General features: G+C 44.7%; 1 pseudogene; it reads left to right on the top strand.

Annotated features, from left to right (window-relative positions):
- The first annotated feature begins 62,020 nt into the window (after positions 1 to 62,020).
- LOC141110159 (indolethylamine N-methyltransferase-like) lies at positions 62,021 to 124,144 on the top strand (annotated as a pseudogene).
- Positions 124,145 to 140,429: the final 16,285 nt, after the last annotated feature.

Raw genomic sequence — 140,429 nt, 5'->3', positions numbered from 1 at the left:
AGCACTGGTGGGCACTAATGAGGCTGTCCTGATAGGTGGCACTGATGGCCACTAGATAGGTGGCACTGATAGATGGCACTGATAGGCAGCACTGATAGGTGGCACTGATGGGCACTGGTAAGCAAACACTGATAGGTGGGCACTGATGATGAGGCACTGATGGTCACTGATTGGCAGCACTGGTGGGAACTGTTGGGGACTGCATTGATGAGATCAGTACACTGATAATCAGTGCCCTTATTAACAGTGTTGATGCCCCTTTAACACAAGCCGGTTTTTTGGCTTCCTTCTTCTCTCCTAGCACTGTCAGTGTGAGATAAGAAACGCAGATAACCGGCTTGTGGCTACATCCGTGATCAGCTGTCATTGGACACAGCTGATCACGTGGTAAAGGACTGCTGTGATTGGCCCTTTACCCCAAACTGTGATCAGTGAGTCTGAACCCAGGGGAGAGCAGAGGACTGACTTATGGTCCCCTCTGGATCGATAAGTCCTCATTTGGGGACCCAAAATTTGGAGTTTCAGAGAGATACTTGGGTGAGAAAGAACTTCTATCCCTCATTACAGGGGACTTTTACCCTGAAAGGGTTCACCAGTTTGCATCAGAGTCCAGAAAAGGAGGAGGAAACACTCAGTGCCAGTCTGTGTGGTGAAGTAGAGAAGAAACACAACATAATGAGCAATGTGGGCTAGTGCGTGGCTGAGACAAGGTTGCTGAACTCTGATGACCTTCTCTTTGGGACCTCTTAGGCATCCAGGTGATTTCAAACACCTTGTTAAAGTAGAAGTGTGACTGGCAGTGAGCCGAGCGTTTATGTTTTGTACCAACAATTGAGCGACATTTTTTGTTTCCAGAGGACCAGCTGTTTTTTCTGTTGGCCTGGTTTTTGACCGTAAAAGGGGACTGTTTGCTTTCTTTAAGGTGCTTGGCTGATGATCTCCGGCTCCAATATCACAGTGTATATATAATAAATTTTAATAAACATTTTGTAAATAGCATGCCAAATAAATTACTTTAAATATTAATTAGATATACACATCATAGAAACTAAAAAGTAAATGTTTAGATTATCACAAAAGGTGACTTTCTTTAGTTATACTTTTTCGATGCTATAATGTGTTTTATATATGTAGCAATAACTAATGATTTGTTATTACTATAGTTAGAAAGCTTTAGGTTAGTGTTTTTTTGTAAACCAGCACCAGGGACGGTACTAACATTAATTACTTTTGCAAAGTACCTACAAAAGGGCATCTGCAGGTCTTCAGGCAGAAGCTGCATAGTAGCCAATTACAAGATGTGCTGACCAGGATATTTGAGGCCACATAAATGGAGCCATGTAAGTAAAGAACTATACTTCAAAAAAGATGTCTTTTTCACAAGATAGAATATACAAGGCTACCGGGATTGTTTAGAGAATAAAAGTCACACTACATAGGTTTAACTGGATGTATTTTTTTCAACATTATAAACTGCATAACTATGTAAATGGAACAGAAATGAGGATGAATACAAGACGCAATAGGCCAGGCCTAGTCTTATCTATACCTGTTTGCCAATGCTGTGTCTTAGACCAATAGAATTGGAAAAACAAATCAAACAGCAAAAAGCACTCACATGAGTGTAGGACGGGTAGGCCGCACACCCCCATACAGTGCATCAAAAAGACAAGAAAGAACCCCCTATCGGGGCTTTTAAGCAGCCAATAAAATGCAGTATAGATGGTTGGATGGTTGAAAAAATTGGATTTTATTAGTACAAAAAATATAATAACGTTTAAAAGAGAAAATTCATTGAAATAAATACTGACTGTTGGAGTCAGGACACGAACTGAGTGTGGCGTACATATGCAACAGACAACAGCCTATAGTGAAAACCAATGCAAGACACAATGTATACGGTGGCAGCCTAGATTTCCCCAATTGTAAGTCCTTGGGGTTAGATAACAATGAATGCCTCTAAATAAAAACAGTAAGCCATACAGTATATGTGGGACAATGATAATTGTATGTAATAATCCTGACGCATTTCGACCCTTCCCGGGTCTTCTTCAGAGGATGGCTGTCCACACTAAAAGAAAGGGGGGGTAACATTTATCAAACATAACATCGAATTTCCACGGTGCCGAAACCCATACATGCATACCCTGTAATGTAACTGAATAAATTGTATAGTTACCTATCGCAAGAATTGTGACACTACAATGTCATTTTTGACATTGCAAAATGTTTGAGATGATACAATTACTCCTTCGCTCCCCTGTCTCCCCCGTGTCAGACCAACTCCCCCGGGGGACGGGTGATGGACCAGATGAATCTTACGAGAGATCACGCTTACCAGCCCCCCATGTGGGAGAGGGAGGGAAGGGAAGGGGCGAGACGGGCAATCCAAAACCGCACCCAGATGGAATTCACGTTAGTGCTAGAAATCAAAAATGAAAAATAACGAAGGGTCAGTTGGTCCATACCCTATAGTTGGGAAGTTTACCAACCATGAGGTTCTGTATGCTTGCTAAATTATAAGTCCATGGATGTACAGGAGGGCATTGCTAAAGAATGAAAAACGGGAAGGGAAAAAAGGGGGGAAAAGGAGGGGAGGGGGAAGGGGAGGGGAGGGAAAGAGGAGGGGAGAAGGAAGAGGGGGGAGGGAAAAGCGTGTGAGGAAAGAGTGAAAAGAAAAGGAAAGAAAAAGGTGACTAAAGAAAGAGTGAGTGAAATACAATTGAACTAGAAAATAGCAAATGCCCTGCTGACAGTTGTTCACCATGCGACTTCAAAATATATAAGGGAATTGATAGGGTAAAAGTGCCAACAGACCACAAAAGAATAGCCCAGTGAGCAGAGGGAGGGAAGAGGGGGAAGGACAGGGCCAGCGGACGCTGGATGGGACAAAGGAAAGAATAGAAAACAGGGGAGGGGGGGGGAGTGGGGGGAGGGGGGGCAGGGAGGGGGGAAAAAAAGGGGGAGGGAGGAGGGGGGGGGGAGGAAGGGGAGGGGGGGAGGTGGAAAAAGGGGGGGGGAAAGGGAAGAAGGGGAGGAAGGGGGGGGAGGGAGGGGGAAGGGGGGGAGGGGGAAGGGGGAAAAAGAGGGAGAAGAAAAGGGAAGGGGGGGAAAGAAAGCTGGGGACGGGCAAGAAAGTAAAGGAAGAGAAGGAAAAAAAAAAAAAAAAAAACCAGGGAAAAAGGGGGGGGGGGGGGGGAAAAGAGGGGAAGGGGGGGAGGGAAAGGGAGGAGGAAAGAAAAATAAATAAAAATAAAAGAGACAGGGGGGGGAGGGGAAAAAGGGGGTGTGCAGGAGGAGTGTGGTGGTAAATGAATAGAAGTGAGTGAGGGCTGATGGGGATGAGAGATGGGGGTGTGGGGAGAGGGATGTGGGGGAATGGGAAGAAATGAATATGTGTGTGAGATGCCACAGTGACTATGAGTGGAGAGAGGAAAAAGAAATTGAAACAGTGAGTGGAAAAGAAATACCCCTAGATGCACAACACAAACATGTAAACGTGAACAAACCAACAAGCAACAACATTGTGACAAAGTGCAAGGGTGGTGGTAGGACTAATTACCCAGTCAAGCTGAGCTGAATAACAGAGTTGGTACATTCGTTATTCTGAAGAATTGGATTATAAATGAAAAAATGAAAAATCATGGCAAAATCAGGAATAGTTTTAAAAAAGAAAACAAATTGCTAAAAAACTTGTATAGACATGTTACCATCATTTCGGGTACACTTACCACTTTAATGGATTGGTCAGCACCTGCCTGGCGTCTCTGTATCAGAGAGGATCCAATAAAAGTGCCTCTGAAATTTCCTGTGTTTATAAGGAGTGTCAAATGACTAACTCCCACCAGGTGCAGGTAAGACGAGCAACACAGCTGTGCGCTCAGCGTGACCCCCCCGGCGTTCCGGAGAGGATGACTCCTCCGGGCGTCCCCGTAGCTTCCGCCGCAACTGCGCAGGTGCGGCTACGTCACGTGCACGCGCACTAAGGCGCGCGCGCGTGAACACGGCGTCCGGAAGGGATCCGGGACGCCGCTGGCAGGCGAGAAGTGACCAGTGAAGGTGCAGCCACCTAGTGGCCACATTTAGGAGACGCGGGGCCCCAGCATCTCCTCTCTCACCCTGCCAGGAAGACACATAGGTGCACCCCCGCCCCCAAGGGGGAGGGACAGGCACTGAAGGAGAGGTGGAAGTAAACACAGCACCATACAATCATACATATGATGCTGTGCAGAAGATTTCTAATAGAGAAATATTATTAACAATCCTCATCACTTGTTCACAGGGTACTGCATGCATGATCCATGCAGGGCGGGTTGACTACATGCTGAACCATACCATATACATTGTTCATTACATATCATTGTTTGTTTGAACAGGGTTATACACTTATAATGGCATCGTCCTCTTGCAAATACATAATTACATAACGTGTATACCAAAAGGATAGAAATTACATAATATTACATGTTGTTACGTATAAAGAACTCAGAACAGTATTTTAGGCTAGATTTTCCTCAGAGAAAGAGCGTTTTAAAGTGTGTGGTCCATTATCGTTAAATTCCATAACCTACGCAGCAATATGCACATCATGCATTTAAGAATAATGGAGAGAACAAAGGTGACATAAAAGATTATACATGGGGAAAACCAGGCAGTGTACATAAGACTGGGAACACTAGATGGATGAAGTAATAGTGGACAACTCCACTTGGATCAGCATGGAAGGGAACAGGGGAACACAGAAAGGGAGAGAAATAGGGGAAGAGAGATAGGGGAAGAAAAAGGGGAGAGGAACCACTGGGAAAGGGAAAAAGAGGAGGAAAGGGGGGGAAAAAGGGAAAAAAAAAAAAAGGGGGGGGGGGGAAGGGGGGGGGAAAGGAGGGGAAAAGGGGGGAAAAAGGAAGGGGGAGGGGGGGAGGGTAGGGGAAAAGGAAAGAAAGAAGAGAAGGGGAGGGAGGGGAAAGGGAAGAAAATAGGAAGGAACAAGAAGGAAGGAAAGGAGGAAGGGAAGGGGAATGGTAAAATTGATGAATCTAAGCTTATTTGCACAGATTGTTTCGGCAATATGTAATAAGGGTATATTTTTCGGTGCGTTATTGTGTCTTCCCAGATGAAAACCCCTGCAAGAAAGGGGCATATGAAATTGATTCATTTAAACTGGTGGAGAGGTGGCCTGCAACTGGAATATCCATCTCTGCTCTTTCTGCAGCAGAGACTTATTCCAGTCGCCGCCTCTGATGGGAACCTTTATTTTGTAAAGAGCCACAAAGGTAACTCTGGGGACATTGTAGTTGTGTGTACTAATTATATGCCTCCCAATAGGGAGGTATGGGTTCCCCACCTCCATGCTATAAATATGTTGGGAGATGCGTTTCCAGAATTCCTGCCTGGTTTTCCCCACGTAGTATGCACCACATTCACATTCCATCAAATATACTATTCCGCGAGTGCGGCAATTCACAAACTGTGTGGGTGTAAAGATGTCGCCATTAGGCAGCATAAAGATTTTGTCTTGTTTGATGAGTGAACAATATGAGCAATGTCCGCAGGGGAAAGAACCCACTGCAGGACAGTGCTTCAATCTCATATTTGCGTTGGTATATTCACTCCGAACAAGCTTGTCACGTAGTGACATAGCTCTTTTGTACGTTATGGAGGGTTTTTCATGAACGAATCCACGCAGTTTCGGGTCATCCGTAAGGATGTTCCAATGACGCTCTATAATCTTTTTAATGACCTGGTATTGTCGAGAATAACGCATAATGATTCGGATAGGTCTACATTCAGAGCCTTGGGAGGGTTTAGATTTAAAAAGTAGCTGAGATCTAGAGTGTCCTAAGGCTTGATTGTAAGCTTTTTTAAGGCAAGATCTACTATAACCCCTTGCTAGGAGTCGATTTTGGAGCCCCTCTGCTTCTTTTTTGAACAAAGCGTCATTTGAACAGTTTCGTCGAAGGCGCAAATACTGTCCATAGGGGATCGAGTTCTTCAGTGGGATCGGGTGAAAACTCTCAGAATGAAGAACCGTATTCCCAGCGGTCGTTTTTCGAAACAGGGTGCTAGAAAGGTGTCCATCCCCGGTGACTGAAATGGAGACATCCAGGAAGGTGACGCTGTGGGAATTATGGGTCATTGTAAACCTCAGGTTACGATCGTTTACATTAATTTTATGAAAAAATTCAAGTAGCTTGGTCTCAGGTCCCTCCCAGACGACGAAGACGTCATCGATATACCTCAGCCATTTAGTTATATGGCTGGTGTACTCGACAAGGTCCTCGTCGTCCAGGAGGGACTTCTCCCACTCCCCCAGGTACAGGTTGGCGTAAGAGGGGGCACAACAGGTCCCCATAGCCACACGCTGTACCTGGAGGTAGTGGGAGTTGTCGAAACAAAAATGGTTATAGTGCAATATGTAATGTAGCCCATTCAAGATGAATCTAGCTAATGCTGGATCGTATTGGGAATGCTGTTGCAGGGCCCTTTGTACAGCATCCAAACCCTTGGAGTGGGGAATGCTGCTGTACAGCGCCTCAACATCGATGGTTGCCAAAATCGTATTTTTGGGTATCTTCAGATCATGAATGAGTTGTAGAAATTGTATTGTGTCCTTGACAAACGAGGGCAGGGACAGAACAAGAGGTTGCAAGTGTGCATCTATAACCCGGCTTAGATTTTCCGAGATGGCTCCATTGCCTGAGGCAATGGGGCGACCTGTGGGTTTGGTTGGATTTTTATGTATCTTGGGTAGACTGTAAAATGTGGCTACCCTGGGGTGTGAAGTTCTGACAAATTCATAGATGTCTTTGGTAATTTCCCCTCTATAGAATGCACGGTCGATCATATTATAAAAAGTGATATTGTATTGATTGATGTTAAGGACTGAGATTACTTTATACCATTCTTTGTTCTTTAATATGTCAAGACACATTGAAACGTAGTCGTCATTATTCATGACGACTACGTTGCCCCCTTTGTCCGAGGGTTTTATCACAATATCAGGGTTTTTTATGAGAAGTTGGAGGGCCAAATTTTATTCATTAGAAAGGTTGGCCGGTTTGGATTGAGTTTGCGATAATTTACATATATCGCGAATTGTTTGCCTTAAAAATATTGCTACATTGGGGTTAATACTGGATGAAGGAAATGTAGTAGAAGCCTTTTTGAACATCGTTAGGGGATTTGGGGTCGATTTGTCAGCCTCCTGCAGTAAGGCGTCCAAATCGATTTGATCTATTAAATCCACTGTATTGTTTTCTTGATAAAGAAGAGTTAGGTCACGTAAGGCCCTACATTCCTTCATACTAAGGGGAGACCCATCCACAGCGTCACCTTCCGAGTCATCCTTTGCATGCAGGTATTTGAGTAATAACCTGCGTGCAAAGAGTTGTAAATAAGTAACTGTTTCGAAAACGTCAAATTGTTGTTCAGGACAAAAAGTTAGTCCACGAGATAAAAGTTGCACTTCGCTGGGTGAGAGATTAGTGGAAGATAGATTAACCACACTTAGGTGGCTTGTTGTATTCGCACCACAAAGGGGTCCAAACCTTTGCTTGTTTTGTTGATTTGTGGGGACGCAGGTCCCCGAGATGGGTTTAAAGCTTTTTTGTGAAGCTACTTTGTTAGAACCAACGGAGGGGGTGGAATGTCTTGAAGATTCCTGTGTGGATAGAATATTACTATTTGATTCCAGAGAAGTTGCCCTGCCCGCTTCTGCAGCACAGTCTGCAGTCTGGTCGGGTTGGGTGACTTGGGAATCTGCTTGTATAGAAGCGATATCCATCGCACGTTTTTTTGAGTCGTGTTCAGGAGAATTTCTGAAACTACGATCTCTTTTCTGCTGGGCTTTGTTACGCATTTGATTGCGTTGAGAAGAATTCTTGCGTTCAGATTCGGGATCCAAGGATCTCCGAACTTTGGAAGTTTGAGTATTCGTTTTGTGCTTCAGTTCCCGACGTGGTTGGTTATTGGATAAACCCCCTTGGTTCTTCCATCTATAAGCATACCCCTCGGAAAAGGCATGTTTGTCCCTCCAAAATTGCGTTTCCTTGTTATGTAAAATATTTTTGTTAAAGGTTGAAAGATTTTCTTCCAAGCAAATTTGAGATTCAGCGAATAGGGGATGCTGGGCATATTGGCTCAATGTTTGTTCCAATTTGCCGATAACGCAATCTAAGAGGGCAATTTGTTTGTTGTACTCCCTGGACAGGATTAACATCATCTCCCTGGAGCACGACTTGAGATTGGCCTCCCATTCGGCCCTACACTCATCACTTATTAGATCAACATTTGGAAAAATTTGGACACGTAGTCCATAGGGATTAATTTGTTCCTCGAGGTATCTGCCGAAGCTCTTGACATGCCAAAAGAGGGCAGATTTTCTCTCGAGTACCCTAGTCAATTTTTGAAATAGCGATGTGATGGACAGGGTTTTTTGATAGCCCTGTTCAAAGGAGTTTTCGTACTGAGTCATTAGATTAGCCCAATCAGCCCCCGTGAATTTACTCATCCTGAATCAAAAATTGCAAATAATTAAAACAAATATTCAAATGGCATAAGAAAGAGAAAAAACCATATACCAGGATTATATATAACGCCTAAAAAAGCCAGTTCACAGTTCGTGTCTAAACTCGAGTGCCAGAAAAACGGGGGAGGGTGTTTAACCACCCAAAAATCAAATCAAACAGCAAAAAGCACTCACATGAGTGTAGACGGGTAGGCCGCACACCCCATACAGTGCATCAAAAAGACAAGAAAGAACCCCCTATCAGGGCTTTTAAGCAGCCAATAAAATGCAGTATAGATGGTTGAAAAAATTGGATTTTATTAGTACAAAAAATATAAATAACGTTAAAAGAGAAAATTCATTGAAATAAATACTGACTGTTGGAGTCAGGACACGAACTGAGTGTGGCGTACATATGCAACAGACAACAGCCTATAGTGAAAACCAATGCAAGACACAATGTATACGGTGGCAGCCTAGATTTCCCCAATTGTAAGTCCTTGGGGTTAGATAACAATGAATGCCTCTAAATAAAAACAGTAAGCCATACAGTATATGTGGGACAATGATAATTGTATGTAATAATCCTGACGCATTTCGACCCTTCCCGGGTCTTCTTCAGAGGATGGCTGTCCACACTAAAAGAAAGGGGGTAACATTTATCAAACATAACATTGAATTTCCACGGTGCCGAAACCATACATGCATACCCTGTAATGTAACTGAATAAATTGTATAGTTACCTATCGCAAGAATTGTGACACTACAATGTCATTTTTGACATTGCAAAATGTTTGAGATGATACAATTACTCCTTCGCTCCCCTGTCTCCCCCGTGTCAGACCAACTCCCCCGGGGACGGGTGATGGACCAGATGAATCTTACGAGAGATCACGCTTACCAGCCCCCCATGTGGGAGAGGGAGGGAAGGGAAGGGGCGAGACGGGCAATCCAAAACCGCACCCAGATGGAATTCACGTTAGTGCTAGAAATCTTCCCCCCCCTTCCCTTTTCTTCTCCCTCTTTTCCCCTTCCCCCTCCCTCCCCCCCCTTCCTCCCCTTCCTTTTTCACCCCCTTTTTCCACCTCCCACCTCCCCTTCCTTTCCCCCCCCCCCCTCCTCCCTCCCCTTTTTTCCCCCCCTCCCTGCCCCCCTCCCTTTTTCCCCCACTCCCCCCCACCCCCCCCCCCTGTTTTCTATTCTTTCCTTTGTCCCATCCAGCGTCGCTGGCCTGTCCTTCCCCCTCTTCCCTCCCTCTGCTCACTGGGCTATTCTTTTGTGGTCTGTTGGCACTTTTACCCCATCAATTCCCTTATATATTTTGAAGTCGCATGGTGAACAACTGTCAGCAGGGCATTTGCTATTTTCTAGTTCAATTGTATTTCACTCACTCTTTCTTTAGTCACCTTTTTCTTTCCTTTTCTTTTCACTCTTTCCTCACACGCTTTTCCCTTCCCCCTCTTCCTTCTCCCCTCCTCTTTCCCCTCCCTCCCCTTCCCCTCCCCTCCTTTTCCCCCCTTTTTTCCCTTCCCGTTTTTCATTCTTTAGCAATGCCCTCCTGTACATCCATGGACTTATAATTTAGCAAGCATACAGAACCTCATGGTTGGTAAACTTCCCAACTATAGGGTATGGACCAACTGACCCTTCGTTATTTTTCATTTTTGATTTCTAGCACTAACGTGAATTCCATCTGGGTGCGGTTTTGGATTGCCCGTCTCGCCCCTTCCCTTCCCTCCCTCTCCCACATGGGGGGCTGGTAAGCGTGATCTCTCGTAAGATTCATCTGGTCCATCACCCGTCCCCGGGGGAGTTGGTCCAACACGGGGGAGACAGGGGAGCGAAGGAGTAATTGTATCATCTCAAACATTTTGCAATGTCAAAAATGACATTGTAGTGTCACAATTCTTGCGATAGGTAACTATACAATTTATTCAGTTACATTACAGGGTATGCATGTATGGTTTCGGCACCGTGGAAATTCGATGTTATGTTTGATAAATGTTACCCCCTTTCTTTTAGTGTGGACAGCCATCCTCTGAAGAAGACCCGGGAAGGGTCGAAACGCGTCAGAATTATTACATATAATTATCATTGTCCCACATATACTGTATGGCTTACTGTTTTTATTTAGAGGCATTCATTGTTATCTAACCCCAAGGACTTACAATTGGGGAAATCTAGGCTGCCCCCGTATACATTGTGTCTTGCATTGGTTTTCACTATAGGCTGTTGTCTGTTGCATATGTACGCCACACTCAGTTCGTGTCCTGACTCCAACAGTCAGTATTTATTTCAATGAATTTTCTCTTTTAACGTTATTTATATTTTTTGTACTAATAAAATCCAATTTTTTCAACCATCTATACTGCATTTTATTGGCTGCTTAAAAGCCCCGATAGGGGGTTCTTTCTTGTCTTTTTGAATTGGAAAAACAAATTGTCAAAGTATTCTCTACCTCATGGAGTTGGTGATGTATGAGGTCCTGCATTCAGCACCTTCTAAAAGATAGCACTGAAATTGACAGCTACAGTCTTCATTTTCTATGACCTATGGTGATGAGGAAAACCCCTTGGCGCCAGTGTCTCCTGGCCATTTAAGGGGTTTCAGATACTGGAAGGCAGGGTGGGGTTTATGATCATGTGATCGCCATGATTGTCTGTCACAGCAGTCACATTATTGGAAAGCTTTCTGTTAGTCGCTGGTAACTGTGCTGGGAGCACACAGGGCGCGCGCTCTCGGTGCTGTGTTTACAAAATGATATGAAAATCTGCAGCCAAGAGCTGTGCAATGAATACTCCAAGTGTGAGGTCTGTTACACAGGCTGGTGTGGGTGGACATAATATACTGTATAAGTGCAGCAGAGATTGGGGGAAGGGTGTTAGGGTGATGTGAGCTAGTCCATCTTTTCATAAAAATTCAAAAATTCTTTGGTTTTCACTTGTTAGTAGACATGTGCACACTGAAATATTTTGTTTCGGAATTTCTTTTTCATCCAAAAAAAAGGAAAATTTATTATCAAATACTTACCGTAATTTTCCTTTCCTGATGGACTCCATGGCAGCCTACGTGTGGGTTAACCCCGCCTCCTCTCCAATGCTATAGGACCCCATTCCCATAAATGAGTACTCACCACTAGCTACTGCGTTCCGTAACTAGCCTACTCTATGACCAATGGGTGGGAACTCCGTCTGCCATGGAGTCCATCAGGAAAGGAAAATTACGGTAAGTATTTGATAATAAATTTTCCTTTTTCCTGACAGACTCCATGGCAGCCTACGTGTGGGAAATTACTAGCCGACCACACGGGTGGGTATGTTGAATCAAACTAAATTTTAATTTGTCCTATCAACCAATAGGATTCTCAAAGCAAAGTTTACAGAGGACAATGAAGCAGGCTCAATACAGTAGTGAGACATGAAAGTATTGATAGAGGCCCATGAGGCCGCTTTGCATATGGTGTCTGGGGCCACGTGTCGAGCTGCCGCCCATGAAGCCGCCATTCCCCTGGTGGAGTGAGCTTTCACCGCCTGTGGAGGAGCCAAGCCCTTCGCCATGTACGCTTGTTGAATAGTCTGTACAATCCAAGTAGCGAGTGTCCTAATCAAAGCTTTCTTCCCTTTATTGCTTCCTGAGTGTAAAATAAATAAATGGTCAGAACGTCTGAAGGGAGAAGTTACTCTCAGGTATTCTTTGATTGCTTCCCCTACATCCAGAGGATGAATTTCAGAGGACCCTGGAGACCTAAACGTGGGAAGGACTATCTCCTGATTATCATGAAACACCGAGGACACTTTTGGGTTCGAACCCAGCATAGGGATGAAGACTACCCGATCCGGGAAGAACGTCAGGAAGGGTTCTTCACAACCCAGAGAGCCAATCTCAGAGACTCTTTTCGCCGATGTAACGGCTACTAAAAAGACCACTTTTGCTGAAAAGTCCTTAATAGAGAGCGGGGAAGGCCCGGTAGTACTGAGTCCCGAGATTGAATCTAGAACAAGTGGCAGGTCCCATTTGGGGAACCTGGATTTCCTTTGGGGCTTGAGTCTTGAAGCACCACGAAAGAATTGCCGGATTAACGGATTAGTTGCCCAAGATGACCCAGAGAAGGCAGACAGTGCAGATACCTGAACTCTAAGCGAGCTGATGGATAATGGTAGATCTAAACCTGTTTGAAGGAAGCTGAGAACGTCTTGCACCTCCGGGTGTCTAAAAGACCTGCCGTTAGAAGAGCAAAAATCCACAAACTTGGACCAGATCCTACTGTAGACTCTATTTGTGCTAGGTCTTCTTGAGCTCATGAGAGTTGAGATCACTGTGGGAGCGCAACCAAGGGAGATTAGCCTCTCCCTCTCAAGAACCAGACCATCAATCTCAGTACTGCCGGACATGGGTGCAGAACTGACCCCTGAGAAAGAAGGTCCGGCCTGAGAGGGAGAGGCACCAGGTCCCTGAAGCTGAGTTGGACAAGGAGAGGGAACCACGGCCTTTTCGGCCAGTATGGAGCTATCGTCAACACTTCGGCTGTTTCCGAACGGAGCCTCTGCAGGAATCTCAGGATGACTGCAAGCGGCGGAAAGGCATAAGCCCTGTTGAATCTCCAAAGATCCGTCAGTGCGTCCGACCCGAGAGCCTGGCTGCAATGACCTCTGGCATAGTATTTCTCCAACTTGTAGTTGTGGTGGGAGGCGAATAGATCCACCTCGGGATTGATCCCTAGTGATGAAACCCATCTGAATGTCTCCATATGCAGAGACCACTCGTTGTTGTCCAGCTCTGTGCGTGAAAGGAAGTCTGCTTGGGTATTCTGGACTCCTGGGACAAACACGCTGAGATATTGCACAGGTTCTTCTGTGCCCAAGAAAGGATGGGCTCGACTTCCCGAAGGAGATTGGGACTCTAGGTACCCCCTTGCCTCTTCACATAGGCGACTGCCGTTGTGTTGTCCATTCTTAACAGTACTGAGTTCCCCTTCAATAGGTGAGAGAAGGACTGCAGTGCACACCAGGCCGCTCTGAGTTCCAGGACGTTTGAACCCGGGACTGGGAGGCATGGATCCCATTTGCCCTGGGCAAGGTTCGAACCGCAGAGGGCTCCCCAACCCGTCCCGCTGGCATTGGTCGTGACCATGATCCAGGAGATGGGGGCAATGGAGTGACATGTCAGGAGGTTCTTGCGTTGAAGCCACCAGAAGAGGCTGTTCCTCATTGATGATGTCACCTGGATGAATTGATTCTTGTCCCCTGTTCTCCACTGCTGCAGGAACCCTGACTGGAAGGTACGTAATCTCCACAAGGCCCACTTGACCATGGGAGTCGTAGAGACCATCGTACCAATGATTTCTAGACACTGAGAGGCTTTCAGGTGTGTGGTATGTAGAGCCCGAGAAATTCTGTCCCGGACCACCGGAATTTTCTGTAGTGGAAGGGAAATAGTGCTTCTTACGGTGTGGAACTGTGCTCCCAGATATATTAGGCGTTGAGCCGGAATTAGGTGGCTTTTTGTTAGATTCAGGAGCCACCCAAAGCTGGATAGGGCGGAGATCACCTGCTCCCGGTGGACCAGCAGCTGGCCCCTGCTTTGAGACAGAACCAGGAGGTCGTCGAGGTAGTGGTAGAGCCGCACCCCCTTTAACCTTATGAGAGCTACCGTGGCTAAAAGGATTTTTGAAAAGACCCAGGGGGAAGTTGTCAACCCGAAGGGGAGGCAAATAAACTGCAGATGATCCTGCCCTACTTGGAAACGTAGGTACTTGTGAAGCCCCTCTTCTACTGGGACGTGGAAGTAAGCATCCTTCAAATCGATGGAAATCATCCAATCGCCTGGCTGAATAGCTTGTTGAATGGTCGACAGAGTTTCCATCTTGAACTTTCCTTGCTCTATAAACTTGTTCAGGTAGGTCAGGTCTATGACCAGGCGCCAAGAGCCACTCTTTTTTGAACTAAGAAAAGAGGGGAGTATACCCCCTGAAACCATTCGTCCCTGGGGACGTGTACAACTGCTCCTTGAGACTTCAGAAGGTCCACATAGGACAGTAGAGCTTGTCTTTGTTCTTCCGACCGGGGTAGAAGAGTGGAGACAAATCTGGGAGGAGGAATATTGGAGAAGGTCCATCTGTGACCTGTCGAGACTGTTCTTATTACCAAAAAATCCGAGATCTAGGCCACCTAGACGTGCCGGAAGAGGCTCAGCCGTGCCCCTACCCGACCCGCCTGGGCGGGCGCAATCTCAAAAGGACTTTGCCTGCTCACGACCACTGGATGTTTGGCCTTTAGCGGACTTGCGAAAGGAAGCTTGACCTCTGTTCCAGTTCTTCCTAAAGTCCCTGCCGGGCTTGTAAGAGCGAGCTTCCCTGGAGCGCTCTGGAGAACGTTTTCTAAACTGAGGTTTTTTCCACCAAGAAGGCGTCTACCCTGGGGAAGGAAGCCCGACTTGCCACCCGTGGCACGCGATATGGCATCGTCGAGTTTGTTGCCAAACAGTAAGGACCCCTCGAAGGGAATCTTACACCAGGCCTGTTTGGAAATAGGGTCAGCAAGCCAAGGACGTAACCATAAGGCCCGCTTGGCCGTGACTGATGACAGCATAATTCGCGCCAAAAGGCGTATCAAATCACTGGATGCCTCCCCCAAGAAGACTGCCGCTAGCTTTAATTCTGCAGCTGCTGAACTTCCTGCTAGCTCCTCCGAAATTCCCTTAAGGAAGGAATCCACATTCTCCGTCCAAGCCTCCATGGCTTTTGACTAGCTGCCAGGACCAAAGCCGGTTTACAGGCCGTGCCTGCCAACCCATAGATCCTCTTCAGATCCTGGTCAATCCTTCTCTTGAGACCATCTTTGAAGGATACCGTATCCTCTAGGGGAAGAGTGACATGTTTAGCCAGCTGCATTAGGGCAGCGTCTACAAGGGGAGCATTCTCTAGGTACTTCACCTCTTCCGACTTGAAGGGGTACAATCTGAAGGCCTTATTAACCATAGAGGACTTCCTGTCTGTCTTACTCCATTCCTCATCTATAATATCTTTCAGCTCTGAAAGGAGCGGAAAACTTGAACGTTCTTTTCCAAGGTGTTTGAAGAATTTCTTCTGTTTAGCTGGAGGAGTAGCGGGATCCTCCCATTTAAGGGCCTCCTTGACTGCTTTAATTAAAGGTGACACCATGTCGAAGTCAAAGCATCCGATTTCCTCTTCTTCCTGAGGATCGTCATCTGAGGAATCAAGAGAGGCCGCATAAGGCTGGGAAGTGCCCGGGTCTTCACGGGCCTCATCAGCCGGAGGGCCAGACAGTGAAGTAGACTGGCTCAGCGTGTGGGGTGAATCCAGCTCTTTCAGGGATTGCTGTACCACACGTTTAACTAGAGATTCCAAGTGTTGGTTCTCTGTTTCCTTTTCCCTGACCGCATAGCACCGATCACATAGTGATTTGCCCTCCGGAACTCTTGTTCCACATCCCCAGCAGGCTCTTCGATCAGAGCGGCTGTCATGGCGGTGGGAGCGGTGTCTGGAGGAGGAATGAGATCGTCTCCCCTGGTGGTGGTCTCCAGTTGCAGAGTCTCATCTGGATCTTGAAGGAGACTGGCGTTGTGGCCTGGCAAGGTCTTTATCATTCTGGACCGAAATCTGAGGGTCCGATCTAGAAGGGCTGGAAGAAAAAACACAGTAGGGAAGGAGAAATGATGGGACCAACATCAGATAACGCATATACCATGCGACTGACTTTCCACCCCTCCCCTCTTAAGCACATACCTTGTGCGAGAGGGCTGGCCACTTAAAGGCGGTGAATTATCCATGATTTGCAGAAGAAGTGCGACACAATGCAGCTGGTCTGCAAAAAGAAAAAATGGCCTGAATGGGCCAACAAACCAGTAAGGAGGAGTCCTTCGCCCCAAAGCAATTACAACATATCAACATAAATCAAAGGAGAAAAAAATTTTCCTCCGCCCTTCTCTTTCTTTTTAATTTTTTTTTTTTTTTTTGAACACGAATTGCACTTAGTAAAATATATATATTCTCTTTTTTTTTTTTTTTTTTAACATGAATTGAATTTAATAATTTATTATATTATTCTTCTCTCTTTTTTTCTTTTTTTTCTTCAATATACACAGAGTATACCTATGTACTGCAAACACTCACCTAGTGTTGACCAGAGCTGGGCATGGGGAAGACCGCTCCACTCTCGATCACTGTGAGGGAAATCCCACTGTGAGGGAGTCTCAGAGCGGTATTTGAAGCTCCCCGCCCATGACGTCACCGCCCATGACGCGCCTGCGCCGTAGGTCGGCGATCGTACCGTGCATGCGCGGTTCCAAAGCATTACGCCGTACTACGCATGCGCGAGCCAAGCCTCGGTCTCGAGGAGGCTACTGCGCATGCGCGAGCGGTGCGGACGCCGTACCCGGAAGTGCTGAGGCGAGCTGGAACGCACCAGCACTCCAGCCGCCATGAGGGGCGGAAAAGGACCCAAAAAGCGACCGGTCTCATAGTAACAGAGGCCGGAGATACCTGGGGAAAGACAGGATACACAGATAAACACTGCCATGGAGACACAAACAATGCTTCCGACCTTGCCAGCCGTTGATGCGTCCAGAAGTTTTCGGCATACAGAGGCAACCATCCCTCCACCACAAGGGGAAAACTTTCAGCCTCAGACGCTACTCGCCCACCCACGGCTGGGCCCTGAGCTGCACCGCAAGAGGTATGCCATAATCCTGGATCCGTCCGACCGGAACATCTTGAGTAGGTCCATTGGAGGAGGACAAAAAAGGAACGCAGTAGCTAGTGGTGAGTACTCATTTATGGGAATGGGGTCCTATAGCATTGGAGAGGAGGCGGGGTTAACCCACACGTAGGCTGCCATGGAGTCTGTCAGGAAATACATTTATTTAGTTACTCTCGAAATTTGTTTTTATTTATTTTGTTTTGTTAAAAAATGCATTCGTCTGAAAAGCCGAAATAATTAAGGTCGAATCTGTCATTGAAGGCTTATGGTGTCTGTCGAATGTTCTAAGAAGATTCAATGGAGCAGCTAAACTGTACAACGCCGCAATCGTACATTTCCGGTCGAATGTTCCACCTACAAGCTATAGTAGAATTCTAATGTTGTATGACTAGTAATAATTATATTTATTAATTATTATTACTAGTCAACCAACATTAGAATTCTTCTATAGCCTATGGGCGGAGCATTTGACCATAAATGTCCTCTCGCGTGAACTGCTTTGTTGAATCTTCATGTCAAATCTTTTCTCTCTATGTCGAATAATCTTGGACTAATAGTGTTAGGCTAGGCAGATTTGACCTTTTTTGCTATTGTCTCTATAATGTTGAATCTTTTCTCTCTATGTCGAATCTTTTCTCTCTATGTTGAATCTTTTCTCTCTATGTAGAATAATCTTGGACTAATAGAGTTACGTTAGGCACATTCAACCTTTTTTGCTATTGTCTCTATAATGTCGAATCGTTTCTCTCTATGTCGAATCTTTTTTCTCTATGTAGAATAATCTTGGACTAATAGAGCTAAGGTTAGGCACATTCAACCACAGGTTCGATGGACACAGATCGCTATCGTCAGCGTCATGTCGAATCTCCTATCTATATCGAACTGTTGTCACAACAAAAACAAACATAAAGCATTTGTTTATGTCGGATCTTTTGGTTTTCGGATTCTGCACGATCATTATCGTTTATTAAAACGATAACGAAAATACCCGAAATTCGGACGAAAATGCATTTGGATGAAAACGAATGCACATGTCTACTTGTTAGAGCCTCAAAATTATTACATATAACTTCTCAATTAATTATACTAATCAACCTTTGGATAAACCTTTTAATACAGAAAACTAAAAGACTCTGAGAATTTGCCCAGAATCTAAAAGGTTGTTTGAACTTAAGACCTTGACCCAGAAAGAAGTAAACTTTTTTTAAACTGAAACTGTTCCATGTTTACAAGGCTTTCAGAACTTACAAGTGTTACTGCTGCCAACCTTTCTATTCAGCTGACCAATAGTCAACACTCTTAAATTCGATGACGGTGTCCTCTATTGTTCAACTTAAAGTGAAAGTAAACCCAACTATCATTTTCAGCTGCACATGTGATCAGTTGATTGGATGGTTTATCGGGTTCTATCAGGTTGAGGTCAGAACTCTGTGCAGGCCAGTCAAGTTCCTCCACACCAAACTCACTCATCCAAGTCTTTATGGACCTTGCTTTGTGCACTGGTCCAAATCCTTGGGTGGAGTGGGGATTATGGTGTCGCAGTGGTGGCCCATCCATAGGGGGCGCCCGGGCGCCACCCCCCTCCTGTCTAGTCAAAAAAAAAATCTTTTTTTTAAACTGCCCCTTTAAGAAAAAAAAAAAGTCCTTTAACTAAGTGCACTGTGTTTGAGCGCCAGACACATTGCACTATGGGAAGCGCCACATCAGTGCAATGACAAGATTGCAGACGTGGCGCTTCATTTGCGGGCCTTTAACCTGCCTTGTGGTGCCTTGTGGCACAATACAAAGCGCCGAGTAGCTTCCGCTCGTATAATCACTACAGGCGGGAGCATTGTTGTTTAAATCTTGAAGTTACTTCCAGGTTTCGAGAAATAGAAGAAAACCGGAAGTTATGTCGGCAGATCCTTTCTTTGGCCCGAGAGGAGCTGCTGGAAGCCAGGTAAGGTAATGAGATCTTGTGCGCCATGCAGCATGAGGGTCGGTTCAGTTCTTAAGTTATTTAGGGGCTTAAGTTTTTTTTTATCCCCTCCCCACGTATCTACAACAGTCTCCACTTATCCGGGAAGGCTTCCAGCATGGTTTTGGATTTTATCTGTGGGCATTGCATTTTTAACGTTAAGCACTGATGTTAGATATAAGGACTTGGTTCACAATTGGTGTTTTATTCCACCCAAAGGTGTTCAGTAAGGTTGAAGTTATGGATCTGGGCAGACCACTTGAATTTTTCTGTGTCAAATTCTTCAGATCATGGAGCTGGCCTTGTGGGTAGTAATGCTGGAACTTAAATTAGCTTTCACCAAACTTTTGCACAAAGTTAGAAGTGTACTATCCAGAGGGAGCCTGTGTCGAGCTGCCCTGATAGCCTGGATGGTTCGTCCGGTGTTCGGATATCTGTCCAAAGTATGTATCTCCAACGGGACTGTAGAGAGGAGCTGCCAGTCCGTCTGCCATGAGAACCAATGGGAACGCGTTTTGGAAGCAAGCCATGCTTCCTTCAACAGCCTCTTTTTTTATTATTGACATTTATTCCTATACCTCCGGGAATAAGACTTTTTTTGGCTGTTTATTTTAATCAGTTGCTTAATTATATCCTATGACCATGGGATTGGTCTCGCTGTAGTGTATTGTGTTTTGTGGTTTTATCTTTATACTTATGGTTAATAGTATATACTGATAAATTTAACACAACGCTGTCACTTTAAAAGCATGAATATTTGCCTTGGACTGCTTGCTGTTTATCAAGTACCAGAATTTTAGGCAGTTGTTTGTGTAGTGATGTAGTCTATTAATGTATATTGGGTGTATAGATAATTAATAAGTACTCTTCCGCAGCAACCCAATTCTTCCAGAGAGATGCACTTTATTGACTTCCAACACAGAACAAAGTCCAAAGTCCACAGATGACAAAGAAATCCGACGGAGGAAATATAATTCAGAGACCCATATTATTCAGTCTTCCCAGCCATGCACAGACAAGCCTCCCCTACACACAGACAAGCCTAACTCACCCATACACAGATGAGCCTTACTCCCACACTAAATGCCAGCTTGAATGTCCTCTATGAAATACTAGTCCACTAGGAGGGAGTTTCTGCTAGGTCAACCCAAAATACTCTTTGATCTTATTGTTACCCCGTCAAGTCTAATTACCATCAATAAATACTTCTACTATGGTCCTTTAAACAATGTACCCTTTGAAATGTTCAATTAGGTTTCCAGACCATACCTCACCTCACACACCTAGGTAGACTTGCATATGATTAACACATCAAAGAGTCTTCAGCTGTTCCCTTGCTATGTTAAAATTCAGTTGGACAATGCAACTGAATTTCTGGTCAGCATGGTACTCCAATACAATATTATACATAAATTGGCCAACATATTACAACAGTTTGTACTATTAATCTTTATCCACAGCGCTGTCCGTCTCATGCTAATATTATCACATCAATATTACCATACATTATCTCATCATATATGCATTTGTGCATTAATTACAAAATTAATGAAATGGGTATTGTAACGAGCCCCTGCTCGCTCGGTTCCACTCTCCCGACACTCCTCTGCTGCTATAGAATCAGATTGCAGATCGCAACATCTGATGGTTTGGTCATCCGATGCTCCGGGACTAGAATTACAGCTATTTGCCGTTCTAATCCAGTTGTGTAGCTCAGAACAAACACCAGGCAGGCTGTATGTAAGTTCAACCAGGAATCTCTTTATTGACAAGAATACAGTCTCTTTTATACAGTAAAAGAGGAGGTGCAGACTCATATTATGCTCATATTACTCTTACAATACACCTGTAACCTAATTAACCTAATTAACATGAGTTAGTTTACTAACATGACCTTTTGCCCAGACTTGTGGTCACCGAGCTTCACACAGTACATTATACATTATCATAAGTTCAACCACAGGACATTTTCACAATAGCAGGAGCTAATTACAATTAACAATACAAACAGTGTTCTCCCCCCTCCTCTGCCTAGTCATCAACACTTATAGTAGGAGTAGACTGTTCGTCACCTAGCCAGTCCTGGAGGCTAATGTGATCAGCTCACTCAATTAACATGGGCTAATTAACTAATCCCTTTAGACAGCCTAGATGACTCAGACATGACCTTTAGGCCAGACTGGCCGTCTTGTAGCTAAGAAAACCCAATCAACATTATCACAATAGCAGAGTTAATTAACACAAACAACAATGGGGATCTAATGACTCTTAGATCCCATACTAGAGACTTATTTACAATACACATTCTAGCAGGCAACAGACAGACAGGTGGCTGGAATTGACATCAGCATCTCCTAACAGTATTTGTTCAAGCATTATGAATCAGCCACTATTTCTAATTTGGCAAATCCAGGGTCCCCAGAGTCTGTGTGTCCTGGGGGACCAGGACCCGAATCCACAGTAATACCACCTCAAGGGTCCCCAGGCATACAGCTCACAAAGAGCACCATTCCCCCAAATGCCAGGGCCCACGATCGATCGGCAAGAGACTAGCATTCAGTCCCCTCCAAAAGTCTCTCTCCCGGCTAGGTCTGTCACAGGTATAATAATTTCTTATTTCTTGTTATATCAGTTTCATTAGTTTTGTATTTAATGCACAAATGCATACAGTATATAATGAGATCATGTACGGTACTATTGCTGTGATAATATTAGCATGACAAGGGAAGCGCTGTGGATCGAGATTAATAATGGTATATGCTGGTTGCAGTAGTTCCTCTGCTCCCAATTACTTTGTTTAGATTTCTGTTTAATTTCTGAGGAAGGGAGTCCCCACTGTTCGCAGAGGCCCTGCCCTGGGTGGAGGCACTGCCAACTTCATTATCAAACTCACACATCCACTTACCGATGGTTCTGGTTCTCTTATTTTCCTAGGGGTTTAGTGCAATATCCTGTTTGGGATTGCTATTTCCCATACCCCCCCCCAAAAAAAAAGAAAGGGAACTACACTCTTTAAACTTTTAGTCAGGAAAATATGAAATATTGCATATACTTCCTTAATATTTACTAATAATATTTCTAGCCACATATAAAGCTCTCAGCTTCTTTTATACAGCTCAGTAGCTCAAGCAGAAATTTACTTCAGAACTGAATGAGTCAGGAGACAAGCATTTCCAATTCTCTATTTTTTCTGTCTATAAAGCCTGGTACACACTAATGCCCCGTACACACGGTCGGATTTTCCGAAGGAACGTGGGCTTCCCCCTAAATTCCATACCAGACCCTTCAGGTCTGGTATGGATTTTAAGGGGAACTCCGTGCCAAAAAAAAAAAAAACGGCGTGGGGTCCCCCCAAAAATCCATACCAGACCCTTATCTGAGCACGCAACCTGGCAGGCCGCAGGAAAAGAGGGGGGGACGAGAGTGCGCCCCCCCTCCTGAACCGTACCAGGCCACATGGCCTCAACATTGGGAGGGTGCTTTGGGGTAGCCCCCCAAAACACCTTGTCCCCATGTTGATGAGGACAAGGGCCTCATCCCCACAACCCTGGCCGGTGGTTGTGGGGGTCTGCGGGCAGAAGAAGAAGATGAAGGGAGATAGAAGAAAGAAGAAGCATTTAAATAAAGGAATTGTCAAAAACTGTCTCTTGTCATTTTTAACATTTTTGACAGTTTTTTAGTGAAATGGTAGGGGTAAGTACCCCCTTACCATTTTACACAGGGGGGGCCGGGATCTGGGGGTCCCCTTGTTAAAAGGGACTTCCAGATTCCAATAAGCCCCCCGCCTGCAGACCCCCACAACCACCGGCCAGGGTTGTGGGGATGAGGCCCTTGTCCTCATCAACATGGGGACAAGGTGTTTTGGGGGGCTACCCCAAAGCACCCTCCCAATATTGAGGGCATGTGGCATGGTACGGTTCAGGAGGGGGGCCGCACTCTCATCCCCCCTCTTTTCCTGTGGCCTGCCAGGTTGCGTGCTCAGATAAGGGTCTGGTATGGATTTTGGGGGGACCCCACGCCGTTTTTTTTTTTTTTGGCACGGGGTTCCCCTTAAAATCCATACCAGACCTGAAGGGTCTGGTATGGAATTTAGGGGGAACCCCACGTCATTTTTTAAAAAAATTTTGGCCGGGGTTCCCCTTAATATCCATGCCAGACCTGAAGGGCCTGGTATGGAATTTAGGGGGACTCCCACGTCATTTTTTTTTTTTAATTTCATTTCGGGGTTCCCCTGTGGTGAATTCCCATGCCGTTTTTATCAATGAACTTCTATGTGTATTGTCGGCAATGCAATAGCCGCGAGTAGTTTTAAATGGGTTTTTTCCTTCAAATGTCATTTTGCTGTCAGACTGTTCTAAACACGGGAAACATGCGCCCCTTTACAGGCATACTATAGACACCCCCCAGCTACGAAATTTAACCACTTAAGGACCGCCTAACGCCGATTTACGTCGGCAAAGCGGCACGGGCAGGCAAAATCACGTACATGTACGTGATTTGCCTTCCGCGGGTGGGGGGTCCGATCGGACCCCCCCCGCCGCCCGAGGCGGTCCCGTTCTGTTCCCCGGCGATCCGAGATGAGGGGGAGGCCATCCGTTCGTGGCCCCCCCCTCGCGATCGCCGCCGGCCAATGGGAACATTCCTTTGCTGCTGTATGCTAAACAGCAGCAAAGGAAATGATGTCATCTCCCCTCAGCTCGGTATTCCGTTCCAGCGCCGAGGGGAGAAGGCATCAATGTAAGTGCACAACACACTACACACACAGTAGAACATGCCAGGCATACAAAACACCCCGATCCCCCCCCCGATCGCCCCCCGATCCCCCCCCAATCACCCCCCCCTGTCACAAACTGACACCAGCAGGTTTTTTTTTTTTTTTTTTTTCTGATTACTGCATAGTGTCAGTTTGTGACAGTTACAGTGTTGGGACAGTTAGTATTACCCCCCTTTAGGTCTAGGGTACCCCCCTAACCCCCCCTAATAAAGTTTTAACCCCTTGATCACCCCCTGTCACCAGTGTTGCTAAGCGATCATTTTTCTGATCGCTGTATTAGTGTCACTGGTGACGCTAGTTAGGGACGTAAATATTTAGGTTCGCCGTCAGTGTTTTATAGTGTCAGGGACCCCCATATACTATCTAATAAATGTTTTAACCCCTTGATTGCCCCCTAGTTAACCCTTTCACCACTGATCACCGTATAAACGTTACGGTTGATGCTGGTTAGTTCGTTTATTTTTTATAGTGTCAGGGCACCCGCCGTTTATTACCGAATAAAGGTTTAGCCCCCTGATCGCCCGGCGGTGATATGCGTCGCCCCAGGCAGCGTCAGATTAGCGCCAGTACCGCTAACACCCACGCACGCAGCATACGCCTCCCTTAGTGGTATAGTATCTGATCGGATCAATATCTGATCCGATCAGATCTATACTAGCGTCCCCAGCAGTTTAGGGTTCCCAAAAACGCAGTGTTAGCGGGATCAGCCCAGATACCCGCTAGCACCTGCGTTTTGCCCCTCCGCCCGGCCCACCCAAGTGCAGTATCGATCGATCGCTGTCACTTACAAAACACTAAACGCATAACTGCAGCGTTCGCAGAGTCAGGCCTGATCCCTGCGATCGCTAACAGTTTTTTTGGTAGCATTTTGGTGAACTGGCAAGCAAGCACCAGGCAGCGTCAGGTTAGCGCCAGTACCGCTAACACCCACGCACGCAGCATACACCTCCCTTAGTGGTATAGTATCTGAACGGATCAATATCTGATCCGATCAGATCTATACTAGCGTCCCCAGCAGTTTAGGGTTCCCAAAAACGCAGTGTTAGCGGGATCAGCCCAGATACCTGCTAGCACCTGTGTTTTGCCCCTCCGCCCGGCCCAGCCCAGCCCACCCAAGTGCAGTATCGATCGATCACTGACACTTACAAAACACTAAACACATAACTGCAGCGTTCGCAGAGTCAGGCCTTGATCCCTGCGATCGCTAACAGTTTTTTTGGTAGCGTTTTGGTGAACTGGCAAGCACCAGCGGCCTAGTACACCCCGGTCGTAGTCAAACCAGCACTGCAGTAACACTTGGTGACGTGGCGAGTCCCATAAGTGCAGTTCAAGCTGGTGAGGTGGCAAGCACAAGTAGTGTCCCGCTGCCACCAAGAAGACAAACACAGGCCCGTCGTGCCCATAGTGCCCTTCCTGCTGCATTCGCCAATCCTAATTGGGAACCCACCACTTCTGCAGCGCCCGTACTTCCCCCATTCACATCCCCAATCAAATGCAGTTGGCTGCATGAGAGGCATTTTCTTTATGTCCTCCCGAGTACCCCTACCCAGCGAACCCCCCCAAAAAAGATGTTGTGTCTGCAGGAAGCGCGGATATAGGCATGACACCCGCTATTATTGTCCCTCCTGTCCTGACAATCCTGGTCTTTGCATTGGTGAATGTTTTGAACGCTACCATTCACTAGTTGAGTATTAGCGTAGGGTACAGCATTGCACAGACTAGGCACACTTTCACAGGGTCTCCCAAGATGCCATCGCATTTTGAGAGACCCGAACCTGGAACCGGTTACCGTTATAAAAGTTAGTTACAAAAAAAGTGTCAAAAAAAATAATATATATATAAAATAAAAAAAAATAGTTGTCGTTTTATTGTTCTCTCTCTCTCTATTCTCTCTCTATTGTTCTGCTCTTTTTTACTGTATTCTATTCTGCAATGTTTTATTGTTATTATGTTTTATCATGTTTGCTTTTTCAGGTATGCAATTTTTTATACTTTACCGTTTACTGTGCTTTATTGTTAACCATTTTTTTGTCTTCAGGTACGCCATTCACGACTTTGAGTGGTTATACCAGAATGATGCCTGCAGGTTTAGGTATCATCTTGGTATCATTCTTTTCAGCCAGCGGTCGGCTTTCATGTAAAAGCAATCCTAGCGGCTAATTAGCCTCTAGACTGCTTTTACAAGCCGTGGGAGGGAATGCCCCCCCCCCCCACCGTCTTCCGTGTTTTTCTCTGGCTCTCCTGTCTCAACAGGGAACCTGAGAATGCAGCCGGTGATTCAGCCAGCTGACCATAGAGCTGATCAGAGACCAGAGTGGCTCCAAACATCTCTATGGCCTAAGAAACCGGAAGCTACGAGCATTTTATGACTTAGATTTCGCCGGATGTAAATAGCGCCATTGGGAAATTGGGGAAGCATTTTATCACACCGATCTTGGTGTGGTCAGATGCTTTGAGGGCAGAGGAGGGCAGAGGAGAGATCTAGGGTCTAATAGACCCCAATTTTTTCGTCACTTTTTTGTCACTTTCCCACAACTTGTGTCAAAATATAAAATATTCCATGGACTCAATATGCCTCTCAGCAAATAGCTTGGGGTGTCTACTTTCCAAAATGGGGTCATTTTGGGGGGTTTTGTGCCACCTGGGCATTCCATGGCCTCCGAAACTGCGATAGGTAGTGAGGAGTAAAATCAAAAATTTACACCCTTAGAAATCCTGAAGGTGGTGATTGGTTTTCGGGGCCCCGTACGCGGCTAGGCTCCCAAAAAGTCCCACACATGTGGTATCCCCATACTCAGGAGAAGCAGCTGAATGTATTTTGGGGTGCAATTCCACATAGGCCCATGGCCTGTGTGAGCAATATATCATTTAGTGACAACTTTTTGTAAATATTTTTTTTTTTTTTTTTTTTGTCATTATTCAATCACTTGGGACAAAAAAAATAAATATTCAATGGGTTCAACATGCCTCTCAGCAATTTCCTTGGGGTGTCTACTTTCCAAAATGGGGTCACTTGGGGGGGTTTTGTACTGCCCTGCCATTTTAGCACCTCAAGAAATGACATAGGCAGTCATAAACTAAAAGCTGTGTAAATTACAGAAAATGTACCCTAGTTTGTAGACGCTATAACTTTTGCGTAAACCAATAAATATACGCTTATTGACATTTTTTTTACCAAAGACATGTGGCCGAATACATTTTGGCCTAAATGTATGACTAAAATTTAGTTTATTGGATTTTTTTTATAACAAAAAGTAGAAAATATCATTTTTTTTCAAAATTTTCGGTCTTTTTCCGTTTATAGCGCAAAAAATAAAAACCGCAGAGGTGATCAAATACCATCAAAAGAAAGCTCTATTTGTGGGAAGAAAAGGACGCAAATTTCGTTTGGGTACAGCATTGCATGACCGCGCAATTAGCAGTTAAAGCGACGCAGTGCCAAATTGGAAAAAGACCTCTGGTCCTTAGGCAGCATAATGGTCCGGGGCTCAAGTGGTTAAAGGGATATTACACTTTTATTGTTTGACTTTAAGCATTATTAAAATCACTGCTCCTGAAAAAAACGGCCGTTTTTAAAACTTTTTTTTGCATTGATCCATGTCCCCTGGGGCAGGACCCAGGTCCCCAAACACTTTTTATGACAATAACTTGCCTATAAGCCTTTAAAATTAGCACTTTTGATTATTCATGTTTGTGTCCGATAGACTTTAATGGTGTTCGAACAAACTTTTTTCCTGTTCGCATGTTCTGGTGCGAACCGAACAGGGGGGTGTTCGGCTCATCCCTACTCCTGATATTCACACAGAGTTCTCACCAACTTCTTTCTTTATTATTTATCATGATTCCCTCAATATATTATGATTTGTCACATCTGACCAAAAAGATATATCATTTTTGTTTGAGGTTTTTTTTTTTTTTCCAAGCCTGATGTGTTTTTGTTTTTTTTTTTTGGTTTGTATTTTTTTCTAGGCTGATCTTGTTTTTTTTTGTTTTTAGTTATTTAACATCCTGAATATTTTTGGGTGTGTTTTGTGTGTCAAGTTACCACAACACCATTATTATCTTGTATTATTTAATCTCAAGGAGATTGCTTGGTGTTGGTGTCTCTTGTTAATTTCACATTGTATTTTTGAAATGTACCTGCCTCCTCACAAACAAAGTGTCCTTTTTGAAGGAAAACACACATAGGAGAGTATAACTGAAACCAAAAAACCTTTATTAAGGGCTCACAAACAAACAAAGAAGGAGGCAACGCTGGAGAAACAGCAGAATTTGGTGAACCCTTTGGCCCCCAGTTCACACATCTAACAACTCCAGCAGTTTCTCCAGCGCTGTCTGCCTCTTTTGTTTATGATTATAATGTGGATGTTTCACCTGCCACAGACAGGGCAGCTCCCTGTATTTGTCTATGAACAGGGAGAGGAAGTTGTGGTCATTGAAGCCATCCATTTTATCGGCAAGACACAACACGAGACAAACCCTAATGTCAGGCAAAACTCTCCTAATCTTGTTACAATATAGACCTCAATCTAGAAGCAGTATAAGCCCAAGTTTAGATCTTACCTTCGTTATCACGATCGGCACCTCCGATACTCCTTCCTCTGCTCACAGATCGTACGTACTATGCACGCGTGTTAAGCTTTATAGACACTGCGCATGCGTGTAACTCCACCTGCCCCTGATGTTCCTTCTATTCTATTCCCTGCCCCTTCTCGTTCGGCGCAGTGGGGAAGAGCACGTGGCGGAGACACAGCAGTTGCATGCTAATTACAGCAACAAGGAGGAGGAGGAAAGCCCGGAGCCTGAAACATCACGATCCAGAAGGAGACGATTTAAGGCCTCAAATATGTCCTTTGGGGAGATGTTGGAGATGGTGGAAATCCTGAAGAAGGCCGACTATGACAGGAAGTATGGACCTTACCCCAACCCCAATGTCAGAAAGGCCAAGATCATGGCGAAAGTGGTCAAGAGTCTGCACCGGAATTTCGGGGTACGACGTTCGAAAGATCAGCTCAGGAAACGGTGGTCGGATCTCAAATTAAGAGAGCACGAGCAGTACAGAAAGATCTGGAGAGTGCTGCAAAAAAGTAAGTAGTTGTCCTGTGTACCTATTCTTTTTATGTTTATTACGTTCGTACTGCTCCATGTGCTTTTCTTAACTGTTATCCAGTTTCAAAAGGCAACTTTCATGTTCATGGGCACATTATTTGTTCATATAAAACATTGTTCGTTCGGCCTAGAAAACACCATTGTTTTGGCCATATGCATTTGCCCACATTTTTTATGGCCTGGTTGTCTAGATGGGTTTGTAACTAGAATGAAATGCAAACTAGATTCTGTATAAGGAGAGGACACTCAGTAGCTGTTTACACATCTGGACGCTGGAGCACTAGTGTGGGACACAAGAACACCCTTTTTATTGGGGATCCCACACATGTACTCCAGTGGATACTATAGGGGTGTCTCCATCTGTGAAGCTTGTACAAAACAGGTAAAGTATTGAAGCTTGACAAAGGACAATAAAAATGCAACATCTTGGAACTCTGCCAAAACAGACAATTGTATCCCACTTCCAAGCAATGTTTCATATTTATAGTTCCGCCATCAAATATCTGTGTGCAAAGTATACCTATTTTTTTTTTTACATAGGGGATAAAAGATTCGGAGGACACCCCTCATCCGAGGAGACCACAGACCCCCCCCACCTCTGGAAGAAGGGGAAATCCACCCAAGCCAAGTAGAGTAGGAGGAGGAAGACGTGGTGGAAATTGTCACCACAACAGGTGAGTGTCTGCAACCACAGGCTCAGGTAAGAGATGGATGCCGGCAGATTTATAATACATGGTGTTTTTTTGTTTCTATCTTTTTAGGTGATCGTAATGTTGTGGATCCAGGGCATTTCACTTCGGAAAGTGCACAGATCCTGATCGGGGGGATCATGAGGTGTAATAGGGACTTGGAAAACATCCTGAAAAACATCAATGATGTTCAACAAAAAATGGAGAACAACACTGATGTTTTAGGGAGAGTTTAAAACCACTCCAAATCCTTTTGGTTTTTTGTGTGCTAAAAATTTAACATTTTTAGACAAATTTGCGAAAAGCCAAATTTTGAAGATGCACACAGTATGTCAACATGTACTATCTGCCATCACGGGAGATCAATGGACGCATTTTGGGGGTGCAACCCCTTCCTCAGTAATAATAATGTAGCTGTGAGGAAGGGGTTGCATCCACAAATCACGTCCCTTGATCCCCCGTGATGGCAGCTAGCACATGTTGACATTCGACAATTTGTGTGCATCTTCAAAATTTGGCTTTTCCTGGGGTGACTTCACCCCATCTGAACGCAATATCAAACACAGTTTCTAAATACTCATGTCTGATATTGCCTTCAATATACCAAATGTGAACTTTGTAAGTTCAAGATTTGTGTCTTTCTTGTTGGTTTTAAACATGCCTGTTTTATCTTAAATAGACATTTCTACTTTTTCTAATGTGACCCCAAAAATTGCTATACAACAAACATGTTGGTTTGTTTTAAAAACCTTTTCTTTTTTTTCCATAAAGTTTTTATTAGAAATAGTAGAGAACACACATATGTAGAGTTTCACAGAAATACATAAAATAAGTCAAGTGACAATGGTCAAAGTATGTAAATAAAGTAACTTAAATAACATTAGACTGAAGAGGAAGAACCCTGTTTATGTTGGGTTAGAAGCTTGTTGGGTTCATAATTTTGGCTGAGCTTGTGAGTTTTATGACCTTATGGGCAGGATAGGGGTTATGAAGGAGGTGGAAATGTTTTGGTCGTGTCGGGGGGTGTATCGAGAGGGGTTCTGGTAAAGTGTGGTAGGTCGGGTTTTGCGCAAGGCTTTCTGTTTATCTAGGAGGATATTTAGGTATCTGGGGAGAGGTGTGGGTCGGTGATAATAAGAAGGGGGTGGAGATTGGTGTGGTCAGGGGACGTGGGATAGGAGAGAGTGGGGGGGGGCAATGTTGTATAATTTTGTAGATAGTGATTGGGTACTGGGGGGATGTTTGTTATCCATTTCTCCTTCCCCCGGTGGGGGAAGGTAGGGGGAGCAGCAGGTTTTGTGGAGGCGTGTCCGATAAAGATAAGTCATTGTTCTCAGTCTAAGTGAATATAAGAGTGTGTTTGAGTTGATTTTGGATTTATGCGGTTGTCGTAGGAGGATGTCCAGTGGGAGGTGTATTGGCAGAGGTGAGGTCTTTGTAGTCTGTTGTTGCCTGGAAGTGGATCCAGCAGGCCCATTTTGTAGAGAATTTACCGGGTGTATCGTGGGCGATACTGATGAGGCGTTCCATTTCAGCTATTTTGGAGATTCTATTTAGCCATTCTTTTACCGACGGGGTGTGTGAAGTGCCCCAGTGTATTGGAATACATTGTTCTGCCGCATTTACCATGTGCATGGCTAAAGATAAAAACCTTTTCTAAATGCACTTGTGATTGTGCTGGTATTAAAAAATATTGTTAATCAAGAGTGTGTGGATTATTGTCTCAACGCTCCAACACTTTTATGGTGCTCTAATTGGTGTTTTCTGTGACAATGGGGGTAATTTCCTAAGGGCAAATCCATTTTGCACTACAAGTGCAGTTTCAAGTGCACTTGTAGTGCAAAGTGTCTTTGCCTTTAGTAAATAACACCCAACAATGCTTTGTAAGGTTACACAATCACGCCATTTTCAGGACTCACCACATTTCTGTTAGGGTCAGCTAAAAGAAAGACAAGCAGTAAATGTCACCAAAGATTTGAGTAGTTATTTTTGTATTATTTGAAAAAGGTTTCAGACATTGTCTGGCATATTGATAGCCCCCATACCTGCAAAGTATTCAAGGTATCTTAGCCGGACATCACGGGCACTCAGGGGGGGCAAGCCAGGACAGCCACTTTCAAGCGCCGTCAGGGTTGTTTCATTTAGAATTCTGGCCTCAAGCCCAACTGAGCAAGCATAGTTGGCAGAATGTTGCCGTAAAAAGTTGTGTAGAACACAGCACGCCAGGATAATATGATTCAGTTTATACTCCGCCATATGTATGGGTGTAAGAAATAGGCAAAACCGCCTGGCCATGATTCCAAACGTGTTCTCCACCACTCTTCTGGCTCTGGCCAGCCGGTAATTAAAAACCCTCTGGTCCGGGGTGAGGGTCCAATGAAGACGAATGGGAGTCCTTCCACATTGTCTTCTGGAGGTGGCAAGTCCAAGCTGCCATTCTGGAGACACCTGTAGAACTCCGTCTGGGCGATGACTCCACCATAGGACATCCAGCCATTCTTCCCCACGTCCACATACAAGAACTCGTAAGTAGCCGACACCACCGCCAACATCACAATACTATTGAACACCTTGTAATTATAATAGTATGACCCCGAGTTGGGTGGTGGGACGATGTGGACGTGTTTCCCATCAATTGCCCCTCCGCAGTTAGGAAAGTCCCACCGCTGGGCAAAGTGGGATGCCACAGTCTGCCATTCCTGTGGCATGGAAGGAAACTGTGGAGTCAAACAAAAAAAATTAGTCATTTTGCACATAAACAGGGAAAGCAGATTAGACACAAACATTCTTGGCCAACATCAAGATAACATTTATTTGAGGGAGTTTTTAAAGACCAAAGTATAAAGTACACCTATCAGATTTCCCCTCCCCCACCCCCTCTCATGGGCCATTTCTAACATTATAGGGGGGGACTCTTGGACAGGTAACCCTCTCCACTTCATTGAGAGATGAATGCCCAAATAATGGGTATTACTTTGACCAGCCCCTCCTTAGTTACACTATTGGCAGCCCACTGGACAGGTAAGAAGTGTACAAAACAACAAGGAAAAAGAGATTCCCTCAAAGGAGGCAATAACCCAAACACGATCTGCCAAAAAACGATATATTTATTGGACTACAAAACACCACACAAAAATACAAAATATAGGCAAAATATAGGCAAAAATAGGGAAGATATCAAATGACCATATTAAAATTGATAACGTTATCATTAAAAACAACGGAGCCGCGGCCAAACATACCCCATACACACACCAATCACAGCAGCAGATTCCTACTACATTGGCCAATATTAAATGATGTGGGTCTTCAGACCAATCCAAGTATAGATGGTATGGCGGTGTGGGGGTAGGGTGAATGGATGTATGTTTGATTTTGATTATTGCAAAAAGGTTCAGTACAGCTTGAACACAGCTAAGAAATTTATAACAGTCCTGGAGCTGAACACATAACGTTTGTAGGATGACCGCAATGACCGGCAAAACCTACTGAGGGTGGTTGTAACCCAGGACATACAAGCAAGGCAGTTTGTATAGATAGCAAGCGATAGGGGGAGCAAATACGACTAGGCTGTATTGAAATTATAAATTGGAGTGATACTTCTCTCACCATATGGATCAGCAGCTCATAGAGTCGTAGGCTCTACCCCAGATGATTACTTGTAGATGAGAGTCAAACTTGCATTTGCATATGCCATCAGATGGAAAAAGTCCCGCTGTGTCAGCGCCTTCTATCAGGTGATGCAAGCAGGCCGTCAGCTGTTCGTTCCCGGTAAAACATTCAAACACCCTAAGTTCGCGGCTCCGAGATGACGTGCTGACGTCACGTGCTGACGCGTTTCACCAGCCAATCACCGCTGGTTTCCTCAGAGCAAAGGAGGGGTCCGTGAGCGAAGGTTAAATAGACTGAATAATAAGAGGTGTAGTTACATCTAATGACCACCAGATGTCGCACACAGTTACCACTCATCACAGACATTTCAGCAAAGGCAAGATCTCGCAAATGGCTTAACAGAGGTAGCTGCAATCCATTGTACAGAGACATACACCTCAAATGTGCTACATTGTAGTTTAAGAAACATTTGATGAGGGTGGGAATGTACAAATACATAGAGACCACACGAAAAACAAAACATAACGATTTAAAGCACCAGCATTAGAACTAAAAAACTCCAAAGACATAAGGCAGGAAAAATTATTATTATGAATAAATAAAGGCAGTAGGGAAGGTAATTGACTTATTTCTCCAAAAAGGACTGGAGGCTACATTCGATATTTAACCCATTGGGGGCCATCGCCTCCAGATAGTAGGTCCACATCTTTTCCTTCTGGAGGAGGATGGTATCGAAATCGCCACGTCTTGTCGGTAAATTCAACCTATAGATCCCTTTTACCATTAGGCCCCTTGGGTCACGGTTATGGAATTTGGCAAAATGTAGTGAAATGGGGCGTTCATCATTCAGTTTTTTGATACCAGCAATATGTTCACGAATCCTTACCCTTAGGGCTCTTTTTGTTTTGCCCACATATATTTTATTACACGGGCAAGTAAGTGTATAGACTACTCGGGTAGTAGAGCAGTTTATGAACTGTTTGATTTTAAAATCAGCACCTCCACGGGGGTTCGGGAACATACTTGTCTGGTGGACATACTTGCAAACATTGCAGTGTCCGCATCTATACATGCCCCCTTTCCTAGTCTTTGAAGATCCCCCCACCACACACCACTAATCAACTGTGTGATTGCACACAACTGGTTTGATTAAGCCATACTGGGCTTTTTTTAGGGTATATCTCATTTGACCTGTATCTCGCATTTATGGCTTACATGATTAACTATGACCTTGATTTAGAGATTAATACTGCCTTTGATGTTGGTGTGGAAAATTGTGATACAGAGAGAGAACCAATTAGAAAACTTTTCAAACACCATAAAAAACTTGTAATTAAATTCCTTAATCGTAAATGGGATATTTCCTCATTGAAATCCCATATTTCTAAGCGGATCATCCCCAGGGGTTTACGTGAGAGGGTTATACCTGCGGAACATTTACATACCCCGCGATTTTTATCTGCTTGGAAAACTGAGTGTTTGAATAGAGGTTTATCTTTGTTAAAGCTCATTGTCGATGAGGAGGAAGCCCAATTGGAGGAGATACGTGTGGAACTTGACGCAAGTGCCAAAGCACTAGAACCCTTTAAACAAGACCCTGAATTCGATAAAAACAATGAATATATAAAAAAGGAGATAGAAAGGATCCAAAAAAGTTTAAAATACAGCAAACAAGAAAAGTTCAGACAGAACCTAGCTGACTGGGAAAGTGGTGATATGTTTGACCCTACAACCCAGAAAAGAAGTAGATCACTTTCTAGAAATACTAGACAGCGACAACGTCAGTCCAAAACTAGGAATAGCTCCTCATCTGACAGTGAGTTTGATAAGGATACCTCTCAAAAAACTGTCTCTTTTTTAGAACATCTAGAGGGGAAGGTGCCCCCAGAGATCCCGAAGCGAAAAACAGACAAAAAACAAGAAAACGAAGGAGACAAAGGAAAAACAGAAGGAAAAGGAAAGGAGAGGGACAGTGCACAGAGTCGGACGAGTGGGAGACTGAGAAACCAGAGGAGACGTTGAATGTCTCTGACGGTGCCCCAATGGACCTTAATGTTGTAAACCTTTCTGAGTTTCATCTCACTGAAGTCCATACAAATTTACTTAAAAAGGGTCTCTCGTTCTCCCCTACGTCATCCATGAATGAGTTTGAGGTTTTTAAGGATGTTAGTTTATTCTTAAGGAAGGTCCTTTTTAAATTATGGCATACAAAACGACATAATGATCCCCTCACCTCAGAGCCCTCTCTTGATAGGGATGAAAAGGAGGCCATTGAATGCTTAATTTCCTTATTGGATGAGAACTGTGACAGTGACTCAGATGAAAACCTACGCCATACATTGAGAAGACCCTCTGATCTAAGAATTAGATCCACCAAGATGCCCCCACTATCTAAGCATAAGTGGTTGCAGCTCTTCTTGGATCAAGTCAAATCTGATCTCATGAAGATCAATTGGAAATGGGTCGGCCCTAACATACTTACAAATAGTGAAAGAAAAGCCTTGTTTGATTTGCAAAATGCACCAAACCTAGTGATTAAGAAAAGTGACAAAGGGGGAAATGTGGTACTTCTAAGTGAGAAAATGTATGAGGATGAGTCTCTAAGACTTCTTGGTGACGTCTCTACCTACAAAAAACTCACCAGTTCCCCCTTTCCCACTCTTGTCGAGGCACTGAATGGAAAACTCAAATTGGGAATGGAGGCGGGCCTTTTAACGAAAAGGGAATTCTTTTTCCTCAGGGTAGATGAAATCATCATTCCTACCTTCTATATAATTCCCAAACTCCATAAATCCCTTACCCGTCCCCCTGGCAGGCCAATTGTTTCAGCTATAAAGGGCCCCCTAGAAAAAACAGGCAAATACATAGATTCCCTGATTAAACATATGGTTAACCTACTCCCTTCCTTTGTTCGTGACAGCAGAGATGTTCTTGTTAGATTACAACATTTTGTTATGCCTACAGAAGCCCTCTTGGTGGGTATCGACGTGGAGAGCTTGTATACGTCAATACCACATCACTGTGGTATTGAGGCTACAATGTGCTTCTTGGATCTTCATCATCCCCAACAGGGTGCTCAAAATGAATTCATTGGGGAACTTCTTGAATTCATGCTTAATAACAATTTCTTCCAATTCCTTGGTCATTACTACCAGCAGATTAGAGGCACCGGCATGGGGGCACCATGGGCTCCCTCATACGCATGCCTCCATCTGGGACTCTGGGAGGAGACGATGGTCTATCAGTCCTCTCTGTACCTCAGCCACTCCCTCCTGTGGCTGAGGTACATTGATGACGTCCTGATGGTGTGGACTGGTTCAGTTAAACAACTTGAGGACTTTATGTCTGAACTTAACAGTAATAATCAAAATATACATCTGACCTATTCATACCACCCTGACACACTCCCCTTCCTGGATATATCCATACGGAGATCTGGAAATGAAATTGTTACTAGCACCTACAGAAAGAAAACAGCAGCTAACACCTTGTTGTCCGCCCAGAGTCACCACCCTAAATCATTAATTAATGGGATACCCACAGGACAATTCCTAAGAATCAGACGGAATTGTTCTGTGGAGGAGGAATTCCACGAAGAGGCATATGAGATGTATCAAAGATTCAGACAGAGAGGCTACTCACATAGGTCCCTCAAAAAAGCCAAGAGAAAAGCTACCCTCAAAAATCGGGATGAACTTCTGGCAACCTCTGTTAATTCTTTGAACACTAAAAATAAAGAGCAAAAAGGAAATACTGAAAAGAATTTCCCGAGGATCATTACTAAATATGGGTCCCAATGGAAAATGGTTCAAGGAGTTCTGCAAAAACATTGGCATATTTTAAAATCAGCCCCTCTGATTTCTGAACTTGTGAGCCCAAAACCTCTCCTGACAGCCAAAAGATCTAATAACCTTGGTGACTTGTTGGTTCACTCTGAATACACTCGGACCACTCAGAAGAACTGGTTAAGTGACTCTAGAATTTCCCCAGGCATGTATAGATGCGGACACTGCAATGTTTGCAAGTATGTCCACCAGACAAGTATGTTCCCGAACCCCCGTGGAGGTGCTGATTTTAAAATCAAACAGTTCATAAACTGCTCTACTACCCGAGTAGTCTATACACTTACTTGCCCGTGTAATAAAATATATGTGGGCAAAACAAAAAGAGCCCTAAGGGTAAGGATTCGTGAACATATTGCTGGTATCAAAAAACTGAATGATGAACGCCCCATTTCACTACATTTTGCCAAATTCCATAACCGTGACCCAAGGGGCCTAATGGTAAAAGGGATCTATAGGTTGAATTTACCGACAAGACGTGGCGATTTCGATACCATCCTCCTCCAGAAGGAAAAGATGTGGACCTACTATCTGGAGGCGATGGCCCCCAATGGGTTAAATATCGAATGTAGCCTCCAGTCCTTTTTGGAGAAATAAGTCAATTACTTTCCCTACTGCCTTTATTTATTCATAATAATAATTTTTCCTGCCTTATGTCTTTGGGGTTTTTTAGTTCTAATGCTGGTGCTTTAAATCGTTATGTTTTGTTTTTCGTGTGGTCTCTATGTATTTGTACATTCCCACCCTCATCAAATGTTTCTTAAACTACAATGTAGCACATTTGAGGTGTATGTCTCTGTACAATGGATTGCAGCTACCTCTGTTAAGCCATTTGCGAGATCTTGCCTTTGCTGAAATGTCTGTGATGAGTGGTAACTGTGTGCGACATCTGGTGGTCATTAGATGTAACTACACCTCTTATTATTAAGTCTATTTAACCTTCGCTCACGGACCCCTCCTTTGCTCTGAGGAAACCAGCGGTGATTGGCTGGTGAAACGCGTCAGCACGTGACGTCAGCACGTCATCTCGGAGCCGCGAACTTAGGGTGTTTGAATGTTTTACCGGGAACAAACAGCTGACGGCCTGCTTGCATCACCTGATAGAAGGCGCTGACACAGCGGGACTTTTTCCATCTGACGGCATATGCAAATGCAAGTTTGACTCTCATCTACAAGTAATCATCTGGGGTAGAGCCTACGACTCTATGAGCTGCTGATCCATATGGTGAGAGAAGTATCACTCCAATTTATAATTTCAATACAGCCTAGTCGTATTTGCTCCCCCTATTGCTTGCTATCTATACAAACTGCCTTGCTTGCATGTCCTGGGTTACAACCACCCTCAGTAGGTTTTGCCGGTCATTGCGGTCATCCTACAAACGTTATGTGTTCAGCTCCCGTCATCCGGAGAAAGTTCCTAAAATCATCAGGATTATTCTCACGGATCAAAGGCATATATCAGAACTGGTCACGCTGGAGCAACCAATTCTTGGTCCATTAACTCCTCCCCACCCTGTTCATGGACTGGACTTGTGTCAAGGTCAGGACCCCAACACCAAGCCCCCGCACAGCATGAACTCTACAAGGAGTACGTATATGCAACATGGCTAGAAAACGGTCGGCTGCTCAGAACGAAGTGACAGAACGCACTGAAGAACAGCAAGGCCTGTGAAGAGTGACCTGAAAAACAGTAACGAACGAACAAGAACACAATGATAAATCAATGGTACTCGCTGCACGGACTGAAGAGCAGATACAAACCCACAAGCACAAACTGAACAGCAGAAAACGATCTGAAAACCACAAGTCTGAAAAAGCGCGAATCATCTCTCACCAAATTTTTACTAACACGAGATTAGCAAAAGAAGCCCAAAAGGTGCCGCACTTGGTTCTGAACTGGCCTTTTCTAGTTTCGTCGTACGTGGTGTACGTCACCGCGTTCTTGGCGAGCGGAAATTCCGACAACTTTTTGCGATCGTGTGTATGCCAACATCCGTCGGAAAAAATCCATGGATTTTGTTGTCGGAATGTCCGATCAATGTCCGATCGTGTGTACGGGGCATAACAGTTTTTTTTTCAGGCTGAACAAAAAAATGAAGAGCTCGGGAGGAGCAGCTTTCCTAACTATCTGATGTTAGCGATCTCCCTGGCTGAGCTATTGTGTTCTGACAGGGGCCCCTGCCAGAACACACTGGTCAGCACTCTAAGCCATTGGGGTGGTGATCAGCAGACCTTTTTCAGTCATGCCCCTTCAACAGAAAGGCCGAATGTCAGCCAATTTCTATTGAATTGGTCTATGCCACCTGACATGTGGCCCGTGTGCGGCCCTTAAAGGAGTTGTAAAGTCAGAAGGTTTTTTTTATCTTAATGCATTCTATGCATTAAGATAAAAGCCTTCTGTGTGCAGCAGCCCCCCCAGCACCCCTAATACCTACCTGAGCCCCATCTCTGACCATCAATGTCCATGAGTGTCTCGACCGGCTGAGACTTTCCCTCCTGATTGACTGAGACTCAGCAGCAGTACCCAATGCTGTCAATCAAAATTAGTCAGCCAATAAGGAGAGAGAGGGGGTGGGGCCAGCTCGCAGTTCCATGTCTGAATGGACACAGGGAGCTGTGACTTGGCTTCCGTGCTGTCAAGGAATTAGTAAACCAGACTGTGTGGAGTGCACAGAAGAAACCAGAAACGTATAAGTGAATAAAAATGGTGTTTATTTACATAAGTGACATAAGTTTATATAACAGTGCACAACCAACCACAAGACCCACAAATAAACAGTATATACAATAAAATGGGAGATACCGGAACTGTAAACAGAAGCCAGGGCAAGGTCATACACCGGGAGATCAGCAGATGGTAAGGATGGGAAACCAACAGGACAGGGAGAGGATGGATGGATGTGATACAGGGTAGGGATCCAAGGTAACCAGGAACAGAAGGGACAGGACCAGGAAGGGCTCAGGATAGGGATTGGATCAGATCAGGTCAGGACAGGGCAGATGCAGGCTCAAGGTCAAAATAACAGGCAGCAAGGTCAGAATGCAGGGAGAGAGACACCAAGGCAAGCATGTGAGGGCTTGCCTGGTATTTATCAGCCTGCAGTAATTGCCCTCACGCTACACCTGAGTGCAGAAGGTGCTGTCTGCTCCATACTGCCGGAATACACCTGTTGGTGGACACTGGTACTACAGCCCAAGGATGCAACAGTGCCACCAGCAGGTGAATCCTCTTATTACAGGTCCTGGGTTAATGAAGACACCCGCTGGTGGACACTGGTACTGCGATCCAAGAGACCGACAGCGCCATCAACGGGTGAACCTTTTCATGACAGGTACCCCCCCATCAAAGGAGTGGCCGCCGGAGGCTCCAACTAAACAAAATTGTCCAAAGTTAATGGCCTCACACCAAACAATGGATGAGGGCACATCCGGCTGGGCATCGGGTACTTTAGACTAGGTAGCGGATACGTCAAACAGACGTATAGCACAGTGGGCACATCAGAGCAGGCAGCAGGCACATCAGAGCAGGCAGCGGGCACATTAGAGCAGGCAGCGTGCACATCAGAGCTGGGCAGCAGGCTCTGGGTCGTGGAGCTGGGCAGCAGGCTCCAGGTCGTGGAGCTGGGCAGCAGGCTCTGGGTTGTCGAGCTGGGCAGCAGGCTCCGGGTCGTCGAGCTGGGCAGCAGGCTCCGGGTCACCAAGCTGGGCAGCAGGCTCTGGAACATTAGGCCGAACAGCGAGCACCGTAAGGGCAGGCTGGATCACAGGCACCGGCTCAGCAAGCTGGGTAACGGGCCCCAGCCCAGTGGGCTGGGTAACGGGCCCCGGCTCAGTGAGCTGGACACCGGGCACTGGTCCAGCAAGCCGAATAATGGGTACTGACTTAACAGGCCGAGTGGCGGACTCCGGTTTAGCAGACTGGGTAACGGGCACCGGTTCAGCAGACTGGGTAACGGGCACCGGTTCAACAGACTGGGTAACGGGCACCGGTTCAGCAGGCTGAGACACGGCACCGAAACTTCAGGCTGAGACACGAGCATGAAACTTCAGGCTGAGATACAGGCACTGAAACTTCAGGCTGAGACACGGGCACCGAAACTTCAGGCTGAGACACAGGCACCGAAACTTCAGGCTGAGATTCCATATTCAAGACATCAGGCTGGAAGGCAGGCAACGAGACATCAGGCTGGAAGGCAGGTAGCAGGATATCAGACTGGAAAGCGGGCACAGCAGGCTGGAAATAAAAAGAAAAGAAAACCTGCGCTACAGAGCAAAAAAATTCAAGACCGCAGCTGCATCAAAAAACACCAATATCTTTGTAATAAAACTGTAATAAATAAATAAATTAAGTGCGCTTGCAATCAGAAATTCATGTGTTACTTATAAGTGAATATAAATAATAAATAATTAATGAATCAAATCAAATCTCTTAAAAATAAAATAAATAAATAAAATAGAAAACTGAGTAGATCAACAGTGAATGAATAAAGTGCTCAATATATAATAGAACATGTGAATAAAAAAATGATCAGGAATCAAAACATATTATAATGATGAGTGAAGTCCATTCAAAGAAGAAAATTTCAGTAGAAGTGCATCAGTCCCATGAAGGCAGGGTTACAAATCCACAATTCCCCAAAGACAGCCAATATAGGTGGAAGAAGGAGGAGAAGGTGTAAAGATGTATCCCATGGAAACAGCGAATCCGGAGGACACTAAGGATGGACCCTTACCAGGAGTGGTGGACCTCCCTGTTAGCGAGGTCTTGTGCGCATGCAGATACAGCCCTCTGCAGGGACAGCTGAATGGTGGTGTCCAACTCGGCTGATGAATGGAACATTCCCAAATGAGACTAGTCCAACCTGTCTGCCTGGAGGGGGACACCCACTTGACCCGAAGGTGGTAGGTGGAAAAAAACAGAAGAGGGCTGTGTGTCCAGGTGAGTCTACATAGCCAGCAAGGGAGAGGTGCAGCAACCAGAGTGGGTCAGCAGAGTAGAGCACCTTATCCACAGGAGGTTTAAAATCTTGTCAGTTTATTTGCATTTTTAAAACAATTTCCAGATTCCATCACTTCCTCAGCTTTCACTTCCTGTTAGGTCATCTCCCTGCTGGCTATGTAGACTCACCTGGATACACAGCCCTCTTCTGTTTTTTTCCACCTACCACCTTTGGGTCGAGTGGGTGTCCCCCTCCAGGCAGACAGGTTGGACTAGTCTCGTTTGGGAACGTTCCATTCATCAGCCAAGTTGGACGCCACAATTCAGCTGTCCATGCAGAGGGCTGTATCTGCACACGCACAAGACCTCGCTAACAGGGAGGTCCACCACTCCTGGTAAGGGTCCATCCTTAGTGTCCTCCGGATTCGCTGTTTCCATGGGATACATCTTTACATCTTCTCCTCCTTCTTCCACCTATATTGGCTGTCTTTGGTGAATTGTGGATTTGTAACCCTGCCTTCATGGGACTGATGCACTTCTACTGAAATTTCTTCTTTGAATGGACTTCACTCATCATTAAAATATGTTTTGATTCCTGATCATTTTTTTATTCACATGTTCTATTATATATTGAGCACTTTATTCATTCACTATTGATCTACTCAGTTTTCTATTTTATGTATTTATTTTATTTTTAAGATATTTGATTTGATTAATTAATTATTTATTATTTATATTCACTTATAAGTAACACATGAATTTCTAATTGCAAGTGCACTTAATTTATTTATTTACATCAGGCTGGAAGGCAGGCACATCAGGCTGGAAGGCAGGCACATCAGGCTGGAAGGCAGGCACCGAGACATCAGGCTGGAAGGCGGGCACATCAGACTGGAAAGCGGGCACATCAGGCTGGAAGGCAGGCACATCAGTCTGGAAAGCGAGCATTGAGACATCAGGCTGGAAGGCGGGCACATTAGACCGGGAAGCGGGCACATCAGGCTGGGAAGCGGGCACATCAGACTGGGAAGCGGGCACATCAGGCTGGGAAGAGGGCACCGAGACATCAGACCAGGCAGCAGGTACTGAAACTTCAGACTGGACAGCAGACACAGGCGCTGGCACATCAGGCAGAACAGCAGGTGCTGGCACAACAGGCAAAACAGCAGGTACTGGCACAACAACCTGAACAACAGGTACATCGGACTGGACAGTAGTCACTGGAGCGTCAGACTGGAACATGGATGCTGGGATGTCAGGCTGAGCAGCAGGTACTGGGACCTCAAACTGGACAGCGGGCACAGGCATTGGCACAACAGACTGAGTAGCAGACACTGGCACATCAGGCTGGGCAGCAAACAGGAACACATCAGGCTGGGCAGCGGAAAGGAACACATCAGGCTGGGTAGCGGACAGGAACACATCAGGCTTGGCAGCAGACAGAGGCTCATCAGACTGGGAAGCGGGCACATTGGACTGGAGGGCAGACTCATCAGACTGGATGGCGGGCACCGAGACATCAGACCGGGCAGCAGATACTGGAACATCAGACTGGGCAGCAGACACAAGCGCTGGCACATCAGGCAGAACAGCAGGTGCTGGCACAACAGGCAAAACAGCAGATACTGGCACAACAGGCTGAACAACAGGTACATCGTACTGGATAGTGGTCACTGGAGCGTCAGACTGGAACATGGACACTGGGACGTCAGACTGGGTAGCAGGCACTGGGACGTCAGACTGGGTAGCAGACACTGGGACGTCAGACTGGGTAGCAGGCACTGGGACGTCAGACTGGGCAGCAGGCACTGGGACGTCAGACTGGGCAGCAGGCACTGGGACGTCAGACTGGGCAGCAGGCACTGGGACGTCAGACTGGGTAGCAGGTACTAGACATGTGCACACTGAAATATTTTGTTTTGGAATTTCGTTTTCGTCCGAAAAATAAATTTATTTAGTTACTCCTGAAATTTGTTTTTAGTTATTTTGTTTTTCGTTAAAAATTGCATTCGTCCGAAAATCCAAATTAAGGTCAAATCTGTAATTGAAGGCTTATGGTGTCTGTCGAATGTTCAAAGAAGATTCGACGGAGCAGCTAAACTGTATGATGCCGTATAGTTTACCTGCTCCGTCAAATCATCTTAGAACTTTCAACAGACACCATAAGCCAAAGTACGCGTGTACTTAGTTCTAGCTATTTTACTGCTCCTCCTCTTTGGTTACAATCAGCCAATAACATTCATCATCATCATGACCAGTGTAGGAACTAATGTCCCCAACTTCCACTACCCACTCTTTATTTACTACTCCCCTTTCCCTTTCTTATCTATAATGATTAGATAACGCACACAGGAGTTGTTTTGGAGTAAAACCGGCCATAGCAGCCTCCTTTATTATAAAATATAAAACCAACTTTTAAATAACTTTAAATAACTCTTTTAATGAACATTTTGTACAACTATGTATAACTTTTAACTGACAGTTCTTACACCTCCCAATCTTTGGTCTTCTGATGGCACTCTTAACTTCATCTCCTCCATTTTAACAACTTCACCAAACACCATACACTGCGGTACATAATTTTTACCATACCAGGCCACCAGCCGTATTTAAAAACAGCTCGGTGACAACACCCTTCCCGCAGTGTAACATCTGTCTTCCAGCCTCGCCTTCCGCTGTAAGAACAGAACACACCAGAGGGGCCCAGAATACTGAAAGCCCCCCACCATTTACCATCACCTCTTTGCATTTTACCACCATCAGAGACCAAAGATGCCCCGATAAATTGCTGCTATGACGACCATGATCCATTCACCTGTAATAAAGAAAAAACAGAAACAGCAAACCAGAAAATACCCACAACAAACCAAAAAAGGGAGGGTGGGTGGGCAACTTCCCCTTTGTCTGTCTCCTCACACTGCTCCTGCTTAAACCCCGCCTATTCCTTTTATATCTCCCCACCCCTAAAGTTAACTTCAATCCCCTCCCTCTTACTTCCTTTCCATTTTTAACCCTCCGTTGTCTCCTGTTCCACCTTGTCATGCCCAGCCCTTCATTACCATTCCATATTTCCATTACCATTCCGGGCTTCCCTTTATTTTTATTTATCTTTTCTCCCCTACATCAAATCTTTTCTCCCCTAGGTCGAATCTTTTCTCCCTACGTCGAATCTTTTCTCCCTACGTCGAATCTTTTCTCCCCTACGTCGAATCTTTTCTCTCTATGTCGAATCTTTTCTCTCTATGTAGACTAATCTTGGAGTTAAGGTTAGGCACATTCGACCACAGGTTTGATGGACACAGATTGTCATCATCATGTCAAATCGCCTACCTATATCGTACTGTTGTAGCAACGAAAACGAAAATAAAGCATTTGTTTATGTCGGATCTTTCGTTTTTCGGATTCTGCACTTTCGTTATCATTTGTTAAAACAATAACGAAAATACCTGAAATTCTGATGAAAATGCATTCGGACGAAAACGAATGCACATGTCTAGCAGGTACTTGGTTGGCAGACTTCAGTGGGTCATCAGGTTCAACTGGTGTGAACGCAGGCTGGAAAAGGTTGGTTGGTGTGGAGGCAGGTTGGTTTACTGGCTGGATTGTGTGGGTCAGAAAGAACTTTTGTTTCTTTTTTGTTTTAGCCACTGCAGCTTTGTACGTAGGTGCAGGGCTGTAAGAAAAGAAAGTAGTTGGGCAAAAAGAAGACCAAGGAACAGTGGCTGGAGGAGGGTTTTGTGGAATTGTTACAAGTGGAGGAGAAGGGGCAGTTGGATTGAAAGCAGGATAGGTGCAGTGAGTAGAGACTGGGTAATAATACTTGGTGGAAAGCTGTGTATACTGGGCTGTAGCTGAGGTTGCCATGAGCGACGGGGGAATAGATTCTTGGGAAGGCAGGTCAATAATGGCAGGGCTGGTTGTTGTGGCTTGGCTAAATAAAGGAGGAGATCTGACCATGCCTGTAGCACAGGTTGAACAAACATTGATTCACACACAGCCTGACTAACCAGCGATTGCACTGAACGGATGCAATCAGACAATACCTGCTGTGAACAAGAGGCATAACGTTCCATGAAAAAGGCTGGATCATCCTCTAATAACCATACCAGGGATTCAACTTGGCCATAACCGTATCAGGGGCTGAACATCTTCAAAAGACATGTAACCCTGATCCACTAGGGAATGAGCTGATCAGATCATTTCCATCAGCTGGTCACTGGTCCAATCTTTTAAAATCTGGCGGCAATATTCGCCATTCTCTTCTGCTAGCAGAGAATAATAGGTAATTTCATTTAAATCCATCTTAATACGTCCAACAAAACAAGGTGATTCCTCAGTGCAGCCACGTCTGGTAGGGATGGCCTTGGTGTACTGTCAAGGAGTTAGTAAACCAGACTGTGTGGACTGCACAGAAGAAACCAGAATCGTATATAAGTGAATAAAAATGGTGTTTATTTACATAAGTGACATAAGTGAATATAACAGTGCACAACCAACCACAAGACCCACAAACAACAAAACAGTATATACAATAACATGGGAGATACCGGAACCATAAACAGAAGCCAGGCCAAGGTCATACACCGGGAGATTAGCAGATGGTAAGGATGGGAAACCAACAGGACAGGGAGAGGATGGATGGATGGGATACAGGCAGGGATCCAAAGTAACCAGGAACAGAAGGGACAGGACCAGGAAGGGCTCGGGATAGGGATTGGATCAGATCAGGTCAGGACAGGGCAAATGCAGGCTCAAGGTCAAATTAACAGGCAGCAAGGTCAGAATGCAGGGGGAGAGAGACACCAAGGCAAGCATGTGAGGGCTTGCTGGGTATTTATCAGCCTGCAGTAATTGCCCTCACGTTACACCTGAGCGCAGAAGATGCTGTCTGCTCCATACTGCCGGAATACACCCGTTGGTGGACACTGGTACTACAGCCCAAGAATGCAACAGTGCCACCAGCAGGTGAATCCTCTTTTTACAGGTCCTGGGTGATGGAAGACACCCGCTGGTGGACACTGGTACTGCGATCCAAGAGACCGACAGCGCCATCAATGGGTGAACCTTTTCATGACAGGTGCCCCCATAGCATGCTGCTTGCTGTGGGGGCACTCAACAGGAGAGAGGGGCCAGTAGAGCCTAATGCCGCGCACACACAAGTGGACTTTTCGGCAACAAAAGTCCGACGGCCATTCCAGCAGACTTTCGTCGGACTTTTGACGGACTTTAGAATGAACGGACTTGCACACACATGGACACACAAAAGTCCGACCGTCTAGTACGTGGTGACGTACACCAGGCCCGATGAGACTATAAAACGGAAGTTCAATAGCTTGTGCGCCACCCGTTGGGCCCCTTCTGCTAATCTCGTATTTATCTCGTGTTAGTAGAAGTTTGGTGAGAGACGATTCGCGCTTGTGAGACTCATATTTTTCAGATCGTTTAACTGTTGTTCAGTTTGTGCTTGTGAGGTTTGTATCTGCTTTTCAGTGTGTGTAGTCAGTTCGCATTGATTTATTCAGTGTGTTATTGTCTGCTCGTTGCTGATTTTCAGCTCGCTCTTCACAGGCCTTGCTGTTCTTTAGTGCGTTCTGTTAAGTTCGTTCTGACCAGCCGACCGTTTTGAAGCCATGTTGCGTGTACGTACTCGTCATAGAGCTCATGCATTTATGTGCCTGGTGCTGTAGTTCATTCTTCAGCCCAAGCCCAGTCCATGAACAGGGCGAGGAGGAGTTCATGGATGAAGAATTGATTGCTCCAGCGTGACCAATTCTCTCACATGCCTTTGCTCCGTGAGATCCGTGAGAATATCCCTGAGGATTTCAGGAGTTTTCTCCGGATGATGGACCACGTTTTTGACCGTTTGTTGGCTTTGCTGACCCCTTATATCAGCAGGCAGGATACCTGCATGAGGCAAGCCATCACTGCGGTGCAGAGGCTAGTCACCATGTTGCAGTACTTGGCGATGGGGAGAAGCCTGCAGGACCTTAAGTTCTCAACAGGCATCTCCCCAGGCTCTGGGGATCATTATCCCAGAGACCTGTTCTGCCATCATCCAGCTCCTGCAGAAGGACTATATTAAAGGTAAGAATTTTATCCTTTAACATCACATTTTATTGTATTTAATGTTTGCTAATGTAATGTATTTCTGTACTCAAAGACTAATTACCATGATTGCAATATAGTGTGAATGTCCCCTTTGTCCTCATGCATGCTGTAATTTTTTAATGCTCTTTTTTGTACTGCATGCATATTAGCATTCACTAACCTCCCCAGCATGCTATGCTGGGCCCATATCCACCTAGTCTAGTCACTTAACATTTTAGGGTATTGTTTTTACCCTAAAATGTCTCCAAATGGTCTGTGTGTCCTTAAATTGATTTAGAATCTCCTCCCCCCTAAAATGTCTCCAAATGGTCTGTATGTCCTTAAACGGATTTAGAATCCCCCTCCCCCCCTAAAATGTCTCCAAATGGTCTGTGTGTCATTAAATTGCTTTAGAATCCCCTCCCCCCATAAAGTTTATCAATGGGCCATCAGAGGGGGTGATGAATCTGATAAGTGGGCCTTATATTTTAGTCTTTAAAAAATAGTTATTACAATTAATGTTATACTGATGCTGGGCACTAATGTTTTTGTGTAATGTGCTTGCAATGTTATGTGCAAAAGTACCTATATTTTTTTTTTCTTGTTTGACTCCCCAGTTACCTTCAACGCCACAGGAATGGTAGACTGTGGCATCCCATTTTGCCACCCGTTGGGACTTTCCCAACTGTGGAGGGGCTATAGATGGGAAACACGTCCACATTGTGCTACCACCCCATTCGGGGTCATACTATTTTAATTATAAGGGGTTTCATAGTATTGTCTTAATGGTGGTGGTGTTGGCAAAATATGAATTTATGTATGTGGACGTGGGGAAGAATGGCTGGATGTCAGATGGAGGAGTCTTCACCCAGACAGAGTTCTACCAGCGTCTCCAGAGTGGTGGCCTGGGATTGCCACCTGATGCGTGTAGTGATATGAGATCCGGGTCACGGCACCAATGTAGTGATATGAGATATATAGTGGGTAATTATTTATTAGTTATTGTAATGATGATGAAGTAAGTACTCTTCCGCAGCAACCCAATTCTTCCAGAGAGATGCACTTTATTTACTTCCAACACAGAACAAGGTCCAAAGTCCACAGATGACAAAAATATCCAGCAGAGTATATCATTCAGAGTCCCATGTTCCTAGATTTGCGCCTTCATAGTCATACACAGACAAGACTATACTGACTATAGACTGAACACCATGTTATATTCACTAGACATTGAATGGCTGAGCAATTTGATTGGATGTCTCCATTCAGGCCTTTGATATACTTTAGTCTTTCAGACAGACAACAACTCCCAGCCGTGAACAGCTGCAGTCATAAACCGCCCCAATTTGCACTCCCGTATATCAACATCAACAAGTCCCCTTAGATATGTGTAATTAGATTAGATTAACATATACCACCTGAACACCCTTTGAAATGTTCAATTAGGTTAACAGGCAATACCTCACACCTAGGTAGACTTGCATAAGATAAACATATCAAAGGGACATCAGCTGTTATATTAAAATTGAGTTGGCTTGGACAAATCGACCATTGTCAACTGAATTCTAGGCCTGGTTAATATTGTGCTGTATGTGTACATACATATAATAATATAATGTCCCACATAAATCGGTGAACATATTACAACAATGCGGATAAAGTGGAAGGACTCCCCTTTGTCTTCATTGCAGATGAAGCCTTCGGTCTGGGCGTGCACATGATGAGGCCATTCCCCCAAAGGACCCTCACCCCGGAGAGGAGGGTTTTTATTTACCGGCTGGCCAGAGTGAGAAGAGTTGTGGAGAATGCCTTTGGGATCATGGCCAGCCGGTTCCGCCTGTTTCAGACAGCTATCCACATGGTGGAATACAAACAAAATCACCCTATCCTAGCGTGCTGCATTCTGCACATTTATTTAAACAAACATTTGAGCAATTATATTGCATCACTTGGGACTTATAGAGAATCCTCTGACGGGCCTGGATACTGGCCGTACTGGCTTGGCCCCTCAAAGCGCCCGCCAAGTTCGGGATCAATATGTTAATTTTTTTACGGGTAGGGGGGCCATTGCAATACCAGAAAATCTATAATTTTTTTTAATAAAAAATAATGATCAGATAAAATCTTGAATTGTATTTATTGCTTGCCTTTCTTTTTGGCTGTCTCCTAGGTTATCCTAGTGCACGTCTAGTGCCAAGTATATTTTCCTTTAGTAAATAAGCCCCATTGTCACTGTAAACACCAAATAACTTCCAAAACTGGTATTGAGCATTGAAAGAAGAAGCCACACATCTTGTTGTTTAATAACAGATTTTTTAATCTGTGTACATTCACATGTGCATTTGTTAACATTTTATGGTTTAAAATATATATAATTTTTTGTTCAATAGAATTTTTTTTATTTAAATTTTTTTTTATTTTTTATTTTTTTTTTTACAAACAGGCCTCTATTTTTTTGAAACAAACAGGCCTCTATATTTTTTTTTTGGTTTTTTATAATTTTTTTTTACAAACAGGCATAAAATGTTTAAAAGTCAAAGCCAAGAATGGGGTCAGCAAAAAAGGAAATGAAGAACATGATCAATGCTTTTTTTGGGAAAAAGTGATTTAGATTCTCCCCAAAACATTGATCATGTTCTTCATTTCCTGCTGCATATTATCCAGCCAATTACGCATTAGGTCAAGGCTAGTGCGCATGGCATCAATATCCCCATTCCAGGCCATGATCTGCCCAATTAATCGTTGTGCACTGTCGGTGGTAAATGGTTCCCCTTCCACATCACCTAAAATTAATGAAAAAAAGATGTATTTAGAAATATGCAGGCATACATAGATTACCATAAGCTGGGGTGTCAGACACTCACCTGGTGGGGTGCACATGTCGCCCACCTCTCCTTCCTCCACATCCTCCGTGGGGCTTGGGTTGATTTGCCAAACAGGCTGGTGAGGTCGGGGGTCCCTGGGTTCAGGTTGTCTGAGTCTTTTCTCCCCTATGAGAATGAAACAAAAGGTATACTTAGCACACAGATATTTGAGTCCAGGAAAAGGAATATGAAACATTGCATTGAAGTGGTGTACAATTGTCTGTTTGGGCAGAGATCCAAGTTGAAGACATAATTAAAATTCCCTAGGAAACAAGCTGGATTACTTACCTTTTTTGGCCACGTTTCACAGATAGAGACACCCCAACAAGTATCCACTGGAGCACCTGTGTGGATTAACCAAAAAAATGTATTCTGGTGTCCCACACTAGTGCTCCTGAGTCCAGATGTGTAAACAGCTGCTGAGTGTCCTCTCCTTACATTCCGCTGAATGAAGTTTGCTATTCATTCTAGTTTCAAAAGACATCTAGACAACAATGTCCTAAACTTCTTTTAATAAGACAAACTACCAAGACCAAAATTAAACCCTGTATCAACTAAATACATTGTATATTTTCTTTAAATGATGTTTACTACGAACAATTTTTCCTATGAACGTTTAACGAGTTAAACTTGTACAGTAAAGAAAACCACATGGAGCAGCATGCAAGGTAATAATCAGAATATGAACACACGACAAGTACTTACTTTTTTTCAGCACTTTCTGGATTAGTCTGTACTAATCCGGCTCCCTGAGTTTGAGGTTGGATTATCATTTCCTCAGCTGATCTTTAGAGTGCCGTACCCCAAAATGATGATGCAGTGTCTTCACCACTTTCGCCATTATTTTTGCCTTTCTTAAAATAGGCTGTGCGTACGGTCCATGTTTCCCATTGTAATCTTTTTTTTCAAAATTACTACCATCTCCACCATCTCTTCAAAGGCCATATTGGAGGCCGTAAATCTCCTCTTCCCGGATCGGAACATTTCGGGCTCTGGGCTTTCCTCGTTACTTGAGGAATTCGTACACACCTGCTGTGTCTCCGCCATTGTTGCTCCTACTGTGCACCGTAGAAAGAAGGAGCGGAGAATATTCATTGAAAAAGAACGTCAGGGGCGGGCGACGCAGGTGGAGTTTCACGCATGCGCAGTGTGTATACAAAGCTATCACGTATGTGTCGTACGTATGTTCTGTGCGCGGAGGATAGATGAACTGAAGTTGTGAGTGTCCGAAACGAAGGTAAATTTTATTAACTTTGTAGCAGCCTATACTGCTTAAAGATTGAGTCCTATGTTGGGATAATTAAGATTATGAGAGTTTAGCCTAACATTAGTGTTTTTGTCTTGTGTATTATCTTTGACAGAAAACATGAATGCTAAGTTTAAGGACCCTGATTTTCTGACTCAATTTATTGAGAAGTACAGGGAGGAATCTATGGGAGGTCAAACACCCTGCATATTATATTAAAACAATACGGAAGTCAATGCTGGAGAAACTTGTTGCATTTGTGCAGACTTTCATCCCAGAAGCAACCTTTAAGTTTGTGGAGAATAAAATTGGGATCTTGCAAAATATGTATAGGATGGAGCATAACAAGATCCAGATTTCCCTGAGATCAGGAGCATCAGCAGATGATGTATATGTACCCAGGCTGTGGTACTACAATAAACTATGTTTTCTTGATGACCAGACTGAAGCCAAGGCATCACTTTCAACCCTTCCCTACACCCTTCCTTGCACCCTTCCCTGCACCCTTCCCTCCACCCTTTCCTCCACCCTTCCCTCCACCCCAGCAGAGGCTGATGAGGACCAAGCTGGGCCCTCCATCCTGGAAGAACTGGATGTGACCATCTGGAGCCAGGTATATTATTTTTAGACATTTTTAGTGTCCTAATATTAATGATGTTAACTAGATGTTATAATTGATTACCTATTAAAGGATTTTTTCCAAAAAATGATGTATACATATCAATTGACAGTAGTGGCCAAAAATGCTTGTCACCAGCTTTTAAAAATGCTGGTGTCAGATTTATACTCTTTTATATGTATTAACATTGAATTTGCAAGTCATGAGCTGAAAATTGTGTGTCATTGATGAACCAAAAACTAAAACTATGTCCATTTTTTATACACAGGATGAGGTCAGCCAGGAGGAAGGTGTGGAAGTGGCAGGCAGGAGGAGGCCGGGCCCAGTGTCATCCAAGAGGAGGCCGGCCCAGTATCATCCAGGAGGAGGCCAGGTCCAGTGTCATCCAGGAGGAGGCCGGGCCCAGTGTCATCCAGGAGGAGGCCGGGCCCAGTGTCATCCAGGAGGAGGCAGGGGTTGGTGTCAGCCAGGAGGTGGCCGGGCCCAGTAGGAGCCTCACACAATCGCAGGTTCGTCCTCTCCGCCTTCATACGAAAAAGCCCAGAAAGGGGACGGTGACAAAGGAGGCATCACTGCACCTCATGAGAGAAGCTACAAATTTCCTCAAGAGCCCCCCCCAAAACTGAAGAGGCCTATGGCTCCTATATAGCCAGCAGGTTGCTCGAAATGGAGAAGGGCCAACTCCTCCTGTGTGAAAAACTTTTTTCTGATGTCCTTCACAAGGGGCTGAAGGGCGAGTTAACTGCCAACACCCAAATAAATGAGCAAGCCCCTCCTCCTCCTGCCACAAGTCAACCACCAGAGCCACAGCCTACAAGGAAGGCTGCAGGGAAGGGTGCAGGGCAGTGTGGAGGGAAGGCTGGATGGTGACAAAGGAGGCATCACTGCATCCTCTGACCACCTCTGTACCACGTCTGCATCCTCTGACCACCTCTGTACCATGTCTGCATCCTCTGACCACCTCTGTATCATGTCTGCAGCCGCTAACCATCTCCTGTATCATGTCTCCAATCTCTGACCATCTCTTGTCTTGTATCATATCTGCAGTCTCTGAGGGAAAGCCTGGAGAGGCATTGAAAGTTAGAACACCGCCGGGATGGGGATAACGGGAGGAGTCACTGTGGACTGTGGAGAAGAGACTATAGGATAAAACCAGAGCCACCAAGCTGGAGCCAACTGACTGAGCCCTGCACGGTGCACCTGAGAGGAGGTCAGTGACAGCGCCATCAGGCCAGTCTGAGGGGGGGTCACTGGTGTAAGGGGGGAGTGAATACAATAATGTAAGGGGGCACTGAGATAAATGTTCCCCCTTATATCAGTAACCCCCTTACGTTAGTGTATTCACTCTGCAGAAGGTGGACTCTGGTCACCAGTGTGTCCCCCACATCAGAGTTCCAGGTGTTCCCCTTTCCATTAGTCTGCAGGGGGAATTCTGGAAAACCTGATGTAAAAGGGAACTCTGATGTAAAAGGTAATGCTGCAGACCCTAATGTAAGTGGGAAATCTCATATAAAGGGGAATGGAGTGGACTCTGATAAAGGGTGGTCTCTGGTAACCAGAGCCCCCCCTTTACATCAGAGTTCCCCTTTAGATCATGATCTGCAGAATTCCCCTTTATGTCAGAATTCCCTTGCACTGTAAGGGGGAATCCTGCAAACTCTGATGTAAGGAGGAACTCTGTGTTTTTTACATTTGTTTAACTTAAACACATTACTAATAGCACTAGCTACATGTTTATTTGGCATCCTGCCAGTAAATTGTACTTCACGGGGGGTTGGCAACACTGAATCCTGGTAACCAACTACAAGAAACGTCTTACCTCTGTGCTTGCCAACAAGGTTTTCTCCACCAAGTACTAAGTCGTATTTTACATGGGGATCAAATACTTATTTTACTCACTGAACTGCAACTCAATTTATAGCATTTGTTTTATGTTTTTTCTGGATTTCTGGTTGATATTCTGTCTCTATCATTTAACCGCTTCAGCCCCAGAAGATTTTACCCCCTTCCTGACCAGAGCGTTTTTTGCGATTCAGCACTGCATCGCTTTAACTGACAATTGCACGGTCGTGCGACATGGCTCCCAAACAAAATTGATGTCCTTTTTTTCCCACAAATAGAGCTTTCTTTTAGTGGTATTTGATCGCCTCTGCGATTTTTATTTTTTGCGCTATAAATAAAATAAGAGCGACAATTTAAAAAAAACGCATTATTTTTTACATTTTGCTATAATAAATATCCCCCAAAAATATATAAAAAAACATTTTTTTTTCTCAATTTAGGCCGATCATATTCTTCTACATATTTTTGGTAAAAAAAAAAATCGCAATAAGCGTTTATTGATTGGTTTGCACAAAAGTTATAGCGTTTACTAAATAGGGGATAGTTTTATGGCATTTTCATTAATATTTTTTTTTTTTACTAGTAATGGCAGTGATTAGCAATTTTTATTGTGACTGCGACATTATGTCGGACATTTTTGAGACATTTTTGGGACCACTGTCATTTATACAGCTACCAGTGCGATTAAAAATGCACTGATTACTGTGTAAATGACACTGGCAGTGAAGGGGTTAACCACTAGAGGGCAGGGAGGGGTTAAGTATGTCCTAGGGGAGTGATTACTAACTGTAGGGGGATGGGCTAGCAGTGTCATTACTCTGATCACAGCTCCCATTGACAGGGAGCTGTGATCAGTGACACTTGTCACTAGGCAGAACGGGGAGATGCTGTTTACATCAGCATCTCCCCGTTCGTCCTCTCCGTGAGGTGATCGCGGGTATCCCCAAGGCAGGACCCGCGACCCGACTCACGGAGCTCCCGGCTGGCGCGCGCGCGTGCCACCGGAGGCGCGCACGCAATGGCACGGCGGGGAATTCCAATGGACATACCTGTACGTCCATTTGCCCAGCCGTGCCATTCTGCCGACGTACATCAGCGTGCGCCGGTCGGGAATCGGTTAAAATATACCTATGATAAAAATTATAGACCCTTCCTTGACTACGGGATTTGCCATATCGTGAGGCTCCCCTAAATAGCCCAACCTCACTTACCACCTTTCCTTACCAAATGACCAGACGACACAACACCATTTTTGGAGTCGAATGGCCATAGCAGCCTTTTATTACAACAAAATAACAAATTATCAACATTCTAGGCCCCACGCCGTGTATTACGCGAGCTTAGGGACAACCAATTATTTCCTTCCAGATACAACCTATTACAACCAATGTTACCATTTTGAGGGAAAGGTCGCCCATACCTCCGTATGAGCCCAACCCCCTTCCAAACCTCCATTATTTTCAACACCGCCTTCAAAGACCCCATAGACCTTCCACCACAGCACACACACGTGATAACCTTACGTGTGTGTCGCCCTTCAAACCCTAAATGCCCGCTGAACACCATCCTGTAAACCCAGCTGCCACAGGTCAATTCCAATAGCATTCAGTTGCACACTGTCAGAGCGCAAAAAAAGGCACGTTTCATCCTCCAATTCCCTGTGCCGAACCGCCAAATCTCCGTTCCATGCAAAAAACTTGGCCACCGCTTTGTTGACTTTAATCCGGGCTCTGTTCAGACCTGCCACAGAGCGAGCCAAAAGCCACGCTGTTCTGGCCACAATATCCGTCAATATAAAAATAGTGTCAGTGAAAAATGATTGCAGCCGCAGCAAATCAAATTTAATGTCTCTGATCAACTCCCGGGTGCACCACAAACCCAGGTCATTGCCCCCCACATGTAAGAAAACCACATCCGGAGGGCGGTCCAGTCTAGCAAACCTTTGCATTTCCGGAACCACCCTAGACCACAGCATACCCGGGAATCCAATCCAGCGCACTATCCCTTCCTCCCATGACAAACCCAACAACCTGCCATCCTTTCTGACATCCACCCTCCTGGCACCCCAATATACATATGATTGTCCAAGTATCCACACCAAGCAGGTTGCTGACTCTGAAAGAAAAGAAACAGAGAAAGGGATAGAGCAAATAAAGCATATCACCCCGGTGCATAACAAATCATCCACATTAACGCCCAACTTAAACTCAAAGAAGTATAAAGAGAGAGAATGACTTTAATCCCCTTCTTTTTTTTTTTAATTTTAGGTATGCTTACAACAAATTTGGGCGAACATATAATTTAAACCTTGCCGATTCCCAATGCCCAATACGCTGCACCATTGGGCTTTCATCCAAACTCCACCGAACCGCTTCGGTGGCCGAACCGATGCGAAACGAATGAGAAGAATAATCTTCCGCCTTCCGACCTGCCACCCGCAAACATTTCCTAAACACAGCTTGAAATTGAAAATGGGACATAGCTGTACCGTCCTCCTGACGAAAGAAAACCCCCCCGCCGGCAGGCCTGAGTCTACAAAAGTCCCCCACAACCGCCACTGGACACACAGGGGAACCTGGAACCGACCGTGACTCCACCCATGCCCCCTTTCCCAATTGATCAGTCTTAGACTTCCTGAGGAACACCCCCATAGCGTCCCCATGCACCCACACATCTTGAACATCTAAACCACCGTCCCCTCTTTTATTCCTACTCACCATCTCGCCAACCCTAAAAGCCCCGAAAAAAGCTAATACAAACACAGCCCGAAACAAAACCCACTCAAACCGAGACACACAAACATTTTCTAACTGTTCAACCACTTCCCCCAAAACCATAAAGGAAACTGGGCGTCTTGTGTCAGCAGCCGATGGACCAGCGCGGTATCCACGCATAGCACGCTAAACCATAAAAGCCTTAGTAGCGTCCTGCTGGCCCGCCAACTGGAACATAAAGGCCAAACCAGCCAACTTACGTGCCATATATGAAGCTGATACCCCCTGTTCAAAATTCCGTCCTATAAAGTAAAGAAGCAAATGCACCCTACTTGCATCACAAACACCGTCACCCACTTCCCGCACCAAAGCATCCCATTCCAGCCAAACTTTACTGTACGCTTGCCAAGTAGCTGCAGAAACCGATCTATGTATCAACATTTGTGCCGTGGCAACACAATGCTCCATAACCTTTTGGGGCAAGGACTCCCATGCACATCTGCTTCCGGCGCCAATTGACTAAATCTGTCCCACTGGAAACAAGACAATGCATCAGCCACAGAATTATTAATTCCCGGAACATGAACAGCAGTCACAAAACAGTTAATACTTAAACAAAGCAAAACCAAATGTCGCAGTAAACGCACAACCGGTGGCGAAGACGCAGTATTGTTATTAATAGCCTGGACCACCCCATATTATCGCAATGAAAACGCACCCGGCGATTCCAAAAATCTTCCCCCCATAGCTCCAGTGCAAGCACTATGGGGAATAGCTCCAAAGCCGCTAAATTGCATACTAAGCCCTCCTCCTTCCAAGATTCCGGCCATTCCCTGGCACTCCACCTACCTTGAAAAAAGGCCCCAAAACCGCCGGAACCAGCCGCGTCTGTGAACAACTCCATATCATAGTTGGAAACGACCCTTTGCAACCACAGTGATCGGCCATTATAGGTTGCCAAGAAAGAATCCCACACCCTCAAATCCTCCTTGAGCTTGAGCCCTAGTCTGATAAAGTGATGCGGAGCCCGGACACTGGCCGTGGCCAGTGCCAAACGCCTGCAAAAAACACGCTCCATAGGCATGATGCGGCAGGCAAAATTCAGCTTGCCCAGCAGCGATTGCAACACGCGAAGCTGAATCTTCCTTACCCGTAAAGCCTCAGCCACCTCCTGCCTTAACCCCTCCAATTTGTCCAAGGGCAAACGGCACTCCATACCCACTGTATCAATAACAATCCCCAAAAAACACAACTCATTAGCCGGACCCTCCGTCTTATCCGCGCCCAGGGGCACTCCGAAATTAGCAAACAAGTGCTGAATCGTAGCCAACAGAGATGCACAAACCTTGCTCTCTGCAGGCCCTATACACAAAAAATCATCCAAATAATGGATGACAGATGACAGGCCTGACACGTCCTCCACTGCCCATTCTAAAAACGAACTAAACTGTTCAAACAAGGAACAGGAGATAGCACACCCTATGGGTAAACATCTATCCACAAAATATTCTCCCCGCCACCGACATCCCAACAAAAGGCAGCACGTAGGATGAACTGGCAAGAGGCGAAAAGCAGCCTCTATATCCATTTTTGCCAACAAGGCCCCTTGCCCCAAATGCTGCACCCATGCGACCGCCGTATCAAAGGATGTATACGACACAGTGCAGAGACCCGGGTCAATGGAATCATTAACCAAACCCCCCCGCGGGTGGGACAAATGGTAAATGAGCCGAAACTTGTTAGGCTCCTTCTTAGGAACCACACCCAGAGGGGATATTACCAAATCAGGTACCGGCGGCACCTCGAACGGGCCAGCCATATGACCCAATGCAACTTCTTTTAACAATTTCTCCGTAACAACGTCGGCGTGCTCTATCGCCGACTTTAAATTATCCGCTGCAGGCGGAACCACCCGGAGTTGACTATTCAATTTAAATCCCTCCCTAAACCCCAATTCCAAAAGCTGAGCCGCATTCCGATCAGGATATCATCTTAGAAAGGGGACCATCTTTTTTACCATCACTGGCGTCATCCCTTTTTCCAACCTTCCCACCTTTTCCCCGTCCCTGTTTAAAGCACCGGGACTGCGAATGCGAACCTCCACATGTGGAACACTCATGCCTGAATCGACACTTGGCTCCGAATTTACATGTCCCTGCGTTAAATTGCCAGCAGAAACCCATGCGACCACCGGCCGGTTGTCCGGCCAAACCCGAACCCCCCCAAAAGGGAGGCAACAATCCTCTCAGAGAAGACATTAGCTTCATCCAAAGACTAATGTCTTTATGATCCCACCGCAAGGAAGGACGGACTGCCTTTCTCTGCCGGAACTGCTCATCAAAGCGCAGCCAAGCAGTCCCACCGTACACTCTTTGTGCTCCCCCAATAGAATCAAGGTAACAAAAGAGTGGTGAGCAATTTTCCGGTGCCTTTTCCCCAATCACGCTTGCCAAAATCGCAAACGCCTGCAACCAATTTGCAAACCTGTGCGGAATCAATCGATAGCGCCGCTTTTCCTCTTCTTCTTTCTTGCTCTCGTCAGATTTAACTTTGTCCAAGTTAAACTTCTCCAAGGGCAACGAAGAGAAAATTTCAACATACTCACCTTTCCAAATGCGCTCTTTCACCTCTGTCTTCAAATGGGCGCCCAAAGGTCCCTCGAAACAAACGTAAACTTCACATTTGGCAGCATCCGCCAAACGCACCCCATCCACACCAACTGTCCCTTTTACAACCGACACCGCATCACCGGCCACCGCAGTTGCACCCGCCACCACCACCGGCGACACCAGCGGGGCACCCGTTTTGTCCACTCCTAACCCACCAGTACTCGGGCCCCCCATTAGCCCTGTACCTCCAGCCGCTACTACCGTGCCCGACACCGCCAGTGCAGCTCCCTGAGCAGTAGAAGTGCTGGGCACTGCCCACGCAGCCACCGGAGAGTTGTCAACTACAGGCCGTGTACCAGCCTCACAGCATGCTAGCACCACCCGGAGACCCGCCAACAACGTCTGCACCCAATGACTGGGAACCAGTATTGGGACCTCCCCCAAATGAGCTACCCCTCAGCCCCAATGGTACCCCTGTACCCACAAACCCACTCCCTGAAACCCTATTGTTACCTACAGAAGAGGAAACAGGTATAGTAAGGTTCTCACCTGGCTGCAGCCGCCGCACCAGACATCCAGCCATACTTCCCACTCCGCACGCTGCCTCTTGGGTCATGTCTGTGTCCCTCTCGTCCAATTCTCCCTCAGACAGGCTGTCCTGGGAACTCCCGGCCACTTTTTGAGCAACGTCAGCAGGCCGCTGGGCTGGATTATTCGTCGCCGCCGAGCGCCCAGCAGTGACGTTATCACCATGCACCGTTCCATGCAGTACCTCCCGCTCTCTGTGTCTGCCCTGCCGAGCCGCTGGCCGGGCTGGAAAAGCCCGCCTGGCTGCAGATCTGGACCGCGCAGTGACATGGTCCTCCCGATATACTGTAGTACCGGCCACCGTCCTCCTTCTTCCTCTCCCCTCCGGATTACAGGCCCCAGCCACCCTCTGTAACAAGCCGTCACCCGCCGTGGCCTCTCTCCCACGCCGAGCTACCCTCCGGCCAGGCGGAGAGCCCGTAGAGGCACTCGCCATGCTTCTGTCATCCACCGCAGGGGGGGTGGTAGCAGGTCCCGCCAATGAACTCCCCCTGTGATCGCCGTGACCGGGGACTCACCGCAAGCTTCCTCTTAGCAGGCGGCGCCGAATCTTGTGCAGGGCCCCCAGTCCGCTCCCTGACCCCATCGGTCGTCGGACTGAAACACTCAGGAGGCCTCGACCTCCTAGCATGTGGCCGCTCCGAAGGAGGGGGGCTGGCGGCGTGCTAGAAGATGCCTGGCTGGGGCCCTGAAGCAAGCTAGATACAGTGGCCTGCAGCCAGTCAGTCCCGCTCACCGCCGCCTCCTCCCGCAGCTGCTTGAACAAGCGCTCTATATCTCCCATGACCCTAAACTTCCTACCACGGACCGCTGCATAAATCACCTTTCCTGTCCGATTTCCTCTTCCCCACTGACCACTGCTCCTAAGCTCCACCCCCAAAAATAACCTAAACTCCCCCCACTGGCCTACTGCTTAACCCTTACCTCCGCCTCACTGCCCCACCCCAGTCATGCTATCCCTCCACTTAGTTTCACTTAGTTATGGGCTATTACTTTCTTTGTAAGTGGGCAAACTTCCAAAATCTGCAGGGGATCAAAAAATTATTTTCCCCACTGTATAATATTTGGGTATTCTAAGTAATTTTCTAGCAAAAAATACAGATTTTTACTTCAAAACAACACATGTAAAAAAAAAGCCTGGTCTTAAAGTGGTTAAACCTTTGCAAACTCAGATGGCAATCATACCTCAGTCAGCACTATTCCCATGACTGCTTTATAAATATATTTATGATTATATTACAATAAAATATAACCACCTTATTTCAAAAGAATATAAATAGAACTCAAATATTAAAGCTTAGTTGAAAGCAGAAATCAAAGAGGTGAATTTCAGCATTGCAGGACGATGGATTCCACAACACATAAATTCTATCATGTACATGGAATGGATTCCAGAAGTTATCTGGATTTATATTTCTCTAATAAGGAGGACATGGTCTTTGCAGAGGATACTTTAAAATTTCCAATGGCGATGATTCACTATCAGTTCAGCACCGGTACGTACAGCATAGATTGATATTTTCAACAAAAAAGACTAATGCTGGTAATAAATCTAAGAGTATCACTCACATAAGCAGCAGTCCCCATAGCTCTGACCTTACAGCTTCCTATTGCTGGTAGAGGGGGAATGCTTTATTTCTTACTCAAAAATCAAGCTGTTGCTATAGAAAAATGTATATACTGTACCTCACTATGGGCTCTTCCACATTTTGTTGTGTTACAACCTGCAATTGAAATTGATTTGATTGATATTTTATAACACTGAAGTACATAAAATTAAATTGAATTTGTAAATAAATAACAACGATCAACACAAAAAAAATGGGTTTCCTCTGGAGCAATCAATCACCCTCTGATTTAGTATAATTAGTTGAATGAAGTCTACTTTTGGGTAAATGTTCCTGGAGTAAGCAAGTGCAGGATATTGCCTCGTACACACGATAGGATTTTCCGATGGAAAATGTGTGATAGGACCTTGTTGTCGGAAATTCCGACCGTGTGTAGGCTGCATCACACATTTTCCATAGGAATTTCCGACACACAAAGTTTAAGAGCTTGCTATAAAATTTTCCGACACACAAAGTTTGAGAGCTTGCTATAAAATTTTCCAACAACAAATCCGTTGTCGGAAATTCCGATCATGTGTACACAAATCCGACGCACAAAGTGCCACGCACAAACTGCCCCGTTTATAGTCCTGACGGACGTGTTTTACGAAACCGCGCTCAGAACGATCAGATTTTCCGACAACTTTGTGTGACCATGTGTATGCAAGACAAGTTTGAGCCAACATCCGTCGGAAAAAATCCATGGATTTTGTTGTTGGAATGTCTGATCAATGTCCAATCGTGTGTACGGGGCATAAGAGTTTAGACCAGAACCAAGTTTGGGTTCTAGAAATAATTTTTGGAAACTTCTCCAGGTGGTTTTAAAAAACATTTTATTGTGAAAAGCTGTCTTGGGTGCCACTTCCATGGGAGGCAAACAACAACTTCCAGATTAAGCCTCTGTCCATTTACTCCATCCAATGGCACAATGAAGGGATGGAGAACTCCAACTTGAGGTGGAGAGGTCAACAGTGGCAGCCTGATCCAAAGAAGATTATTGTAAAACAGAATCATAAACTGGTACCACATTATGATGAGACAATAACAAATGATATTGATAATGAATTAACAAATGATAATTTATTTCTTATGACTTTTTCTTGGTGAATCACTCTTGTCATTATATTATCACTTTTTATGTATTTGCTTGCAAAAGGTCAATTCACAAACATTATCATACTTGTTTTCTATCTTTAAGGCCCAGTTTACACTTCTACGACTTGTCATGCAACTTTGGACCCCAAAGTCACATGACAAGTTGCACCCCATGTTTTCCAATGAGTACTGTTCATATTTGTGCAACTTAAGACCCAGGACTCTTTTCCTTCCACTTTTAGGAGCATCAGGCGTTTTTTTTTTTTTTTACAGATTAAAAACATCTCTCCATGTTATTCTATGTGTCCACATAGGCTTTTAGGAGCTTTTAGTGGCATAGGAGTTTTCAAGCTGCAAAATAACCCCAGGGCCAGCGTGTTCTTGAGCAGCAGCGTTACAGCTGTAAAAAATGCCTGATGCGGCTCAAAGCATGTTAATGCTGTATACAGCGTTAGGCCGCGCCAAGCATTTTTAAGCTGTAGTAATTGGAATTGGGAGTGGAAAATAGAAGAGGGCAGAGAAACGCTGCTAAATGCTAAAGCAACTAAACGCAGCTAAACACAGCTAAATGGGCATTAACGCCAATGCGAAACGCTTCTAAAGGTGCGCTTTTCCTGGTGTCGGTACTGGCTGTGCAGCTCGTTTTTTTCACGCACTGTGTGCATGAGGCCTTGAAGTCACAGTGACTTTAAAGTAGTTCCTGTACTACTTTGGTCATACTTTTATGCAACATGAGGGCCATAGACTTCAATGTAAACCCTCAAAAGTTGCATGAAAGTCACACCTGAATCATATACATGTGTGTGCGACTTTGTAGAGCTCACGCAGTCACATGGTCAAAGCCAAAGTTGCAGCAAAGTTGCACTTGCCCAAAGTGGCATCAAAGTCGCATAAAGTCACACTGTAAAGTCACAGTGGAAATCACACAATTTTGAAGACGAACAAGTGTGAATGGAGCCTAAATTATCAGAACAAATGTAGAGCAAAGTTTCTCTGCAAATGGCCCTCTGACCCCTTTATACTCTCCTTACAATCCCTCTCTCTCTCTCTTTCTCAGCTCGTTGCTCATCTGGTGCTTTCATATATGGAGGATAATGTGACATATAATGGTGGCTGTGCAAACAGAAGTGTAGCGCTATAGAAAGGTAGGCTATAAGTCCAATTACATGAAAAAAACGGTGAATAATAATGTAAAATGTCCATACAAAGTATCAAGGTGAATAGATACAAAAAATAATGTCAATCTATACGTGATACATATAGGAAGTATTAGTAATGATGTCAACACCGGAAATGCTGCACCAAAACTTCAATATGTATATAATCCAAGTCTATAGATTTAAAATTATGGCGTTCAACAGCAAAAAGTTCCACTCAGTGAAAACGTGTACATCCGTAAAAACAAATAAGTGACTGTGATCAAACCACCACCATGAGTAGAGGAGGCTTACCGGAATGTTTGAACACGCCAGGGCATATGCTCTGCGTGTCAATCATGCTTGTGTTGCGGTGGGTGGATTCTGGTGATATTGATTTCTGTAGATCGGTGATAACCTGCTCACAATCCAATGAGGACGCGTGGGAAATAACCTCTCAGAAATCCATAGATGTAAAAGTTCACCCACCGCAACACAAGCTTGTTTGACACGCAGAGCATATGCCCTGGCATACTTTGTATGGAAATTTTACATTATTATTCACCGTTTTTTTTTCATGTAATTGGACTTATAGCCTACCTTTCTATAGCTGCACTTCTGTTTGCATGTTTTTTTTGCCATTTATCTAATTTGGTGTTAGCTGCTTGTTATTTTGAGTAGCGCAAAATTATTTGCTATATTTTCATATAATGATGGCTGGCCTAGCAGGAAATCCCAGAGCCATATTATATGTTGGTTGGGAACAATTTTTTAAAGCTATTTTCACCTAGCAGTGTCATTAAATGCCAAATGTTATGAAAATTTGAAATCTCTTTTTTGGCAGTGAAATTAGTTTCGGGTAAGATAACATCTGAATCTTTAATATTCCTCCAGGTCGAGCTGAGGGTACATTTTTGATTGACATCAGCACTGGTTCCTTCATTCACCATCTTTATTCCGCCTCCAATTCTTTAAAAAAGTCCTAATAAAATTCAAAGAGAAATGTATTATGGAACTGAACAGATGGCTACATGACCGTACCGGAGCATATGATTGGTCGCATACATCATCAGCTGCAGCTGAGTTAGAAGGAACGAGGTGATTTGTCCCCTTTCTGATTTTTGCATTTTAGGTTGCAGAAGATTGTTTCTTTAAAGGAAACTGCTATTGTTTTTGAGTATATTTCATTTATTAAGTTGCTTAAAATACAAACTTTTTTTCATGTTTTAGTCAGGTAATTTTGAAATATTGTATATCAAAAGTTCACATATATGCTTTCATCCAGCAGATGGAGCTCTCAGCTCTTTATAATGTTTTTATTCCAGCTCTCCTTATCTGTGCTGAAAAAGCCTATTCACTTTGTTTAAAGTAGAAGTTCAGTCAAATCTAAACTTAACCCTGCTCTCACCCCCATTCTAAGCCCTATACTAACTACCCTGTAAAGGAAGGATGTCTATGCTTACCTATTCCGAGGGCCCTCCGGTCGGAACTGACTACGCATGCCCCATAGTAAGCCTATGGGTGAAGAGTAATCACTGCTCAAGGTCGGTCTCCACCTGTAGCACCTCCACTGCACACTACCAGGTGCTGGCCCTGTCCATTACAGGCTTCACAGTAGAGGATAAGGGTCTGGTCGGCCGCACATTTGATAAAATCACTTTTATTAAGAAGACATATTCCAAATAGACACTCCACAATGTACAATTGAGGGAAAATAGCACTAGCTGTTGTGCCATTTTCCCTCGATTGTACATTGTGGAGTGTCTATTCGGAATATGTCTGAATTAAAGTGATTTTATCAAATGTGTGATCGACCAGACCCTTTTCCTCTACTGTGAAGCCCATAACGAACAGGGCCAGCACCTGGTAGTATGCAGTGGAGGTGGTACAGGTGGAGACCAACCTTAAGTGGTGATTACGCACAGGCCCGGACTGGCCATAGGGCAGACCGGGCATTTGCTCGTTGGGCCAGGGGCCGGCCGCTCCGTGGCCTGTTGATGATCAGGCCGCACAGTGAGAGGTAAGCGGTGCGCGTGGCCGGGAGAGGGTTAACACAGGCCATGGCTGCTGCTCACCTACCACTATGCGGTCAAGCCTGTGTCATCTCCAGGCTCCGGCGCAACTACAAATGACGTTAGTGGCTGATTGGCTGAGCTGTGTGTGAGAGAGACACACAGCTCAGCCAATCAGCCGCTAACGTCAACTGCTCGGACACTGCTCCTCCTCCTCTAGCCTCTCTACTCCTGTCTGCCGTGCCCACACTCCCTGTGAATGCCCCATCCATACCCCTGTGTCTGCCCTGCCCACACCCCCTGTGTCTGCCCCGCCCACGCCCCTGTGTCTGCCCCACCCACACATCCCTGGGGAGATGTGAAGGAAGATTTAATACAAAATTAAAAGATGCAGGCAGCCTGCGCCTGAGCCTCCATCTTGGGGTGAGTAAGGTCACCCTCTTTCCTGCCTCCCAGTGTATACATAAAACAAATTTAAGGGGTGCTCTGTGGAATTTGATGCAAGAGGGGGGCTTTGGTGAGCAGAGACCCCCTTACATCAGAGTTCCCCTTTACACCAGAGTCCTCAGCATTCCCCTCTAAATCAGGGTTCTCAGAACACCACTGTGTGGACTCTGCTGTAAAAAAGCAGAGTAAAATGGGGGGGGCATGTTTGCAGGGACACTGTAATATAAAGGGGACTGCACTGTAAAGGAGCACTATAATCATTACAGTGCAGTCCCCTTTATATTTATATCACAGTGTCCCCTGCGCATTACAGCGTGGAGGACCGACACCCCCCCTCGGGTCCCGGGGCTGCTCAGTCTAAAATGCCTGGGGCGTATTTTTTGTCCCAGTCTGGGCCTGATTACGCGTAACCTATAGGCTTACTATGGGGCATCCTTAGTTAGTTGTCCCTCCAATACACTGAAGCCGGCTCTGGGAGCCGATCATGTGACCAACCAGACCGTTTTCCTCTACTGTGAAGCCTATGGGTGATGTCACCACCCAGGCACTGCAGCCATTGTCGGCGATCTCTCCTCTCCAAGGAAGCCGGCTGCTGAGAAGATCATGTGACCGGACCAGAGCACCTTCAGAATAGGTACTCTGGTACCTATTTCCTTTCCAGGGTAGTTAATATAGGATTTAGAATAAAGGTGGGAGCAGGTTAAAATTTAGAGTATTTGATTGGACTTCTACTTCAATAGCTCAATCTGTAACTTATATATAGAACTTAGATCAGCCATGCCCTGGATTTGAGCAGTTCCAGCTCTCTCTAGTTTTTCTGATAGACATCAGTTTGGGTGTTCCCAATGCAGACAATAATTTCAACTGTGTTGAAGTCTATAGGGGTAAATTTTTTGATGGTCACTTTTGGCCCTTTGATAAGGGAGGTGTATTAAAAAATCCCAGCAGGCTTGTGTTTCATAAGCAGCTGGTTTTGGCCCATTAACATGTAGAAGAGAAAAGTACAGAGATCTTGTACTTACTGTAATTGCTTGTTAACCACTTGCTTACTGGGCACTTAAACCCCCTTCTTGCCCAGGCCAGTTTTCAGCTTTCAGCGCTGTTGCACTTTGAATGACAATTGCGTGGTCATGCAACACTGTACCCATATGACATTTTTGACATTTTTTTACACAGCTTTCTTTTGGTGGTATTTAATCACTACTAGGGTTTTATTTTTTGCTAAACACATAAAAAAGGACAGAAAAAAAAAAAAAAAACTGTTTCATAGTTATAAAATTTTGCAAACAGGTAATTTTTCTCCTTTATTGATGTGTGCTGATGAGGCTGCACTGATAGGCATTGATAGGCTGCACTGATGGGAACTGATAGGCTGCACTGATGGGCACTGATAGGTGGCACTGATGAGGCTGCACTGGTGGGCACTGATAGGTGGCACTGAGGGGCACTGATAGGCGGCACTAATAAGTTGCACTAATAGGTGGTACTGATAGGCACTGGTAGATGACACTGATAGGCAGGACTGATAGGTGGCACTGATGATGTGAAACCAGTGGGCACTGATTGGCAGCACTGGTGGGCACTGATGAGGCGGCAGTGCCTCTCTGTGTGAATGACCGATGTCCCGTTTACAGAAGCCAGTGATCTGCTTTTTCTTTTCTCCTCATACTGTCAGCACAAGGAAAAAAAAGCTTATTACTTGCATCTGTTTACATCACGTGATCAGCTGTCATTGGCTGACAGCTGATCACGTGGTAAGGGATCTGTGATCAGCCGAGTCTCATTGACTGGATGAATAAGGTGAATATTTATGCATATAAAAAGAGAAAGGTAATAATAATTTTCTATAACGAGATGTATTTTATATATATATTAAAACTGAATTCTAGGCAGATATAAAAGACTCAGATTAACGGAGCTCTGTAATCATTTTGAATGCAAACAGTGTACCTGAATCCAACCTGTTATCCGCCTCTTGCAGTCTCTGTATTACAGGACTGGAGTGTGAGAGGAAAAAGCAGCACATGTTCATGTGGTGATAGAAGGAAGGAGCAGAGTGACAGAGAGACAAGACCATCACTGTGCTGCTTCTCATATCACTATCCAGTCACAGAGTGGGGAGGGTCCAGAACAACCTGGGCTAAGAAGAAGTGGGTTCAATGATCCTGGCCATCAGATCGAGGACATCAAGTGGCAGAAAAATGGTACTATGGGGGATATCTCTGGACTGAAGATGGATATTGCAGAAAAATCTGGTTGTATTATTTTATTATTTTATCTTTTAACATGCTATTCATCTTTTTATTTGTATCTTAAGTTCTGTTTTTTTTTTTTTTAATCCTAAAATTGATAGATATAGTATAGAGTAGATATAAAATAAAATCATGTTTATTTATATTTGATCAGAAATGAGTGGATGTGTTTTCCAGTGTAGCACCCTGATGTCTAGACAGGGTTGCTCCTAAATTTACCTGTCAGGTGTATTGGCCTTGGCCAATTGTTAGGAATCAATTGAGTTCACCCTAAGTCTGGAATTGCTGTACTTCTATCTTCTGTCACTAGATGGCCGGATATCTCATGACATTAGATAAGACAAGGGCATTGCAAGGACGGATTGGGAATGGATGAGGTGTCTCAGCCAATGGGCAGGGATCTTCTTGGGTCCCTCGGCCTGCTGGGAGAGCCTATTTGTTTGGGTGGGGGTCAGGTGATCGGGGTTTCGGTGCCACCTGGACGACTTTCTGGGTGAACGTGTGTTGTGCTGTCTGGGCTGCTAGGCCAGAGTTTGGGCCTATCCCCGGCACATCTGGCTGCTAGGCTGTCTGAGGGCCTATCCAGAAGCAAGAGAGCAGCGTAGGGTTGGGATTGCGGCTTGCAGTCCAACCAGAAGTGACGGTTCTGCCGGCCGGAGAACCTGTCATGGTCGGAGGTAGAGGGGAAGCTGTCGCCACTAAAGGACAGACCACCTTGTTACCAGGGACTACAGTGAGTAGCTGAAGCAAGTGCCGGAGCAGTATTCTCACCAACCGGGGACGGTGAAGAATCTGGAAACTTCAGCAGGCACCAAGCTAGGGACCCAGCCAGTGGGGTGACGCTTGAGGAGTATCTAGAGTGCCAAGCCAGGGACCCAGCAGGCAAGCTGCGGTGACGCTTGAGGAAGTTCCTAAAGTAAGAGAATTAGAAGAGCTCATGGGATTTATTGGCAGTGAATCAGCAAGTCTAGTGAGAGAGTCTGGGAGCTCAGTGGGCTGAGAATCTACAAGAAGTGATTGTATAAAAGTAAAGGAGTTTGTTACAATTTGTGTTAGGAACTGTTCTAAGACTGTTGCCAAAGGAGACAGTGCTCCTACACATGCAGATGTGGTGTCTTGCTGGATGCCTTTCCCTGCATGGCTGACTACCTGTAGAAGTCTGGGAGTCTGCCAATTGACATTGCAACTACCTAATGGTGTCCTTGCTCTAAACTCTCTCTCGCACCATTCTGTTCAAGAGAAAATAAATCTCTTTGCATTCAAGAAGTGTCTGGCACCCATAACTCTACCTTACATTACACTTTATACAGATGGATGTCAGCTGTCCCTGTCTCTGGAGGTTCTCATTAGACTAAAGGAGGCCTGGGACCTTGCTACACCAGATATGTTGGAGCAGTTAGTGGGTATTAGAGTGGTGTATTAGGCTGCCCATAGATGAGCGAGCTGAATGAAATAAAATGATCAGATCCCCCTATCCATACATTCAAGGTGGATAAATGAATGAATCCTCCCTGCTGTGTCATTGTCTTCCTGCAGCACTGATCGAGCGTGGAGAATTCAACAGGGTGGTTGTAAAGAAGTCAATCAGTAGATTGACTTCTGTACAACTACAGTGCCCATACAATGTCCCTGCTGAATCGGTCTAATTTCGATCCATGTATGGCCAGCTTTAGATAGTAGCTACTGAAATATAAAATATTGAAAGACACACACAAATCAGAATACTGTATACTTACCTGTGGTCATTTTCCTTTATTGACACGTACAATATGTAAGGCATCATAGCGATGTTTAAAGGAGAAGTCCAGCCAAAGCTTGTTTGGCTGAGCTTCTCCTATGGATCACAGGAGTGCAATTTGTTTTGCACTCCTGTGACCCGTTTTCAGCAGAGAGGGGACTGAAGTCCCCTCTCTGCTGATGTCATGAATATCAGTCCAGGCACTGCGTCATACCGACAATGGGATTTGGAATCCGCCAGGTGCCTGGATTGACACCCGTCTCAGCCTCTCAGCGAGCCGCCCCTCCACAGCTCAGTGCTCCAATGAGCGCGGAGGGAGATGAGCAGAGAGCTGTGACTGACAGTCTACAGCTCTCTGCTCACAGAGCTGTGAAAACTAAGCGATCGGCGGTGTTCAATCGCTCTGTTTTCAGTGCAGAGGCGCTGGGGGGCAGATACAGCATCAGACTAATGCTGCATCCACCAAGGTAAGTATAAATCTAAAAAAAAAAACCCTTACTTCTCTTTTAATTATTAATGTTGGAAGTAGAAGAGCAAACTACAGATCTTCCAAAGTCCACCATGGTAAGGGCAATAGGATGGACCCTGTCATGTGTTAAGGAGGTAGCATAAGACGACCATATTGCTGCCTTTAAAATCTCCAATGGAGTGAAATCTTCTGCATGTTGCTGTAGACAAGGAATCTCCAAACTACGTCCCTCCAGCTTTTGCGGAACTACACATCCCATAAGGCATTGAAAAACTCTGACATTTACAGACATGACTAGGCATGATGGGAATTGTAGTTATTGAACAACTGAAGGTTCATAGCTGTGAAAGTAAATGAATTTACTTGCACACAAACACAATATAATACCCAACTTTTGGTAAAATATAAGATGATGTTACGCCGAGTAAATAGTAAATAAACACTTTTACAGGTTACCCATTTAGAGTTACACAGAGTTACCTTTTACCTGCTAACCACTTGGGCCAGGTGAGGTGTGCAGCGGCTGGACTATATCTTCCTATTTCTACAGTATGCTTTGGGTCTGGGCGGACCTCTCCTCAGCCTGCACCCTCACTAGTCAGCAGCATCCAACTCATGGGACCTTGACAACATAAGCGGGTACCCTAAAGCATTTATCATGGGTCACAGTGAGTACGTCCGGGTTCCCTGGTCTCTGCTTTGTTCCATTGTGTACTTATTGAAGCTATGCACTTTAGAGCCTGATTTCTATACAGGATCTTGCTGCTTGGTCTGTTTATATTTATTAAGTGTTCTTGCATAGCAAGACCACTTACTGTTATCTCACATATATATTATTCTTATTATTATAGCCAAATTTACCACCCTAACTCCTCCCACAGTTTTTACACTACATAGACAAGTAATATACCGAAACGTGCGGATTGTTCCCGAATGGTGTGCTATTACTTTGTGGAACGTTTCGCCGAATGGTTCACGAAATATCGTCGTTTTTGCGGCGAAATTGGTCCCATAGGAATGAATGGGGAAACTAGAGTGGGAGGTGACAAAAGCTGAAAAATCAGAACATGATTTCTAAACTGCCGCCACTCCCTCATTTTCAAGCCCACCTACACAAATCTTATATCAAAACGTTCAGCTATCCCTGCTGCCACTAAACATGTCCACGGCTAAGCCATAGTCCTGATAGTTTTCACAATATGACCATTTGTTTGTAACTCACACCGTCCATTGACATTCATTGAAACTACACTCTAGTCCCCTCCAAATTTGAAGGGCAATTTCTAAACTGCGACCGTGCCTTCATTTTTAATATTTCACAGACATACTATACATCAAAATCTAGGTCTGGGTCTTGTGATTCTCACAATATAAAGATCTTCACTGTAGGATGTATAGTTTTTAAAATACGGCCATTTGTTTAGAGGTCATTTCAGGAAATTTTAGCCATTAATCAGAGTGTACTGTTAGTGTTTGTTTTGTTGCCATGGTTACCAAAGCTTCTGTTATACACAGGGGGGAAGGTGGCTGGAGCATCTCAGCTCTGATTACAGAGCCCGGGGGAGGGGACAGACACACCATGTACTGATTTATAATAGAGGAATATGATGGGGCAGTTTTGATGGGGTAATTCTGATGGGGCAGTTTTGATGAAGTAGTATTTGGGAAGCATAAACAGGGCATGAGCGTTGCTAGGAAACAGTGGTTGTAAACACAAGATGCTGAGACACCCCAAATGCATGTGACTTCATCTGCTAGACTTGATAATGCTTGTAGACTCCTCCCACAGTTTTTACACTACAGAGACAAGTAATATACCGAAACGAGCGGATTGTTCCCGATTGGTGTGCTATCACTTTGTGGAACGTTTCACCGAATGGTCCACGAAATATCGTCGTTTTTGCGGCGAAATTGGTCCCATAGGAATGAATGGCAAAATGTTCAAAAGGAAATGTTGCTAGGAAACAGTGGTTGTAAACACAAGATGCTGAGACACCCCAAATGCATGTGACTTCATCTGCTAGACTTGATAATGCTTGTAGACTCCTCCCACATTTTCCACACTACAGAGACAAGTAATATACCGAAACGTGCGGATTTTTCCCGATTGGTGTGCTATTACTTTGTGGAACGTTTCGCCGAATGGTCCACGAAATATCGTCGTTTTTGCGGCAAAATTGGTCCCATAGGAATGAATGGCGAAATGTTCAAAACTAGAGTGGGAGGTGACAAAAGCTGACAACCCCATGATCAGCCAAAACATTATGACCACCCCATGATCAGCCAAAACATTATGACCGCCCCATGTAAAAAAAAAAATATTTTTGAAAAAAATAAAAATTAATTTTTGAAAAAAAAAATATTTTTGAAAAAAAAAAATATTTTTGAAAAAAATATATATTTTTGAAAAAAACAAAATTCATTTTTGAAAAAAAAAATCATTTAAAAAAATCATTTTTGAAAAAACAAAAAAACAAAATCATTTTTGAAAAAACAAAAAAACAAAATCATTTTTGAAAAAAAAAAATCACAAAGCTCTGAGGGGAATTATAGCTCCTCTCACACAGCTCTAAGGACAATTATAGCTTTATAGCTCCTCCCACACAGCTTGGAGGGAAGTTATAGCTCCTCCAATACAGCTTTGAGGGGAATTATAGCTCCTCCCACACAGCTCAAAGGGGAATTATAGCATTATAGCTTAGCATTATAGCTCCTCCCACACAACTCTGAGGGGAATTATAGTTTCTCCCACACCGCTGTGAGGGGAATTATAGCTCCTCCTACACAGCTCTGAGGGGAATTACAGCTTAGCATTATAGCTCCTCCCACACAGCTGAGGAGAATTAGAGCTCCTCCCACACAACTCTGAGAGGAATTATAGTTTCTTCCACACCGCTGTGAGGGGAATTATAGCTCCTTTTAAACAGCTCTGAGGGGAATTATAGCTTCTCCCACACAACTCTGATGGGAAATGTAGCTTCTCCCACACAGCTCTGAGGGGAAATATAGCTTCTCCCACACAGCTCTAAGGGGAATTATAGCTCCTCCCACACAACACTAAGGGGAATTGTATCTCCTCCCACACAGCTCTGAGGGGAATTATAGCATTATTGCTCCTCCCACATAGCTCAGAGGGGAGTTATAGCTCCTCCCACACAGCTCTGAGGCGAATTATAGCTCCTCCTCCAACACAACTCTGAGGGGAATTATAGCTCTTCGAACAAAGCTCTGAGGAGAATTATAGCTCCTTCCACAAATATCATCATGCCATCTAAAGGAAAGAGATCTAAAGCTGCAAAGATACGCTGGACTAAACTGGATCCGGAGCCCCACAGCAGCATAGTGGATATGGAGGTTTGTGACAGTGAATGTGCCCAGGAGGTACATAGTGAACCTGTGGTGTCATTTTCATGTTCAACTCAGTGTCAAGTTCAAGAGCACAGTGACAGTGTGATGGGCACTTCTGAAAACCATGGCATGCAAGAACCATGTGTACCAAGTGAGATTTCTGTGCAGGCATCATTTCATCAGGGTCATCATGGCTATGGAAGGTTAAGGAACAAACAGTGTACATGCATGGCTCTGACATTTTTGGCATACCACCGTGAGCTTGATGATGTGAGAAAGGGTGATCTTGATCAAATACTGAAGAAGGGCAACAGCTTGTATGGCTCAACAATAAAACAGCTAAAACAAAGAAATGTCTATCAGCATCAGCACTTGACAATGGAAGAAGTGCCCCTCAGAGTCAACACTGACAAATATGAGTATAACGTTGTTAAATCTCCAGTGTTATCGGGATGTATGAGAGACACTGTAGACGGTGACAACCAAGGTTGGTTTGTTGACCTCTCCACAAGACTTCAGTGCCTCAATGCAGATGTTACACATGCACTTTTTATAGTAGTGCCATATTGCATTGCATTGTTCAGAGACAAGTCTGGGAGATATGGACTGTTTGATTCTCATAGTCGAAATAAGGATGGACTTCCTGCCACTGGAAAAGGAAAAGCTGTTATGATCACTTTTACACATTTGAGTGATATGGGGGCAAGGATTTATAAGTTGTATGAATTGCTCCTTACAGACACCATGGCCCTATTGATGGACTGCAGTATGACTTCATGCCAGTCTCATTTCATCGTGCAAGACGTCTGTCAGATGGTTTGCTGTCCCCACTGGTGCAATCTGACAAACCACATAATGCAAAGCATGTGGAGAACAAAGTGACACAGATGACCAAAGATGTAACACACACTGGATTCCCAGCCAGCAAGCATTCTCCACGGTCAGTTGATGCGAAATCCTCACAGGGCATATGGAAGGACAGTAAGGCATTGTCCAAATTAAATGCACAGAGACGACAAAAACTGAAGACAAGACACAGAAATGAAAGAAGGCGTGATTTCAAGGCTACAAAGATGTCTGTCACCAATAAGAAAAGGACATACATCACCAGCCGATACAGAGCAGATGCTGATTTTAAGTTGAAGCAGAAGCAATATATCATTCGCAAATATGCAACAGATGCCAATTTCAACTTGAAGCAGAAGCAATACATCACCAGAAAATATGCGACAAATGCAGATTTCAACTTGAAACAGAAGCAGTACACCACCAGAAAATATGCGACAAATGCAGATTACAACTTGAAGAAGAAGCAATACATCACCAGAAAATATGCCACAAATGTCGATTTCAAGTTGAAGCAGAAGCAATACATCACCAGAAAATATCATAATGATCCTGCTTTCAGAAAACGTCACTTGCAACATTGCATGAGTTACATGAAAATGAAGCGTCAAACTCAAGCAGATTTTCGCATAACCCATAAGATGCAATGTGCCTTCAAAATAAGAATGAAATACAGACGATGGACTCGTGTCATGCGGGAATGCAGTCAACCAGTGGACAACAGCCTAATGCAGACAGCTATATCCACTTTCCATGAATGCATTAAAGCTGGGCCAACATTTGTGTGCACGATGTGTCATCGCACCCTTTTCCCTAACCAAGTGAAACATTGCATTCACAGCAATTACAAGAAGAATCTACACATTGTTGCTGCCTGTTTGACAGGGAAATATGTCCATGTGTGCAACAATCACTGTCAAGGACCTGAACAATGCACCGTACCAGATGAAAGGACCAAAGAATGGATTTGTCACAACTGTGATTTACATTTAAAAGCAGGACACAAATCATCCATCGCTGTAGCTAACAACATGGAGCTGGCGCCCATTCCCCCAGAGCTCTGCGATTTGAATGTGCTGGAAAGACAACTTTTGGCCAAAATACTGCCATTTGCCAAGATCATCACACTTCCCAAAGGTCGACAGGCAGCTATACATGGCGCTGTAGTGTGTGTGCCATCCGAGGTGGAAACCACGGTCAATACTCTACCAAGATCGCACAGCAAATCCCAGTTACACAGAGTCAAGCTGAAAAGACGTCTGACTTACAAAGGCCACCAGCTGTTTCATTATGTCAACATGGGAAATGTAGTAGCAGGTCTGTCAAAACTCATTGACACACACCCCGACTACAGTGACATTTCAATTAGAGTGGATGAGACAATCGCTGATGATGATGATAATGATGATGGGATGGAACTCGACAGTTGTGACAAAACTGAAATGATGGAGATACTTGAACGCATCGAAAATTGTGATCCATCAGAGGTACAGTCTGCATGTTTACCGGCTGCTTCTGAGCAACAGGAAGGCCATGACCAACAACCTCCCAATGCAGAGGATGAGAAGGATACACTAAGACCTGGAATTGGCCTAGACAGTTGTTTGCAGCCATCTGACCTTGGAGAGGAAGCACTGACACACGGTGATGGAATATTCAGCATTGCACCTGCACAAGGAAACACACCTGTCAGCTTCTTTAAAGTTCCTAGGCTTGAGGCAATGGCTTTCCCTGTTCAGTTCCCTACTGGACAGAATACATTGGACCAGGCAAGACAAGTCAAACTGTCCCCGAGCATGTATTTCAATGCAAGGCTTTTTTGTGTTGATACTCGTTTTGCAAGAGACACAAGCTACCTCTTCTTTGCGCAGTTTGTCACAGAAACACACATGGCCAAAAGCAGCATGTCCATCCAGTTAAGGAAAGGAAAACCCAATACCAGGGATGGACGGAAAATATCCAACAAGCTGCTACAGGACAAGTGTGAGGTTGAGAGGTTAGTGCGAAACCGAGATGCCACAAGGTTCATGCAACCACTGAGAGGGAGTCCAGCTTACTGGGATAAAAATCTGAAGAATTTGCTAGCCATGGTCAGACAATTGGGTAAGCCAACATTTTTTCTTACCTTCTCTGCTGCAGAATTCAGATGGCCAGAGGTAATAACGGCAATAAAGGCACAACAAGGTCAAAAGGTGGATTTTGCGGGGCTAGACTGGGCTGAAAAGTGTGACATTCTTCGAGGCAACCCAGTGACCACCATGCGCATGTTTGACAAACGGGTTGATGCTCTGATGCGAGAGCTGCTGTTGGGTCCTGCACAGCCAATTGGTGAAGTTATCGATTACTTTTACCGGGTTGAATTTCAGGCGAGAGGGAGCCCTCATATACATTGTCTCTGTTGGGTAGCAGGAGCTCCTATATTTGGACAAGACAGTGATGACAAGGTGTGTGCCTTTAAAGATCATAACATCTCATGCCAGCTGCCTGATGAAGCCAAACAGGCCTTACTTCACAGATTTGTAACAGAACTTCAAATGCACAGCAGATCTCATTCAAAATCATGCAAGAAAGGTAACAGAGTATGCAGATTTGGATTTCCAAAGCCACCTATTAGAAAAACGAGGATAACTTACCCGATGCCAGAAGAACAAGGAGATTGTGCAATGAAACCACAAGCAGCCAAAAACAAACTGAAACCAGTCTGGGATTTGCTTAATAACCCAAAAGTGCAGCTTGAAGACATGTCACAGCTACTGGCACAGTGTGATATGACTTTGAATCAGTACAACTCCTACATTCAGGCATTGACCTCCTCAAGCGTGATTCTAATGAAGCGTGATGTCAAGGACTGCTGGGTGAACAACTATAATCCACATTTGCTGACGGCCTGGAACGCCAACATGGACATCCAGTACATTCTTGATGAGTATGGTTGCATCATGTACATGTTGTCCTACATATCCAAGCCAGAACGGGAGCTGAGTGACTATCTCAAAACAATAGTCAAAGAAATGAGCCCAGAAACAGCGACAGAACGAGAAGAAATGAAAGAGGTTCTTCAGGCTTATTCAAAACACAGAGAGGTCAGCGCCCAGGAGTCTGTGGCCCGTACGTGCAGCCTGAAAATGAAGTCTTGCTCACGTGAGGTTGTTTTTCTGCCAACTGGTGACAACGCACTGAAAATGAGTCTCCCGCTCAGTGCATTGCAGAACAAACCAGCCGATTCTCTTAATGTGTGGATGACGAGTTTTCTCGACAAATACAGAGCCAGACCTGAAACACCAGAGTTTGAGTCCATGTGTCTGGCAGACTTTGCATCCCATTATAGGGTTGTCTATGGCAAGCAGAAGGAAGATGGCAAGCAAAAGGAAGACAGCAAGCGTGTCAGCCTATTGAATGAAATGGGAATGATTCAAAAACGCACGAGAGGGAAGCCTGCAATCATCAGGTACGCACGCTTCTCAGAGAAGAAGGACCCTGAGAACTACTACGGCAGACTGCTTAAACTGTACCTCCCCCACCGTTCAGAGTCATCACTGAAAACTGTAAGGTTCCCAACACACCAGGATTTTTACAAAGGCGCCTGTGTGAGCTTACCAGGAGAAGAAGCAATCCAAGCAGTGTCTGCAATTGTTACCAGCAACCAAAAGAAGTTCGAACAACACAACAAAATTGTGGAACAAGTCTTGGATGACTTTGTAAAAAACGGACCTGTTGAAGATGCTTGGAACACCTTTGCCCCAGAAGCTGAGTTGGATAGGTTGGAATGTGTAGAGGAACGCAAAGAAGGGGAGCCACTTCATGAGAATGAACAAGATGATGTTCCGGAGTATACACGTCACAAACAAACAGGTGGAATTGCGCTTACTGTGAAAGCCCCACAAATGTGCCCTGATTTCCTTCGGAAAATGTACAGAAACCTTAACTGGACACAAGCTCAGACATTCTACTCAGTTTGTGACTGGTGCACTAACCGTGTGCGTGGCCTAAATCCTGACCCATTCTATTACTTTGTCACTGGTGGTGCAGGGACAGGCAAATCACACCTGATAAAGTGCATCTATGCTGAGGCGACAAAGATACTCTGTAAACTTACCAGACTACGTGAGGAAGCAGACATATCCATGCCCAGCGTTTTACTAACTGCATTTACAGGAACAGCAGCTTTCAACATTTCAGGCAACACATTGCATTCTCTGCTGAAGTTGCCAAGAAGCTTGAAGCCACCCTACCAAGGACTTGGAAATCTAATAGATGAAGTGAGGGCACAGCTGTCAAATGCGGAGATCATTGTTATTGACGAGGTGTCAATGATTTCAAAGCCCCTGTTTGCCTACATCAACTGGAGATTACAGCAAATCAAAGGCAGTAAGAAACCTTTTGGTGGTATGTCAGTACTAGCAGTAGGAGACTTTTACCAGGTCCCCCCCGCTGGGAAAAACTAAGCCACTCTGCGTGTTTGAGGAAAATACCAATGACGTCTGGAAAGACAACTTTCAGATGATCACGCTGACAGAGATCATGCGACAGAAGGAAGACATTTCATTTGCTGAGCTTTTGAATAGAATCAGAGTCAAGCAGAAGACTGGCACCTTAAGCAATGATGACAAAGCTCTGCTTGCTCAGGCTTTTACAGATCCCACCCACTGCCCTAATGACGTGCTACACATATTTGCCACCAACAAAGAGGTTCACAAACATAATGCTGCAACTGTGTCTGTTCTCCATTCAAACGTCACCAACATAGATGCCGACGATTACAGAAAAGACCCTAAGACAGGAGTGATGCTGAGGCAACACCAACCTTTCAAAGGACACAAAGACAATCTGATTGACACACTGCAAGCAGCTGAAGGTGCCCGTATCATGATCACAAGAAACATTGATGTAGAAGACGGGCTTGTTAACGGGACATTTGGCAAGATTGCAAGAATAATCATCCAGACTGAGAATGGTGCTACTACGGTAAACAAGCTTGGGCTTGTGCTGGACAATCCAAATGCAGGACAGAGATACCGTAACAAGTCGTCTTGTGATGCTGACAACTTGGTGTACATAGAAAGGGTAGAGGAAAACCTGAGACAGAAAGGAGTTGTTCGCAGGCAGTTCCCCCTGAAGTTGGCTTTTGGATGTACGATTCATAAGTGTCAGGGGATGTCGATACAGTCGGCAGTGGTCTCATTGAAACGGGTCTTCCAACCGGGAATGGCCTATGTTGCTCTGAGTAGAACGACTACACTACAAGGACTGTACATAACCGACTTTGATGAGAAGAAGATCTTTGCTGATCCTGAAATCACAGCTTCCCTGGATTCAATGTAGAATGCATCACTGGAAAGTGTTATGCCCCTCTTAAAGTTTCTACAGACAACAGACAAACAGCAAACATTAACAATTATCCATCACAACACGGAAGGATTACCAGCTCACATTGAAGATATCAAATCTCACCATGAGTTGACACTTGGAGATGTTTTATGTTTCACTGAAACTCATCTCTCAGGCTCTTCTGTTGCTGAAAGTCTCCAGCTGGAGGGCTACAACCTGTTCAAACGCAACAGACACCTCTCGTACACAAACCTTCCTGACATTGCAAGTAAAAGTGGCGGAGGTGTCGCCTTGTATGTCAGAAACCATTTCAAGGCCTATGAAAAGCAGTATCATCACAATGTGACTGACTTGGAGTTCTTGGTTGTCAAACTGGAGTCCCCTGTACAAGCTTTGATCGCTGTCGTTTACAGGCCACCGGATTACAGTATTGGCCAATTCCTTACTAACCTGCTGGGCCTCTTGGAATCTTTGGAAATAATGGATTGCCAACCTATAATACTCTGTGGAGATTTCAATGAAGATTTTCTGTGCAGAGAAAAGAAGCCAATATCTGACCTTCTTCACTCAAGAGGATATACTCAACTGGTCTGGGCAGCCACCACAGAAAAAAACACACTGTTGGATCACATTTACATCTCCAGGGTGCAGCAGTGTCTCCAGTCAGGAGTACTGCACAGTTATTACAGCTACCATTATCCTGTGTATTGTGTTTTGAGCAGTGGTTGTGAACACGCTTAGAGCCTGCATAAACAGGGCATGAGTGTTGCCAGGAAACAGTGGTTGTGAGACAGTGGTCATCAAACAGATAAAGTGGCAATGAGGGTCAGTTTACGTGGCCATAGTTATGTGGGACCATTTACAATTAGCTAAACATCATTCTCTATATTTCATGTTCGGTGTACTTGTTAGACACTGAACTCACTTACTCCCCCCCATCCATCACAGACATCTGTCCTCATCATATAGTAAGAGGAATACCGCGCTGTAGTGCACCCAAAAAGGGTACCTGTTCGTGAAATATTGTGAATGACCAAATAGGGGATAACCAAAATAGTGATGAAAATAACTTAGTGAAAAAAAATTAAAAAAAACTACATAATAACAAAAGCAGCCACTCTATGTGAGATACACACACTAATACAACAATATAACAAATATAGCAGCGCTGTAAATAGGAGTAAATACTAGTACCAGTGTTGAATAGGACTAATTGGTTAGAACCCAAATTAAATAACTAACACAGTTCTTGAAACCTAAATCAATAAGTGTTCACTGGACAGTCCTAACACAGTGAATAAAGTCCAAATAAATGTTGTGAAAATACATAGGCTCAGACCCCATTTTTTTAAAGCAGGAAATGTAAAATAGAAAAAATTCCTCCACCGCACCACGGTGGTAGCTGAAAATAAAATGCGCGCTTACCAAACGGCAAGCACAAGGGGGCTTGCGACCTTAACCCGGTCAGGGCCTTTCATTGGATGGGCTTCTAGGAAACGACATGCCACTTCATACAGCCAAAGGGTGATGATACCACTAGTCCACCAAGTCACAGGAAATCACTCTTATCATGGAGATTAATAAAAGACTCCTAGCTGGGGGGTTGTTCTCATTTAGGGGTACCCCGGGAAAAGAGAGGGAAACAACATAGCGTAATCCTGGTTTTGAGGTTTATTAAAAGAATTAAAATAACACTTACAGTGTAGCAGATTCAAATAAGCATAAGAAGCCAGCTGGCTAAAACGATCACCCGTCCTACAGACGGTAGATGCAGCACGTCAGCTCGCCCTATCACACTGTCCTCATCACACTCACCCTCTCCTTCCTGTGCTATAGCCTGCTTGCTGATTAGTAAGACAAAGAAACAGCAAGGAGCAAAACTGCAGAGAAACTGAAAATTTGTAAGGGTTTAAAGTATATGCTTTAATGAATTGCCTTGTATCCAAAAAGTTCAAAAAGTTGACTGTTCAAAATGTTAATGTTAATGTTAATGTATAACGGAAATATACCGCCAGTTCGCTTGTGATGCAATATATTGAAATTATATGTACACTGTGTAAACTGTTTTTGACACACTTGATTTTGGGACGCGAGTCCGTCAGGTGCTATGCTTTGGCTGGGGCGGAATAAATCCTGGTAACCCTTAAGTCTGTGTCCGACAAAGTCATTTACCGATATTTCTACCTTCTACATCATTAGCACTTGTGCACTTTTTAAATTTGATCAACAATTGGTTAGTGTAATGTTTACTATCTTTACTCACTACAAACACTCCACACAGTTACTCTGCCCATCTGCCCAGTTCAACCTTTCCACAGTTACTCCAACCACACAACAGTTACTCCAGGCACTCCCCCCAGTTACTCCGCTCACTCCAGATGTAGAGGCAAGAACACTTTTCACAATTTCCCCAGAAATTGTACCTTTTCTAGTATTTATTCTTATCTTCATTGCTTATGATTTATGCCTCACCTGAAGTCACTACTGGTGAATGAGCTGTCAGCTGGGGCACATCCCAGCATGTACACAGGTCTAAACAATCTCAACAATGGGGCTACGTTCTTGTCTCTGACTGGATCAAATGAACTGTTGTGAACAGTTGGACAAATTACCTTTTTTGAGACTTTTTGATGGTTTATCTGCAAGTATAATGGCTCCTTGGATGTCTCAATGTGACACTTTGCTGAATGTGGGAGCCATGGCTGATAATATTAACCAGTTGCCGACCGCCGCAGGACGATGTACGTCGGCAGAATGGCACAGGCAGGCAAAAGGACTTACAGGTACATCCTTGCCTTCCCGCGGAGGGAGGGTCCGATCGGAACCCCCCTGGTGCCTGCGGCGGTCGGATTCAGATCAGGGGCGATCAAAGGTGAGGGGGAGGCCACTCATTTATGGCTCCCCCCTCGCGATCGCTCCTGGCGAATGACAGACTTCCTCAGCTTCTGTAATGTAAACAGAAGTGGAGGAAGTGATGTAATCTCTCCTCGAGCCGGTCTTTTTGTTCCAGTGCCGAGGAGAGAAGACATCCAAGTAAGTTTGTACCAACACTACACTAACAGTAGAACACACAGGCACACTTTTCACCCCCCCATCACCCCCCAGTCACCCCCTGATCACCCCCCTGTACCCCCTGTCACACTGACACCAAAAGCAGTTTTTTTTTTCTGATTATTGCGTTGGTTTCAGTTTGTGACAGTTATAAGTGTTAGGGCAGTTAGGGTTAGCCCCCTTTAGGTCTGGGGTACCCCCCTTTAGGTCTAGGGTACCCCCCTAACCCCCCCTAATAAAGTTTTAACCCAGTGATCACCCCCTGTCACCAGTGTCACTAAGAAATCGTTTTTCTGATCGCTGCATTAGTGACACAGGTGACGCTAGTTAGGGAGGTAAGTATATAGGTTTGCCGTCAGTGTTTTATAGGGACAGGGACCCCTATATACTACCTAATAAAGGTTTTAACCCCCTGATTGCCCCCTAGTTAACCCTTTCACCAGTGATCACCATATAATTGTTACGGGTGACGCTGGTTAGTTAGTTTGTTTATTATAGTTTTAGGGCACCCGCCGTTTATTACCTTATAAAGGTTTAACCCCCTGATCGCCCGGCAGTGATATAAGTTACGTTTTTAGGGTCAGATAAGGTCTGTGTTGCCCCAGGCAGCATCAGGTTAGCGCCAGTACCGCTAAAACCCATGCACACAGCATACACCTCCCTTAGTGCTATAGTATTTGAACGGATCAATATCTGATCCGATCTATACTAGCATCCCCAGCAGTTTAGGGTCCCCAAAAATGCAGTGGTAGCGGGATCAGCTCAGATACCTGCTAACACCTGCATTTTGCCCCTCGGCCCAGCCCTGCCCACCCAAGTGCAGTATCGATCGATCACTGACACTTACAAAACACTAAGCACACATAACTGCAGCGTTCGCAGAGTCAGGCCTGATCCCTGCAATCGCTAACAGTTTTTTGGTAGCGTTTTGATACAGTCGCTGACAGTCAGGAGCTTTTTTGCCTGTGAGTCTCACTAGTGTACCCCTAAATTTAGAGCTCAAAATGGCAAATCGAAGGTACACTAGTGAAGAGGCCTACACGTTTCTGAGCATGACAGATAGTGAAGAGGAAGTCACTCATCTGTCAGATTCAGGCTCAGAATACGATCCTGTAGACAACAGCGGCTTCATGACAGATAGCTCTGATGACGGAGTTGTGGTCCCTGCCAAGGTCAGGCGTACCAGACCCCGAACTTCTTCTTCTGTCCTTGAAATGCAAGAACCGCAGGTCCCTCGTATGGATCAGAGCAGTACTAGCGCCGCTATTCCTTCTGGTGAACTGGCAAGCACCAGCGGCCTAGTACACCCTGGTCGTACATCCAGCACTGCAGTATCAGTGCAGTTCAAGCTGGTGAGGCGGCAAGCACTAGTAGTGTCCCGCTGCCACCAAGAAGACGAACACAGGCCCGTTGTGCCCATAGTGCCCTTCCTGCTGCATTCACCAATCCGAATTGGGAACCCACCACTTCTGCAGCACCCGTACTTCCCCCATTCACTGGCCAACCCGGAATTCAGGTGGAAACAGTTGATTTTACGCCACTGGATTTTTATTCACTGTTTTTCACCGAAGATCTCTATAGATCTATTGTGGACCAAAGCAATTTATACGCTGGTCAACACATCGCCGCTAATCCCCAGTCCTCCCTTGCCAGAGATTGGAGACCAATTACGGTCTCCGAATTTAGGATCTTTCCCTCAACATGGGCATAAATAAAAAGAGTGAGTTGTGGTCATATTGGTCCACTGACCCAATTTACCATATGCCCGTGTTCTCTGCTTCCATGGCCAGGGCACGATACGAGCAGATTTTGCGGTTCATGCACTTCAATGACAATGAATTCTGTCGTCCTCGTGGAGACCCTGAATACGATCGGCTCTACAAAATTCGGCCCCTCGTAAACCACTTCAACCAGCGTTTTGCAGATTTATTTACTCCCCATCAAGTTGTCTGCGTTGATGAGTCCCTGATTAAATTTTCTGTCCGCTTGTCATTCAAACAGTACCTTCCCAGCAAGCGTGCCAGATATGGGGTCAAAATGTATAAGCTCTGTGACAGGGCCACAGGCTATACATGTAGTTTTATGGTTTACGAGGGCAAAGATAGTCACGTAGAGCCGACAAACTGCCCTGACTACATAGGAAGCGCTGGCAAGATAGTGTGGGACTTGGTGTCACCCTTATTCGGAAAGGGGTACCATTTATATGTGGACAATTATTACACGAGCGTGCCACTTTTTAGTCACCTTTTTGATCATCAAATTGGAGCATGTGGCACCGTGCGACCTAATCACCGGGGCTTTCCCCAGTGGCTTGTAGATTCCCGTCTTAGGCTGGGGGAGAGAGCCTGTGGTGTAATAATTTGCTCGCTATGAAGTGGAGGGACAATAAGAATGTTTTCGTTCTTGCCTCCCTTCATGCAGACACGACGGTCCAAATTACTACGGCTACTGGTGTTGTGGAGAAAACCCTCTGTGTCCATGAATATAACCAAAATATGGGAGGGGTGGACCTCAACGACCAGTTGTTGGCGCTGTACCTAGTTGCCCGTAAGGCCAGACGCTGGTACAAAAAAGTGTCTGTATACTTATTTCAATTGGCTTTGCTGAACACTCATGTGCTATACAGAGCTTCAGGACAGACTGGATCCTTACTTAAATTCCAGGAAGAGATCGTCAGAGCCCTTCTGTATCCAGACGGTGCTCCACCTCACCTTCCCCAACCAGATGCAGTAAGCCAGCTGCATGGGAGGCATTTTCTTTATGTCCTCCTGAGTACCCCTACCCAACGAGCACCCCAAAGAAAATGTTGTGTCTGCAGAAAGCGTGGATATAGGCGTGACACCCGGTATTATTGTCCCTCCTGTCCTGGCAATCCTGGTCTTTGCATTGGTAAATGTTTTGAGCGCTATCATACACTAGTTGAGTTTTAGCATTGGGTACATCATTGCACAGACTAGGACACACTTTCACAGGGTCTCCCAAGATTCCATCGCATTTTGAGAGACCCGAACCTGGAAGCGTTACAGTTTTAAAAGTTACAGTTATAAAAAAAATGTAAAAAAAAAAAAAAATACACAAAAAAAATAAAATAAAAAAAACAAAAATAGTTGTCGTTTTATTGTTCTCTCTCTCTCTCTATTTTCTCTCTATTGTTCTGCTCTTTTTTACTGTATTCTATTCTGCAATGTTTAATTGTTGTTATGTTTTATCATGTTTGCTTTTCAGGTATGTAATTTTTTTATAGTTTACTGTGTTTTAACCATTTTTTTGTTTTCAGGTACGCCATTCAGCTGCAGCGTGGATTTATTTATCTTGACAGCAACAATGTTTGCTCCCACGATACATAAAGCTGTGACTCCAGCGCTGTTGGAAGTGATTTCACCACCACAATTACATACTTCAGCATATATGCCGAAGTGTGGGGGCAGCAGTGGGTGGAGGAGTGATTTGCTCCTGCCTTTTGCGGGAGGATGCCCCCATGCTTCGGCATATATATATATATTTTAGGCACAGGTTGCGTTAAATGTTTTATTTTTTAGTATGTTTTTTTGTATTTGCTTTGCAGGTATGGTAAATCTTACTGTTATACTGTAATGTTATTTTGTTTTATTGTTAACCATCATTTGCTTAGCAGGTACGCCATTCATTTGCAGCGCGGATTTATTTATCTTGACAGCAACAGCGTTTGCTCCCACGATACATAAAGCCGTGACTCCAGCGCTGTTGGAGGTGATTTCACCACCACAGTTACATACTTCAGCATATATGCCGAAGCGTGGGGTCAGCAGTGGGTGGAGGAGCGATTTGCTCCTGCCTTTTGTGGGAGGATGCCCCCATGCTTCGGCATATATATATTTTAGGCACAGGTTGCGTTAAATGTTTTATTTTTTACTATGTTTTTTTGTATTTGCTTTGCAGGTATGGTAAGTCTTACTGTTATACTGTAATGTTATTTTGTTTTATTGTTAACCATCATTTGCTTAGCAGGTACGCCATTCATTTTCAGCGCGGATTTATTTATCTTGACAGCAACAGCGTATGCTCCCACGATACATAAAGCCGTGACTCCAGCGCTGTCGGAGGTGATTTCACCACACAGTTACATACTTCAGCATATATGCCGAAGCGTGGGGGCAGCAGTGGGTGGAGGAGCGATTTGCTCCTACCTTTTGCGGGAGGATGCCCCCATGCTTCGGCATATATAAACGGTGCATATATCACCATCATTAGAAGTGGGTGGATGAAGGGAGGTATTCTAATGGTGGGCTTACCCATCGATCAATCTCTTTTTTTCATTCAGCCCACAGACTGCATGAAAAAAAAGTTTACAATATATGCCCAACAAGGACCAGCAAGGTACTGGTATGTTGCTGGACTTTAAGTGGTTATACCAGAATGATGCCTGCAGGTTTAGGTATCATCTTGGTATCATTCTTTTCAGCCAGCGGTCAGCTTTCATGTAAAAGCAATCCTAGCAGCTAATTAGCCTCTAGACTGCTTTTACAAGCAGTAGGAGGGAATGCCCCCCCTGTCTTCCATGTTTTTCTCTGGCTCTCCTATCCCAACAGGGAACCTGAGAATGCAGCCGTTAATTCGGCCAGCTGACCATAGAGCTAATCAGAGACCAGAATGGCTCCAATCATCTCTATGGCCTAAGAAACCTGAAGCTACGAGCATTTTATGACTTAAATTTTGCCGGATGTAAACAGCGCCATTGGGAAATTGGGAAAGCATTTTATCACACCGATCTTGGTGTGGTCAGATGCTTTGAGGGCAGAGGAGAGATCTAGGGTCTAATAGACCCCAATTTTTTCAAAAAAGAGTACCTGTCACTACCTATTGCTACCATAGGGGATATTTACATTCCCTAAGATAACAATAAAAATGATTAAAAAAAATGAAAATGAAAGGAACAGTTTAAAAATAAGATAAAAAAGCAAAAAAAATAAGAAAGAAAAAAAAAATTAAAAAAAACCCACGTAACTGTCGGCATGGCGTCAAATGTAAACAGCAATTGCACCATGCATGTGAGGTATCACCGCGAAGGTCAGATCGAGGGCAGTAATTTTAATAGTAGACCTCCTCTGTAAATCTAAAGTGGTAACCTGTAAAGGCTTTTAAAGGCTTTTAAAATTTTAAAAATGTATTTAGTTTGTCGCCACTGCATGTTTGTGCGCAATTTTAAAGCATGTCGTGTTTGATATCTATGTACTCGGCCTAAGATCATCTTTTTTATTTCATCAAACATTTGGGAAATATAGTGTGTTTTAGTGCATTAAAATTTTAAAAAGTGTGTTTTTTCCAAAAAAAATGCGTTTGAAAAATCGCTGCGCAAATACTGTGTGAAAAAAAAAAAATGAAACACCCACCATTTTAATCTGTAGGGCCTTTGTTTTAAATATATATATATATATGTTTGGGGGTTCAAAGTAATTTTTTTGCAAAAAAAAATATATTTTTTCATGTAAACAAAAAGTGTCAGAAAGGGCTTTGTCTTCAAGTGGTTAGAAGAGTGGGTGATGTGTGACATACTGTAAGCTTCTAAATGTTGTGCATAAAATGCCAGGACAGTTCAAAACCCCCCAAATGACCCCATTTTGGAAAGTAGACACCCCAAGCTATTTGCTGAGAGGCATGTCGAGTCCATGGAATATTTATTATGTGACACAAGTTGCGGGAAAAAGACAATTTTTTTTTTTGCACAAAGTTGTCGCTAAATGATATATTGCTCAAACACGCCATGGAAATATGTGAAATTACACCCCAAAATACATTCTGTTGCTTCTCCTGAGTTCGGGGATACCACATGTGTGAGACTTTTTGGGAGCCTAGCTGCGTACGGGACCCCGAAAACCAAGCACCGCCTTCAGGCTTTCTAAGGGTGTAAATTTTTGATTTCACTCTTCACTGCCTATCACAGTTTCGGAGGCCATGGAATGCCCAGATGGCACAAAACCCCCCAAATGACCCCATTTTGGAAAGTAGACACCCCAAGCTATTTGCTGAGAGGTATGGCGAGTATTTTGCAGACCTCACTTTTTGTCACAAAGTTTTAAAAATTGAAAAAAGAAAAAAAAAAAACATTTTTCTTGTCTTTCTTCATTTTTGAAAACAAATGAGAGCTGCAAAATACTCACCATGCCTCTCAGCAAATAGCTTGGGGTGTCTACCTTTACAAAATGGGGTCATTTGGGGGGGTTTTGTGCTATCTTGGCATTTTATGGCCTACGAAACTGTGATAGGTAGTGAGGAGTGAATTCAAAAATGTATGCCCTTAAAAATCCTGAAGGCAGTGATTGGTTTTCGGGGCCCGTATGCAGCTAGGCCCCCAAAAAGCCCCACACATGTGGTATCCCCATACTCAGGAGAAACAGCAGAATGTATTTTGGGGTGTAATTCCACATATGCCCATGGCATGTTTGAGAAATATATCATTTAGTGACAACTTTGTGCAAAAAAAAGTTTGTCATTTTCCCGCAACTTATGTCAAAATATAAAATATGCCATGGACTCAACATGCCTCTCAGCAAATAGCTTGGGGTGTCTACTTTCCAAAATGGGGTAATTTGGGGGGTTTTGTGCCATCTTGGCATTGTATGGCCTTCAAAACTGTGATAGGTAGTGAGGAGTGAAATCAAAAATTTACGCCCTTCGAAATCCTGAAGGCGGTGCTTGGCTTTCAGGGCCCCGTATGCGGCTAGGCTCCCAAAAAGTCCCACACATGTGGTATCCCCATACTCAGGAGAAGCAGCTAAATGTATTGTAATGTACAATTCCACATATAACCATGGCATGTGTGAGCAATATATCATTTAGTGACAACTTTTTTTAAAAAAAAAATTATTTTTATTTTTTTATCATTATTCAATCACTTGGGGCAAAAAAATGTAATATTCAATGGGCTTAACATGCCTCTCAGCAATTTCCTTGGGTGTCTACTTTCCAAAATGGGGTCATTTGGGGGGTTTTGTACTGCCCTGCCATTTTAGCAACTCAAGAAATGAGATAGGCAGTCATAAACTAAAAGCTGTGTAAATTCCAGAAAATGTACCCTAGTTTGTAAACGCTATAACTTTTGCGCAAACCAATAAAAATACGCATATTGACATTTTTTTTACCAAGGACATGTGGCCGAATACATTTTGGCCTAAATGTATGACTAAAATTGAGTTGAGTATTGGATTTTTTTTATAACAAAAATTTGAAAATATCATTTTTTTTCAAAATTTTCGGTCTTTTTACGTTTATAGCGCAAAAAATAAAAACCACAGAGGTGATCAAATACCATCAAAAGAAAGCTCTATTTGTGGGAAGAAAAGGACGCAAATTTCATTTGGGTACAGCATTTCATGACCGTGCAATTAGCAGTTAAAGCGACGCAGTGCCAAATTGTAAAAAGTTCTCTGGTCAGGAAGGGGGTAAATCCTTCCGGGGCTGAAGTGGTTAAGTTACACAGCTGGAGCATTTTTTCTTAACCCTTTAGATGCAATTTCCTGCACAATTGACCTTTGTTTAGGGGTCTAAACTTATCAGATTATTTTATCTTTCATTTGTATATTCACTTTTTAGTGCTCACGTATAAAGTGAGACCTGGAGGAGAAAATGGACAGAGGGGCTGCATGATTAAGGGAGGAACAAGGTCAATGAATGGTCAGCTGGGTCAGTGTGTTTGGTGGGGGTGTAGCCCTTACCTGATTGGAGGCAGAGGTCAAAGTGGCAGGGTTCAGATTAGAGGGTCTTTGTGGTGAGGTAGTTCTCTCACATTCCAAGGAGTCAGGAGAAGTGGCAGTTTTGGTCGCCCCCCCGCTGGAAGAGAGAGACAGAATTAGTGAAGTGGAGGCCTTGTTGGGCCAGGTCAGGGCTGCAGTGAAGTATCGGGGGCTGCAGTGGCTAGGAGGGTTCCCCCTCCTGAGCACCTGTGTCCTTCACCTGTGCCCCAGGTCCAGCATCCATGTATAAGCCCTGTCTCAGGGACCCTCCAGGGCCTGCTGCTGGGCTTCCTGTTCTACGTCCCAGCGGTGGCCCCAGGAGGAATCCTCGTCACTGGCAGGACCCGAGGGGGAGGGGGCATCCTGCTCTTACTCCCCCTCCTCCCCCTCTCTTCAGATGCTGGAGTTTGTGGCTGTCCTCCCTGCTGAGGTTCTAAGCGGGGGAGTGGCTCAGGATGGGAGACAATCAATCGGGAACACACAGTGGGGGGTGTCCCTCAGCTGCTCCCAGCGGGAGATCATCTGCCCTGGATGCTGGAGCAGATTGCATGGAGGGGGGTCCGCTTTACTCCCCTGCCCGCCGCTGCTGCGAGGATCCATAGCCGTCACCTCTCTCTGTGGCTTCAGTGCAGAGAGGAGCTCGGTCAGAAATTAGATCAGCTATGGGCAGCAGGAGGGTTTGGGCACCCTCTGCTTGCCCTCCAGTGCCGCTGCAGCCTGGTAATGCCAGTGGTAGGAGGCCAGAGACTCGAGCTGGGGGATCTGCCACTTTAAAGAGACGAATGTCCCTGCTGCAGCTGAGGGTTCTAGGGTACCCCGCAGCTCATCATCCTTGCAAGATATGGCTGGGGCAGACGATGATGCTTCTGGGAACCCTGAGCCAGAGTCACCAGAGCGCAGGGTGCAAGGGACGCCGATGCAGTGGGAATCTTCTGCAGCATCTGATGAGGTCACTAACGAAGATGATGACCGACGGTCAACTGAGAGGCATCCTGCTTTGCAGAGCCAGCTGGGATCCAGACAAATGGCTGAGGCAATTGCATCCTCTGTTTCCAGTGTAATGTCTGCATCGCAGATGGAGACGGCTGGGGGTTGGAACCCCTCAAGGCAAAGAAGCCACGGAGGATAGGGGAGGTTGGCAGATGTGGCAAAGTGCGAGATTTATGTGTGCTTTGAGGGCCCGCTAGAGGTCCATCTTAAGCAGGATGTCAGGGACAAAATCTGAAAGAGGGAATAGGTTGAGCTATCCTATATCTATAGAGAAGGGTAAGGCGGATGAAAGCAAGAAAGAGGAGGAAGCAAAATGCCACTGGAGGCTTATCCCCCGCACTTTTTCTAATTGGCTTCAGGCTTTTGTCATCTTGGCCAGCGTCATTGGCAAAAAAGGCACCAGAAAATTGTTCTCCACTTTTTGATATCTTGACGCTATTGGGGAAGCGTATAGAGTTTACAGGGGTACTGCTTGGCTGCGTTATGATGAGCAGTTCAGCCAGCAGAATGCCCTGCAGCCTGCTTGAGCTGGGAACATAAGAACATTGGACTTTGAATGAAGCTCATGGGTCAGGCGAGGGCTCCAGGGTGGCCCTTTCTCAGGGGGGCTGAAGGGTTGGCCAACCTTAAAAAGAAGTTTGGCAGTTCAACGAGGGGTCATGCCGTCTTGGTGTGGCCTGTTGTTTCTGCCATGAGTGCTCAGGTTGTGGGGGTCACGCAATTATGCCAAATGTTTTAAGAGAGGTAAGTCCCAACCCGGGGATTGTGCTTCAAAAGGGAGGGCACCAGTAAGTCTTCCCGCGATGGTGCCATATGTGGCAAATTTCCTGGCTGATGGTTTTGCTCATGGTTTTCGCGTTCCGTGTTCTGTGCTGGTGGCTCCATCTTCATTTCCTCGGTATTTGAAATCCACGCAGCATTTTCCTCAGGTTGTTTCTGATAAATTGGCAAAAGAGGTGGAACTTGGGAGAATGACTGGACCATTTGACCTTCCGCCCAGTCCGTCTTTGCAGGTGTCTCCGTTGGGGGTGGTCCCCAAAAGGGAACCCAACAAAAAATGTGGTTAATACACCACATGTAGTATCCGAAGGGAGCTTCGGTGAACTATGCCATTTCTCCGGGCTTGGCTTCAGTGTCATATACATCGTTCGATGCTGCAGTCGGTTGGGTGCTACGTTACGGCCTGGGATCATTATTGGCGAAGACAGATATTGAAACTGCTTTTCGCCTGCTGCCGCGTCACCCTGGGAGCTGACATTTGCTGGGTTGTTTTGGGATGGGCAGTTCTTGCTGCTGTCTCCTGAAGGGCTGTTCCATTTATTGTGCTTCTTTTGAGATTTTTAGCACCTTTGTTAAATGGGTGGTACGGGAGGAAACGCAGGTATGATTGGTGATACACTATCTTGACGATTTCCTTTGCATTGGCCCCCCAGACTCCTCGGTTTGTTCTGTTTTGTTACACACTTTGGAATCTATTGCAACACGGTTTGGGATTCCTCTGGCGCCTGAATTTAAGGAGGGTTCTGCAATGGCCATACAATTCTGGGGTATTGTCATTGACACACAAATGATGGAATGTCGCTTGCCGATTGACAAATTGGAAGATCTGCATCTGATGGTTGACGAGGTCTATACAGCAAAAAGGGTAAGGCTTGAACAATTGCAGTCCTTATTGGGTATGCTTAATTTTTGCCTGCCGCATTATGCCTATGGCTCTAAGTTTCGGGATTGTCAATTTTTTTTCATTGCGACAACATGACAACATGGGTGTGGTGGAAGTTGTGTCCAGCCTGTCTGCCTCGCTGCTGCCGGAGGTGAGCTTACTGCATCACCTTGTCTTGCGGTGTTTAAATTTGAATTGTTTTGTACAAGCTGTTCATGTCCCAGGTGTTCTAAATTCCATTGCCGATTCATTGTCTCATTTCCCGAGCAGCTGTGGTGACTGGCGCTGGAGTAGCAGGGGAGCTGTTACGTCGATTTGTGAGGGAATGTACATGGGCTGGATATTCGTCGGTTTGGGTTGAGTGGTCTGCTTTGGTAAGTTCGGTTAGTGGTTGTTTTTTCCACTCCAGATCGAATGTCTTTGCTTTTGGATTTTTTTTGTTGGGATAGAATTTGCCAGGGGCACATCAGATTCGCAACTGAACAGGGGCTTGGCCACTTTAGCTTTCCTCTTCCGGCTGCATGGCTTGAGTGATGTTACCAAAGACTTTATGGCGAGGCAGGCTATGAAGGGTTTTCGGCATGGGAGGGTGGAGTTAGATACCAGGTGCCCGGTCTCGTTTGATTTGTGTCAGGAATTAGTGGAGGCAGGGCCATCTTTAATATTGATTGGACCCTGTGCAAAAAATTTCTTGGGCCCCCCCATGCAATTTCGCTCTCCACCTGCTCTAAGACATACAATAAATAGCAGCTAGACTCAAAATCAGTTCACTGAATCAGATCAGGCAGTGATTGCGATTGGTTGCCAGAGGTTACAGCACATTATTAAAACTTACTGACTGGTTGCTAGAGGTTACAGCACACATTACAGCTCACTGAGTAGTTGCTAGGGGTTACAGCACATGATTTTTGCTCGTTGATTGGTTGCTAGAGATTACTGTACAGTAATACTGCTCACTGATTGGTTGCTAGAGGTTACAGCACATCATCTCCTCATTGCCTGCACACCATGGACTGGGGAGGCGAGCAGACCCATCAATAGACAGAAAACTCCTAGGGATCCTAGAACTCCTGGGATCAGTGGCAGTGCTGGGGGGAGGGGAGGGTGAGATAAATGGCAATGCTGATTTTTTTACCGACTACCAATTTAAAGAGGAGTTTCAACACTGGCCACCAATGTAATAGGGGTTTACACTCACCACTAATGTAATAGAAGCATTCACAGTAACCACCAATTTAAGGAGGGATTTACACTGACCACTAATGTAAGGGGAACATTCACACTGGCCACTAGTGTGAATGAAAATATTCTACACCAAGCACCAATGTAATGAAAAGATTTACATTGACCACTAATGTAACTGAGAAATGTAGCCAGCATTCACATTTGTGTATCGGGAACGCATGCAGAATCGCTTTTTCTGACACCACAGAAACATGCTGCACTTTAGCAGATACACAGCGGTGCCATTAATTGTTAATGACACCCTCATGTATTTGCCTTGGCACCGTGTGATTTTGAATAAGGTTTAGGGACTTTCTTCAGCATTTCTTGAGCATAGAGCAGCTCATTGAAATGAATGGGCTGCCCTACACACTACCTACATCTTTATCCACCCTGTTACTACACCTTTGCATCCTAAAACTCCTGCTAACCTCTGCATCCCAAACCTCCCCCATCCTCTAGACTCCAACCCCCCAACTCTACCTGACTCCTCTGCCACCCACCTTCCTTACCTCTATATATCCCCTCCTTGCTCCCTGTGCACCCCAAACTGTAATTCCTTCTTTGCCTACCTCTGCACACCCCACACTACTCCCCCCCCCCACTAATTTGCTTACCTTTGCAGAATAGGCAGATGTTAGGCTTAATGACCCCAGTAGCAGGCAGGACTTTAAAGCATGCCCCTTTACCTCCCCAGTGGGCAGCATTCTGTATAGGTGATGGTGGATATGACCTCAGGGGGGCATGATATACATATGAATGCCGCCTTTATTTACATATCAATGCTGCTGACCACCACTATTTAAATATGAATGTCGTTGCTATTTACATATGAATGCCGGTTATTTACATGTAAACACAGGGTCTGCAGGTGAGTCATCCATACACCCCAGATGAAGGCTCGTTAGCCGAAACATGTTGGGTGGAATCCCTACGATTACCGCGTTTGTTATACTGTTTTGAGCTTATTCTGATCTTCAAAAATGTGAGTGTTCCTTTTTATTGTTTCAATAAATTCATGTTTTTAAACAATATCATGCCATGTGAGCTTTATTTCTCCCATGGCATGTAATTTTATCCGGTTGGCCTGTTGATAAGTCTGGACGGCTGAAGCTGTGACGGGATCTCTATCTTTCTCCTCCCCCCCCATTGGAAGTTGAGGACATCTGAGGATCCATCTTGCCAGCCTTGGTGGCTAAACAAGCTTTCTGGGACTTGTAAGACGTATGTCTTTTCAAGTCACCTGGTTCCGGTAAGCCTCCTCCGATGCTTTGGTGGTGGTCCCGACACTCATTTAGACGTTCTATTTACCTGGTGTTCCATCTATCCACTTGGCAGAAGTTCTCCACCATTGTTTTCATTATTCAACCCTCAGAGACTTTTGGGTGGTGGGTGTTTAATTCCATTTAGATCATAATTTTTAACATTTATGGACATTTTGCTATTTTTTCACTTTTATATCACTTTTATATCATTTTTCACATTGTTTTCTCACTGGTCCACTAGTACCAATCTATATGACAATATGTGGCACTTTGCTTAATTTTGATTGTATTTAGTCATTTATATGCAATCTTGAACCAGATTAATTTTATTCTTTTTGTGGGCCCCCCAGGAATGGTTTGGGCCTAGTTCACTTTGTTTTTTCATTTATTATATTTACACATATAGTGCTACACTTTATACACTTCCTAATTTTATTTTCCTTTGTCTAAGAGGAGTGTCAGCTGCTTACTGTGTAATCATTTTTCCACTATTATTGGTGCAGCGCTGTACTCATCTCCCATTGAATCATCCATACACAACAATAGGGCAGAGCTGGGCAGCATTAGTAGCTGCACTTCACACTGAGATAACGGGACACAGCACGGGACTAAAACTTTAAGGGACAAGGGAATTTAAACCAGGATAGTTGGCAAGTATGATGCAGCTGCTTTGGGCCCCAAAACAATGACAGGGCCCAGGGCAGCTGCCCCTTTTGCCCTGCCTTAAAGACAGCCCTGAGCAGAGGAGTTGGGTGGGGTCTGCACCTCTGCTTATGAGGTGCGGCTGTTCACTGTGGCTTTTGCACTGGCCTTTTTTGGATTGGGTAACTGGTTAGCAAGAACAGGTGTGGTGTGAATGGGCTGCGAGCCTTGGATATGACAGTGGCTGACAACTGTGTCTGGATTTATATTGGGAAATATAAAACTGATTCGTTGGGAAAGGGGGTTAATGTGTCCTTGTTTCGGTGCTGCCAGACTCAGTTTTCCCAGTCTTTTCTGTTCAGTGGTTTGTCGAGGCGAGGGAGTCGGTGCCTTTTTTGCTGCACGAGGATGGATTGTCCTTGTCGCGATTTCAGTTTTTGGCTGCTTTTTGCTGTTGTTTGGCTGGGGCGGGCAGCAAGGTTTTTCCCAGTTCAATACTCATTCCTTTCATGTGGGGGCAGCTACGGAGGTGGCCAGATGGGGTTTCGACCCTCAGGTTTTGAGACACATAGGGAGGTGGGAGTCCGATCGTTTTCAGATTTATGTTTGCCCTCATTTGCTCTAAAGTTGTCAGCTGTTCTTTACATTGTGGGTTTTCGTGTGGCTCTCTGTTTTCTTTTGTTTTCTTTCAGATCTTCCTCCTGGGCTTGTCTGGATCTTAGGGGATTTCTATGTTTTTTGGGGGGCTGTGGGGGCTGACGCTCATCCTGAGGGGAACTTGGCAGTCTGAGGAGAGAGGCTATTATGAAATGGCTGGGGATTCGGGGAATGATGTGGGGCCGGGTTCTCCCTGCATTTCATTACTATTCTAAAGTCGACAGGCTGTGGGTTGGAGGTACTGAGTTGGGGATCTGGGCCGCTAGGGACCTGGTGAGGGATGTCAAATTTGACGTTTGCGCATGATGCATGATTTTTCTGGATGCATCATTGTATGGTCAGATATCGTGGCTAAAAAGGTTTGGCGTTTTGCTCACTCTATTGGTCGTCTGAACAAAGTGACAATTAAGTCAAACAGAGAGGTAGGCGGGTTTGTGGCTAAGCTCCGGAGCATGGTGGTTCGCCACCGGGAGCTGGAGGATCAGTCTGTCTGCTATTGGAGGTATGATGGTGTTCACCTGAATGCAGTAGGGACAGATATTTGGTCTTTGGGCCTAAAGGAGGGGGTGCTGAGGGCGCTGAAGGTGTGGAGGGATTCGCTTGAATGAGGTGTCACTCAAGCTCATGTGGTGGGTCAAGGGGTCTTTGGGGGGCAGCAATTACATGGTTACAAAATTGTGGGGCCCATCTAATGTATGGCGCTTCCACTTGGTTAGTGGTGGTTCTCCCAGGAGTGAGGTCTCCTGGGGGAGGGGAATATTGAATTATGTGTGATGTCAGAACGTCTTCGAGCCGGTTGGGGCGAGACTGAGGACATGGACGATTCCAGTTAAAATTACGCCTTAAGCACACCCAAAGACCTCTTGTTGTTGGGCATTACATTGTTGAATTTCCACTTATTGGTGTTTTAATATTTTGTTATTTTTTTTAACTTCAAATTTTATTCAAAGAAATTCAGATTACAAAATTAATACAACAATTGGATTACAGCAATGAGTTTTTAGAAATTTGAGACTCGATACAGGATAAATCAATCGTGAACTTAAAACAAGTAATAGGTAAGTAATGATGTTTCATGTGTGAGGTATCAATAGTAGAAGGGAGGGGGGGGAACACAAGGGAGTTTAGTAGAATGACCGTTAAGTTGAGTTGATGGCAGAGTGAAGAGAACAGGAAATATAATGTTTACAGTCACAGTATAAAGATAGTACAGCAGGTAATCTAAGTTAGTACTGTTAGGGGGTGATAATGTTTGTAGAGTAGTTGGACCAAGGGGCCCAAAGTTGTAGCATTTTAGAAACTGAGAGGTGTGCTTTTGCATACATAAATTCCAACTGAAAGTTTTGATCAAGCGTGTCGTGTAGTTGCTGACTAGAAGGAAGAACATTGCTTTTCCAGTTACGTGCTATCAACAGTCGTGCTGCAATGAAGATATGCGTAACAATGGAGTGACATGAAGTGGGCCACACCATAAGATCTAGCCCTAGTAAGGCTTGTTGCGGAGAGAGCGTGTTGTTGAATCCAGTGATTTTTTCAATAAGGGCTTGTACCGTGCTCCAAAAAGGGAGAATCAAAGGGCAGGACCACCAGATGTGAATAATGGATCCCAAAGCACCACACCCTCTCCAACAGGTGGCTGAGTGTGTGGGATAGATACGGGCTAGTTTGGTTGGTGTGAGGTACCAATGGTGTAGGAGTTTCTGTGCAGTTTCCCAGTGAGTTAGGCATCTGGAGAATTTAAGTGGGGCTTTTGCAGCGTAGTGCCAAGTATTGAGATCAGAAGAGAAGTTGAGGATTTGCTCCCATTTGGCCATTGAGGGTAGTTTGGTGTAGCTTTGTTCGAAATTGAGCGCTTTGTAAATGTATGAGATCCCTTTATAGGGGTATGAGGTGTTTTCAAAAGATCTGAGAATGTCAGTTGTGAGGGTGCTGTCTGACCACGTGACCGTTCTTAGAGCGTGGCGTAATCGGAGATATTTGTAGAACTCACGGTTGGGGATCTGGAGCTGCGAGTGAAGGTTTTGGAATGTGCGCAAGATACCCTTATTGTATAAGTCACCAAAATTTGATATTCCAGCAGTCGACCATGTGGAAGTGGATAAATCAGCACATACAAGTTCCAGAGAGGATAGAGGAAGGAACTTCAGAGTCTGCGATGTGAGTCCTCTGGCATGTTGGCTACAAGATTTCCAGACTTTAATTGTGGCATTTACTGAGTCAAGAAAGGAATGGTGTGGGTTGTATTGAAGCCAGATTGCAGCAAGAAGCGATCTGGTGGGGAATTCTAGGGAAGACTCTTCGATGTGGACCCATAATGGGCGTTCCGATAGCGACCACCAGTGTTTAGTTTGACTAAGGATTGTGGCTTTGTAGTACTTTTTAACATCTGGTACACCGAGTCCCGCGTTAGATGTTGCTGTGCACATAGTGGAATTTTTTATTCTGGGGTGTTTGTTATCCCATATGAAAGTATTAAGGACTTTTTGTAGTGTAGACAATTGAGTGGATAGTATAGGTAGAGGAAGCGTGCGGAGAAAGTATAATACCTGAGGCATTAGGAACATTTTTGTCAGTGCAATTTTTCCAGCCCAGGAAGCTCTGGTTGAGCGTAGGGAGGAGCTGATTTTTTGTACTTTGCTGAGCAAGGCTTCATAGTTTATTCGAAGGATGTTTTTAGAAGGGGTAGTCAGTTGTATTCCTAAATAGGAAATGGTGTGAGATGGAGCCCAGGGGAAAGGCGACATGCATGAAAGACAGTTTTTTGTGGTTTGGTCTAGGCCTATTCCAAGCATGGAAGATTTAGTGCAAATTACTTTATAAAGGGATATACCACCAAAGAGCATTAGGAGGTCATGCAGGGCCAGTAGTGATTGGAGGGGGTTTGTCATGGCAACATTAACATCGTCTGCATATAGACCTAGTTTGTGAGTAATATCTCCAACTTGTATGCCTGAGATATGAGGGTGTATTCTAATGGCTTCCGCTAGGGGTTCCATTACGAGGGCGAATATCAGTGGGGAAAGGGGGCATCCCTGACGTGTTCCATTGGTAATCTTGAACTGATCAGATGTTAAGCCTGAGGTCCAAACTTTAGCTGTGGGTGAGGAGTATAATGCTAAGAGTGCTGAGTATATATTTCCTGCAAAGCCAAATTTTTGGAGAGCTGCTTTAAGGTAGGACCAGTGTACTCTATCAAACGCCTTCTCTGCGTCCAAGGATAGGAGCAGAGAAGGCGTTTTGTGATGTTCTGTCCATTGTATGAGATTTATAAATCTTCTGGTACCATCAGAAGCCTGTCGGTGTGAGACAAAGCCCACCTGGTCCTTGTATATTAGCTTGGGAATATATGAGGAAATACGTGTGGCTAGAATTTTTGCATATAATTTTAAATCTGCGTTAAGGAGGGAAATAGGGCGGTAATTGGATGGTTCATCAAGAGGTTTACCAGGTTTCGGAATGGTGATGATCAGCGCGTCAAGTGACTCTTTAGGGATGTCACCGTTGTGCATTATATAGTTAAAGGACTTGGTTAAATGGGGTGCTAGAAGGTGTGCGAATGTTTTAAAATATTCATTACAGTATCCATCTGGTCCAGGGGCCTTGTGGAGCGGAAGTGATTGGATGGCTTTTAACACCTCTAATTCCGAGAATGGCTCATTAAGCTATTCTAGTTGTTCTGAGGTGAGGGAAGGTAAGTTTAGAGAATCAAGAAATTGTGAAATTTGCGCAGGATCTGGTTCAGGAGTAGAGGAAGAGAGTTTTAAGTTGTACAAGAAAGCGTAGTATTGACTAAAGCAGTTTGCTATATCTTTAGGGTTGTCAACTCTTTGCCCAGTGGCTGACTGCATAAAAGGTATTTTTGCAGCCGCTGCTTTTTGTTTAACTTGTTTGGCCAGATGAGAGCCAGGTTTATTCCCGAAGGCATACCAAGTTGCTCGTAAGCGTTTAATATAATAGTCATATGAATTTAGCAAAAAGGAACGCAATTCCTCCCTGAGGTGGCGGAGACTGGTAGTATCCGCGGCATTGGGTGATAATTTATTGGAGTGTTCTAGTTTTCTAATCTGGTCAATGTATTTGTTTACTGTCTCGGTTCGTGTTCGTTTCTCCCTGGCTCCAAGTTTGATAAAAACACCCCTCATATAGGATTTATGTGCATTCCACAATAATGAGTCACTTGTTACAGAACCAGCATTGCAGTCAAAGTAGGTTTCTATTTCCAGCTTGATCTCCTCCTGACACCTGGTTTGGGAAAGAAGGGACGTGTTCATGCGCCAAGAAGTGTGTTTTGTACGATGCCCATTAAGCGCAAGGGTAATGGTTACTGGTGCGTGGTCAGACCACATTATTAGGCCTATTTCAGCCGTCTGTATAGATTGCAGAGTGTTTTTATGTGTCAGGAAGAGATCAATCCTAGAGTAAGATTTTTGGGCTGCTGAGAAAAATGTGTAATCCCTCTCCGCGCCATGTAGACAATGCCAGGGGTCAAATAAATCTTCCATATTCATGAGGGAAGAGAGGGCCATGGGTCTATTTCCTCTGTGGCCGGAGGAGTGATTGTTTGGTCAGCTACATCATTAAAATCTCCGCATAGGATTATTCTTTCTTTTGGATAGTGGGACAATTTTCTCATGATTTGTTTGAAAAAATTTTTGTGGTGAGTGTTGGGAGCATAAATATTAACAATCACCAATGGTGTGTTGTCAAAGATGCCGTCCAAGATAATTTATCTGCCGGACAGGTCAGCATCAAGATGTTGTACTTGGAAGGAGATTGAGTTCTGAATGGCGATCATCACGCCCTGCATTTTTTTAGGTGCGTGTGCATGGAACGTATGATCGGTGAAGACAGGGGGGAGCTTTACCATGCATAAAGTGTGTCTCTTGCATGCACAATATGTCTGTTTTCTGGGATAAGGCTTCTTGCCATAGTCTAGAACGCTTAAAAGGGGAGTTAAGGCCATTTGCATTGATGGTGGTGATACGTAATGACATATTAGTTAGTTATAGGCGGTGAGACGTGGATGCGGAGGAGAATCACTTCAGCAGTTTTAAGGTACTTGGGGGTAGGGGTAGGTGGGGAGGGAGGAGTGATACCTGTACCAGTGCTATCTACAATAAGAAGAACAGAATAGTAGGATATGCAATAGCACAAACTATATAGCACAATCAGCAATTAGAAAAAAAAAAAAAATTTATATATATAAAGATATATATCTATATATAAATGAACAAATAGCTGTAACAGGTGGGTGTGCACAAAGCCGTGTGCGTAGCACAGTTCATGTGCGGGGTGCGTGAGATTAGCACGACTAGAAGTCTCTTGAAAACTTCTGAAGAGAGAGACGGAGTACAAAATAAGTAAAAAAAAGTAAAATAAAACAATAAGGTGAAATTACTTCCAAATTCCTCGATACTTGAGGCTCTCCTTGGTACACAATGATATGAATCAGCCTGTTAAGTGGTTAACGGGGACATACAAAGCCAATCGGGGGAATTTTCCTCTATCATTTCAACGGTGTTTCAACATATGTAGGTCATCTAAATTCAGGTCTTCTGAGATGCGCTTCTCCAATGTGGGTTGGGCGGAAGAGGTGGAGGAAGAACCCAGTTTTGCAGTTGCTTGTAGCCATCTTTTGGAGTAGTTATGACGTTCAGTTTGCCATGGTGGGTGACTAATAGCTCTCTCAAAAGTGCCGTGATCGGCGCAAATTCTTTTCTGCGTTGGGAGGTTGCAGCCGACAGGTCTTGATAGAGAGATACTCCAGCATAGGGATGAGGGAGAGTGCGAGCTGATCTAGCCACATGGAGAAAACGTTCTTTGATGTGGTAGAAATGGATCCTTGTCAGAACATCCCTTGGGACTGTGTCAGGGAGATGGGCAGGTTTAGGGACCCTGTGTGCTCTATCCATGAGAAGATCGCTGGGGGTCAGGTCCGGTATTAACTTCAGAAAAAGTTTTTGTAGATAAGGAAGCAGATCTGTTGGTTTAACTGTTTCGGGGACCCCTCTTATCTTGAGATTATTTTGGCTGAGGGGAGCTTGTGAGGGGAGTGTGCAGGGGAATCTGCAGTGGCTCTTTTATCCCTGTCTGCTGGCGAGGCTGAAGAGGGCTGGGGAGGGGGTTACTCCATGTCAGCGAGGTTCTCCGACCCTTCTTCTGATTGTGCGGGAGGTGGGGGAGGTGAGCGGTTACTCTCCTCAGCGCCATCTTGCGAGTGCCTGCCCGTGGACAGCATGTAGAAATCTGTGAGGTGGCGCGGTCCCGGAGTACTGTTTTTAGTGCGGGTCATAGCCCGTTCGTGACTCTATGTTATGGGATGGTGAGCGGGACAGTTGCGGGTGGCCAAGATGCTGTGTGCCGCTGTAGAGAGCTGAGTATCAGCGGAGCTTCACAGCCGAGCGGCCATCTTCGGTAGCGGCCAGGACACGCTCCCAATATTTTGTTATTTTATTCTTTGGTTAATAAAATTGGCTGCTGTGGTATATAAAACCCATGTCACTCAGTCTGTGTCTTTATTCTAAATTTGTAAGGACCTAGGTTGACAAATCCTCTAGTCATGTTTTACACATTTTTTTTTTTTTTTGGTAGAGGTTTCAGTACTTCGGCATGCCCCTACAGGGATTATCATATTATATTTTATATACCAAACACTTAGCTTATTGCTTCCACTTAGACTTTTCTCAGTGGACACTCTGATTGGTATGCATGGTTTATTATGATTTTTTCAGTGCCATCACAAAGTAATCTAGAGCGATGTTGAGATGTATGAGCATTATGTGTCAGCAAAAATCCCCCCCACAAAACTGAGCACTAATCTGCATGCTTACCTCCAAGTACAAATCTGCCCCCCTGCTGAAATCCCCCCTCCGAGCATAAATCTTTGCCCCCATCCCCTAAATCCCCCCCAACACAAATATCCCTCCCTAAAAAAAGTCATGTCTCCTACCACAAATCCTCTACCCCTCAAAATTCCCTCCAAGTCCACATATCCTCCCCCTCAACCTCCTTGCAGCGCCCCCCCTCCTCACATGAACCCACAGAGCCCAGTGCAGCTACCCGTCCTGCCCACCCCTTGTCCCGGGCCTGCTTTTTTACACATGAACTTCCCCACTAGTGTAGCACATTGAGAGGGCGGTCTTGTATTTACACTAGTAATATTTGCATATTTGAGCCATTTTGAAGTTTTTTTTTTATTATGGTCTATTCCTCCATCAAGGAGAGTATCACCATCCTTTCATATGCATTTAATCAGATCAGGATTGAAAACATTTCTACCATGAGGGCTCGTTCACATCATACATGCATGAAAACTGATGGGAACTGAAGTGAAAACCGCATAGGTTTCACTTGCAGAGACATCAGTTTCACATCAGTTTTCATGCATGTTGACATAGGCGTGCACACGGGGTGTGCCAGGTGTGCCTAGGCACACCCTAATCCCCCCTGTGACAGCCAGGACTTTCTTCTAGGAAAAATGCTGGGTTTGCTAATGGACACTCAATGGCAGTGATAGTGCTGCCAGTGAGACAATTTTGATTGGTAAGTATACCCCCTAGCCTCCCCTTATGAGAACTGCAGCCACGGAGTAAGCTGACAGCTGGCTGCATTCCCAGATGCTCCCTCTATAGTGATCTCTTACTGTAGGTGGCGGAGTGATACAGCTGCACTCTGCCTGCCCTCCAGTGTCTCTTCTGCTGCCATAGGATAGGAGGTAAGCAGCATCTAGTGGGGAGCATGGGCGAATCTAGGAGGGTTGATTTCACTTAATTTTTAAAGACTCTGCCAGCAGAAATCCCCCCTCCTCCACACCGCCTGAACAGGAGAAGAGAAAGGGCTCGATCCTCTCTGGCTCCTCCAGCCCCCGTCCCCTCTCTGGCTCCTCCAGCCCCCATCCTCTGTGTCTGTCCCACCCACACTGTAATCCTTATGTGCAGCCTGTGTCTGAGAAAGGAGATGTGTGGGGGGTGGGAGAGTTTATGTACAGCAGCTGGAAGATCCATGGGGGCTGCTACACTGATTCTCCTGTGTGATCCTATAGATACCAGCTAGGTGAGTGAGCAGTCCCCCATCTTCCTCCCTCTCTCCCCCATCTGCCTCCCCCCTCCTCCAGGAGCTGCCAAGTTGCTTTCTTGTCCAGCTAGCACGTAGGGATGACTTAACTGTTAAGTCAAGGGGCACTGTGCCATGCTCTGATGTCAGGGGGCACTGTGCCATGCTCTGATATCAGGGGGTGCTGTGCCATGCTCTGATGTCAGGGGGCGCTGTGCCATGCTCTGATGTCAGGGGGCGCTGTGCCATGCTCTGATGTCAGGGGGCGCTGTGCAATGCTCTGATGTCAGGGGGTGCTGTGCCATGCTCTGATATCAGGGGGTGCTGTGCCATGCTCTGATGTCAGGGGGCACTGTGCCATGCTCTGATATCAGGGGGCGCTGTGCCATGCTCTGATGTCAGGGGGCGCTGTGCCATGCTTTGATGTCAGGGGGCGCTGTGCCATGCTCTGATGTCAGGGGGCGCTGTGCCATGCTCTGATGTCAGGGGGCGTTGTGCCATGCTCTGATGTCAGGGGGCGCTGTGCAATGCTCTGATGTCAGGGGGCATTTTGCCATGCTCTGATGTCAGGGGGCGCTGTGCCATGCTCTGATATCAGGGGGCACTGTGCCATGCTCTGATGTCAGGGGGCGCTGTGCCATGCTCTGATGTCAGGGGCACTGTGCCATGCTCTGATGTCAGGGGGCGCTGTGCAATGCTCTGATGTCAGGGGGCTCTGTGCCATGCTCTGATGTCAGGGGGCACTGTGCCATGCTCTGATGCCAGGGGGCACTGTGCCATGCTCTGATGTCAGGGGGCACTGTGTCATGCTCTGATGTCAGGGGACACTGTGCCATGCTCTGATGTCAGGAGGCACTGTGCCATGTTCTGATGTCAGGGGGCACTACTGTGCCATGCTCTGATGTCAGGGGGCACTGTACCATGCTCTGATGTGATGTAAGGGGCACTGTGCCATGCTCTGATGTGATGTTAGGGGACACTGTGCAATGCTCTGATGTCAGGGGGGCACTGTGCCATTCTCAGATGTAAGGAGGCACTGTGCCGTGCTCTGATGTCAGGGGGCACTGTGCCCCTCTGCGGGCAATCTGGTACTAATTGACACTGGCTGGCAGGGTCACGAACTGACACTGATGTCACTAGTGCAGTGATAATACAGTAATACAGTGATAATACTGTACACTGTACTAATGACACTGGCTGGGAAAGGGTTAACATCAAGGGGTTAACTGTGAGTCTAACAATGTGAAAAAGTGTGCTGCTTTTACTTACTAGTCTGGCTGTTTTTTCTCCCTGCTCTTCAGGGACAAGACAGGACCAGATCACTATTCCTATGTACACAGAGTTCTGTGTGTTTGGTTTGTGTGAAATATATTCACGTGCGTTTGAGCTTTTGTTTGGGGTGCACACCCTAATGCAATAGGCTGCGCACACCTATGCATGTTGACATCAGTTTTCATGTGTGTCAGTTATGTGCCCTGTTCACACCAATGTTGATGCCATGTCCGTTTTTTTCCCATGCAGAAAACTGCATACAGGTTGCAGATTCCTGTGCAGAAATAATCTGCATGTTGAGGTGTGAACAGGGCACGAGGCCTTAGTCCCTGGATCACACCATGGTGCAGAGACTCCAGTTTTTCTGCATGCGTTCTGCAAGGGCACAAAAAAAAATAATGGTTCTCTATGTGCCCTGTTCACACCACAACACTGGTATCACGTGTGGATTTTTTCTGTGCAGAAATCTTAAATGTGTATGCAGTTTTCCACAAGGAAAAAAACCTGACATGACATCAACATCGGTGTGAACAGGTCACACAACTGACACGCATAAAAATTGATGGGAACTGATGTGAAACTGATGTTTCTGCAAGTAAAATCTGCATTCCCTTCAGTTCCCATTATTTTTCACGCACGTATGGTGTGAATGAGCCCATAATCTTGCCTCAAGGTTACTTTTTTCTGTGGGCTGCATCACAGTCTTGTGATATTTAATCACACATATTTACCTCTGAATTCAGCACTTAATTTAATCCTGTGAACTTATTTTTACATTTACATATTCATCATCTTTGCTGGATTCCATTATATCTCATGAACCTACACAGACTAATCATATTATTCCCCTTTTCTCAGTTGGAGATCTTTTACCCACTCAAGTGAATCCTGTAAATAGACTCATCCCAGTTTATTGTGTCCCTATAGGTTACTTTATCAGCTTACATAGATTGTGGTAGTTTTGACCCCCTATCTTACACAATATTTCTGTTAAACATTTGTGTATTGTCCCTTTTTCCTTCTATGAATCTTGGACCTTTTCTCGTAATTTTTTATTGAATTTTACGATTGGGATTTAGTACGCAGGTTTATTATCATGGCACAATCTCAACGCCACCTAAGTTTTTCTTCTGTTTTTTAAGACATGTACTTTTTTTAGCTTTTTCGTACTACATATTTTAAAGTGAACACCAATAACTAAACAACATTGAAAAATGTAATCCTTAAATTTCTACACTTGTTCAATCATATTTTTGAAGCCTCCACATATATACAAATCGGATAATCTTAGATTTCATACCCTCCTCTGCCCCACTCAGATGCAATAAATAAATAAAAAAACACTCCCGCCTCCTGGGACCGCCTCCTGTTGAATGCCTGCTCTACGCTTTGACATTTCTTATATAGGTAAGGGGCGGAGCCACCTGGCTACATCACCCGGTGTCACCACCCCCTTATGACTTTATGGACTGGTGCATGCTGGGCCTGTGATGTCACAAGGGGCCCCTGGATGACATAGACATATAGAGCGTCAGTGCGGTCCAGCGTGCTCAGACGCTCACATTTCCGGCTGCAAGGCTACAGGAGGCACACTTTACAGGTGCACACAGCCTTTGGAGGGACACAGAGCTGACGGTCGCATGTAAGGTGGGACAGACATTCTCCTAGGCAGCATTTATTAAGGAAACACTAGACTGGGCATTTGGTAGCAGGGCTTTTGCCGGACTACATCGCTCAGCAGGCAGTGTTCATTTTGTGATACCTTCACCTTGTTGCTTTGAACTATGGGTAGAAGAGGTTCAAATACCCCAAGAACCAGAGGCTCTAGGGGATCTCCTTCAGGTTCTGAGGACCCCCTTTCTGCAGCATCCCCCCCGAGGGGTCAGGGACGGCTAGCCAGGGAGAGCCATTGGGGTCAGGGGCTACACCTGCTTCTGGCACTTTAGCCCCTGTATACATTATATAGGAGGTTTTTTCCTCAATCATTAATGGTTTAGAGGAAAGATTAATGGCCATAGTTGCATCTTCACTCAGTGGAAGAAAACGCACTAGGTCTTCCTCTGTTTCCCAGGACCCTCAGGCAGAGGAGCGCTGGGATAGAGGAGAAGAATCCCTTTCAGAGGATCGGGATGGGACGGATGATTCCTCTTCTGAGGAATCAGGTGGTCTTCGGCTTCCCAGGAGGAGAAGGTCTTAGTACAGATCCTCGCTGGATTGGTCCGCTCCACATTTAAGTTGCCCGTATCTGAATCAGTTAAAGAACCCTCTCCTGTGGATAAAAAGATGGAGTCCCTGTTAAAGGATGTTTTCTCCTTAGCAAGTTCAGTCGCTCAACCTGCAGTAGCAGCGATTGGAGTCTCTCAATACTTAAGAGACCATGTTAAGCACGTCATCAAAGTTCTACCTGAACAGCAGGCCCAGGGGTTGGCTAACCTTCCAGCGGCCTTATGTTTTGCTGTTGACGCCATCAGAGATTCTATCAGGCAAACCTCTCGTTTTTCACTTGGGTTGGTGCATATGCGTAGAATCTTATGGTTGAAGAATTGGTCAGCTGAAGCACCATGTAAGAAGCTTCTGGCTGGGTTTCCATTTCGTGGTGCAAGGTTGTTTGGAGAAGACTTGGATAATTATATCCAAAGGATCTCTTACCTGTTAAGAAAAGGAGTAAGCGACCCTCTTTCAAACTGACTCTTTCCCCAGTGCCAGGGGCGTCAGCCTCCAGGCAGTCACGATGTCCTCCTCCGTCTGGGTCAAGAAACAAGAGTCAACCCCAGGGACAAAGGAAGTCCTGGGGGAAGAAGTCTACTAGACAAGACACTAAGGCCTCTTTTTGAAGGGGCGCCCCCGCTCGCTCGAGAGGGGGGAAGACTGCTAAAGTTCTCAAAGCTCTGGCAGGAGGACTTCCAGGACAGATGGGTAATCTCTACGGTAACCTTAGGTTACAAACTGGAGTTCCAAGATTTCCCTCTCCTCTTTTCCTCAGATCAAAGGTCCCCAGAGATCCAGAGAAAAAGCAGTCGCTCCTTCTAGCATTAGAGCCGCTTTTGTCGCAAGAGGTCATTATGGTGGTTCCCACGAAGGACCAAGGATTGGGCTTCTATTCCAACCTTTTAGGGTCCAAAAGCCAGATGGGGATGTCAGACCCATTCTGGATCTAAGGGATCTGAATCGATTCCTAAGGATTCGGTCCTTTCGCAGAGAATCAATTCAGACAGTAGTCACCATCCTGCAGGGAGGAGAATTTCTGGCACCGATAGACATCAGAAATGCATATCTGCATTCCTGCTCATCAACAGTTCTTGTGCTTCGAGATAGGAGGGCGCCATTTCCAGTTTGTGGCTCTGTCTTTCAGACTAGCCACTGCACCTCAAATGTTGACAAAATCTTGGCTCCTCCTCAGGCCAGATTAAGGGCTCAAAGTATAAATGTCATAGCATACCTAGACGACCTGCTCTTGATAGACCGGTAGCCTGTTTGAACGGAAACTTGAGGACCACAGTCAAGTATCTGGAATACCTAGGTTGGAGCCTCAACCTAGAAAGATCTTTCCTAAAACCAGTAAGAAGACTAGAGTATTTGGGTCTGATCATAGATACAAGCCAGGAAAGAGGTATTTTTACCTCAGGCAAAGATCACTGCCTTAAGGGAGCTGATTCTGGTAGTCAGGGCCAAGAAGGGTTCTTCTGTCTGCCTTTGTATGAGGCTGCTGGGAAAGATGGTAGCTTCGTTCGAGCAGTTCCCTATGCTCAGTTTCATTCAGGACTGTTGCAACACAGTATCCTGTCGGCCTGGAACAAGAGGGTTCAGGCATTAGATTTTCCAATGCACCTGTCTCATGCAGTGCGTCAGAGCCTCAATTGGTGGTTAATACCCGAAAGCTTGCAGAAAGGGAAATCCTTTCTACCGGTCACCTGGACAGTGGTAACGATGGATGCCAGTCTTTCGGGTTGGGAAGCAGTTCTGGAACAGTCTGCGGTCCAAGGGGTATGGTCCAAAACCGAGAGGACTCTACCCATCAACATCCTGAAGATCCGTGCGGCATATCTAGCCCTAAAGGCCTGGACTCTCAGGCTACAGGGTTGCCCAGTCAGGATCCAGTCTGACAATGCCACAGCAGTGGCTTATATCAATCATCAGGGAGGCACCAGGAGCCGAGCTGCTCAAAGAGAGGTGAACCAGATCTTAGTCTGGGCAGAGAAGCAGGTGCCATGCATATCTGCAGTCTTCATTCCAGGGATAGAAAACTGGCAGGCAGACTATTTAAGTTGCCAGCAGTTACTCCCAGGGGAATGGTCTCTGCATCCCGACGTCTTTTGGGCCATATGCCAAAGATGGGGGGTTCCAGATGTAGACCTCTTTGCATCCCGATTCAACAAAAAGATAGACAGATTTGTGGCAAGGGCTAAGGATCCTCTTGCATGCGGGACAGATGCGTTGGTGATTCAGTAGCATCGGTTCTCACTGGTTTATGCATTCCCGCCTATTCTGCTATTGCCATGACTCCTTCGCAGGATCAGGCAGGAAAGTCAGTACTTCTGCTAGCGCCCGCTTGGCCCAGGAGGACTTGGTATGCAGAAATAGTAAGGATGGCAGTGGGTTCCTCGTGGACCCTACTGTCACACACAGACCTGTTATCTCAGGGTCCAGTGTTCCATCCTGCCTTACAGACGCTAAATTTAACGGTTTGGCTATTAAAACTCACGTTCTGAAGAGCCGTGGGCTTTCAGGTCCTGTGATATCTACCTTGATCAATGCAAGGAAGCCAGCTTCCAGAGTAATTTATAATAGAGTCTGGAAAGCTTATGTATCCTGGTGTGAATCCAGGGGTTGGCATCCCAGAAAAGATGTGATTGATAGAATTCTTGATTTTCTACAATTGGAATTAGAGATGAAGCTGGCCTTGAAAACCATCAAGGGCCAGGTCTCGGCCTCATCAGTATTATTTCAACGGCCACTTGCTTCACATTCTTTGGTCCGAAACTTTATGCCGGGGGTGACGCGTCTTAATCCTCCGGTTAAGGCGCCCCTAAACCCCTGGGACTTGAATTTGGTTCTGTCTGTGTTACAGAAACAGCCTTTTGAACCAATACATCAGATTCCCTTGGTCTTGTTGACAAGAAAGTTAATTTTTCTGGTAGCCATCTCTTCTGCTAGAAGAGTATCTGAATTAGCAGCTCTTTCCTGTAAAAGAGCCTTATTTGATTGTACACAAAGATAGAGTGGTATTGCGCCCTCATCCTAGTTGTTTACCGAAGGTGGTTTCAGATTTTCATCTAAACCCAGACATTGTTCTGCCTTCCTTTTTTCCTGATCCCTGTTCTCGGAAGAAAGGTCCATTCTTTGGATGTAGTAAGAGCAGTCAAAGCTTATCTGGAAGCAACTGCTCAAGTGCGCAAAACGGATGTTTTGTTTGTGCTGCCAGAAGGTCCCAATAGAGGACAGGCAGCGTCAAGATCTGCCATTTCTAAATGGATTCGACAGATGATTATTCAAGCTTACGGTTTGAAACAGAAGATTCCTCCATTTCAGATCAAGGCACATTCCACAGGGGCTATTGGTGCTTCTTGGGCGGTGCATCGCTGGGCCTCTATGGCTCAAATCTGCAAGGCCGCAACCTGGTCTTCAGTTCATACATTCACCAGATTTTATCAGGTGGATGTGAGAAGGCATGAGGATATCGCCTTTGGGCGTAGTGTGCTGCAGGCAGCGGTACAAGGTCCTCAGGTCTGATTACACTCTACTTGGTTGTGGTTCCCCTCCCCTCAGATAGCATTGCTCTGGGACATCCCATCAGTAATTACTGAGGCTCTGTGTCCCGTGATGTACGAGAAAGAAAATATGATTTTTTATAACAGCTTACCTGTAAAATCCTTTTCTTTTGATGTACATCACGGGACACAGAGGTCCTGCCCCTCTTCTAATACACTTATATTGCTTGGCTACAAAACTGAGGTATCCCTGCAAGGGGAGGGATTATATAGGGGGTTGAACTTCCTGTTTAGGGTGTGACCAGTGTCCAATCACCTAGTGATACCCTATATAACCCATCAGTAATTACTGAGGCTCTGTGTCCCATGATGTACATCAAAAGAAAAGGATTTTACAGGTAAGCTGTTATAAAAAATCCTATTTTTTTCACTTTCTTGATTTTATATTGTTTGCAAAGTGAAACCACCTCATTCACTAAGCTCTGGGAAAATACCCTTGCAAAGTTCAACTTCACTTTCAAAGTCAACAGCCTTTTTGCCTTTAGTAAACCAACCCCATTGTCTTACCAGTTCAAGGAACAACAAGCAAACACAAACATGTTATTTCAGTGACAATAGCTTGTCAAGCACCCCCCAGAGGACCTAATGTAATTAAACATAAATTGTGACCTCCTATTGACTGCAATGTAATTCAATTTAAAAATCCTAGTGCAGCACCCTCCAGTGTGTGCTACTAGAAGGGAGATTAGGCAAACTATAGTCTAGCCCAGGGATAAACCTGAGTCACTGGATCTAGGTCAGGGTTATTAGAGGCCAGGGCTGGATGACTCATAGCAGCTCTCTGATGCCCCCACTCTGTTTATAGAATGTTGGAGAATATTCTGGAAGATAGTATACGAAAGCTAGGAGGGTTTGCTTTGAATATTTAGGGGTCCTTAGCCAATCCCCAGGTTGGGGGCCTGTCAGGGAACTAATGAGCCATGCCAGCAGAGGAGTTAAGTGGCAGAAGGACAAGCAGTGTTGAAGAGAGTTTGTCGTGACCCTTGAGGGACCCCTGCCAGGAGGGGTTTTACCTCGGACTGGAGCTCGGGAGGCTGACCTGGAAGGATCCCATTACAGGAGTGGGAAGAGAAAGCAACCAGGTGGGCTGGTGGCAGCCAGGTGAGCTAGCATTACTGCAAGCAGTAGAACTGTCTACATAGAGGCAGAAGGTTGTGTGAGATGCTGTTCACTCCACATTGCAAATTTACCAAGGGACTGTTCCTAGCCTGTAATGGGCTATTGCTGAACTAACTAGGGACTGTTAGTTCCCCCAGGAATAAACCAGCAGGAGATGTACAATGGAACCAAGTTTGTGCAGGTGGAAGGAAGAAGAGGAATATGTAAATAAGGAGGTCTCTGGTTTTAGTTGTCCCTGGTTTTAATTGTTGGACATTTTCAAGTTGGGTATCCCATAATCCCTTAACCAGGGTCATCTTAATGCAAGGGCACTCCTGGGCACTGCCCAGGGGCCCCAGGTGCATAGGGCCCCGCAATAATCTTACATTACATCATATTTACCAACTGTCTGGGACATTCATGCTTTTTACTAAACTGTCCCGAGATGGCCGTGTCCCAGGAAGCATCCCAGAACCTATACTGTGCCTTCCTGATCCCAGTATTGTGCCCTCCTGACCCCTCCTGTACTGTGCCCTTTGTGTTGATTAGTCTTTGATTTATGGAATGTTTTCTTTTTGTAAAATTTATTTTATTGAAAGTACTAATGAATCTATGTTTAATTCTATCAACTATTTATACTTTATTTCTTGAAAGTAGGTGCATAAATTGGGGCAAGCTGGTAGGGGCCCCAGAGCATTACTTTGCTCAGGGGCCCATGATGCTATTAAGTCGGCCCTGCCCTTACCCCATTTAAGTTATCATCCCCTAATAAAACAACAAAAACACAAGCCAAAGGTCTGATCACTGTGTCTGGCTACAAGAAGGAGATGCTGTGTGACTGGCTGTGCAGTAATGGGGAACCCTGCCATTAGCAAATCCTACAGGGGTAGTGCTACACTAGTATGACAATTTTATTTTTTTTTTTCAAAAAGTTTTTATTGAGATATAAAAAACAAAAATATTGACAAACAAACAAAAAAAAAACATTTGTAAGGACATTTTACAGTTTACAGAATATTTTTTGAGAGCAAGGTAACGATCTAGGGGTTGTAGCCATACATACCAGGGTGAGATATTTAAAGGAGATGTACATAGCACAACCGGGCAAAAATTGTCAACAAAAGAAGATACCTGGATGGATCTGCTTACATTATCTCTTAACAGTAAACCCCTATGTTTGCAGGAGGAAGTGAGGGGGAACAACTGGAAGTGGGAGGGGTGGTTGGGGTGGAGTAAAAGGGGATGGAGGTATAATAGGTAGTGTTAACTTCGTAGATAGCCTGTGGAGAGACAAAACTGTGGAGGCCGAAACTGGATGGAGCTAAAGACCATTGGTTGTGGGTTTTCCATTGGGAGGGTCTGTGTCTCCTAGATTTGAAGGTAAAGTTCTGTAATATGAGAACGTAAATTGATTGAGGTTGGCTAGTTCTTCTGGAGAGAGTGCTGAAAGCATAAAGGTTTGCCATCTGGAAAAGAAGCGAGAGCAGGATTTGTCATGTTTGAAATCGGTGTTAAGTCAGTCCTTAAATAGTAGAAGGAGCTCTCGTTTGATTTTAGCGATGGTAGGAGGTTGAGATGAAGTCTAGCGTTTCAATATAATTCTCAGTGCAAGTAGGAGGCAGATCAAAGACCAGTCCTTGTGAGAGGGGGGCTCATTGGAGATTCCACTGGTATTCTTATTGGTAATTTGAGACCATGGCAGCAGTTGGGGGTCCCAGTGACCAAAGATGAGCAGCAGCGGGTCCTCAGGTAACTTTAGTAGGGTAATTTCCGGATCCGGGAAGTCTTTTTTCCAGTTGGCTACAGATGAGGATGACAAAGGGGGAATGGTCTCTCGTAGAAGAGGTTGGTAGATGTCAGAGATTTTATATGAGCCGTCCAGGAGCATTTGGTCTGTAATGTTAGGTTTAAACCTCTTGTTTCTCTCTTTGCATGCGGCCTTTAAGAATGCAATGCATTGACCATAGTGGAAAGCATGGGCTTGGGGAAGAGAAAAAGATTCCGCAATGGTTGAGAAGGGAAGAGGATGTCCTGATTCCGTGTCACATAGGGAAGAAAATTTTGTGAGGCCTTTTTCCTGCCAGTCAATGAAGGGGTGGTCAAGTTCAGGGGGGAAACTAGGATTCCCTTGAATTGGTAGGTGGCTAGACATGAAAGGAGACAGCTTGAGGAGTTTCCTGACTTCTCTCCAGGCTATAGCTGTGTCTCTCAGGAGGAGGTTGTGTTGGTACGGAGGGGGGACTGATTTCCATTTGCAGTGGAGAAGGGCTACTAAGGAGTAGGGGTGAGCCATTTCAGTTTCCATGTGATAGTTGGAATAGCGGGAGGATCGTGTTATCCAGTCCAGGCTAGTTCTTAATAAACATGCCAAGTTATAAGTCCTAACATTTGGGAGAATAATTCCCCCTTTGTGTCCGGGAAGATGTAATGTTTTCAAGGCTATACTTGGTCTTTTGTTTTGCCATAGGAATTTTGAAATGGCTGAATTTAGAAGTTTGATATCTTTGTGTTGCAAAAGTTGAGGAATAGTTTGCATCGGGTATAGCAGTCTTGCAAAACGAACCATTTTTACTAGATGACATCTTCCCAGGAGCGAGAGGGGCAGATCCATCCAGTTAGCTAGTTCCTGAGATATTTTAGTGATCAGTGGGGGGTAACTGAGGTGGTGTAAAGAGGAGGGTAGTTTCCCTATTTTGATTCCTAGATAGGTGATGTGGGATTTGGCTACTGAAAAGATGGAGTGTTGGGCCCAGGGTTGATTGGAGAGGGTACCTATAGGAAGGATTTCGCTCTTGCTATAATTGATACGTAGGCCTGAGTAGGATCTAAATTCATCGAAAATCTTTTTGATAGTGGACATGTTGGAGGAGGGGTCGGATGAGAATATAAGGACATCATCCGCAAAAAGGGAGGTGCTTAAGTTGTGTTTATCAATTTTGATGCCATGTAGTGGGGATGACTGGGCTAGATATCTGGATAAAGGTTCAAGTGCAATGTTGAAAAGGAGCGGGGACAGTGGACAGCCTTGCCGCGTACCTTTGTGGAGGCGGAAGTTCTCTGTAAGTAGGCCTGCCGCCACCAGCCTAGCTGCAGGGGCTGTATACATGGTGTTGATAAGATGGCAGAAGGGGCCTGTGAATACCATTTTTGACATGGCCAAGGAGAGCCATTCGAAGCTGACATTATAGAAGGCTTTCTACCGCATCTAACGTGATGATGGCGTAGTCTCCGCTTGGGTTATGTTTAGCGTGTTCTAAGGCCAACATGACTTTGTGTATGTTCAGGGTAGTGGTCCTGCCAGATTGGGCAGGGTGAATCAGTGAGGGGATGATAGCAGTGAGTCTAGTGGCAATGATCTTAGATAAGATTTTGACATCTAGATTCAGCAGTGAAATTGGTCTATAGGAGCCTGGGTCCTAGGGGGTCTTTACCTTTCTTAGAGAGTAATTTAATAAAGGCCTGCCGGACCATATACCATTGTATACCATGTGAAGAGTGGGTTCTGTGATATTTTGTAGAGTTTTGTAGAATTCACTAGTGAATCCGTCAGGGCCAGGGGCGTTGGAGGGAGTTAGGTTGCGGATGGTGGTTGAGAATTCGGAGAGAGAGATGGGAGCATTGAGAGCTTCTAGTTGTAGGGGAGGGATTTTGGGCATGTCAATTTTCTGTAGAATGTGCTATTTGTTTATCTATGGGATCAGGGGTGTATAAAGCTGAGTAGTATTTGAGCATGGTATTGTTTATTGTTTGCGGTATGGAGTATATGTTGCCGATGGTGTCTAATATGGGTAATATGGGTCAGGCGGAAGGGGCCCTTGCAGAGTCTGGCTAAAAGTTTGGCTGCTTTATTTCCGAATTTATGAAGAGTGGTGTCCAAGTGTGCTTTTTTGGTTAATTCAAGGGTGTCTGCCCATGAATCGAAAGCCTTCTTGGCTGCCTGCCATTCGTTTCTACTGTCAGAGGAGTCCTTGGTGATCAGGAAGCGTTATGCCTGATGTAGTCATGCGCTGGCTAATTTGTAGTTTGTTAAAGTGTTCCGTTTAAAGGAGGTGGCATAGGAGATGATCCGTCCCCTAAGGTATGCTTTTCCGGCATCCCAGAAGAGATTCGAATCACCAATGTGGGGTGCGTTAGCCTCGGAATATTCAGACCAAGCTTTCTCCATGAACTGTTGGAAATCAGTGTTATTGTGTAGGTAGGAAGGGAATCGCTAGATTTTGGGTGGGGAGGTAGATCTAGGTTATCGAGTGCCACCTCGATAGGATCATGGTCAGAGATGGCAATGTCATGTATGGTTGCCCCGGACAGCATAGGGACTAGGTTGTCGGAACCAAAGAAGTAGTCGATCCTGGTGAGGACCTGGTGGGGATTAGAGAAAAAGGTGAATTCCCTGTCAACTGGGTGTGAGAGTCGCCAAAGGTCTTGGAAGTGTAGGGAATCCATAGAGGATGCGAAATACGTAGGGGTGGTAGGATCAGATCCTGCCCTGGGGCGTTTGGGTGGTGATCTGTCATCAGTCTGATGGAGAATATCATTGAAGTCTCCTCCAATTAAGTGTGGAAGGTGTGTGTTGCTAAGTAGCCATGTAGAGAGTTTGCTATAGAACTATTTGTTGTGATTATTAGGGGCGTAAACATTAGATATTACTAGGTCCTTGGAACCTATTTGGATATGTGCTGATAGAAGACGTCCCTGGGTGTCTACTTTGACGGATAGGACTGTGCAGGGGAGATTTTTGTGTATCAGCAGAAGAACTCCTGCTTTACGTCCAACAGCATCTGAGCCTATGACCATGCCCACCCATAGCTTTTTCATACGGTGGAAGTCTTTGGATAATAAGTGAGATTCCTGGAATAGGGTGATGTCAGTTTTAAATCTTTTAAGATGTCTGAGGATCTTCATTCTCTTGTTAGGGGATCTAAGGCCTTTTACGTTCCAGGAGACTATTTTCATATTGGGGGGCAGAAAGAAGGACTTGTGCCACTGTTGTAGATTTATCACTGTGCAGGTGGTTATGTGAAGTAGTTTTTATATCAGGAGGAGGATAGGTTCTGGTCTCGTGGTAGTAGCGTAGTGGAGGGGAGTCTGGGGTATTGCATGGGCCCCGGGCTTTTGGAGAAGGGGGGGAATAGAGGTAGGAGGGGGAAACTTGAAAAAAGAACATAACAATCAATCATGTGAACTTCTCTTTTTTCCGCATGGGGTCACTATGTAGATCAGCTCCCAATACAGGACCCTATTGGAGTGGCATAAGAGCACCCTATATAGCGAGAAGAGTATGCTCGGCTGCCTGGGGTCATGTAAGGGGGAAGACCTAGTGCTTCAGGGATGTGCCTGGTGCAGAATTCAGAGAGAGCCTGCGTTTGGAGTGATTCTGGGACACCCACGAATCGCAGGTTGCTCCTTCTGAACCTATTCTCTAAATCGTCCGATTTTTGGATGATGTATTGATTGGTCTTATCCTGCATTTGTTCAGTGGCCTGAGCCTGGTAGAGCTCCTCTTCCATGCCAGATAAGCGGTGCTCTAAATCATTTAGTCTGGTGGTGTGCTCCCCTAGCTGGGACTTGATTTGTTTCATCCCTGCGTTCACTGCTTTCTCCACAAAGGCAGCAATCATGGGGGATAACAGAGCTGCCAAAGCCTGTGCTATGCGCTCCGTGCTGTTGTCTCCTGTGAGTAATGGAGCAGAGGCCTGTGGAGAGATGGCCTGTGTAGCGGAGGTGTGTGGGGAGAAGGGATGAGACGAACACCCCCCTGTTCGGTTCGCACCAGAACATGCGAACAGGAAAAAAGTTTGTTCAAACATGCGAACACCGTTAAAGTCTATGGGACACGAACATGAATAATCAAAAGTGCTAATTTTAAAGGCTTATATGCAAGTTATTGTCATAAAAAGTGTTTGGGGACCTGGGTCCTGCCCCAGGGGACATGGATCAATGCAAAAAAAAGTTTTAAAAACGGCCGTTTTTTCAGGAGCAGTGATTTTAATAATGCTTAAAGTCAAACAATAAAAGTGTAATATCCCTTTAAATTTCGTAGCTGGGGGGTGTCTATAGTATGCTTGTAAAGGGGTGCATGTTTCCGTGTTTAGAATAGTCTGACAGCAAAATGACATTTCAAAGGAACAAAGCCATTTAAAACTACTCGCGGCTATTGCATTGCCGGTCTGACAAAACACATAGAAGTTCATTGATAAAAACGGCATGGGAATTCCCCACAGGAGAACCCCGAACCAAAATTTAAAAAAAAAATGACGTGGGGGTCCCCCTAAATTCCATACCAGGCCCTTCAGGTCTGGTATGGATATTAAGGAGAACCCCGGCCAAAATTAAAAAAAAAATGACGTGGGGGTCCCCCTAAATTCCATACCAGACCCTTCAGGTCTGGTATGCATTTTAAGGGGAACCCTGCGCCAAAAAACCCCCAAAAAACGGCGTGGGGTCCCCCCAAAAATCCATACCAGACCCCTATCTGAGCACGCAACCAGGCAGGCCGCAGGAAAAGAGGGGGGGACGAGAGAGCGCCCTCCCTCCTGAACCGTACCAGGCCACATGCTCTCAACATTGGGAGGGTGCTTTGGGGTAGCCCCCCAAAACACCTTGTCCCCATGTTGATGAGGACAAGGGCCTCATCCCCACAACCCTGGGCGGTGGTTGTGGGGGTCTGCGGGCGGGGGGCTTATCAGAATCTAGAAGCCCCCTTTAACAAGGGGACCCTCAGATCCCAGGCCCCCCCTGTATGAAATGGTAAGGGGGTACAAAAGTACCCCTACCATTTGACTAAAAAACTGTCAATAATGTTAAAAATGACAAGAGACAGTTTTTGACAATTCCTTTATTTAAATGCTTCTTCTTTCTTCTATCTTCCTTCATCTTCTTCTTCAGGTTCTTCTGGCTCTTCCGGTTCTTCCTCCGGCGTTCTCATCCAGCATCTCCTCTGCGGCATCTTCTATCTTCTTCTCCTTGGGCCGCTCCGCACCCATGGCATGGGGGGAGGCTCCCGCTCTTCTCTTCATCTTCTTCTCTTCTTCATCTTCTTCTTCATCTTCTTCTCTGCTTCATCTTCTTCTCTTCTTCATTTTCTTCTTCAGGCCGCTCCGCATCCATGCTGGCATGGAGGGAGGCTCCCGCTGTGTGACGGTGTCTCCTCGTCAGGTGGTTCTTAAATAATGGGGGGCGGGGCCACCCGGTGACCCCCCCTCTGACGCACGGTGACTTGACGGGACTTCCCTGTGACATCACGGGGAATGCCACAGGGAAGTCCCGTCGTGTCCTGTGCGTCAGAGGGGGCGGGGTCACTGGGTGGCCACGCCCCCCATTATTTAAGAACCGTCAGAAGAGGAGACGCCGTCACACAGCAGGAACCTCCCTCCATGCCAGCATGGATGCGGAGCGGCCCGGAGAAGAAGATGAAGAAGAGAAGAAGAGAAGAAAAGAAGAAGATAAAGAAGAAGATGAAGAAGAGAAGAAGATGAAGAGAAGAGCGGGAGCCTCCCCCATGGAATGGGGGCGGAGCGGCCCAAGGAGAAGAAGATAGAAGATGCCGCGGAGGAGATGCTGGAAGAGAATGCCGGAGGAAGAACCAGAAGAACCAGAAGAAGAAGAAGATGAAGGAAGATAGAAGATGAAGGAAGATAGAAGAAAGAAGAAGCATTTAAATAAAGGAATTGTCAAAAACTGTCTCTTGTCATTTTGAACATTTTTGACAGTTTTTTAGTGAAATGGTAGGGGTACTTTCGTACCCCCTTACCATTTCACACAGGGGAGGGCCGAGATCTGGGGGTCCCCTTGTTAAAGGGGGCTTCCATATTCCGATAAGCCCCCCGCCCGCAGACCCCCACAACCACCGGCCAGGGTTGTGGGGATGAGGCCCTTGTCCTCATCAACATGGGGACAAGGTGTTTTGGGGGCTACCCAATGTTGAGGGCATGTGGCCTGGTACGGTTCAGGAGGGGGGGTGCTCTCTCGTCCCCCCCCTCTTTTCCTGCAGCCTGCCAGGTTGTGTGCTCGGATAAGGGTCTGGTATGGATTTTTGGGGGGACCCCACACCATTTTTTTTTAAATTTTGGCGCAGGGTGCCCTTTAAAATCCATACCAGACCTGAAGGGTCTGGTATAGATTTTGAGGGGGACCCACGCCATTTTTTTTTTAAATTTTGGCTGGGGTTCCCCTTAATATCCATACCAGACCTGAAGGGCTTGGTATGGAATTTAGGGGGACCCCCACGTCATTTTTTTTTTTGGCCGGGGTTCCCCTTAATATCCATACCAGACCTGAAGGGCCTGGTATGGAATTTAGGGGGACCCCCACGTCATTTTTTTTAAAATTTTGGTACGGGTTCCCCTGTGGGGAATTCCCATGCCGTTTTATCAATGAACTTCTATGTGTATTGTCGGACCGGCAATGCAATAGCCGCGAGTAGTTTTAAATGGCTTTTTTCCTTTGAAATATCATTTTGCTGTCAGACTGTTCTAAACACGGGAAACATGTGCCCCTTTACAGGCATACTATAGACACCCCCCCAGCTATGAAATTAAAAAGGGATATTACACTTTTATTGTTTGACTTTAAGCATTATTAAAATCACTGCTCCTGAAAAAACAGCCGTTTTTAAAACTTTTTTTTTGCATTGATCCATGTCCCCTGGGGCAAGACCCAGGTCCCTAAACACTTTTTATGACAATAACTTGCATATAAGCCTTTAAAATTAGCACTTTTCATATCTCCCATAGACTTTTAAAGGGTGTTCCGCGGCATTCGAATTTGCCGCGAACACCCCAAATTGTTCGCTGTTCGGCGAACTTGCGAACAGCCAATGTTCGAGTCGAACATGTGTTCGACTCGAACTCGAAGCTCATCCCTAGTGGGGAGGAGGCATGTAAGGATGAGGCATGTAAGAAGGCTTGAGGGACCGAGCAGCCGCTTACCTCCATTTTGGCCGGCTGTAATTGAACAGGAGGCTCCGTGAAGGCCAAAACTGGGGCCCCAATTTGTGGCTGGGCCGGCGGCGCCGTCAGGGCTGTGTGCGATCGGGCACCGGTTTTGTCCACAAACCGGTCCATGTGTAGGCGGCAGTTACCCGGAGGTGCCTGTGGGTGTTTGGGGCGGCTCAGGCTGAATTTTCAGGCCGATTTGGGGTACATGCTGCGGGAGCCGAGGAGAGGAGCAGCTATTCCATGTGGTGCCAGAACCGGAAGTTTACAATCAAACCATATCAATGTATATTGAAATATTTCCTGTAATGTCCATGTTATGTTTTTTTTTCTTTCAGAGATCAACTTCAGGAGACAGAAATGCGCCTAAGGTCATCCATCAAGCAAATTTTGAAATGTGATTTTGAACAGGAAAACGTAACTTCCCCGGTGCTACTACCACTTGCTGATTGAGTTATCAGTGTATCAATACTGGAAATGATCAGTAAAAATGAAGATGAATACATGAAGAATCTGGAGAAGACAATAAAGCTGCTAAAACCCGGAGGCCAACTGTTACTTATTGCGGCATTAGATACAACTTACTGGTTTGCTGGAGCAGAACGGTTCCATTGTTTTAAATGTAATGAGGAGTTTGTGAAAAACGCCTTTGGTAAGCTGGGTTTAGTAATTGATTACTATACAGTGAAGAGGAGATGCAATGTCAGCGATTTCACTGATTATAAAGCTGTTCTATTCATTGTTGGACGCAAAGGGGAGTAGATGATTTGAGCCAATAACATTAATCTGGAGCCAAATCGAGCCAAATAGAATTATGTTGCCCTCCGGGTTTTTATGGCAGTCAGAAATCACAGCAGCTGCGCTAAAGTCAGCAATGTTATTTTGCATCAATCTGTGTTAAATTGTGTTAACAAATATCACTATCTTAATAAAGGTCATTCACAATATAAATGTGTGTTGACTTGTCTTGGAGCAATATTGTAAACCTTTTATGTATACAATATATCTTTTTATCTATTTATTGATAACCAACACATTTCAGGACATTTACTGTGTGCCTTTCGTCAGAATATAGATAAAGAATATATAAAAATACAATATCAGATACAGTATATGGGCAATATATTAAAAAACATAAACAATTAACATTATCAGGTTCAATACCTAAACATTATTAAAAGTTTGTGAGGAGAAAAAATATAGAAGAGATTAAATTGATAAGTGTTGTACAAGATGGCAGGGATGGGTCCTGGATGGCAGCTATATTTCCCCACTATTTGGGTTGTGTTCCATTTAACCACTTGCTTACTGGGCACTTTTACCCCCTTCCTGCCCAGGACAATTTCCAGCTTTCAGTGCTGTCACACTTTGAATGACAATTCGATTGACAATTCAGAGCGGTCATGCTACACTTTACCCATATAGCTTTTTTATCATTTTTTTCATATAGAGTCTTTTGGTGGTATTTAATCACCACTGGGTTTTTAATTTTTTTGTAAACAAACGAAAAAAGACCGAACATTTTTCAAAAAGATTTTTTTTTTCATAGTTAGTTATAGAATTTGGCAAACTTTTTCTCCTTCACTGATGGCCATTATTATGCTGCACTGATGGGCACTGATGAGGCGGCACTGATGGGCACTGATAGATGGTACTGATGTGCATTAATAGGTGGCACAGATGGGAACTAATAGGTAGCACTGGTGGACACTGATGAGACTCCCCTGATTGGTGGCACTGATGGGCACTGATAGGTGGCACTGATGGGCTCTGATAGGTGGCACTGATAGGTGGCACTGATAGGTGGCACTGGTGGGCAACACTGATAGGTGGCACTGATGGGCACTGGTAGGCAACACTGATAGGTGGCAGTGATGAGGAGGCACTGATGGTCACTGATTGGCAGCACTGGTGGGCAATGTTGGGACTGCATTGATAATCAGTACACTGATAATCAATGCCCTTATTATTAGTGTTGATGTCCCTTTAACACAAGCTGGTTTTTGGCTTCCTTCTTCTCTCCTAGCACTGTCAGTGTGAGGAAAGAAACACAGATAACCGGCTTGTGTTTACATCCGTGATCAGCTGTCATTGGACACAGCTGATCACGTGGTAAAGTGCTATGATTGGCCCTTTACCCCAAACTGTGATCAGTGAGTCTAAACCCAAGGGAGAGAAGAGGACTGACTTATGGTCCCCTCTGGTTTGATAAGTCTTCATTTGGGACCCAAAATTTGGAGTTTCAGAGAGATATTTGGGTGAGAAAGAACTTCCATCCCTCATTACAGGGACTTTTACCCTGAAAGGATTCACCGTTTGCATCTGAGTCCAGAAAAGGAGGAGGAAACACTCAGTGCCAGTCTGTGAGGTGAAGTAGAGATGAACACAACTAAATGGACAATGTGGGCTAGCGCGTGGCCGAGACAAGGTTGCAGAACTCTGATGACCTTCTCTTTGGGACCCTTTAGGCATCCAGGAGATTTCAAAGACCCTGTTAATGTAGAAGTGTGACTGGCAGTGAGCCGAGCGTTTATGTTTTGTACCAACAATTGATCGACATTTTTTGCTTCCGGAGGACAAGCTGTTTTTTTCTGTTGGCCTGTTTTTGACCGTAAAAGGGACTGTTTGCTTTCACTAAGGTGCTTGGCTGATGATCTCCAATATCACAGTGTATATATAATAAATAAACTACGTTTTGTAAATAGCATGCCAAATAAATTACTTGAAATGTTAATTAGATATACACATCATAGAAACTTAAAAGTGAATGTTTACATTATCACAAAAAGTGACTTTCTTTAGTTATACTTTTTCGATTCTATAATGTGTTCATATATGTAGTAATAACTGATCATTTGTTATTACTAAAGTTAGCTAAAGCTGTAGGTTAGTGTTTTTTTCTTTTAAACCAGCACCAGGGACAGTACTAACATAAATGACTTTTGCAAATGTAGCACCCTCTACCATAGGTAGGTGCTAGCATAGGATTGTTTGCTAGGGAAACTGTCACTACAGGTAAAATTAGGCAGGCCTATGCTTCAGGCTAGGCCTGCTTGTTTTGATCTGGGGGCAGGGAGTGGTTAGTGTAGCAGTGGGTGTGACCACCTCTGCTTTGGTTCTGAGGTGCCTCCCCTGCTTCCAGGGAGAATGTTGTGGAAGAGGGGCAAGGCCTAGAACTGGAGTGGCAGGCAGCTCATGTGAGGAGCCCTGACCATTCCCCAACTGGAATTGGCAGGGCCAGGCATCCCATAAAAGCTGAGGTAACAGGCCACTGGGGGGGAGTTGTCGGCCAGGTGAAGTGGAGAATGGAGTACTAGACAGCAGCAGGAGGGCACCCCCATCTGGGGGGGGGTGCACCGATCGCAGGAGAAAGCCCGGGAGAACTGTGAGGGAACTTCACCCTTACATGGTCATGGATGAAGTCTTCATCTTTACACAGTCATTGATGAGGAGTTCCTGTAGCAGAAGGGCAGGAGAAGCTGTCGGAACGTACGGTCCAGTTAAGTTCTCCATCATGGACTCGGGGCAGAGAAAGGTCGGTGAGTGTACCACAGTGGAGGGCTGGATGTGGGGACATGCCAGGAAGTCTGTGAGGGAACTTTATCCTTACACGGTCATGGATGAAGTCCTCATCTTTACATGGTCATTGATGAGGAGTCCTGGATCAGAGGAGAGACTGTGGGGAATAGTGTCAAATCGATGTGGCCCAAGGGCGCAGGATTTGCAAGCTGGACTAGCTGGGAACAGTAGTCCACCGTTCAGCACATGCTATTAAACTACTAGGCCTCTGGGGAGAGGTACTGCAGACCTCTGACCTAGTAGCAGCAACCAATCAGAGTCAGCATTAGAGACTATTCAGAGTGGGTTCTTTTGCATATAGAAGAGGATGTGACAAGAAACATAATGTGCTACAGAACAAGTGTTGTGCAGGATGGAAGGATTCCTGGGAGCAATAGTCTGCAGGAGTTAAGCAGAGGAGGAACAATAATCTGCATGGTGATGCAGGGAAGAGATTGTAGATGTTATACATGTGCATCATTTCTTCAAGGCTCAAACAAAGTTCTACTTTACTAATATGATGGCAAAGTAATTTGATCTATGGGCATCCCACGTACACTTTTTCCCCCAGCCAAGTTATACATCCCCAATAAACAAAAAACAAAACAAAGCAGATGACTGTTCATTGTCTCTGGAGGTCTGGCAGCATGGTGATATGGTGGATGTTTGTTACTATTGGAAACTACTCCACTACACAAAGTACCTGCAAAAGGGCATCTACGGGTCTTCTGGCAGAAGCTGCATAGAAGCCAGTTACAAGTTGTGCTGACCAGGATATTTGAGGCCACATAAATGGAGCCATGTAAGTAAAGATTTATACTTCAAAAAACGTTTAGATGTCTTTTTCACAAGACAGAATATACAAGGCTACTGGGATTGTTAGAGAATAAAAAATCACACTACATAGGTTTAACTTGATGTATTTTTTTCAACATTATAAACTGCATAACTATGTAAAGGAACAGAAATGAGGGTGAATACAAGATGCAATAGGCCAGGTCTAGTCTTATCTATACCTGTTTACCAATGCTGTGTCTTAGACCAATAGAATTGGAAAAACAAATTATCAAAGTATTCTCTACCTCATGGAATTGGTGATGTTTGTCGTCCTGCATTCAGCACCTTCTTAAAAGATAGCACTGAAATTGGCAGCTATAGTCCTCATTTTCTATGACCTATGGTGATGAGGAAAACCCCTTGGTGCCAGTGCCTCCTGGCCTTTTAAGGGGTTTCAGATGCCGTGAGGCAGGGCGGGGTTTATGATCATGTGACCGCCATGATTGTCTGTCACAGCAGTCACATAATTGGAAAGCTTTCTGTTAGTCGCTGGTAACTGTGCTGGGAGCGCGCTCTCTGCACAGCTGTGTTTACAAAATGATATTCAAATCTGCGCCCACTCAGAGAAGCCACATATTTGTGTATTGTCAGTGCAAAGGAGTTAAAAAGGCCAGCTAGGAAATGCACCACTATGCAAACAGTGTGGCCAAAGGAGCTGATTGTAGATACATATTGTTGTGAATTCATGAAGAAATATATTTTATATTTACTGGCAGAAACATGAGAGATGCTTAGGCCTCACCAAGTAGATGAACTGTGATGTTAAATATTTGAACTGTTGCCCTCTTGGGGACTTTTAGGATAAAATGGACATTCTCATGTTTGACCAAGCCTTTCTCTACTCCTTTAAATATTGAAGACTTTTACAAGCATGTATTGTAAAGGAAGCTGTTGGAACAAAGGCTATTCCTGTCACAAAACAAGGAGATATTTACATGGTATTGTGAATAAACAAAAACTGCCAGAGGACACAAGGTGACATAGACTTTTATAGCATAGAGAAGCCTCACTCATTGTGTTCGAATGGAGAACTGTTTAAATAGCTAACACCTTGGCTAAGAGAACCCATTGTATGAACTTTTAGGATGGCTTAGACAAACAAGTCAGTTCTAAACACCCAGTGAGAATTTTCAAGGTCCCTCTCAACACATTAGTGAAAGTTGAATATTGTGCTAGTCAAAAATAATATAAGGTATCAATAAGGTTATCATAAGTCATTTTAAACTATCTCTGACATTGTAGGTCACAGAGACATTATAATGTTGACGTCGGCGGACCCAACAACTTTGCTATGAAGAAAATGTATATGAAAGTGTGATTTTATAAGTAGAAGTGTTTTAGGTAACGAATTAGTATTAGGAAAAACATATAATCATGATTATAATCATATAAGGTTGTAGCCTACACTTAAGATAAACAAATGTTCAGTGGAGATACCAGAAGTTATACAGGTATCCATATAGATAATCATTTTATGTGGTATTGATGAAATATATAACAATGTGTGTGTTTCCTAGATAGACCAGTTTACAGATATACATTTATAGAGATACAGGTATATAACCAAGTTATGTAAGGATGATTAATCAACTTATACTGAGTGTAATGTACATTAGACCGAGTACCAGAATATCTAAAGGCATATACTTATCCTTACCATTATACCTATTATGAAAATAGAACGTATTAATTTAAAAGGATGGACTCAAAACACGTGTGAGACACCTGGTGGTTGAAGGTGGTATTATTTGAACTCACTAAATTTCCAGAGGAAGTTAATCTTTACGTCTCCTAATCCAATGGGAAGTGAGCCACCTCCTTTTGGGCAGAGCCATTATAATTTTTATGATCTTATTATCTGAAATGGTATTTAGAGGCAAGGAAGATGGGAGACGAGGACCAACGGACGAACAAACGGAAGAAGGAGAGAGCTCAGGGGGAGAGCTCAGGGATCCACCCTAAAGGGGGGACACTGGGAGACATACACTCCCAGACTGACACTCATGCACCATGCATGAATATATACCTTTACATTCATGAAGATTCCTCAACACCTAATACTTAGAACTCGGAGGTCACAAGAAGTAAATCCTCTTTAGGAGTATCCATTTTGAAACTACGGCAGCCATTTTAACTCTGGTAACTAGCCCATAGGAACTGCAGCCATCCTGGAATGGGTAATTATATCATGTTGATTTTATCTTATGTGTTCTCTCAAATATTGATATGTTCTCACAGATATTGATGTATTGAATATTATACAGTTGATAATCATTCTCCCGAATCAATAACCGCCTTGTAGATTTTTCCTCTAAAGATTCAGATTTTTTCATTATATTTTTCTTTTTGCATAGTTGCCACATTTATTGACAAAACAAACGTCTAATTTATTTCACAATTTTAACCACTTACTTACCTGCAGTATAGTAACGGTTGTAAGTGTGAAATACAGATGTTCTGTTCAATTGTCAAGTTCACAAGGTTATTGATTCTACCGAGAAGTTATCATGGTGGTATTATGTCAAAGGGACGGTATGCCCATTTTTGCAAGTGTTTTTATTGATGTTCAAGACGTTCATGTAACGCAATCGGTATCTTAATTTCATGTGATTATTTGTGTTTGTTTACCAATAAACAACTTTTTCGTATGACCACACGTCTCCGTGAATAAGTTTCACAAGCATAGACTGTGTCATATTGATTGATTTTGTATCTTAAAAATATCTTCGTTAAAAATTACTCAAGGATAATTATTGTGCGGGAAACCTGTCCTTAAAAAGGCACAATTTATTCTGACTGAATATTCACTACATAATGGAGGCACTTCTGAGATAACGTCAATGTTTTGTACAAGATCAATCATAGTTATGGTGGTGACATACATAATACTTTGCATGAAATTTTAATTATTAATTTTTTTTGTTTGCAAAAAAAAAAAAAAATGTCTGGTCAAAGTGAATTTCATGTTGGGGGGGATGATCAAGAGTCAGCCCTTAGTGGTAGTATGAGTACTCAGAAAAAATTGATACAGGTACAGGAAATGTTGGAAATAATTTATAAAATGGAAACGGCGGATCAAGCCGGAAAAAGTTTGTCTAATGAGACTGATCTAGAAGCATTTGTTAAAGGCCTTAAAAACCACGCCAGAAATTTAGTAAATGGCATGTGGATTATAGGATTGCAAATCTATGGACTCACAGACAGATTCCCTGAGGCAAAGGGAATAAAAAGGCATGATCGCCTTCTTGTGGAATTATGCCTTATCCTGATGTATCTTCATAATGAGTTTAAATGTCAAAGTACCCAACAGGAGAGTGATATCTTAGAATCCCGAGTAAAGGAATTGCATTTTAAAATAGAACAGTTGACAAAAGACACTAAAATAATTTTGGACGGACTTCACCAAATAAGTAAAAAGTGGGAACAATTAATAGAGGAGAGGGAGAATTTTCTGCAGGAAGACGGGTCTCCTGACGAAAGTTGCCGAGTAATAGGCAGTGGAAATTTAGGAAGTTGCCGAGTAATATGCAGTGGAAATCTAAAAGAAGAAACAAATCAGCTTAGGTCAGGACAGGAATCCCTAATTAAGCAATCAGTAGAATTAAAAGAACAACTGAAGTTTGTGCCCCAGGGTGATGCTCAGATGCTTAACCCTGAAAGGGACGAGTTTGATAGTACTTCAGAATCTGACTCTGAATCTGATTCTGACTCTGATTCTGAATATGAAGGTTGGGAGTCAGACGATGAGGAGGAATCGGAAAAAGAATCAATATCCTATGCCAAGCCATCTGTAGAGCAAAGGGGGGTAAAAAGTGAAGTAGCACATGAAAGGGGATCTAACCAGTTTTCTTTGGGATCAGAGAAAAAGACAGACACCCCTAACCAAGACCCCGCAGAAATAATCAAATTTGTAAATGATGCTGTCCCAGTCTTTAGTGACGAGTCTGACAGTACTTCAGAATCTGACTCTGAATCTGATTCTGAATATGAAAGTTGGGAGTCAGACAATGGGGAGGAATCAGAAAAAGAACCAATATCCTACCCCAAGCCATCTGTGGAGCAAACGGTAAAAAGTGAAGTACCACATGAAAGGGGATCTAACCAGTTTTCTTTGGGATCAGAGAAAAAGACAGACACCCCTAACCAAGACCCCGCAGAAATAATCAAATTTGTAAATGATGCTGTCCCAGTCTTTAGTGACGAGTCTGACAGTACTTCAGAATCTGACTCTGAATCTGATTCTGAATATGAAAGTTGGGAGTCAGACAATGGGGAGAAATCAGAAAAAGAACCAATATCCTACTCCAAGCCATCTGTGGAGCAAACGGGGGTAAAAAGTGAACCACCACATGAAAGGGGATCTAATCAATTTTCTTTGGGATCAGAGAAAAAACCAGACACCCCTAAACAAGACACCTCAGAAATAATAAAATTTGTAAATTATGCTGTCCCAGTCTTTAAGGAAGAGGGATCCATGTGCGTTATTGACCACATCAAGACCTATGAAAATACCCTACCAGTTTTAGGCCTCGAAAATCTGGCTGTGCTTAAAAATGCTTCCCACGTAGCAGAAAAGGAGCCAGATCACAACCACCCTGAGTTTAAATCCACATCTTTCAAGGCCCTACCTAACTACATAAAAGTGAGTTTAGCAAAAGATCACAAAGGGGGGTGTTCACCGGAGTCGTTGGTAAGAGAGAGTAACAATTTGTATTCTATCCAACAGACTGGTGAAAACAAAGGGGGACCTGAGCCCTCAAATAAATTCGTGAATGAAATTCATGTATCTCCTAAATCAGTACATGTTGAAACCCAGAAAAAGACATACGCTGACATAGTCAGAGGAGACGTGCCAAAGAGTTTCCCCAGCAGAACACCAGATACCCCACCAAATAGAAGGGGGGAGCAAAGACCACCTCAGGAGTATCACCCATGGGATCCTGGCCCAAAGTTTGAAAGAAACTATAGGGTGTATCTCCCATGGGTCAGAATTAAACCTAAGGGTAGACACCCTCACCAGTGTGATTGGCCCCGGGGGCCTACACAGGTAAATAGGGAGCAATCACAGGGTAGAACACCCCAAAATCCCCGGAAAAATAGGGAGCAACTAAAGCCCAGACAACTATCCCAGAATGAAGACAGTGGTTCTGATGGGGATATGTTTGATCAAACTGGGCCAGTAGCCCCTAAAAAGTACAGAAACCGGGTCTCACGACCCAATCCTGATCAACCTATAAGCAATGCAAAATCCAAAATCATTCAAATTATGAATATGTTACATGGTTTTATTGCTGTACGGAACGTGAATAGCATTTCTTCAAGGAGCAAATCCTGTGGCCAACCAAGGGCCACAGAGCCTTTGAAGCGCCTATGTTAAAATAAATCAGAGGAAGGCACTGAATAAAGGTATAGGAGACAGAAGTTCTAACACCATGTTTTTCCCCAGGTCACAGTAATGAGGATCCTGAAATCCCCACCGGGGGATGGTGGTTGTTAGATATTAATTATTCTCCTATTTTTCAGTGGTCACTTCATTCCTCTGACATACACAGGTCGCTCCAAACAGCCTAATTTCAAGAAGTCGCCTAAGACGGTGATTCCAGAGGAAGACCGAATCCTAAAGACATTAATATCAGGAGGCCTAAATGGTTTGATATTTTGGGTAAAAGATGAGGAGTTACTCGCATAAGGTAGTTTGATTGCCTCAAATGAATTGTATTGACACCCCAAAAGGGGGAGATTTTATTTGTTTTATTCCTCACAAGTAGAAGGTTGACTATAATGTCAAATATCTTAGTACTGACAATAAGTGTCACCTGTCAAACTTAAATGTTTTAATTGTTATTATTCCAGAACCGCTACAAGTAAGCTAAAAAAAAAAAAAATGGTTCTGAAGAATGTCAGTCAGTCATTCATGTCTGGTATCCACAGCTGTAAAGAAACGCCCTCATGTTAATAAGCCCTGAAGCTCTGTCTCCCATAGCAAATGTTTCATATATTGTCATGCTATCCAGAGCGTTTAGTTAAAGGACTGATGACACAATGAAAAAAAAAAAAGGGGCTCTGAGGAAGCCCAGGATACCAGCTTAACATTGAGATCTCAAACACAGATCAAGTAAAAAAAAAAAAAAGGGGGAGACTATATATGTCTTTTCTAACGGAATCCATTTTCCCTTACAGGACTAAGATGTCCATGAGCCGGTCAACAGAACCGAGAGCCCAATGTGTGTGATACATCCAGCGAAGGAACCGTATGGGGGATTCCGGAACACCACTGATGGCCAGTCTACACGGACAAACCTCCCAGGATGGCCAAGACCCAAAGGTGCCCGGAGCGATCCATTTCCTGCCAACCAACGGATGACGGCCCTGAGATGCACACATCAATCACCAACCCATTTTGTGTTTTCCCTTCAAAGAATTACACCCACATGAAGGTGTCTACACCCTTTAAACATAGATCCACAATATGGATCCATCTCCACAGCTAGATTTACAAGACCCGAATGAAGCCATATTTCTTCAACGTTTTGCATTGGTGAAGTCTTTCAAAGGACTCCCGGCATTTGAACACTTCACAAGGGGGGATTTGTTGTGAATTCATGAAGAAATATATTTTATATTTACTGGCAGAAACATGAGAGATGCTTAGGCCTCACCAAGTAGATGAACTGTGATGTTAAATATTTGAACTGTTGCCCTCTTGGGGACTTTTAGGATAAAATGGACATTCTCATGTTTGACCAAGCCTTTCTCTACTCCTTTAAATATTGAAGACTTTTACAAGCATGTATTGTAAAGGAAGCTGTTGGAACAAAGGCTATTCCTGTCACAAAACAAGGAGATATTTACATGGTATTGTGAATAAACAAAAACTGCCAGAGGACACAAGGTGACATAGACTTTTATAGCATAGAGAAGCCTCACTCATTGTGTTCGAATGGAGAACTGTTTAAATAGCTAACACCTTGGCTAAGAGAACCCATTGTATGAACTTTTAGGATGGCTTAGACAAACAAGTCAGTTCTAAACACCCAGTGAGAATTTTCAAGGTCCCTCTCAACACATTAGTGAAAGCTGAATATTGTGCTAGTCAAAAATAATATAAGGTATCAATAAGGTTATCATAAGTCATTTTAAACTATCTCTGACATTGTAGGTCACAGAGACATTATAATGTTGGCGTCGGCGGACCCAACAACTTTGCTATGAAGAAAATGTATATGAAAGTGTGATTTTATAAGTAGAAGTGTTTTAGGTAACGAATTAGTATTAGGAAAAACATATAATCATGATTATAATCATATAAGGTTGTAGCCTACACTTAAGATAAACAAATGTTCAGTGGAGATACCAGAAGTTATACAGGTATCCATATAGATAATCATTTTATGTGGTATTGATGAAATATATAACAATGTGTGTGTTTCCTAGATAGACCAGTTTACAGATATACATTTATAGAGATACAGGTATATAACCAAGTTATGTAAGGATGATTAATCAACTTATACTGAGTGTAATGTACATTAGACCGAGTACCAGAATATCTAAAGGCATATACTTATCCTTACCATTATACCTATTATGAAAATAGAACGTATTAATTTAAAAGGATGGACTCAAAACACGTGTGAGACACCTGGTGGTTGAAGGTGGTATTATTTGAACTCACTAAATTTCCAGAGGAAGTTAATCATTACGTCTCCTAACCCAATGGGAAGTGAGCCACCTCCTTTTGGGCAGAGCCATTATAATTTTTATGATCTTATTATCTGAAATGGTATTTAGAGGCAAGGAAGATGGGAGACGAGGACCAACGGACGAACAAACGGAAGGAGGAGAGAGCTCAGGGGGAGAGCTCAGGGATCCACCCTAAAGGGGGGACACTGGGAGACATACACTCCCAGACTGACACTCATGCACCATGCATGAATATATATCTTTACATTCATGAAGATTCCTCAACACCTAATACTTAGAACTCGGAGGTCACAAGAAGTAAATCCTCTTTAGGAGTATCCATTTTGAAACTACGGCAGCCATTTTAACTCTGGTAACTAGCCCATAGGAACTGCAGCCATCCTGGAATGGGTAATTATATCATGTTGATTTTATCTTATGTGTTCTCTCAAATATTGATATGTTCTCACAGATATTGATGTATTGAATATTATACAGTTGATAATCATTCTCCCGAATCAATAACCGCCTTGTAGATTTTTCTCTAAAGATTCAGATTTTTTCATTATATTTTTCTTTTTGCATAGTTGCCACATTTATTGACAAAGCAAACGTCTAATTTATTTCACAATTTTAACCACTTACTTACCTGCAGTATAGTAACGGTTGTAAGTGTGAAATACAGATGTTCTGTTCAGTTGTCAAGTTCACAAGGTTATTGATTCTACCGAGAAGTTATCATGGTGGTATTATGTCAAAGGGACGGTATGCCCATTTTTGCAAGTGTTTTTATTGATGTTCAAGATGTTCATGTAACGCAATCGGTATCTTAATTTCATGTGATTATTTGTGTTTGTTTACCAATAAACAACTTTTTCGTATGACCACACGTCTCCGTGAATAAGTTTCACAAGCATAGACTGTGTCATATTGATTGATTTTGTATCTTAAAAATATCTTCGTTAAAAATTACTCAAGGATAATTATTGTGCGGGAAACCTGTCCTTAAAACGGCACAATTTATTCTGACTGAATATTCACTACAATATAAACCAAACTCTTGGATTAGTTAAAGGCTAAGTTCCCCTCATTGCATGCATTGTGATAGTACATAGCCCCAAGAGCTGTGCAGTGAATACTCCAAGTGTGGGGTCTGTTACACAGGCTGGTGTGGGTGGTCATAATATACTGTATAATGAAGCAGAGATTGGGGGAAGGGTGAGCTAGTTCATCTTTTCATAAAAAAAATAGAAACCAAGTTTAAATTCTTTGGTTTTTACTTGTTAGAGCCTCAAAATTATTACATATAACTTCTCAATGAATTATACTAATCAACCTCCGGATAAACCTCTTAATACAGAAAACTAAAAGTCTCTGAGAATTTGTCCAGAGTCTAAAAGGTTGTTCGAACTTCAGACCTTAAGAACTCAATACCTGGACCCAGAAAGAAGTAAACTTTTCTATAAAATGAAACTGTTCCATGTTTACAAGGCTTTCAGAACTTACAAGTGTTACTGATGCCAAGCTAGTGAAAAACAAACCTAAATCTTAAATTTGATGACGGTGTCCTCTATTGTTCAACTTAAAGTGAAAGTAAACCCAACTATCATTTTCAGCCAAGGAAGCTGTCATCTTGGTCTCTGTTTACCCCTCAACTGCCATTAAGCTGCACATGTGATCAGTTGATTGGATGGTTTATCGGGTTCTATTGGGTTGAGGTCAGAACTCTCTGCTGGCCAGTCAAGTTCCTCCACACCAAACTCGCTCATCCATGTCTTTATGGACCTTGCTTTGTGCACTGGTCCAAATGCTTGGGTGGAGAGGGGATTAAGGTGTGGGGTTGCCTTTCAGGGGTTGGACTTGGCCCTTTAGATCCAGTGAGAGGAACTCTTAAGGCGTCAGCATACCAAGACATTTTGTACAACTTCATGCTCCCAACTTTGATGGAACAGTTTGAGCATGGCCCCTTCCTGTTCCAACATGACTACATACCAATGCACAAAGCAATCAATGCAAAAAAAAGTTTTAAAAACGGCCGTTTTTTCAGGAGCAGTGATTTTAATAATGCTTAAAGTCAATCAATAAAGGTGTAATATCCCTTTAAATTTCGTACCTGGGGGGTGTCTATAGTGTGCCTGTAAAGGGGCGCATGTTTCCTGTGTTTAGAACAGTCTGACAGCAAAATGACATTTTGAAGGAAAAAACTCATTTAAAACTACCCGCGGCTATTGCATTGCCGACAATACACATAGAAGTTCATTGATAAAAACGGCATGGGAATTCCCCAAAGGGGAACCCCGAACCAAAATTAAAAAAAAAAATGACGTGGGAGTCCCCCTAAATTCCATACCAGGCCCTTCAGGTCTGGTATGGATATTAAGGGGAACCCCGGCCAAAATTTAAAAAAAAAAATGACGTGGGGTTCCCCCTAAATTCCATACCAGACCCTTCAGGTCTGGTATGGATTTTAATGGGAACCCCGCGCCAAAAAAAAAAAAAAAAACAGCGTGGGGTCCCCCCAAAAATCCATACCAGACCCTTATCCGAGCACGCAACCTGGCAGGCCGCAGGAAAAGAGGGGGGACGAGAGTGCGGCCCCCCCTCCCTCCTGAACCGTACCAGGCCACATGCCCTCAACATTGGGAGGGTGCTTTGGGGTAGCCCCCCAAAACACCTTGTCCCCATGTTGATGAGGACAAGGGCCTCATCCCCACAACCCTGGCCGGTGGTTGTGGGGGTCTGCGGGCGGGGGGCTTATCGGAATCTGGAAGCCCCCTTTAACAAGGTGACCCCCAGATCCCGGCCCCCCCCCTGTGTGAAATGGTAAGGGGGTACATAAGTACCCCTATCATTTCACGAAAAAAGTGTCAAAAATGTTAAAAATGACAAGAGACAGTTTTTGACAATTCCTTTATTTAAATGCTTCTTCTTTCTTCTATCTTCCTTCATCTTCTGGTTCTTCTGATTCTTCTGGCTCTTCTGGTTCTTCCTCCGGCATTCTCGTCCAGCATCTCCTCCGCGGCGTCTTCTATCTTCTTCTCCTTGGGCCGCTCCGCACCCACGGCATAGGGGGGAGGCTCCCGCTCTTCTCTTCTTCTTTTCTTCTCTTCTTCTCTTCTTCATTTTCTTCTCCGGGCCGCTCCGCAATCCATGCTGGCATGGAGGGAGGCTCCCGCTGTGTGACGGCGCTCCTCGTCTGACAATTCTTAAATAACGGGGGGCGGGGCCACCGGGTGACCCCGCCCCCCTCTGACGCATGGTGACTTGACGGGACTTCCCTGTGGCATTCCCCGTGACGTCACAGGGAAGTCCCGTCAAGTCACCGTGCGTCAGAGGGGGGCGGGGTCACCGGGTGGCCCCGCCCACCCGGTTATTTAAGAACTGTCAGACGAGGAGCGCCGTCACACAGCGGGAGCCTCCCTCCATGCCAGCATGGATTGCGGAGCGGCCCGGAGAAGAAAATGAAGAAGAGAAGAAGAGAAGAAAAGAAGAAGAGAAGAGCGGGAGCCTCCCCCCCATGCCATGGGTGCGGAGCGGCCCGAGGAGAAGAAGATAGAAGACGCCACGGAGGAGATGCTGGACGAGAACGCCGGAGGAAGAACCAGAAGAGCCAGAAGAACCAGAAGAACCAGAAGATGAAGGAAGATAGAAGAAAGAAGAAGCATTTAAATAAAGGAATTGTCAAAAACTGTCTCTTGTCATTTTTAACATTTTTGACACTTTTTTCGTGAAATGATAGGGGTACTTATGTACCCCCTTACCATTTCACACAGGGGGGGGCGGGATCTGGGGGTCACCTTGTTAAAGGGGGCTTCCAGATTCCGATAAGCCCCCCGCCCGCAGACCCCCACAACCACCGGCCAGGGTTGTGGGGATGAGGCCCTTGTCCTCATCAACATGGGGACAAGGTGTTTTGAGGGGCTACCCCAAAGCACCCTCCCAATGTTGAGGGCATGTGGCCTGGTACGGTTCAGGAGGGAGGGGGGGCCGCACTCTCGTCCCCCCCTCTTTTCCTGCGGCCTGCCAGGTTGCGTGCTCGGATAAGGGTCTGGTATGGATTTTTGGGGGGACCCCACGCCGTTTTTTTTTTTTTTTTTGGCGCGGGGTTCCCCTTAAAATCCATACCAGACCTGAAGGGTCTGGTATGGAATTTAGGGGGAACCCCACGTCATTTTTTTTTTTTTAATTTTGGCCGGGGTTCCCCTTAATATCCATACCAGACCTGAAGGGCCTGGTATGGAATTTAGGAGGACTCCCACGTCATATTTTTTTTAAAATTTTGGTTCGGGGTTCCCCTTTGGGGAATTCCCATGCCGTTTTTATCAATGAACTTCTATGTGTATTGTCGGCAATGCAATAGCCGCGGGTAGTTTTAAATGAGTTTTTTCCTTCAAAATGTCATTTTGCTGTCAGACTGTTCTAAACACAGGAAACATGCGCCCCTTTACAGGCATACTATAGACACCCCCCAGGTACGAAATTTAAAGGGATATTACACTTTTATTGTTTGACTTTAAGCATTATTAAAATCACTGCTCCTGAAAAAACAGCCGTTTTTAAAACTTTTTTTTGCATTGATCCATGTCCCCTGGGGCAGGACCCAGGTCCCCAAACACTTTTTATGACAATAACTTGCATATAAGCCTTTAAAATTAGCACTTTTGATTATTCATGTTCGTGTCCCATAGACTTTAACGGTGTTCGCATGTTCGAACGAACTTTTTTCCTGTTCGCATGTTCTGGTGCGAACCGAACAGGGGGGTGTTCGGCTCATCCCTACTAGCTACATGTTTATAGTGTAAATATTGATCTTTGCATTGTTTAGCAGTGAAAACTGGCATTTTAGGTACTTTTTCAGTGTCATTAAAAACTTTGGCTCTGTCAGTAAATTTCATGATTTTTGCCAGTAAAAAATTGGTGCTGCTTATAAATTTTGTCATCCTGCCAGTAAATTGCACTTCGGGGGGTTGGCAACACTGAATCCTGGTAACCAATTACAAGAAACGTCTACCTCTGTGCTTGCCAACAAGGTTTTCTC

This window comes from Aquarana catesbeiana, linkage group LG10 (genome assembly GCF_042186555.1).
Source record: "Aquarana catesbeiana isolate 2022-GZ linkage group LG10, ASM4218655v1, whole genome shotgun sequence".
Lineage (NCBI taxonomy): Eukaryota > Metazoa > Chordata > Amphibia > Anura > Ranidae > Aquarana > Aquarana catesbeiana.
This window is presented reverse-complemented; position numbering and strand designations above follow the sequence as displayed.